The sequence below is a fragment of the Lactuca virosa genome, chromosome 7 (assembly GCF_052849685.1).
Source record: "Lactuca virosa cultivar CGN04683 chromosome 7, Lactuca_virosa_CGN04683_v6, whole genome shotgun sequence".
NCBI lineage: Eukaryota > Viridiplantae > Streptophyta > Magnoliopsida > Asterales > Asteraceae > Lactuca > Lactuca virosa.
In genome coordinates, this window is record NC_136432.1 from 276054922 (window position 1) to 276199100 (window position 144179).

Genomic DNA, 144179 nt, shown 5'->3' on the forward strand with positions numbered 1-144179 from the left:
TCGTTTTGCATTGACACAATTAAAGAGTTATCTTCAAAAGGTTAAACTTTTGGTATTGAATCCCTATATGAGCCGATATAACCATGCATGATAATGACTAGGTCACCCGTCTTGGTATTTTTCCAAATGCCGGTCTTGCTAAGGATTTTGTCGCCCTACACTGGCCTATTCTAGCTGTAGCGAACAGCTAAGGCGTGGGGGGTCACCCCGTATAGATCTATACACAAACTCCCGCTTTCCTACCAGGAAACTCTGATTATAACTACAGGCTACGATTGTACACTCGGAGGTGCCAACCGACATGTCTCACTAGATTCTCAACCCCTTTTGTACTATGTTTAATGTTTACGTATATGTGGTATGTTTTTGTATTCGAAAGGTACATATATAAGTATACGGAGTTTAATGATTACGCAAAAATATAGTTACAGCCTACTAACCTTTGCTTGAGGTTTCGGTTTTTGAAGAAGAAGTGGAAGAGATTTTTGGTCTTAGCACACCTTTGTTGTGGATCTCGAGTTTATGAAGCGTCTAAGGTGTGGTCATGGAATAAAAACCATGTAAGAAGGAGTTTTTCATATTAAGATGAAAGAAGATACTTGTGGTTGACAATAACTTACCAAATATTTGAATGAATTGAAGAAGAATCCTTAGAACCCTAGCAAAATTTTGAGATCTTAGAGGAAGGAAGAGGATGATTTTTTAGAGGTTTGGAGAGAATTTTCAAGTGTGTGTGTGTGTGTTTTGACTCTCGGCCGAGAGTAGAAGAAGAAAGGGGAGAGAGAGGTAGTGAGGTGACTAGCATGGATGTATGGTGGTCCTTGCATGGATACATGATGAACAAAATGGAGGTGACACCTCCAAAGTCAACCCCCCCCCCCTAATTCTCTTTTTTTTATACATGGGCCGAGATTTTGGGCCAAGAAGAAAGGGTGGAGTAGTTTGGGCCCATTAACTTTAGTAAGGATATTTGGATCCTAAACATAAAAATTTTCGGCCCATTGGGCTCTTGGAAGCATTCACGGCCCAAATAGAATAAAAAGTATGGGCTTATGGCTCACTAAGGTTTAATGGATTAGTTATGGCCCAATAAGGCCCATTAGGGTTAGAATGAATCATTCTAGACCCAAATGGTCCAAAATGCTTTAGATTTATGAATTGGGTCCAATTAGGATCCAATTAGGGCTTCTAAGTCCAATAAAGTTGAATTGGGTGCTTATTGGTACATTAGGCCCAATAAGGAATTTCTAGTCCAATATGGACTCAAACCGGGATTCTTAGGGTTTTTAGACTCTTTGTTGAACATAATTGATGAATCTAAATGAGCATTGAGTGAGATTTACTTAGAGTGCATGTTTTACAATAGATGGACGGTTACACAGGAATAGAATTTCCTAGCTAAAATGCTAGTTGTGACATTAGTACCTGAAGTTTCGCAAAGTTGGCAGCAAATACCCAACTTCGAAATTGGGCTAATTTTCTGAGAAATTGAAGAATTTTTAATTCTGGTCCCTGCAGTTTGTGCGGATTTACACTTTTTACCAATTTTCGCAAATGGGGGAGTGTTTCGCATATTTGGCTGTTTTTGGCGCAACGGGTCCCTGCAGAATTCAGAAAGTGACAGTTTTTACCCGGATTTTGGAAAATCTTGCAACTTTCACCCAAAAAGTCAAAAAATTTCACAAATTGGAATTTTTTTTGAGGCGTTTTCGTGATTGTTTTTCCGTGCAAGATTTTTGGTGATTCATTTTTGGTACACATCAAGGGGGAGTATTGTGAAGTTTATTCCTCGGGCGCTTCTCACCCTTAATGGGTTTTATAATCATTTTTTGATTATAAAAAGGGGGAGAATGATGGGTATTCGAAGCGAGTTTTTCGGGCATTCATTTACGGATTTGAAGACCGGTGTTACTTCGAGGGGGAGTTTGGTCTTGATCGCGCGAGCTCGTTGGATATTAAAGTCGGACATCCAATCCTAACTTTGAGGGGGAGAATGTTAGGGTGCAAAGTCACTCTTGGATGTATTTGTGCTTTACTCCTTTGTATGTGTAAATGAGTTGTCTTTCCTATAAATAGGAAGTGAGTGACACTCATATTTAGAATGATCATTTTGGAGTGTTAGACTAGAGAGAGAAATTTGTACAAACCCATTTGTATATCCTTTCTAGATCTAATATGAGTTTACACAGATTTATTTACTCCTTGTATTCTTGAGTTTACATGATGATTCACTAGATCTTTTCTTATTCCGCACATGTCATCATAATCAACACCACTACAAAGTTTTCAACTATATAGGTGTTTCTGTGTAATGCCCGGGCAATCGCCTAGTTATATTAGAAAAGAGACATTTTTCCTTTCACGCATTTGAAACTCTCATGACTTTTCAATTTCTTTCAAATATTGATCATAAATGGGTTAATAACATTGAATAAATGCCAAACCTAAACTATAATCGTAAATTAACTAAACTTCAATATTAAAATAACATCTTTTACTATTATATAAAATTATGTCCTTTAATTTTACCATATTATACACTTAATTTAGTTTGAATATGTTGTTATATATGAACCATTGTCATTTTAAAGTTACAAATGTTGAATAGGTTTTATAAAATGCTTAAATTGTTAATTTAAATATATAGTAAATGGGTTAACTTAAATGGAAATTACTTAAATTTTTAATTTAAATATAACGTAAAGGGTTAATTTACATCAAAGTTTCCATTAAACTTAAAAGAAAACTCGAAGATTATTTTATAAATAATGGAAAGTTATAAATTGTAGTGTTAAATGCAAAATCTAATTTGTAATCCCAAATAAGTAGCTTAAAAATAATTTACAACAAAAACAGTTAAAAGTTACATTATATAAAAATTTATATTGTTAACTTTGAAAAAAAATGTTTGATGTTTTAAACATTTACAACTAGTGATAAGGCCCATGCTTCGTATGGGTCGGGAGGCATTTTTTTTGTTTGAGTCAACAGGATGTCCTTATATGGGAACATGAATTGCATTTAAAAGTAAACATTCCTAATGTTGGTACATATGCAAAATTTGCAACAAGGTAATTGACAACAATACATATAAATTACACTGTAAGAGTCCGAGATATTCATCCTTCTGCTAAGCCAGTTCTCCAGTCTTGATGATTTTATATGATTCGATGATCATCTTCATACATACATATACAGTTTTCAGTTTTTGCAACACATCTAGTGAAATTTGAAAAATGTGCATCAAAAACTTGATATAATAAGTAAATGATTACCTGAAGCATAAAACCAATGTGTTCCACTTGCATAACATGCCAGTCTTTTAACCTAAGAGCACGAGTGATCCCAAATACATATCTTCACACGTCGGATGGTGATGGAAGTCAAATCAAAATCGCAGGACTTTTCCACCATAAATAAATAAAGTCAACAATAAATAATATGTTTGCATTAATGACCAAAGTACGATATTAGTTTCCTCTTCTCCAGGAAAATTCTCATCAAGTGCATACAGCGTAACCTAAAGATTATGTTTAAGAAACTCAGCCCTTCTATAAAACTTTGCATTTGAACCAGATAATGTCAAGCAATTTGAACTAGGTACCATCTTATACAGTGTCAAATTAGACCAGATGGATCCATAACCATTAATTTACCCACGTCCATAGACAGTGACTCCATGCACCCATAAAAGAATGCTTTTAAATGTTTCTTAAAAAATAAAATCATAATAAAATAAAACTTTTGATACATTTATAAAATCACAAAATAGCAAAAAAGTTTTCTTATGCAATCAAAATACTAGTATAATATGTATTAACATTTGTGGACGTCCCTTATAATTCTTTTCACATTTCAGTATAACCTAATAAACCATTTCAATATGCATTTCCCAATCAGAAAACAACCACTTGCATATACGATATAGATAAACAAAAAGAAAACAAATCACATAATTAAGAAAACAAAAAGAAAGTGCATCATCAAATAGCTCAGTGTAACGACCCGAATTTCCCTTTGTAACTTTCGTTACTCGAAGTAATATTTATGCAAATTATTTTAGTTATGTGATGTTAAAACATAATAAATTAAATAAAAAATAGTATAAATTAATACCTAAAAGAATTAATTGATATTTAAAAGGGAATATAATATAATTAAATTGATTTGTGGGATTGTAGGATTAAAATAATTCATTGAAAGGGGTATAATTGGAATTGAGGGGCTAAATTCTCATTAAAAGAAACCTAATTTTCCATGTATCTAGTGAAGTGTGTTAGGATTGATTACGAACACAAATGATATTATGAAAGCAGTAAAGAACACAAGATTTAAATATGATCTGGTTGGCTCAAATATAAGTCTGAAACAGTACAAGATGTCACACCCCGAACCGTTAGAACGGACGGCGGAAACGTCCAGGGGCGGGGTGACGTCATGCGTAGTATCACAACAATCGTATCATAGTAATCACAGTAAACACAACCATTACATTATGATATGAATATTTACATTGTTTGAAAACATGGTTTGTTCATAACAGTATATAACAAAAGTAAAAGACGTGACTCCAAAATGCTCCGTCTTCTCCAAAAGTTGGCAAGAGTACCTGTCTATTGTTGCCCTGAGAATACAAGCAGTTTTAAAATATCAGCATAAAGCTGGTGAGTTCATAAGCGTTTAGTTCTGGTGAAAGAAATGTTTCTTTAAGCCTTTGAAAAGTGTTTCCCAAGAAAATCCTATATTTTCTTATGAAAGATTGTTTGATTATCCATAGTTGTATGTTAAACAGCCTGTTTATGTAAGGTTGAGTTATCCCAGGAAAATCCTATATTTTCCTTAAAAGTTGATAGTTGGTTATCCGTTCTTGTCTGAGGTGTACAAGTATCTACCATACTTGTATCATTAGGTGTAGTTTCCTTTGTAAAACCCTGTTTGCTCTTTGTGAGATGTATTAGCCTTATTACATAAATAAAACTAATAAATAAGTAGTGAATGAAATCCTAAGGGTATTATTAATACCCTTTAGTAATCAAAATGATTATGATCTTGAGGTTAGTTCACTTGATTCATAATTACAAAAGTAAATCTCTGTTATCTAGGTTGCGAGTTTTATAACCATACATTAAACTAGACATGGCACGTAACGGGGGCCAGTATCCTTTTATGACTTTGTCACCCCAGGCATGGCTTCCTAACTGTAGCTAGCAGTTTAGGTGCGAGATAATCAGTCCCGTATAGATCTATACACAATAGTCACGCTCTCCCTCCAAGAGATTCTGGTTACAAGTGTTAGTCCTACACTCTCGAATTCGGTGGAGTGTTACCAAGGACGTGTCTCCAACTAAATAACAAATTTACACGTAATAATATAGAAAATCCTGTTTATGTTTTGTATGAATCCTTTGTAAAATTTCACAATTTATGACAATATTCACGAGTTCCTTGCTTTAGTTTTGAAAACTGCTTCTACGAGTTGATTTCTTAATCGTTTGGTAAAACTGTTTTCTGTGTTAAAAGCATACTGAACACATAATGGAAAATAGAATAACTTGAGCACAAGTTTCCTTGTACTTTTGCTTGTATTCCCCCCTGAAAACATGAAAAACTCGGAAAAAGCGTAGGGGTATGAACTCACTGTTTGACGGGGGATTCGAGTGTAAGTTGCTAGGAATTGGTGAGTGTCAAATAAAGCCTCGGGCACAAACGGATCCTATTTAGCATGTGAAAGTGCATATATACATTAGGTGAAGGCATAACACTATTTGTTATGGAAGGAATCCACCTTAGGGACTAGGAAACACTTAAAACTAAGTGTTAGAATCACATGTGATTGAAGAGGGGAGTTTGCGGCCGTAATCAGGAGTGTACGGTCAAGGGTTTGCGGCCCAACAGGGTTTATGGCCCAAGTGTTTGTGGTCCATGGGTTTACGGGCCATGGGTTTACGGCCTATGGGTTTACAGCCCATATGTTTACGGCCGTAAACACTTGGTGAAAGATGCGATTTTCGGTGTTTCAAGGTCCTTTCTAGCCTTCTGGAAATGTTCTAAGCCTCGTTTCTAGGCTTAGGAGGGTGTTGTGGCAACTTTGCACCACTTAAATAGAGTTTACGGTCAAGGGAGATTGCCTTGGCCGTAAACACCCTTCTGGTCACGATTTGTAGATGTTTAACAAGTGATTCTTGTATCCAACATGCTAAGGGTAGTGTACTTACGTAGTGGAAGCTTGAAATGAGGTTTTTTAGCCACCAAGAACTAGTGTCTGTTCTTGGTGTTCTTGGTGAGAGAGAAAATCTATAAAAATATGAGATTTAGGAGATGAGACATGGATTCATCACTAGAAATGGATTTGTAACAACATTCAAGGTGGAAAAACACTTACTTCTTGAAGGTCTTGGAGGGAATTCGAAGTTTGTAGAGAGAGAGAGAGAGAGAGAGTAGAGAGAGAAAGCTTCTGGAGTGTGTAAAGTGAGAAATGAAGGCCACTCATCCCTTATATAGGGGTGAGTTTACGGCCAAGGGGTGGGATGCAGGGTTTACGTCCGTGAACAATGTTTACGGTCGTAAACAAAGTTTACGGTCATAAACTGAGTTTGCGGTCGTAAACTCCTCTCGAAGGGTTGTTTGGCCCGAATGCTATGCTTTGGCTTAGAAAACCTCGTTTCGAATACGAAAACTCGATCGAACTGAGTTTAGAATATTCCGTTAGACCAAAAATAATACTAACGTGAACGGAAATAAATAAAAACTCAAATTTTTATTAACGGAAATTGGGTAAAGATAACGGAAAAAGTTTCGGGTTGTCACATCATCCCCCCGTTAGAGGGAATTTCGTCCCGAAATTTGAACATAGAATACAAATCATGGATTAGAAAAGAGATGCGGATACTTCTGTTTCATCTGATCTTCGCTCTCCCAAGTGAATTCAGGTCCCCGCTTGGCATTCCAGCGAACCTTCACTATCGGGATGCGACTTTTTTTCGTTCGTTTGATCTCTCTTTCCATGATTTCGACTGGTTCGTCCACGAAGTTCAGGTTCTCGTTGATCTCAATCTCGTCAAGAGGAATCGTAAGGGTTTCGTCGGATACACATTTCTTAAGATTCGAAACGTGCAATACAGGATGAATGTTGCTAAGTTCTTGCGGTAAACGAAGTTTGTAGGCTAACATTCGAAGGGTCATATGTATCTTGGATTTAGCTTTCCACGCTTCCCGAAGCGTATCATGCCTTTCCAGGGCGAGACCTTCAACAGAACACGGTCTCCAACCTGGAGGTCCAAGTGTTTTCGTCGTTTATCGGCGTAGCTCTTTTGTCTATCTCGTGAGGCTTTGAGTCATTCCCGGATTTGTACGATCTTTTCGGTGGTTTCGCGGATGATTTCTGGGCCAGTGAGAGTGTTGTTAGGGATTTGCCCCTTGGCTAGCTGCATGTCGCCCACCTCAGCCCAGCACAGAGGGGATCTGCACTTGCGGTCATAGAGAGCTTCGAAAGGCGCAGCCTTGATGCTGGTATGGTAGCTGTTGTTGTAGGAAAACTCGATTAAGGGCAAATGGGTGTCCCACGACTCACCGAAGTCAATGACACATGCTCTCAACATCTCTTCCAAGGTTTGGATGGTTCTCTCACTCTGCCCATCTGTCTGAGGATGGTAAGCTGTGCTCATATCCAGCTTAGTTCCAAGAGCCTTCTGTAGTGACTACCAGAACCTCGAAGTGAACCTGCTATCTCGATCGGAGATAATGGACACAGGCACACCATGCAGTCGAACTATCTCTCGGATGTAGATTCTCGTGAGTCTCTCCATTTTGAAGTTTTCCTTGATCGGCAGGAAGTGGGCGGATTTAGTCAGCCGGTCGACAATTACCCAAATGGCGTCGTGCCCACTCGGAGACTTGGGTAATTTGGTGATAAAATCCATAGTAATTCTCTCTCACTTCCACTCAGGTATCTCCGGCTGGTGGAGTAGACCTGAGGGCTTCTGATATTCGACCTTCACCTTGGCGCAAGTCAGGCACTTGCCCACGAAGGTAGCGATCTCCGCTTTCATGTTCGGCCACCAATACAGTTTCTTGAGATCGAGGTACATCTTGTCCGAACCTGGATGAACGGAGTATCTAGTCTTGTGAGCTTCGTTCATTACAACCTTTCTGTAACCACCGAACTTTGGGGTCCAGATCCGGTCCATGAAATAATAGACCCCGTCCCCTTTGATTTCTAGGTTCTTTTCCATTCCTCTTAAGGCTTCACCCGACATGTTCTCTGGTTTTAAGGCTTCTAGTTGAGCCTCCTTGATTTGCACGGATAAATTGGAATGGATAGTCATGGTCAGTGCCTTCACTCTACGACATGAGTACTCCTTCCGGCTGAGGGCATCTGCCACCACATTGGCCTTGCCGGGATGGTAGCGGATTTCGCACTCGTAATCGCTGAGTAGCTCAACCCATCTCCGTTGCCTCATGTTCAACTCCTTCTGGTCAAAAATATGCTGCAGGCTTTTATGGTCAGTGAAGATAGTGCACTTGGTTCCGTAGAGATAATGTCTCCATATCTTCAATGCGAAGACCACTGCTCCCAATTCCAGGTCGTGCGTTGTGTAGTTGACTTCGTGTGCTTTCAACTGTCTTGAGACATAAGCAATGACTTTTCCCCGTTGCATGAGCACACAGCCTAGGCCCTGATTGGACGCATCACAGTAGACAACGAAGTCCTCCGTCCCTTCAGGCAGAGACAAGATAGGTGCGCTGCATAGGGCCTGCTTCAACGTTTGGAACGCAGTGTCTTGCTCTTCACTCCAACAGAAAGGTACACCTTTCTGAGTCCGAGTGGTTAAGGGTTTGGCAATTCTGGAAAAATTCTGGATAAATCTGCGATAGTAGCCAGCGAGACCCAAGAATTGATTGATTTCTGTGGGCGTCTTCGGTGCTGACCAGTTCTCTATCGCTTTGATTTTGGAGGGGTCCAAGTGTATGCCTTCCTCGCTTACCACGTGACCTAGGAAAGTTACTTTTCGAATCCAGAATTCGCACTTGGAGAATTTTGCATACAGCTTCTCCGTCCTTAAGGTTTCCAGCACTGATTTCAAGTGTTGTCGATGATCTTCCTCACTTCTGGAATAGACAAGTATATCGTCGATGAACACGATTACGAATTTGTCCAAGAAAGAACGGCACACCCGATTCATCAGGTCCATGAATACCGACGGTGCGTTGGTTAGACCGAAGGGCATCACTACAAATTCGTAGTGACCATACCGAGTCCGAAATGTTGTCTTAGGAACATCACTCTCATGGACTCGCAGCTGATGGTACCCTGATCTTAGGTCTATTTTGGAAAAGTAACTGGCTCCTTGAAGTTGATCGAAGAGGTCGTCGATTCGAGGAAGAGGGTAACGGTTTTTGACTGTGAGCTTGTTCAGTTCGCGGTAGTCGATGCACATCCGAAAGGATCCATCCTTCTTTTTCACAAATAAGATCGGGGCTCCCCAGGGTGAGGAACTCGGTCTGATGAATCCTTTGCTGAGCAGCTTATTGAGCTGACTGGATAACTCCTGCATTTCTGCCGACGCTAATCGGTATGGGGATTTAGCTACGGGGGTAGCTCCAGGGACTAAGTCGATGCGAAACTCGACTTGGCGCTCGGGAGGGATTCCCGGGAGATCTTCGGGAAAAACATCGGGAAAGTTGCAGACTTCGGGGATGCTCTCGAGGTCTTTAACTTCCTGCTTCTCGTCAATGACGTGGGCTAGGAATGCATGACACTCCTTTCGCAGGAGTTTCTGGGGTTTGATGCACGAAATGATACTGAGGTTTGAACTGAGTTTATCACCGTAAATCATGAGAGTTTCACTAGTGGAAAGATTGAGACGGATAGCTTTTTCGTAACAAAGGATATCATCATGATTGGGGCTCAACCAATCCATGCCGATGATAACATCAAAGCTTTTTATGGAGACTGTCATAAGGTCGATAGGAAAAGAATGATCGTTTAAGGTAAGGGTACAGCCTACGTATATATCATTAGTGCTCTCTTTCTCACCGTTAGCCATCTCGACGGTAAATGTTTTGGTTAGTGGTTGAGGTTTATGTTTGAGAAGATGTTTGAATGCATGACTAACAAAACTTCTCTCCGCACCAGAATCGAAAAGAATGCATGCATAAGAGCTGTCGAGGAGGAACGTACTCGAAACAACGGTGGGATCTGCAACTGCCTCTTCTTGACTCATCGTTAGCACTCTCCCCGTGCCACCTGCTGTTGTTGCCTTGGGGCAGTTTCTCTAATAGTGCCCGACTTCTCCACAACCATAACAGGCTTGACCGACGCCTGCTCCAGATGCTTGATTGTTTGGTTGGACTGGTGTCTTGCAAAATCGAACCGTGTGCCCCTTTTTTGCCACAGTTAGTGCATGACATTTCACGACATGGGCTGGGATTATGATGGTAGTTACACTTGTCGCACCGAGTAAGGGTACCAGCATATTTATTGGTAGGTGCTTGTGTGGCAGGAGTAGTAGCAGCGTGGACTGCCACCGTTTTCTGTTTCTTTGAGGGCTCCTGTGAAGACTGGCCCTTCCGCTGCTTCCAGAACTTTCTTTTCTCACCACTCCCTTTTGCTGGCTCAGGAGCAGTTGCCACTTTATCAAGATCAACTCCGTGATCTATGAGAGTCTGCGCCAGACACTTGGCGCTGTCAAAGGTGTTTGGCCTAGCAGCCAAGACATTTCCTTTGGTGGGTTGTGTCAGTCCCCAAATGTATCTCTCTATCTTCTTGCTTTCCAGGGTGACCATTCCCAGGCAAAGAAGTGCTAGGTCTTCAAACCTAGAAGTGTAGGCAACAATGTCAGATTCCTTCATCTTTAGGTTCCAGAGTTCGTGCTCTAGTTTCTGCATCTCGCCCCCGTGGGCAGTACTCAGCTAGCATGAGTTCCTTTAAACTTTCCCAACCCATAACATTTGCCACTGGCAGGGTTAGGGATTTGACCCGACCATTCCACCAGGTCAGTGCCCTATTGGCGAAAGTGCAAGCGGTGATTTTTACTTTGTTGACTTCAGAACAGGAACAGATTTCGAAAATGGACTTGATTTTCTTGAACCATTGAGTCAGGGCAATAAATCCTCCTTTGCCGTCGAAAGATGTGGGTTTCGCGTTCATGAAGTCCTTATAAGAGCACTCCTTCTGGTGCCCCTGACCACCTTCCTGATTTTGGGGATGAGTACCACCTCCCTACCCGCCAGATCCGCCAGGATTAATCTACGACATCGCGGCAGCCACAGCAGCAGTAACAGCTGCCTGGAACATAGTGGGATCAAACTGAGGGGGCGGCGGTGGTGGTGGTGGAGTGTCGTCATTTCTTCTGATGGGTCTTTTTCGAGTAGGGATCTTGTTCTAAAATAATCAGGAAGAAGAGGATGGTAAGTCCTCCAGATATATGAAACAAAATATATCCCATCCTGATAATAAAGTGTTCTACCAAACGATAAGCAAAGAAAGGTTACTAATGCAAGTAAGTTATCGCTAAGAAACGAATAGGTAGCAACACTAGAAATAAATTTCTACAATGTATTCGGCTCTGGCTAAAATACTCCTACAGTATTTTAAGTCGTATGTTTTGTTCTTTTGATACCTTGTTGTATGGATACTAGGTAAGTTTTAGGCCTGTTGCAATACCACAGTCACTCCCAAGCACATGTTGGTCATGTCTCGAATAAATATAGTTGATCAGGCTATATTGACCCTAGACATGATTACATAACTATCCAGGTTTAACCGCAGTGTTCAACATCCAAAATACTTTTGTTTTGTTCTACTCATGATATTGTTTCTGGTATGTAGGTATACTTGTATACTTTTTGCAAAAATACTTGTATTTTAAATGTATACTTTTAGTTCAGAGCACTTCGGCCCCTTAGTGTTTATAGTTGTATACCATGTAAGGTTCGGTATACTTAGTTCACTATAAACAATAGCTCTGATACCAATCTGTCACACCCCCGAACCGTCGGAACGGACGGTGGAAACGTCCGGGGGCGGGGTGACGTCATGCGTAGTGTCACAACAATTGTATCATAGTAATCACAGTAAACACAACCATTGCATTATGATATGAATATTTACATTGTTTGAAAACATGGTTTGTTCATAACAGTATATAATAAAAGTAAAAGACGTGACTCCAAAATTCTCCGTCTTCTCCAAAAGTTGGCAAGAGTACCTGTCTATTGTTGCCCTGAGAATACAAGCAGTTTTAAAATATCAGAATAAAGCTGGTGAGTTCATAAGCGTTTAGTTCTGGTGAAAGAAATGTTTCTTTGAGCCTTTGAAAAGTGTTTCCCAAGAAAATCCTATATTTTCTTATGAAGGATTGTTTGATTATCCATAGGTGTATGTTAAACAGCCTGTTTATGTAAGGTTGAGTTATCCCACGAAAATCCTATATTTTCCTTAAAAGTTGATAGTTGGTTATCCGTTCTTGTCTGAGGTGTACAAGTATCTACCATACTTGTATCGTTAGGTGTAGTTTCCTTTGTAAAACCCTGTTTGCTCTTTGTGAGATGTATTAGCCTTATTACATAAATAAAACTAATAAATAAGTAGTGAATGAAATCCTAAGGGTATTATTAATACCCTTTAGTAATCAAAATGATTATTACCTTGAGGTTAGTTCACTTGATTCATTATTACAAAAGTAAATCTCTGTTATCTAGGTTGCGAGTTTTATAACCATACATTAAACTAGACATGGCACGTAACGGGGGCCAGTATCCTTTTATGACTTTGTCACCCCAGGCATGGTTGCCTAACTGTAGCTAGCAGTTTAGGTGCGGGATAATCAATCCCATATAGATCTATCCACAATAGTCACGCTTTCCCTCCAAGAGATTCTGGTTACAAGTGTTAGTCCTACACTCTCGAATTCGGTGGAGTGTTACCAAGGACGTGTCTCCAACTTAAATTAACAAATTTACAAGTAATAATATAGAAAATCCTGTTTATGTTTTGTATGAATCCTTTGTAAAATATCACAATTTATGACAAGATTCACGAGTTCCTTGCTTTAGTTTTGAAAACTGCTTCTACGAGTTGATTTCTTAATCGTTTAGTAAAAATGTTTTCTGTGTTAAAAGCATACTGAACACATAATGGAAAATAGAATAACTTGAGCACAAGTTTCCTTGTACTTTTGCTTGTATTCCCCCCTGAAAACATGAAAAACTCAGAAAAAGCGTAGGGGTATGAACTCACTGTTTGACGGGGGATTTGAGTGTAAGTTGCTAGGAATTGTTGAGTGTCAAATAAAGCCTCGGGCACAAACGGATCCTATTTAGCATGTGAAAGTACATATATACATTAGGTGAAGGCATAACACTATTTGTTATGGAAGGAATCCACCTTAGGGACTAGGAAACACTTAAAACTAAGTGTTAGAATCACATGTGATTGAAGAGGGGAGTTTGCGGCCGTAATCAGGAGTGTACGGTCAACGGTTTGCGGCCCAACAGGGTTTGCGGCCCATATGTTTACGGCCCAAGTGTTTGCGGTCCATGGGTTTATGGCCCATGGGTTTACGGCCTATGGGTTTACGGCCCATGTGTTTACGGCCGTAAACACTTGGTGAAAGATGCGATTTTCGGTGTTTCAAGGTCCTTTCTAGCCTTCTGGAAGTGTTCTAAGCCTCGTTTCTATGCTTAGGAGGGTGTTGTGGCAACTTTGCACCACTTAAATAGAGTTTACGGTCAAGGGATATTGCCTTGGCCGTAAACACCCTTCTGGTCACGATTTCTAGTTGTTTAACAAGTGATTCTTGTATCCAACATGCTAAGGGTTGTGTACTTACGTAGTGGAAGCTTGAAATGAGGTTTTTTAGCCACCAAGAACTAGTGTGTGTTCTTGGTGTTCTTGGTGAGAGAGAAAATCTATGAAAAGATGAGATTTAGGAGATGAGACATGGATTCATCACTAGAAATGGATTTGTAACAACATTCAAGGTGGAAAAACACTTACTTCTTGAAGATCTTGGAGGGAATTCGAAGTTTGTAGAGAGAGAGAGAGAGTAGAGAGAGAAAGCTTCTGGAGTGTGTAAAGTGAGAAATGAAGGCCACTCATCCCTTATATAGGGGTGATTTTACGGCCAAGGGGTGGGATGGAGGGTTTACGGCCGTGAACAGTGTTTACGGTCGTAAACAAAGTTTACGGTCGTAAACCGAGTTTGCGGCCGTAAACTCCTCTCGAAGGGTTGTTTGGCCCGAATGCTATGCTTTGGCTTAGAAAACCTCGTTTTCGAATACGAAAACTCGATCGAACTGAGTTTAGAATATTCCGTTAGACCAAAAATAATACTAACGTGAACGGAAATAAATAAAAACTCAAATTTTTATTAACGGAAATTGGGTAAAGATAACGGAAAAAGTTTCGGGTTGTCACACAAGAGTTCGAGAGTACAAGTTGTAGAATGACGCTCAAGAAAAATTTCTCTACTCTATGTACCTATCCTATTTATAGGACACAAACAGACTCACAAAAATTGCAAGATCTAAATATTAAGGTGCCAAAAACAAAAATGCCTTGTAAAATATATAAAGTGTTGAAGTCATGTTGATTTCGACACCTTACAACCTCTGACTACTTGGACTCCTCACTATACACATTCGACCCCAATAATCTCCCCCTTAGTGAGAGTAGTCGAAATTAAACAATAATCTTCATAGTCTGTAGAAGCTCGATTCTGACCTCCATATACCACAAAAGAATCTTCCTTATCTCTGCCTTGTCTTATACATCATTTTTCTTGTAGTTGTTAATGCGAATCAGGATGTTGGTGAAGTGGGAATTTGTGTATCTTTCAAGATTAGTGAGTTGAAAAAAAACATCGTGAAATTCCCCCTTTTGTTCTTTCCCTGAAAAAACCACACCATAAGGTGATGGATAATTTCACCATCCTCAAATTCGTTGATATTCAACTTTGCCTTTGCAAGAGTTTGAGGCACTTTCACATTCTTCTTGATCGCCAAAGCAAGATTATTATCAGTAATGGCCATATATTCATAGTAGCTCTCCAGAAAAGCCTATGACCAAATCCAGTGATGAAATCATTTCCATTTGACTCAGGGATATTAAGCACATCCACCTTGATTAGGATCATGGTTATCGAAATAAGATCATTCATGTTCATCAATGGAAAGTCAGCAATTGTGAATTCGAACTCCATGTTATTAGCCCTCACAGCTGAATATCGAATGTTTTAAAGTAGATCCTCGAAGAAGGCATCCTTTTCAACCTTCATTGCTTTCACTATTTTCACTGACGACCACACATCATCTTCATTTTTCGCAAAGATATCATGAAAACGAATCTTCAAGTTCCTGTATTCATTTTGATCTTTGAATTTATCTACTACTTTGAACTGTGGAGATGTGAACATCATGTGGTTGATTGGAAAAAGGTCGTTTCCACAAATAGAATTTGAAAACTTAAAGTTAAAGGAAAGAAAAATGAACCAACACTACGATTTTAATGAATTCGTTTCAAAGCTCTTCTTCGGTCTTTTAAGGAATTCATCATTCTTCCCCAACACTACGATTTCAATGGTTTCATAATACTAGTGTTTGTTCAGGTCACATTTGTTTAGGCCTGGTGGATCATTCTCCATTTGATGAAGAATGCTATTGATTTACCTTTGTCGTTCCAATTCAGCTTCTTGTTGCTTCTTCTTTTCTTCATCCGATTGTTATATTAAAATGACCTTTCCTTTGTCTTTTGGAACAATTATTGAAGTTGTTTTAACAAGAGCTCGACTTGAACCTCCTTCTCCCTCATTAATAGAAATGCCTTTTGATGGATCTTTTGGCACATTTGTTGTTGAAGAGGTTGTTGTAGTCGAAGACACCATTACAGGCTTCATGGGAATTGAAGTTGGAATTTGAGTCGAAATAACTTTCCCAACAACTACCCCTTTCTCATTATCAGAATCTTTTGAAGACCCATCTCCTCCAACTCCTCTTTCTCCCCCTTGCGAGACTTACACAGTACATGGAGCATTAGTTGGTAAACGAAGTGCCAAATCAAGGATTGGAGCGAGCTCAGTTTTAATGTTCGACTTGATGTTCGAAACCATTTGTGATAGAGATTGAAGAGCTGGTTGATTGATTCAAAAGATCAACCTTTGACAAATTATCCTTAATACCAGACACAAATTATACTATCTTCTCAAACACCGTTGCATCCTTCTCTGACTTGGCTTCAAGCTGTTTCGTGTACTGATTATTAAACTCGACCAAGCGATTACCAGCAACAGCAATCATATCGAATTTTCCATGTAACAACTTGTAGTTTTCTTCCATTTTCCTCACTTCTTCTAACATGAAGGACTTCATCTCAGTAACTTTGTCAACAAGAGACAGTTTCGTTTCAGTGACCTTTTCCATGAAAAGTGCAGGATGTTCCTTAGCAACATCACGAAGCTTTTGAATTTCATAATCATAGCTCTTGGAATGAAAAGCTAATCGTTCTGCTTGTTTCCGCTCAATTTCCTCAATCAACTCTCACAAACAAGATTCTTGATCTTTCATCATGTATTCCATTTTGACCCTAGTGACATAATGATTTCCTCCAGTATCTGCGACAACTTGAAGAAGAGAATTGATTTTTGAATTGAGGATCTTGAATTGTTTGCCTGACACGATTAGTTCATCAAGAATATTTTCTTCTTCTTGATCGAATTAAATCTCTGCAAACGAAACCATGACATCTTCATCATCAACTTCATTTTCGGGTTGTGACTTTTCAGTGGATTGAGATGATAAGAGAGTGGCAATAGGTTCTTGCATGACACCAAAGAATTTTGGTGATATAGTTGAAATTGGAACTAAAGTGGGAATAGGTGATGATGGTGGTGGTAAAGCTGTTGAAATTTCGACTGTAGATGTAACAGTAGATTCATTGTTGAGCATCCCTTCATCCATGTTGACATTTGTGCCCTTATTAGATAAGTCCACAGTGATGTCTGGAGTTCCAACCTCCTTCTTACCGGACTCGGTATTCGAAACCCCGGATGATTTGACTAATGCCTTCTCAGGGATATTTGTTTGTTGTGGATCACTTGAATTGATGTTTTTATCCGTATTAGATACGTTTACAGTGACATCAGGATTCCTTGTCTCCTCAAAATTCGACTTGATAGGAGAATCCCTTTGAGGTGAACCAATATACGCATCCTTGATTTGAATGTCTGACTGTCACTATCACTACCATGCTCAGTTTCGAGTGTCACATTCTCAAGTGGAACTTTAACTTCATGTTTCTTCTTGATTAAATTTTGAGCCATATCAATAGCCCGACACTTCTTGGAGGCTGGTGATTCAGGAACCGATACTTCACGAAATAGAACACCCCTCCTGGTAAATTGTGGCTTTCGAACCTTCTTTGGACCACCCTGGGAAGAAATAAGATTTGAAGATTCAACATCCTTGGGTTCAACCCTTTCGACTACAGGTTCTTGTGTAGTTGTCTTAATTGGAGATTCAGAAGGCTTCTTTGTTGGTTTCTTCGTTCTTTTAAGAACCACAGTTTTTGTGGGTATGGTTTCTTTGACAATTTCCTCCTCCACAGATTGTGATTTTTTATTTGTTTCTTCTTCTTTGAAGCTATAGATGTTCCTTCTACCCCCTTTTGTGGAAGAACCCCAGTTGGATCGCGACTTGGTTACCTGGTTCCCCTATTGTGAGGGTACATCCGAGGCCAGCTGCATGGACCTACTTACCATGCTAGTTGACCAGTGGCAGCGCTTTCCCTTTTATTGATACTACCAAGGCGATTTGGTAATTTCAGAATTTAGGCAAACTGCTTCCGAGTGAACTTCTTTGTTTTTGAATTCGAGAGCTGGAACGTAACCACCTTAGTAGTTTTGTTGAATACTGTGGTTGAAGTTGAAATTGAAATCCATTCCATCAGGATTGCAAATGATGAGAAAAGTGCAATCGATAGTACAGAGTAGTTCAAAGTTTGAATAAGCATTCGTAATTCCTCCGGGTATTGTGTAACGCCCGCAGATTCGGTCTAGTCAAATTAGAGACAATAAGCGTCAAAAATGACTTTGTGATAGAAGACTATTAAGAATAAATAATCTTAACTAAGTTATAGCATATGTCACAAGGGTTTCGTACATATAAAGTACGCTGAAATCCGACTTATAACGAAGAAGTTATGGTCCGACGAAGTTTTACGACTAAACCGACACGACGCTGTGTGACGTAAAAAGTGAGTTTGCGAAAAAATAATTTTTACCCTTAGCGATTTACACGATAGTCATAGTATACATTAAACCGAGAGTGTGTGTAAAAAGAACGCCCAAATCTGATTTCGTATGAGAAAGTTATGATTTTTCTAAGATTTGACATAGAAGTATGCAGCTTGGAATTTGAATTTTTGACCGATCGATTTTTAAGAACTCAACGATATAAAAGCAAACGAAAACGGACGCCGGATGACAAAGTTATGAATTTTTAACAGACTTAATCAATCTAAGCCTGTTAAAATATAACTTTAAAAATAAAATCAAAATTAGCCGACAAAGTCTAAACGAAAGTTGTAGATTACGTCGATACCTACGCATGGATATAAAGAATGTCAAAAACGGAGCTCGTATGCGAAAGTTACAGAATTTAGAACTTGTGTATATGTTGATGCGAGGAGGGTGACGTGACTTAATCTCGACCCTTACTTTCTCCCCACGGTCTCGCATGCGGAGCTGACATCTGCCCCCTCTTACGCGCAACGTAGCCCCTCGTGCGTGCAACGTACTCTGAGGGTATGCCCAGCGTACTGTGCAGCTCCAGCCTATAAATAGGTGCGAAGTTCTCCTCATTTATTCACACCACAACTTTTCTTTATCTCTCAAATATCTCTCTAAACCCCTCCCAATCCCTAGTAACTCCCAAGTGCTAGAGCCGAGACCATATGACTTTCATCTTACACATAGATATGAAGTATTAATACATGCTATATGTGCTTATTATCTGTGTTCCTAATATCTATGCTAGATAAACGATTTATACATGTTTTACGTGATTTAAACTGTATATGTATTTTATACCTATAAATATATTAGGTAAATATGGGTAGATGAGTGATAGGTGATGATAGGTATGCGATGTTGAATAGGTGATGTGAGATAAGAGATGATTACAAGATGCCATAACCTTGACCTGCGATGTTGCGATGTAGTCATCTACCAGAGTATAGGTGGCGACCACTGATTAATATAAACAAGTCATATGGAAACACCGACATGCTCATAACCTGTAGGTGATGAATTACGAGTTCAGGCGATGTAGTAACTACGTATTCATGTGATGATACTCTAACCCTTACTGGACACGTATTGGGAGAGTAATCCCCAAAACAGTACTGTCTATGCGATGTAGGCGATGATCCTTAGGAAAAGTCCTTAGGAACAAACATATAAGGAAATACGATGTAAGGCGATGACACGTAAACACGAAATAGGAGATGACCCTTAGGGAAGAATAAATAAAGATAATGGGGATGAGTAATCAGGTTAATTGTTTGGCATGAAGTATGTAAAGAAACAAATTAACTATATTATTATGGGCTGAAAACCCTATATGTATTCACCAGGTTTCCCAACCTGACCCACTCAGTTTATTTGTATCACAAGTATCGATACGAAGACACATTACACTGAGAGATTATAGGAGATGTAAATCATTAGTATAAATGAATGTAAGGTCTGTTTATGCTTATGTTTATGTATTGACGATGACATCCCAATGTTTTAATATAAACAAAATATATTTCATCGAAAATGCTTTGATAATATATTTATCATGTTTTCTGGGAACAAATTGTGCAACATATTTCTTTCAAAAGGATACTCTGATTTTTAAATAAAGCATAAAGAAATCAGCCTTTTTTGGCCGTGAAATTGGGGATGTCACATATTGATTAAGGGATGGAACTAGACGAAGATTAGTGGTTTGGATCTTCATCATCGGTTGTGATACTTCTTCATCATTAGTAGTTGGTGGATCAGCGTTGTGATGAGAAGCATCCATTGCAGAGAATTTTGGAGAAATTTAGAAACGATGAATGGTTAGGGTTCTTTGAGGTTAGATCAGAGAGCATAAAGCTTGATAAGGAAATCAACATCTTCCTTTTATAACCTCTGCTATTTTTGAATTTGAACTGGTACCTAATAAGAAAAATCCACGTATTGTGTTGGTTACTTAACCGGCACCATAAAATTCGCCACGTCATAAAAGTGATCATCAAGTTCTCTTCGATTCCCGTGAAAATCCTGAACCATCACTTCCATCGGATCTTTTGTTGTTCCCAATTGGATAAGAATCGTCACTAGTTTCGTTCCCCAAATGAGTATGCCATGTGTTTCGACACCAATGTAAGAGAGTTTCGTAGGTATGGAAGCTAGGCTCATTCGCTTTTGGGATTAAGAAGCGAAATCATATGCCACACTTTGCAAAATCTAAGTTTCGAGTTGGTAATACCCAAAACCTTAAGGATTTCAGTGCTTTCGTGTGCCAAAGAATGAGATAGAAGCAGTTAAAACAGAATGTGGATATAGTGATATCAAATTTTATTTGATACGAAAGCAAAATGATCCCGTGCAAAGATCTCTACATTCTACATCAAGAGAGATGAAGAATTGCTTGTATGGTATCCCATGAATTACAATCGAATACTCGTTGATGAGCATCAACATGCTTTTTTTTGCTTTGGTATTTAAGGTAGCTTCAATTTTGCATAAATTCACAACTTAACATAAGTGTGGTCCAATTGAGGAAAATTACTTGGATGACCAGTGTAGTCAAGAACAAGTATGGCTAAGTATGGTCGGTGATGATTTTTAGTGACAAAAGTTCTTAAAATATATTCAGACGGAAATCTCATTCAAAGTACTGGATCTTGTTGGGCAAAAACGTCTTGGTGTTAGAAAATTTTATCAATATCACTCAATTCGAATGTAATGAGATTTTGAATATCGAAATGGTACAGAAACAAATGTTTTGTGAAAATCTTGAACATATCTACATTCTGGTGGTTTCGATCAGAGATGTCGATGATATGAAGTGTAGTGTGTGATCGTGAAGGAAATTTAGGTGAAAAAGATTTGATGAAAGAACTCATTGTACCTCTGCTAAAAATTTGGACCAGCAGAAAACTCTTGAATCATCATGAGAAGAGTAAGGTAGGTCGTCGACTAATGTGAATACAACTTGATTGGGAAGAAACTTTCATGTGAAAGATTTCATTAAGTCTTCGAACACACAGAGTCATTGAGGCTTTGAGGACAACATGCAACAACATGCTTCTAGGGACACTTAACTAGTACAAAGTTTCGAATAATACATGTTCCCTTGAAGAATATGGTCATTTGGCATGCGAAAGTGCATCATGTTGTTACAATGAGATTCTAGATCATATTAAAAAAAATTAAGAAAATATTTTAGGATTTTTGAATTTTTAGAAATCAAAAATAAGAAAATCTTTTTGGATTTTTGGTTTTTAGAAATCAAATACAAAAATAAGAAAATATTTTTGGATTTTTGGTTTCTAGAAATCAAATACAAAAATAAGAAAATCTTTTTAGATTTTTGGTTTATAAAAATCAAATAAAAAAATAAGAAAATCTTTTTGGATTTTTGATTTTTGAATAACAACTCAAAAAAAATAAAACATAAAATGGTACCTAGATACTTTCGACCGAGAAGCTAACAATCATCAAGCATGAGTTGTGCATCGAACGTCTTCCATCAAATGTGGATTGTGTTCTGAACGATTTAGAGAGAATTCGAATGCGAACATAGTCGAACGCTGAACATGAACAGTAACATCTGAACATAACATAAATATTCGAAATTTAGTTAAAACACAAGCAAGAAATACCTACTAGTCGAAAGTAACAATAACAATTGAAATTAAGATAAAACTTATGTTTGAGTCAGATTTAAGAAGAATGTGGAACAGAGCTTGCGTCCATCATTCCTAGTCCATTCAAAATCCTTAAGAATGATTTTTCATTTAAAGGTTTTGTGAAAATTCCAGCAAGTTGATCTGTTGTTTGACAAAATGGACTTCAATGTTGTCATCTTCAACGTGATCTTTGATAAAATGATATCGAAGAGCAATATGTTTTATTTTCGAGTGTTGGACCGGATTGTGACAAATTTGAATTGTGCTTTGATAATTGCAATACAAAGGTATTTTCTTCATGTTGGTTTCATAGTCACACAATTGGATTTGAATCCAAATCACTTATGATGTGCACGAAACTATAGCGATATATTCTACTTTAGCAGTCGAAATCGAAACACAAGTTTGCTTTTTCGATTGCCAAATCACAAGTTTCCCGTCTAATAATTGAAACCCTCCATTTGTGCTCTTTCGATCCAATTGGCATCCACCCAGGCCCGCATCAGAAAATGCTTGGATAAAGAATCTTGTCTTTGAAGGATACCACAACCCCAATGAAACTGTTCCTTTGAGGTATCGAAAGATTTTATTGACTGCATTAAGATGGGGTTCTCTTGGCTTTAATTGGTACCTGGTACAATTACATATAACAAACATTATATCAGATCGACTTGCAATTAAATACAAAAGCGAAACAATCATGCTTCTATACGTCGTTAGATCCACATCAGGCTTATCCAACGAAGGACTTAAGCGCGTGCCAACTACCATCGGTACTTTGACTATCGTGTTATTCGTCATGCCAAACCTTTCAAGCAGATTTTGAGTATATTTCTCTTGATTGATAAAAATTCCTTCCCTGCTTTGACGAATATGCAAACCCAAAAAGTTATTGATTTTACCCATCATACTCATTTTGAATTTACTTTTCATGAGTTCCTCAAATTCCGTAGACAATGAAGGATCAGTCGAACCAAAGATATTGTCATCGAAATAAATTTGAATGAGCATCAGATGATCCCCTACTTTATTTTGAAATAAAGTAGGATCAACTGACCCTTGTTTAAATTTAGTGATTTTCAAAAAAATTGTTAGAATTGCATTCTAGGCACGAGGTGCTTGTTTCAACCCATATACTGCCTTGTCTAAAATATAACAGTGATTAGGAAACTTATAGTTAATGAAACCCAGTGGTTGTTCGATGTACACCGTTTCTTCCAGAACACCATTAAGGAATGCACATTTGACATCCATTTGATAGACGTCGAAATCCTTGTGCTGCATAGGCAAGAAAAATTTGTACTGCCTCGAGTCTTGCGACAAGGGCAAAGGTTTCCTCATAATCAATGCCTTTTTGTTGAGAATAACCTTTTACGACTAACCTTGCTTTGTTTCAAATAATATTTCCTTCTTTATCAGTTTTGTTTTTAAAAATACATTTTAGACCAATTAATGAAACATCTTTAGGATAAGGAACCACCCTCCAAACCTTGTTCCGTTCAAATTCAGCAAGTTTAGATTGCATTGAAACAACCCAATCAGAGTGTTCTAATGTAATCTTTACTGTTTTTGGTTCTACTTTCGAAATGAAAACATTAAACATATAGAGTTCTCGATGAACATTCAACACCTCTTTTCTATATCGAATCTGGGCTCAAGTCAAGACACCAGAATTTGGATCACCAAGAATCTGTTCTTTTGGATGATCTCTTATCCATTTGTCCATCGGTGGATATGCAGGATCAATGTCTAAAGGTGCATCTTCAAAGATGTCATCAACTTCTAAACCTTCTCCTATAATTGAGATATTATCAGTTACATCATGAAAATCATTGTTTTGATCATTACCATTATCTTAATTCGATCTACTTGGCTCCCCCTCGACCAATTATGTTTTATTGGAAACACTTGTATATGATGATTAGGACAAAGCATACTAGTGATGTTTTCAAGCCATAATGATGATATGTGCATGAACTTGTATGTGATGTAAAATGTTTTAACTTGTATTTACTTGTTTGCATGTTTACATAAGAAGTAACTTGTGAAGTAATATGATTTTAAAACATGATAATGAATATGCATGATTACTTAGGGAGGTTAAATGTATAAACTACTTATATGATTAATTAATAACTTATTAATAAAAGGGGGAATACATATAGTGGGTTTAAGGATAGAAACCTAGGCTTTGGTGTGTATTCTATCCAGATTTATGATGTGGCCCTATGGGTTGGAATATACCTATAGGATAAGAGCTTAAGACAAATAGGTGTCGAGTGATTTTTTTTTTACAACCACTCGGGACATGGTCCTTAGGGTGGGTGGACTGGAGTGATGTTGGCTTGAGGTGGGCCTAACGAAAACATCTTGTGGGATTTAGGAGGTGTAACATGATGGATTTGGCCCCGTTTGTACCGATCCTGGAAGACAAAGCGTTGTATATGGAATGTTGAGTAGCGAACATAACGAATCGGGGGAAATGTTATGGTGAGAGTCGCACCTCACTTAGTGCATTGGGTCGTATCGGTCACGTTAGTAGTGAACATGATACTTACCTTGGGGCTACTGATGAATATATAGACACATAAATAGGAAGTATTATAGTAACAATTACAAAGGTGATTAAGAGGAGAGTAATTATTAAAGATGAAAATGAAGATTAATATTATTTAGAATATTATAGCGGTGTATGAAGCAATAGCTAGTTACAAAGATGAATAATGAAGTGCAACTAAAAGTAAAGGTTCTAAAGAATAATAACAATTGAGCATTATTGTGATGATTATATGATGTATCTAATGCCATGCTATGTGAGTGTTTGATTGTATGTTTATATGATGTTTTGTTTGACCCATTTGAGATATGTGTGTTCCATAACACCGTAATTATGATTAGCTCACTTAGCCAATAATGACACTTGTTTCTTTGTTTGTTGTTTACCTTGTATTGGTACATGTAGCATAATCTGATGGCTTGTTGAGGATGGGGTCTTTTGGGGTAGTTACATAAGTATATTTTAGAGATGATACCCTTTTGTACATGTCGTTGAGTTTTCATTTACTTATGGTTATGAGAATTTGTCTTTAGTTGGTTTTATGAACTTTAATTTTGATGAAGGTTGTTTTTGGTAATAAGGTAACATTGGTGATGTTTTCATAAAATTCAAAATAAGACTTCCGCTAAACATATTTTGGTTAAAAGGTGTTTAAAATAAAAAGAAAATTTTGGGTGAAAATTACGATGTTACACTGACCATTAGAAGAGAAGCTCCAAAAGCATCCATCAATATTAAAATCCAAAAGAATATTGGTTACAGATGTTATCTGGAGAGAATATCGATGAAAACATGAATCAATTAAAGTGAATTTTACCTCATCTTAGTAAAAAAAACATGTTAGATTTGTAAAAAAAAAATTGAGGAAACGACATTAAAGAAGGGCCAACTCAAATTTAAGTTTAGTGCATGATCAAATAATAAAAGAACTTTATACTGTCAATCATAACCTTCCTAATACCTTCATTATGGTTCCTTCATGACCAATCTTTGAAACAACAACAAATTAATATCTCAATTATTTACTAACTCATGTAATTAGTTGTAACACCCCCTTTCTTGATTATATCCATTACTACATCAACAGTTATACTTACTAGCTTCGGGATTCTTCACCGGACATTTCGACGACCAATAGGGGAGGGAAAACCAAGGGAATATTGCTCAGCTTTTTCTTAACTTCCTTGACACACAAACACTAAAAAAGAGCACATACATGGATACAGTTACACATGTATTATAGATGTGTATTCTTAGATAGAGAACTTTTAGTATTCATGAAGCAGAATATGAAGTTGAATTTGACACGTATCATATGAGAAATATATTTACCTCATCAAGGCTCAAACCATATGAATCACCATCACCAAATATGTGTACAAACATTAACAAATTATAAGGATAAGAATCGGTAAATAACTATGTGAAAGAATGTAAACATTGTTTAGTAACATATAGATATACCCACCAACAAGTCTAAAGTTAGGTGTACAGTGAACATCACCACCCATAGTATCCTGAAATGTGATTTGTTCTTTTCAACTAATGTGGTGATCAACATAATCACTAAAAAGTAATCATATCATCAAGAAAACATGAGGTCATTGACTTAAATAAAGATTACTAACTCAATTTTCCAAATTTGCATTCAGTTATTTTTTTTTTCATTTAGACATTTCATCAAACATGTGATAGACATATAAATTAACAAGTTTTTTTAAAAAAACAAAGGTTAATCAAACAAACTTCTTAAAATTGTTGCCAAAAAACTCACATTTCTTGTATCCTAGTGAGGTAATTGCCTGAAATATAGAAGAGATTATGAGTGACCTATATTGTTGATAGACAAGATCATAAATAGTTGACAAAATTATTCATCTTAAAAATGTTCCAAAACATTAGAGTTACAACAATGGTATTTGCAGTTATAGGTTTGTTTAGCATGTTCACAACATTTGATTCACGATGTAAAATATGAAATGTATATCGATGAATAACGATGAAAAAGTGTAGAAAAAAACTAAGGATGAGCAATCAGCGAGTTGTCACATACCGAAACCATACATCATTGGTTGCATAGGTAGTGAGAGAAAGAGAAAACTTATGATAGCTTTGGTAATCCATGTAGGAAGATTTGAAGCAGAAATTTCCGAAATCAATATATGTAAACACAAACACACACACACACACAGTTACAACACATAGGGACAAATATGTAAAATCAGAAACATGAAAATGCAAAGCATCTTCATTTAACAGCAAGCTCACTTATGATGATTTTTACGACCTAATGGCAAACAAAACCCCCTAAAATGTAACATCAAAACTACTGTTAAATTTCTTGAATCATAAAATTGAAAAGAAAATTACCAACCCGAGTCATGGTTCTCATGACCTAGATGCGATGTTGCAAACTGAACATCAAATTGGCAGCAGGAAGCGACATCTTGGGCAAAAGAGAAGAGGAAAACACTCGAAGGGGATGACTTGAGGATTTTCTTTGCAGTATGCGACCCGTGAGAAAACTTCAGCCACCACCTTGCCTCCGGCCAGTGTAACGTCGTTGGTTTTATTGTTTCCCTTTCTATCTCGTATGCAATCGATTTATAATTAGTTTCAATTTTGGATGTACCATTGGTTGCCCCCGACGGTCTTTGCCCCTAGGAGTTATCAGGCTTGGATATGTAAGGGGTCTACTCCATTGGTGCAAGAAACGGTGGGGTGACGCAGGTGTGGAGGTGAGATGGTGAATGTGATTATCAATTTTCTAGATATATGGAGGCTGTGGCGGAGGCGGTGTATCAGAGAAGACGCAAGATCAATGGAACAAATTGATAAATGAAAATAAAGGTTGGCTTCTTTGACCTCTTTGATGGTAGTCAACAGCTGGAGCGTTTCTGTGGTCGATTGGTAAACATTGGAGAGTAGACATCGGTGGAGAAGGCAGTGGACATACGCAAATTGGTGTTATCTAAGGATTCCATTGGACCGTAAAAACAATGAAACAAACAGTTGAAATGTGTCCTACTGATGAAGACCAGATTTGACCGGTTTAAAATTGGAGCTGAAGCTGGTGAACAGTACAAAGTTGCCTCAAGGGTATTGTTCATAAGTTTTTCCACTATTAATTAGTATATATAATAATAGAAATTAAAATATTAAGCAAATAATTTTTTTAAAAGTTAAGAGTAAATTACTCGAACGGTCCGTGTGGTTTGGGGTGATTTACGCGTTTGGTCCCTAACTTATTTTTTTAACTCGGACAGTCCCTTAAACTCGATTTGATTACGCATTTAGTCCCCACTAAACATAAAAATACAATCTTGCCCTTATAAAGTTATTTTCAAAATTTTTATTATTTACTTATTTTATAAAAAAAATACATATGGGTCCCACCACCCAAAACGCTCTTCCCTTGCTTCCCTTCTACTCTACACCCTTCCGTCTTCACCATTTATCACCTCCGACTGCCTCCTTCACCCACGTCACCATCGAATCACCTCCCTCCCCTATCTTCATCGGCAACCTGCATCTTCTTCCTCTACCTCTCCACCTCTCACTTCATTAGTGATAGAACCCCAAAATTACCCCTTTCTAACCTAAATGCCATTGCAATCTTGTGACTCACAATGATCGCCACCTGTTTCGCCTTCAAGACGAACATCACCGTCTGTGACTGCGACGACGACCCGATCAACCCAACCACCGTATGTCCCATCGTCTCTACCGTTACTCTCCATTATCAAGAAATCTTCTTATTTGGTCTTCATCATCAAGCAATCGACATCGGCCTTCATCGTCCGCCGGCCTCTATTGTCAATCTGATCGTCGCTGGTCTCAGTTAAGATTATTTCAGTTTCTATTAGTACACCCTATGTATTTTGTATTTTCAAGTATCAGAGCATATGTATAAACTTCTGTCTAATTTCACATCTGGCTACATAAATCCTTGACATTGAGAACTTGATTTCAATTTTGTTAGTCTGGTTTAAGTGTATCTACATAAATCTGATTTCAAGTTTCAAGTTTTGATCCGTCTGTTTCAATTTCAATTTTAGAATTGATAACTACTTTTTGTTTCAATGTTTGAATATGATATCTTATCTCAAGTTATAATTATAAATACGATATCTGATTTCAAGGCTTAAAGATAAATCTAATTTAAGACCCGATTTCAACTCCGGCGACATGTGGATGTTGGTGGTGCAGGAGAGACAAACAATGGTGTTCTCATTGGGAGGGGGAGTCGTATGAAACGAAAATAAAAGAATGGAGGAAAGGGGAAAGAAAGGGTGTGGGGTCTAGGTGGGGTAGTTAGGATGAGGTGTGTTTATTTAAATAATAATATAAACTATAAATATGCAATAAGTAAATTAAAAAAAATAATTATAATGGGCAAAATAGTCTTTTTATGTATGTCAGGGACCGAAGAAGTAACAAAAATATATAGTAAGGACCGTCCGAGTTATACAAATAAATTAGGGACCAAACATGTAAATTACCCCAAACCATAGGGACCATTCATGTAATTTACTCAAAAGCATAACAAAAACTATAAATAAAATTCACCCATATAATTTTTATGTTATTTATGAGTAACTCATGTATCCAAATTATTAACACAAATAAATGTCTATTTTATCATATAATTCAAAATAGTCAATGTTTATATCAATTTATTATAAAAAAATATTATATTAAAGTTAACATTAACATCATTGTTATATATAAAAATATATATATTTATAAATATTTTAACGTTGTATTCTACGAAACGCAGGAGTATTCGTATAGTTATTCATAAAATTTGCTGACCTTAAGAATAAACTTGTTGATTCCTGTAATATCAAGGTTAATTATAAACTTCCCTTATACATAATCAAGTCGGCTTCTTCAAGTTAGACGAACAAATTTAACCTATAAACGAAGAACCAACGAAACGAACATCATATCATACATACTTATAAAGCTAGCATTTTTCTTTGAACCTCATGCATTTGAAACCCCCATAAAAATTTGCAAACACCTCATGCATTTGAAACCTTATATTTTAATGAATACCACTCAAAAGTCTCTTAATAATGATTAACAATTCAAAGGTTTTATAACTTATATAATATATTTAATAAACAATTAATGGATACTCTACTATAAAAATGTCAATCTTTTTGAGTAGACACACAAATACAAATCACATACAAAATTCACAAAGAAAACAAGTTTAAAGTTTTTTGTGTTGGTTTGAGGGCTTTGAACAATTTTTCGAGCCATGTTATTATGTTTAAGTTTTTAATTTGTAAGTTTGTTATATACAAATTCTTTTTTGTATTTTTTTGATTTAAGTATTCTTTTAAGAATATCATTGTATGTTGTGGTTGAAATTTTAATGTAAATTAGATTAGCTTCATGTTATCGATCATATGTTATGGAAGATGATATATATATATATATATATATATATATATATATATATATATATATATATATATATATATATATATAATATTTAATTAACTATTGTATACATGTTTGTATGTTCATGTTGCTTCAAAACAATAATTAATTAAAAATCATGGATATGTCATATTATCCATATTATCCATGTAAGCCTTTTTTAAAATGCAAATTGTCTATCTTATCACTTTATATTTTAGTATATGTTTAACATTTTAATTATAACAATAAGTTTTTTTAAAAGTTTCTTTTACTTATTAATAATAAGAAGTGGTTTTAAAACTAATAAGCAATAATTATAAGTAATAAAATCAAATTACATGGATATGTCATATTATCCATGCAAGTCTCTTTTGAAATGCAAATTGTCTATCTTATCACTTTATTATTTAGTGTATGTTTCACATTTTAATAATAATAGACAAAATTACAAAAATGGTCCCTGTGATTTGCCAAAAGTAACAAAGTTAGTCCCTAATAATTTTTTTTGATGCAAATGGCCCCTGTGGTTTGCAAAACTTGCACAAATGGCCATTTTTACTGACGCCGTTAGTATTCAGTCGTTAGGGACTGAATTAGCAAGGGTATTTTCGTCTTTTTAAGTATAAAGGGACTGGATTCGCAACTTTGGGTAAACCATAGGGACCATTTTTGTAATTCTGTCTTAAAATGATAAAAATGATAAAAAAATGAAGGGAGGAGGATTCGGAACCTCTTTCCCCCCTCCTTACTCAGCCAAAGCTCTAACCAACTAGGCTAGAGCCAAACTTGTTATATAATTCCGTAAATTAATTAATATTATATAAAAGCGTAAATAATTAATAATAAAAAAATAAAAAAATATTTAGAAAAAAAATTAATAAAACAAAATATATTTTTAGCTCGTATTGTAAAAAAATATTTTTTTACAAAAATTTACTTGTTTTTTTACGTATTTGTTTTACATAAAATATTTTTTTTGATGTATTTAAAAAAATACGTTTTCGTATACTATATTATTACATTGCTATGATCCTAAAACATATTTTTAAGTTTTCATATAAAAATACGTTTTTTTCTTTCACATAGAAAAAAAAGTTTTTTTTACATATAAAATATGTTTTTTATATATTTTAAAAATACATTTTCGTATAAAATGTTTTTACGTAAAAACATTAAGAACGTGATAACATAACGTAAAAATATGTTTTAAGATTAAATCAAAACGACTTATATTTTTTACGTAAAGCAAACTAAAGACGTTAACATAACGTAAAAATGCGTTTTTTTTACGTAAAAATGCGTTTTTTTACGTAAAAATACATTTACGTAAAAATATATTTTTACGTAAAGCAAACTAAAGACGTTTTTTTACGTATGGGTGATTGGTCCCTCACCCATATAACGCTTTTTTAGTTAAAAACGTTAACGTGATAACATATTATATGAAACTGCATTTTTACGTTTTTTTTACGTAAAAAATATAAGTCGTTTTGATTTGATCTTAAAACATATATTTACGTTATGTTATCACGTTCTTAATGTTTTTACTTAAAAACATTTTATACGAAAATGTATTTTTTAAATATATAAAAAACATATTTTATACGTAAAAAACTTTTTTTTTTCTATGTGAAAGAAAAAAACGTATTTTTATATGAAAACGTAAAAATATGTTTTAGGATCATAGCAATGTAATAACATAGTATTCGAAAAAGTATTTTTTTAAATACATTAAAAAAATATTTTATGTAAAACAAATACGTAAAAAAACAAGTAAATTTTTTGTAAAAAATATTTTTTTACAATTCGTTAAAAATATATTTTGTTTTATTAATTTTTTTAAATATTTTATTAATTTTTTTATTATTAATTATTTACGCTTTTATAAAATATTAATTAATTTTCGAAAATATATAGCAAGTTTGTCTCTAGCCTAGTTGGTTAGAGCTTTGGCCGAATAAGGAGTGGGAAAGGAGGTAGGAGGGTCTTAGGTTCGAATCCTCCTCCCCTCATCTTCTATCATTCTTATTATTTTAAGACAAAATTACAAAAATGGTCCCTATGGTTTACCCGAAGTTGCGAATCCAGTCCCTTTATACTTGAAAAGACGAAAATACCCTTGATAATTCAGTCCCTAACGGCTAAATACTAACGGCGTTAGTACAAATGGCCATCTGTGCAAGTTTTGCAAACCACAGGGGCCATTTGCATCAAAAAAAATTAATAAGGACTAACTTTGTTACTTTTGGCAAACCACAGGGACCATTTTTGTAATTTTGTCTAATATTAATTGTTTCTTAAAAGTCTTCTTTAATAATAATAAATGGTTTAAAACTAATGAATAACTATTTTAAATGATAATAACATCAAATTATAAATTACATTTAACTATAAATAAATTATATTTTAAATGACCATCATTATTGACATTAAAAAATGATCGCATAAGTAAAAATATAATTAATCAATAATAATAATTGTTAAAAATAATACTAAATAGATAATTATATTTAATTCTATTAATGAGGACTGTGGGTTGATGTCAATGAATATTATTGTTCAAAATAATAGAGATTATATATATATATATATATATATATATATATATATATATATATATATATATATTAGTGTAAAAATATTATCTTAAAGTTAATGTCAATAACATAACCATTTTAAAAATATATTTTTTAATATTTTAACAATATATTTTTAATCTTCACTGCGCAACGCGCAAGATTTAATATATTTTTCAATATATTAACAATATATTTTTAATCTTCACTGCGCAACGCGCAAGAATTCGTATAGTAGGTAATAATTCTATGTATTTCAGTTTACAGAACAAACATAACCTCTTGCGAAAAATAAAATATCATAATAAAATAAAATAAATAAATAATTTGTACATAGGATAACACAAAATACGATGCCTGGGAGTTCGAACTTATATTTCTTTCATCTTTTATTTCAGGATATAAACATGAAAATAAAAGGTTCAATCATCCACTCAAATCCTCATGTTTTAAATACATATCATCATAATTATCATCATCTATACGTTTACTACATATCATCCGTAATTTAAAGACCCTTTAGGATATAAAAAAGAAAAAGAACAAAAAGAAACAAGAATAATGAACCAAAACAACTAATCCCCTACACAAAACCCCCTTCTATTCCTTGTGTAATCCATTGTATCAATAACGGCCACATACCACCTGATGCCGCCCATCATCCGCCCTGCCTACATGACATTGCAGCTTGAAGTATTCTCATCATTGAAAGAGTGTCCGAGGGGGTCACCTTGTGGTGGTTGAGGATAGGGGTAATGGGGATAGGGTGGCTGCATATAGTTGACCGCCGGTGGTGGGCGGGCGTACATCATGGGCTGAAACCTTTCGTTCCCGTTTGCTCGTTGTTGGTTCATCATTGCCGCCGCTAACTGCTGCTGGTAGTGCGGGTTTCCGGCCATGGCTTCACCTCCTCCACCTTGGAAATAACCACCACCACCACCATTCATGGCTGCACTAGCTGGAAGTCCTTGAACCGCACCCATTTGACCCATCTGACCCATGGGCCCCATACCACCACCTCCACTCATACTCATCATGTTTCGCATGCCTTGTATTCCATCATTCATCCCACCTTTCTTTCCGTCATTAACGCTCATGTTAACACCACCATTCCCGCTTCCTCCACCGTTTTTATTTTGACCACCACCACCGTGGTTTTGATTGCCTCCATTATTGTTCAAACCCCCACCCCCACCTCCTTTCTTTCCACCACCATTCACCTGTACAGGAATGTTCCCGCCACCTCCTTTCTTCCCACCATTTCCACCATGATTTCCCATTTGAGGAGCACCCTTCATCAACTGCTGTGGCATCTGCCCTCCTTTCATGAACTGTGGGTTCATCATCATATTAGCCATCTGAGAACCACCACCACCACCCAGCATCACCGGCTTCTTCATCGGAATATCATCAATTTCATCATCAAACTCGTCATCATCATCATCATAGTCATCATCATCATCATCAAACTCATCATCGTCATCATCATACTCATCCTCACTCTCCGGCACCTTAAACTTGACAGACTTGGGTGCATCCTTCCCGCCGCCACCGCCATTACCAAAACCTGGCAACTTCATGTCTTTAAATTGAGGCGGCAACTTCAGATCTTGGAACCCTTTTAACTGTTGTAGTTGCTTAAGCTGTTGTATCTGTTGCGGTGTCGGACCACCACCACCACCCCCACCCCCACCCCCACCACCGACGCCGCCAACTTGCTTCTGTTGTGGTTGCCCTCCTTTCTCCTGCTGCTGATGCTGGTTGTTTCCACCCCCTTTCTGTCCCTGGTTTTTGTTATTTCCACCACCGCCTTTACCACCGTCGATCTGCATGTTCTTAAACTGATTATTGACCTGTTGATTTGGTTTCGGAGCACCCCAAATCTCTGCATTCTTCCCACCTTTTGCAAGCTTCTTGAGGAGTGTCGCCGGATCAACATTTCCTGATACCGTCACCTTCCCTTGTTCTGAATCTATACTGACGGTGTAAACACCTAAAACCAGAAAAAACGTATTGAATTTAAAGGAAACACAACGGAGAATTAATTAAATATATGCACCAATTGGAAAACAAAATTGAATCGGAACACAATACCATCAATTTTATGAAGTGTTTTCTTCACTTTTCGCTTACAACCATCACAGTGAATGTTCACTTTCAGGGCACAAGTCTGCACTCACAAACAAACACATAAATTAAAATTTAAGAAATTTTTCCAAGAACACTTGCAGAAACGACATAAAAATCATAATCATAACCAAAATCGAAAAAAGTAACCATCTTTTCCATTTTACCAATTATTGCCTCCAATTTCGGGTCAAAAAGGAGAGATAAAGAAGTCAAAATTAACAAAAAGAAAAAGCCAATTCCAGAAAAATATTGTTTAATTTTTTGAGTTGAAAGCAAGCAAGGCATTTGACGCAAGCAATGCACAGATAGACATGGAGTGAATTTAATATGTATTTATAGACTACAAGATTTTTCTCAATAACTGACGTCAATTATGAAACTAAAATGATACGAATTCGGAAGACATTGAAATGAAGAAGCTTTGCTTTTGGATGGGTGAAGTCCAATATTTCATATTTCGGGCAAAAAAGAAATTGATGTTTGTACCTGAATCTTCAAGAACTCTTCTTTACTCATAATTTCCGGCAAAAACAAAGAACATCCAGAAAACCAAAATGGAATTTGTTAGGTGTTTACAGATCTGAGCAACGGGGAGTGAAACTAGGAAATTGACAGAGGGGGGGTTTCTAAGGAAGCAAAATGAGGAAGAAAGGAGAGAGATAAGAGTGTGTGTGTGTGTGTGTGTGTGTGTTTTCAGAAGGAATGGGTAGACATTAAAGCCTCTCTGGTTGTTCTATATCAGAGTTGAGGGGATTGGGGGGTTCTGGTTTTATTTATTTTGAGATTTCCTTTTCAGTGCGGCTTGTCACGTACAGTGAAGTTATAAACCGGTACCTAAGCCGGCTCGGAAATATGGCTCGACTCTTGTTATTTAATTAAACCATACCGGTTCAACTATTTATGCCTTTTTACAGATAATATATTAAACATATACCTCTCTTAATGTGTGAATGTTTTTTACATTAATATAATTAATATAGGAAATCATATCACTTGCTAACATGGAACCGATTTATCTGAACATTGTCCTCTACTTTGCTATGTATTCATCATAACGGTGGTCCAACTCCACGTTTCACATCCGCAATAAAATACATTTTTTTGTATCTTTTAAGATGTGTGAATGATGTCCGGGCTTTGAAAAAATTGTATACAAATGAAAACATCTTATTTGTTTATTTTAATTTAGAACTGAAAGACAATTGTTTTTCTCATTACTTCGACAACAGCATAAGCTCAAATATATAAGGACACAAATCAAGTAAATAATCGTGAAATGACAAAAATACTCATTCTTCTAACTAATTGTCAAACGGATGACTAACTTTTTAACAAACTAATCCCGTTAACCCCCTCCACACACACACATCCCTCAAGCTTTTTGGCTATCAAGTAAACCAAGGTTTATTATTATTATTTTTTTTGAAATGGCAGAAAATAACTAAAACTTGCAAGAAGCTAGCAAAAATGAAATTATAAAGTCATAGCTGGAATTTTATCTTATCCAGCAAACATTACAAACTTTAGATCTATTTCTAATCCAAAAATACCATAAAGAAACTATGCCGTCGAAAATCGCTAACTTTTTAGGCTTGACCGTCCAAAAATCAAGTAAACCAATGGATTTTGCTTTTGAATGTTGAGGACCATGAAGTTGTTTTGTTAATATATCATCTACTTGTTCATTAGTAGTAACGTGTGATAATCAAATTAACCCCTCTTGAACCTTTTCCCTTACAAGATGACGGTCTAATTCACCGTGTTTTGTCCGCTCATGGAAAACAACATTAGAAACTATGTAAATTGCAGCCATGTTATCACATGTGAGGGGAATGTGAGTGATTTCTGGAACTCCTAACTCATGAAAAAATGATATAGCCAAGATAATTCAACAAAATTTCGAGTGCTTGGATAAGCTGCCCAATCAGAGTCACAATAGGCTTCCAGTTTGAAATTATTATGATTGTTGAAGTATAAAGTTTGAGAAAGTGTCCCTTTTATGTATCCTAATACTCGTATAGCAGCTGAATATATTGGATTGAGAAGGATAAATCTCGACGAGTATGCAACAAAAAATTGAGCTTCTCAATAACTTGTATGTAACTAGTTGCATCTAGAAGTGGATTGTCTATAACAGGAAGTAACTTGGTTCAAGAAGGAAATTGACTAGAAACTAGGGTTGTATCATCCATGTCATAATCATGTAATAATTCTTTTATGACATTGTTTTGATGAATATGTTGGATTAGTGTCTAAGCCCATAACTATAGTTGGTATATACTTGAATTGATAGTAGCACAATCATTTTGGGTTGCCTTCAAACCTGACAATTGAATATGATAACTGTTAGAGAGAGAAGAATGATTTATTAATTTATTACTTGGTTAATAAATTAATTAGAAATCAAAATAAATGATTTATTAATGTGTTATGGAAATAATATATTAATTAGAAATCATATTGTTTAATTAATATTTAATCAAAAATTAATTTGGAATTAAAGGTGATAATGTTCCATAGTTGAGCATCGGACAATTCTAGAACCTCCCTATAGTGGGAGGAACAAAATCTAGATGCTCTTAGGATTTCCTTGGGCTCTAAGGGTGTCGTGGATGCCTTAGGGAGGGAGTTAAGGGATTAAGGTTATCTTAGATACACCTGTCTTATCCAATACCTTCTTAACACCTATATAAACCCTCTTTAGGGTTGGATTTCGTCTATGCACACCTCAAAAAGGCTTAGAGCCGAAATTCTTCTTCCCTTCTCTCTCTCTAAAGTATTCCTTGGTTGCTTGAGTTTGTTTGTGAGCCATTAAAGGCGCGACACTTGTGGCGCTTGCTACCAAAGGTCTTTCAAGCAAGGAATCAAGATTGTTTACAACAACAATCTTAAAGGTATGTTTCATAACCCTTTACTATGTGAATTTTGATTATACACTAGGGTTCTAGGGTTTATACTTTGTGTTCATAGTTTGCATGTTCAATTAGAGAAAACTTAGATCCAATCTATTTAGGGTTGCATGCAGACATAGGAATATATGTTTTGCCCATAACCCATCAAAATAACCATGTCATTGTCCACTTTATCAAACTTTATGCCAAGGAAATAATGCAAATGACTCAAGTATTTAGTCTAAAACTTAGTATGTAAAAACTTTGTTAAAGATTGTATCTCTCAATGATTGTCATATGTGACAAGAATGTCATCTACATAAATTGAAACTATGGTGATTGAAAATGAAGTCTTCTTTAAGAAAAGAGAGTATTTGGAGATACAATCTTTTGAAGTCCTCTATGGTTATTTTAGTAAGGGAAACATGCCTTTGAAGCATGTCTTCTTTATAATCATTAAAGTATGGGACATGGGAAGCATAATACATGCAAGATATAAGTATTTTGAAAGGGTTTTGAAAGCTTATGGTTCTTACATGAAAGCCATGTGATTCTTCCTTCTTTTTCCTTATAATTGTCGTTATTTTTCATAAAGGAAGTAAGAAGCTAGTTTGAATTGTTTATTTATTCTTAAAGTCGTGCTTCTTATTCACAAGCATTAATATCTAGGGATATGGTGCGTTGAAGTATGGAAGCCTATCAGATAAGGACTCTTACAAGTGACATAAAGACTAGCTTTTGTGCTAGTTTTTTCCCTTGATGATTTTCATGAGAATCATTGTAACGTCCCGATTTTCAATCCAAAATTTTCATTTTTATTTATTCAAATATATGAGAGTGTGATTATATTGTGTGGACAAATGTAGTGAATGCGTGTGTGGACAGTCAGACCTTACCCTTCTCTTGAAATACCTAAATCCATTTATAAAAACTAGGTAAGTGCTAGGCTTTGTGAGTTCCCCAAAATACCATACACTACAATATACATGCACACATATAATGGTTCAAGATCTGCCAAAAAATTTTGTAGCTTGGATTAGGTTCCCGACCTCTTTAACCATTCCCCCTTCAAACTAAATTTATGCGGGATTAAAGGTTCCCAACCGCATTAATCGTTCCATCGTCACCCTCTATCTAAGTCGAATATCACAACAATTACACACATAGAGACTAAACTTTAGATTCTACTAATACAAACACATTTATACTTTCTACTCTACTAACTCCTATCCTAATATACATGGATATATATTGTAGTACATGGTATAGTGAGATAACTCACCTTGACAATGACTCGGAAGATTGATAGCTATCTAGGCGATTCTTACTAGCAATTCGGCTGATGGGTAACATGTTGAATGTGTATTAACCTATAATACTTTAACCTATTAACTTTTATGATGATCTGGTAATGAAAGCTAGATCTTTCACTAATCCTAATGAATACCCATATTTCTATCAAATAAGGATCAACTATGCCAGACAGTTGGGAGGCATGACCGTTTCGCCATATAGCCTTTCTAAAATCCAACAACCAAGCCAATGTGGCCATTCTAGACACATTTCCCGTAAGTAGATCAATCAACATTATAACTGGAATTACTGATGAATCTTATTTATATATCCATAAAAATGACTATGAATATAAATATAAGTTACACTAGAAGCGTAGCTTAACTTATCGAGATTTTAGCAAAAATGTCAAGAATTGTACTGGCAGAACTCTAACTCGAGAGCTTCTACTAACTGGGCTCTTTGGGACTACAGAGCTTCACTACAACCAACGAATTTTATTTATAGTAGGGGTTCATGACGCGCAACACAGATGCATGACACACGTTTTGTCGGGCTTGGTGATGTGGCTCCAGTCAGAGGATGACACATGGCAAAATCTGGGTGATATGTCAGTGCGCGCCGTGCACCTTGTCTGTGTGTGCGGCTGCCCGTGGAAAATTCTAAATTCTATAATAATTCATATCATTTTCGTATGAGATCCATTTGTCGACGTTCTTTATATCCACGCGTAACTATCGACGAGATCTGCAACTTTTGTTTAGAATCCATCGACTAATTTTTGCCTTTATTTTTAAAGCTATATATTTAACAAGCTTAGATTGTTAAAGCCCATATAAAAATCATAGCTCTCTCAGTTGAATTTTATTCTCGACTATCTTTATATTGACGAAATCATATTGTGACAACCGTCAAAATTCGAGTCGGTTCTAGATTTGACTAAACTTAGTTGCACGTATAGGCACGACACATACTAGACTTAGTAACTAGAAGCGAAGTTATAACCTACTAGAAACTTGGAAACAATTAGAAACGATGGATAGTGTACTTAGATTTCACATTGATATGTGAATTCTACAACTACTTAACTATAGTGACTATCCATATTCGGGTCACTCTTTGACTCGAACACCTTTTCACGAATCATATACACACATCATGCACTTGACTTAGTGGTATAAATTAGGTCCGAGTCTTGTAGGAACTTAAGTCAAAGTTGAAAACTAGGACTAGTATACTTGATTCTTCAATTTTGCTTGAATCTCGAAACTACTACATAGAATGCCAATAAACCGATAAAAATAAATTGCAAACATTATTTCTAACTTGAATAATATTTAGGAAACACAAAAATGATTTGAAGTCTAAAAGATTCAATTTATTTTGATATCCAAAGATTTATTAAAATCGAAAACCCTAAAAGCCCTAAAAACCTAATTGTATAAATTCAAACATTCATCTAATCATGAATTATCATTTATCGAAATAATGAATTACTTATGAAAATAATGAATTAGAAAACAGTATTTATGAACAAATTTTATAATAGCAATCTACTTGTTTAAAAATCAAGAATCTAGCCATAAAACTTTATAAAATATATCACAAATCTTTATAAAAACCAACCATTCATTATTTTAAAAGATTTCACTTTCCAAGGAAGCCTTTCCCTCTTTTCTCTCCTTCCAAAACCGTCCACACACTCACCCATACACCATAAAGACTCTCTCATGCTTTAAGAAGCTAATCTCTCCACTCATTTAACCCTTTTCCAACTCCACACTCCATCTTTTCTCATCTCTCTCTCACACTCCACCATATATTTTCTCTCTTCCTCTCTCTATGAACCACGAAAATTTCCAGAAAATAAGTCCAAGAACACTCAAGATACTCAAAATCTTCATCATCTAGTGGTGTTCATTAAGGTAGAACACAATTTTCCTTCATTTTCCTTCAAGTTTTCATGGATTTTCTTGCATTTCTTCTTCTACACATTTCTCTAAGAAAATTTGTGTGCATGTTCATGCACTTCAGTTTTGATGATGATGGTGGTAGGATTTCACCCAAAAGCAACATGCATGTTGCAAATGGTGAAGTCCCATGACCCAAATCCATGTCAAACTTAAAATAACCCAATTTGGTATTAGTTTTCATGGAGAAATCACAATATGAACCAAAGTTTTCTTTCAAAAACTACTTTTGAACATTTAAAACTCATGTATGGCCTTTAAATCAACATGCATGTAATGATCTTCAAGCTTTGATGTTAGATGGTCAAAGCATGTTGTTAAAAAGCTTTCAAATATGTTCATAAATGATTTATTCCCAAATAAATATCTAAACTTCTTTTCTGTTCAAATACAATTTTTCCCGGAATGCAAACAACAAAATAAGATGATCTGTAAATTTTCAAAAAATAATTCATTGTTCTGGAATTATTATAATTATTGCAAGAAAATAGAGCAATAATTCATATAAAAGAATTTCTGAGGTCCATAAATCCTGGATAAATTCGTAGATGACCCCTAACGTTAATAAAGGCTTCTCATTAAGTTTCATCGATTTTTGTTACCGTTTAGTATGGTTTTTAGTTTTCTTTTTGTTTAGTTCCAATAAATCATAAAACCACTTTAGGGAATTTGAAAAGATTATTTATGATATTTCGCAGCTCCTACACCATGTGTAATACTCAGAAAAATATTTTGGGAATTTTTCATAATACATATCTAGTTTTCCACGATTTTTGTGTTTATAATGGACTAAAAACGGGAAAAATAGTTTTACACATCCAAAATTCATGAAAATTTTCCCGAACACTTTATAATATATTAGCATTCCATATAAACAGTTGTACAATTTTATCTTCTGTAAGCTGTTTTTCTTCTATTTTCCTAAGATTAAATACACTTAAATCCACAAAATCGGACTCCAGTATATAAAAATTACCTTTGGTATTTTTCCCATATTATGTACACTGTATATGAAGTTTACAAAAAGTTTTGTAATTTACCTTAATTGTATAATAATTATTCACGAATTAATGCTTATTTAAGTGAATAAAACAAAGAAAAATAGTCAAACTGATTGAAAAATAACTTTTATATTTTTCACAGCTTATATATATTTAATAACACTGGTAGAAAAAGTTTGGAGAATTTTGAAAACTGTTTTCTATTTATCTCCATTTTTTGTTAGAAAAAATTCATAAAAATAATAAAATCGGGTTAAACTGTTTATAAATCCATTTTCATATTTTTCCCAGCTTATGTACTCTGTTTATGAATTTTACAAAAAGTTTTTTAATTTTCCTTAACTGATTAATTATTATTCACGAATTAATGCTTATTTAAGTGAATAAAACAAAGAAAATATCTAAACTGTTTGGAAACCAAGTTTTATATTTTTCCCAGCTTTTATATATGTAATAACAGTAGAAAAAAAGTTTGGGGAATTTTTGAAACTATTTTCTATTTATATCTATTTTGATAGAATAAATACACAAAAATCTGAAAAATCATGTTTACTATTTGCAAATACATTTTATTATTTTTCTCAGATTATATATGTTTCATATCAGTGGTTCACAAAGTTTGGGATATTTTCTTAACGGATTGATATTTTTCATGAATTTATATCTATCTAGAGAATTAAATGTAGTTAAAATGGCTATACATATCTATAATCCATGAAAATTTATTTGGAAATGTTTTATTACATTTAGAACCAAAATCAGAAGTTTGGTAATTTTTATTAACCGTTTAGTATTTTTCATGATTTTATGATTATTCAAGAAATTAAAATGGTGAAAAATAGCTAGTCAAATAAAAAATGCAAGAAAACTTATCTTAAGGTCTTTGACTTCAATTAAAACTGAAATGCAAAGTTTGGGAAATTTTGGAACTAAATTGACTTAGTTTTTAAATATTTAATCATTGGAAAACCTCCTAAAATGTTAAATTTTAACATTTCAATAATGAGAAATTCCACTTGAATTTGTTATACAACAAATTGATTCATAGAAATCTAAATTTCACAGAAAAATGTATGTAACTTAACAATATTAAATTTTGACACAATATTTTCATAATTCTATTGTAGTAGTAACTATACTAGTGTTAGATTTCGATCAGAGACTCGCTAACGTATACCATTATTGTAGGAATCGGTAGTGGTATAAGTGGAACGTAGTTCAAGGCACCATTTGCATCATCTCAATGCATTGTGAGTATTCACGACTCCCCCTATTTTCGGTTTTTAAATGTTTTGGGGTGGAAAAGCATGTTCTAAACTATGTATGTTCGTTGTATTTATTTTGACTCGTATAAAGCTTGGTTGCTATATTTTTTTATGTATGTGTATGTTACTTTAATTCACGAGGATTGTATCGTGGTTAAGTCCCTGGAATCATTCTACACAACTCATTAACTCTTTTGAGCCTATGGTTATTATGGATAGCACTATCAGGAGGTAGACAACTCCTCACTCGCATGATTCGCTTGAGTGCATTTTACCATTTTATTCTCTATGTTTGTGATACACATAGTAGTCAATAGGGCACGATTTGGTCATTAGGCTTGGGTTGTGAACTCATGAATGGAAACTTGATGCACATACGAATCTTACATCGTATTTTAGCAACGGAACTTGTATACTAATTTTAGCAAAGAAACTTGTATACTCACTTTAGCAACGAAACTTGTATACTCATTTTAGCAACGAAACTTGTAGACTCATTTTAGCAAGGAAACTTGTTTACTCATTTTAGAAACGAGCTTTATTTCCCATGAGAATATGAACTTTGCATCTCGTTTTGGCAACGTACTTTATTTCTCATGATGACAACGAACTTTGTATATGCAAACTTATTTACTCATTTTAACAATGTACTTTTATTTATGAAACTTCTATCAAAACTTGAATATGATTCATGAAACCAATATTATTTTTAACTTGTGAACTCACCAACTATTTTTATAGTTGAAGCTCGTTTTACATGCTTTTTCAGGAATCACCTAGTAAGAGGCACGTTGAGACACAACACTTGTAGGAGCATTTGCATGTGTTGTTCTATTTTAATACGTTGTAATTACTTTTAAAAGTTGTTCAAACTTATTGTAAATTGTAAAGTTTTTAATACTATAGTTGGTGTTGTCTTTTAACTTTTACTATGAGACCCTTTATACTGCCACGCCCCGTGTTTCCGCTTTAGCGGGGTGTGATAAATATAGTATCAGAGTCGAAGGTTAAAATACTGAACATACTACTAGTATAACTAATTTGAGTACGCATTATTGGACTTTAATTAAGTATAGCCTGGCCAACTATGCTTAATTAAGGAAAGTTAATGCGAGGGTGGAAACGGTTATAGTAGAATTATGTTCAAAACGATTTTCATCTTGAGCTTTTGAAAAACAAAATTTTTCGGTGTGCGTACGGGCATTGCATATTATACGCATTCATCTAGGTATACTTAGAAACTAAGTGCACTTTTACCACAATGTCTTATTTAGAAATATGCTTATCCCTTATCAAGTGCTAGGTTAACCACTTAGGTTATATCACTAGCCACTCTAGGAGCAATCCACTTAGTATTGAGAATGAGTATTCCTTGGTATCTATTGACTTTAGATGTAAGGTTAGTAGATAGATAGACACTAGTAATAATCTTAAGTTGAAACCTATATCAATTATTCATCAATACCTCTTCATCGTCTTTGTACTAGAGTTACAAATAGGAAAAGCGTTCTGATACCGACACAGATGAGAATTGGAGCATTGCGTAAGGAGGTCGATGAGTTGCCACTAGTAATCACTTGGATACCATTGGCGAGCATTCCCGATTCGACTCATGAGGAGACACGAAGGTTTAACCCATATGTGAGACCTTATTACTATGCTACGATTTAGCTCTAGGTTGTTTCCACCTTGAGCTTAAAACTTAACATAGTGATGAGATTATTGCACTATTAGATCGATAGATTCAAAACAGATAAACAAGAATGAAGCAATCAAAGAACACAAGGATGGATAAAAAGATGTCGAATGATTAATATCTCACACCTCAGAAGAGCTCGATGAAGAACTTCGACTGTAGAGGTGTGTTTAGGGTTACAATGTAAAAGCTATTAATAAGAACGTCTTTCTCTAAAGCTATACATGCATGCAAAATATATAAGCTAACCCTAATGCTTAAACTATGGTTGGACAGGCCCAAACCGGGTAATCAAAATATCAACATTAAGCCCATATGACGCAACACTCTAGACCCAACAATCTCCCCCTTTGCGTCAATAGAGGCGCGAGATTAGTTCGGTTGAGAAAGAGCAGACTTCTTTACTGTCTTGAACACCTTCAGTATAATGGCCAAAAGAGTGTGACGAAAAGTTATATACCACCGAAGCATGTCAGAGAAGTTTTTCTTATCCGAATAACTGTTCTGTTTACACCTGTGAGTTATATCAAGTACGTGCTCTAAGAAGGAAGTGGAGAACAGGTGTTTGTCAACAAGAGCGAAAAGGAATTTTTCACCTTCGCTTCTAGTGAACATAAACAGTGTGATGAACTGGATCTGTCTTGCCTAATTTCATCTTATTTAGATCACTCGTCTTCCCGATATTCTTCACAATCGGCTTCTTTCTCAAAACATTTGCAATCTCCTGATCCATCTTAGCAACTTCATGGATGTAGGAAGCCAACATTCTCTTAATGTGATCGAGGATCGGCCCATACTGCTCTTGATTAGTAAGCAGAATATTGAACAACAGAATCCAATCGTGTGGGTTCAGGTTTGGAAGATCAGCTAACGAAATCATATGAACCGAGTTATCAGAACCTCGGGTCACCCTGAACTTCACGTTGATAAATTTCCCAGCAGCATTCAGTTTCAATACCTTGAGAGAGGTAATTTTCTGAGCACTCCATGTCAAGTATTGGGGTTGAGCAAATTCAAGATAATAATCGATTAGATCTCGATCAACCTATGGGTGAGGAGAAGGGACTTCAACCGTTGAATCAAAACAATGGAACACGAATGCCCTACAGGTGATGGGCATGTCAAATTGAGAATCCCTCGTGTTTTCACATTCAAACGAGGCAACAGGTTCCAGCCAGTGAGTGCTGGGAGAGTCAATCGCTTCTTTGATTAATCTTTCCCGGGTCCAAGTGGGAAAGAGAGCCTGCTTGCAAACCAGAGCATCTTGATCTGCTTTCTGCTTTCGCTCTTTCTCTTCTTCCTTTCTGACTAATCTCAAATTTTCATCAATCTCTTTATCCCTTTTCTTCCTCTTTAAAGCCTTAGCAATCGTTTCTTCTTCTTCATCATCACTATCTTCCACAACACCCTTCGGTTTTTCCTGTCCACCAGAACCCGAAGCTACATTAAACTTCGGTTCGGTTTCGATAATGACTTTGGGTGGAATTGGAGGATTTTGATCAGCTTCTCCCCCTTGTTGCGGAGTGACCACGGGCTCCGTAACACCCTGAATCTGACTCAATATCTGAATAGCAGGAAGAAGTTTAGCTGTCAAGTGATTCCGGATAGTAAGGATGAGAACATGATCATGAGCATTAACAAGATTACTGAGAATCGAGAGAACATCCCCAGCACTACTTTTAAGAACTGCCCGCTCAGTCTTGAGTGATGCAATTTCCTTCTGGGCTTGAGCAAGATAAGCAGACTGGACTTTAATTTGTGTAGTCTTTCGAGCAAGTTCGTCCATAATCTTGTTTTCCATGGCCAGGTCAGCCTGAAGCTTATCAAGGCGAGAGTTGACCGAAGTGAGAAGAGAAGTGTGATCAGCTTGGAACGCAGTTCGAACAGAATCAAATTTTGCTTTCTCTTCTTGAATGGACTTTGAGAGAGAATCAACAGAAGCATTAACCTTTGCAGCATTGGAATCTGCATGGCCTTTGAGTGATTCCAAAAAGTTCTTTGAATCATGAACGAGATCTGTTACTTCGGTTGTTGCTTTCTTACAGGTAGATGTGGAGGCATCCACAGCCTTTGTAGATTTGTCGATTGAGGCTGTATATTGCTGAAGAGCAGTATCAAGAAAAGCTTTTAAAACAACATCTGAATAAGTTACTGAGGAACCAAGCAATTTGTCAAGCTTATCATGAAGATCTTTTAAATGGAGCGTTGTCACTGGAGCATCATCCTCATCTTCACTTGGAAGTCGATAAGGACTATAATAAGTGGAGTCAAAATCAAAGTTTTCACCTCCCAGAGTAGGCTCAGAGTCTGTTGAAGGTGATGGTGAGAGAGGTTTGGTGGTAACATGGGTGTCAATGCCAACGGTATGTGCCCCCGTATCAGATACGTTGACACTCACCGAAGGTCCAGTTGTTTTGGTTGTTGTAGCTTGAGAAAAGATTGGTGGTGGTAGTGGAGCAGTAGTAGTGGGTTGAGAAGTGACAGGTGGTGGAACGGGAGCAACCGAGATTGGTATTGTGGTTTGTTGTGGAGAAGGAGGAGGAGTAGGAACATGAATCTGTACCTCAGGAGTTGGAGATCGGGGAGGAGTATTTCCCCTTGGTGAGCCTTCGTGTCGAACTTCCTCTTCTTCATCGGCTGGTTGCTCCTCTCCACTGGAAGCAGAAGGCGTCGGTGCCTTCGGTTGCTTAGCCATTTTCTTGACCTTTTTCTTTTTGGGAGCCGAAGGTGCAGCTTTATCAGCCTTACGCTTTTTAGGAGATGAGGGACCTTCGGTCTCGGCTTTCTTAGACTCCGGTTTCTTCCCCCTCTTGGCAGGTTTGTCAGCTACCTCCAAAGCACTCTGCATCTCAGGAGTGAGTCGGCTCATTGATTCAGGAATAGAACCGATGTATATGAACTTTGTAGGGTCAGTTACAATAATTTTGATCGTGTGAAAAGTAGCAACAGAAGACAGCAGAGCATCCGCCATGATAGGAATCTGAAAAGTCTCAATGGCTCTGCGAGTGACTAATGTCCAGAAACGACCGCATGAAATCTCAGAATGTTTGGAGGAGGAGTTGAGACTCTGCACCAGTTGTGACTAGATTAGTGAACCATAATCCAAATTGATTCCATTGTAGAGACCATAAAGAATGGTCATGAAACCTTTACTTGCCCCATCCGACCCTGCAACCCTTTCTGCTAACCCCGTGTAGATAAGTGTTAACAGACCATTCCATTGAGGTGGTAAACATGACTTCTTGAATTTCGTCACTGTAGTTAGAATGTCCATGTATCCCATGTCATAGAACATCGAAAACAACTGAGTTGTTGTTATGAAATCCGGTGAGATGACAGAAGCTTGTTGCAGATGACGGATCTTCTTCTAATCCCGGGCACGAATCTCTTCCTTCAAAGTCAAGAGAGACTGAGAAGTGTCTGTGTGGTTTCCTGTGAAATATGATCAAATGTTTGTTATGAAACATTGAAGGCATCTTTTCAAGTATAGGTTTTAGTGGGTGGTTTAGCTTCAACCGAACTTCGATACTTAAAATAAGACCGAAAGAAGGATGAAGTACTTGTGAGACCGATGTGGTCTGTTGAACAAGTAGGTTGGAGAATTTATTTTGTGACTGGATAATAATAAGAAATCTCAAAAACAAATCTGAAACTGGATCTTATGGGAAGAAACGTCTTGGTGAGAGACAATATCATAAAGATCACGCAAAAATAAAAAAGGAGATTTCTTGAGGTACAAGTTATAGCTTGAACATTTTAGCGTTCATCGTCAATTCATTCAAGGTGTTGGATTTTGGGTCTCACTCAACATGTGGTGAACATGTCTAAGATCATCAACACAGATGTTGTGTAACCATAAACCTCAGTTGTAATTGCTGAGAGTCTCAAGGGTTACGATTGTGGAGCAAAACGTGATGGAGAAAAATGAGGTGGTTAAAGAGCCGAAAGTACCTCTGCGAATTAAGAATGGCAAAGTAGAAAACTCTTAACTCACAGTGAGAAGAGTAAGATAGCTCGTGACTAGAGTGAATTTAGCAGCCTAATTGGGAAGAAACGATAGGTGTCGATCGAATCATTAAGGCTTCACTCGGAGTCTAGGAGGCTTCGGTCTACATGTAGCAGCATGCTTCTAGGGACACTTAACTAGTACAAAGATAAGAGTGTTATACCTGCCCCATCTCCAATTGTAATTGAGATAGCATCTGTGATAGTCAAACAAAACAAAAAAACCGAAACGAAACAATTTTTTTTGGAGTTTTGAATATTTCTGAAAAAAAAAATTAAAAACAGAAAATAAAAATATTTTTGGAGTTTTGAATATTTCTGAAAAAGAATAAAAACAGAAAATAAAAATATTTTTGGAGTTTTTGAATATTTCTGAAAAAGAATAAAAACAGAAAATAAAAATATTTTTGGAGTTTTTGGAATAAAAGAGAAATAAAATGTAAACGAAAATATAGACAAGATATACAAAACATACAACCGAAATCAAACTTCATAAAGATGAAGCGAAATGGGCCGAGCGTTCGGTTCATTTCGGTCCCGAAAATTCTGGAACCGAAATAGACCGAGCGTTCGCTCTATTTCGCTTCTCCAATTTTTTTGTGAAACGGAAGGGGTTTAGGTACCGACTCAGCTTCCATCATTCCCAAGCCTTGTAGAATCTTATTAAAGCTTGCTTCTGGTAGGGCCTTAGTGAAGATGTGAACCAGTTGATCTGAGGACCGAACGAAGTGAACTTCAACGTTACCATCTTCCACATGGTCCTTTATGAAGTGGTATCTTAGTGCAATATGTTTAGTCTTCGAGTGTTGCACTGGATTGTGAAATATTCGAATCGCACTTTCTGAGTCACAGTAGAGAGGAATCTTCTTCATGCATAAGCCATAGTATCTAAGTTGGCTTTGTATCCATATGACTTGTGATGTACAGGATGCTGCAGCGATGTACTCAGCTTCGGCTGTGGAAAGAGACACACAAGTTTGTTTCTTTGATTGCCAGCTGACTAGTTTACCATCGAGAAACTGGCACCCACCAGTTGTGCTCTTTCGGTCCAGTCCACACCCACCAAGATCAGCGTCCGAGAAGGCTTGAACAAAGAATCCAGATTTTGCAGGATACCAAAGACCGAGAGACGAGGTTCGTTTCATATACCGGAAGATGTTTTTCACAGCAACCATATGAGGTTCTCTTGGATTTGCTTGAAACCTTGCACAATAGCAGACTGAAAACATTATGTCCGGTCTACTAGCCGTTAGATACATAAGGCACTCTATCATTTGACGATAGAGAGTCACATCAACAGCCGGTTTCTCAAGAGACGGAGTCAGTTTCGTGCCAAATGCCATTGGAACTTTTACTTTGGAATCTCCCGTCATGCCGAACTTCGCCAACAGAGTCTTCGTGTACGCTTCCTGATTAATGAAGATGCCTTCTAGTCCCTGTCTTATATTTAATCCAAGGAAAAAGTTAATCGGACCCATTGCGCTCATCTCAAATTTAGTCTCCATCAACTTCCTGAATTCAGTTGTTAAGCTAGGATTCGTGGAGCCAAAGATGATGTCATCGACATAAATCTGAACTATCATTAAGTGTTCGCCCTCTTTCTTGCGAAAGAAGGTTGGGTCAACCAAACCTTGTTTGAATTTTGACATTTTGAGAAAACGTGTTAGAGTTTCATACCAGGCTCTCGGGGCTTGCTTCAAACCATAGACTGCTTTATCCAGTATGTAGCAGTGATCAGGATACTTCTCGTTCACAAATCCGGGTGGTTGTTCAACATATACCGTTTCTTCTAGTTCTCCATTCAAGAAATCACATTTTACATCCATTTGGAAAACTTCGAAGTTTTTATGTGCAGCATATGCCAGAAAGATTCTCACTGATTCCAACCTTGCTACATGAGCGAAGGTCTCTTCATAATCTATTCCTTCTTTTTGACAATATCCTTTCACCACGAGCCTCGCTTTGTTGTGAATTACGTTGCCTTCTTTCTCTAACTTATTTCTAAAAACCCATTTTAAACCGACTACAGATGCATCCTTTGGTGTGGGAATCAGCCTCCAAATACGATTTCGTTCAAACTCATAGAGTTCGTCTTGCATAGCTTGCACCTAATCAGAGTGATCAAGAGCAGCATTTACCGTTTTCGGTTCAATTTTGGAGACAAACGAATTAAACATGCAGAATTCTACTTGAGAGAATAAAGCAGCTTGCTTCGCCTTCAGTTGAGAGCGTGTGAGAACTCCCTCAGATGATTCACCAATGATTTGAGTTTTAGGATGATCCTTTGTCCATTTTATGAGAGGAGGGTAATTTAGATCATAGGCAGGATCCAGCTCAGCATTTACTTCTACTTCAAGTTCTGATTCATCTTCATTCTCCCCCTCAAATGGCGAAGCGTATCCCATGTCAGAATCTGGATCTCCCCCTCGAATGGACCTTCATGGGTTGGGCCTTGTGATGGATTCACCCCCTGATAAGGCAATTCGGTTGTTTTTGGTGTAGACGAACCCTCCCCCTGGAGTATAGAGCTTTCTCTTGGAGGGTCGTTGGTAGCTGGATGATCACCTGTTGCAGTAGGTCGCTTTGAATTCGCTTCTCGGTTGGTTGTTGAGGTTCGCTTTCCATGTCTTTAGTAGCTTCATCGATGATTTTCTTCAAGGTATCGATATTGTTATCTGCTGCTTTCGCTTCTGAGTGGATCGCTTTCTCTGGTTCATCAAAGAGCAGCATGTACTCTTCAAACAGATTGGAAATGGGAATTGAGACTTGACTTGATTCCGGAAAGATTTCTTCCGTTGAACCTTCGCTTTCTTGAATCTTCTTCATGTAATTATCATCAAAAGTTACATAGTAGGTTTCTTCAATTTTCCTTGAGTGTTTATTTAGAACCCTATATGCTTTTGAAGTAAGCGAATAGCCAAGAAAGATCCCTTCATTTGCCTTTACATCGAACTTGTTTTGGTTTTCTTTGGAGTTGAAAATAAAGCATCTTAAACCGAACACATGGAAAAACTTTACATTGGGCTTGCGATTATTCAAAATCTCGTATGGAGTGATGGAAAATCGCTTGTTGAGGAAGGACCGGTTCTGTGTGTAACAAGCAGCAGCTATAGCATCTGCCCAGAAATATAATGGAAGATAAGCGAAACTCAGCATGGTTCGGGCGGCTTCACACAATGAACGGTTTCGCCTTTCAACGATCCCATTCTGTTGTGGAGTATAGGGAGCAGAGAAGTTGTGAGTTACTCCCTTTTCAGTCAGAAACTCTTCAAAATCTTTATTTTTGAACTCTAGACCATTATCGCTTCTTATGTCTCTTACCACCTTTCGCAGCTGCAATTCTAGTTGCTTGATAAAAACCTTCAGCTTGGGAGTCGCCTCTGATTTCTGTTTAAGATAGAAAACCCAGGTGAAGCGTGAAAAATCATCTACAATTACAAGTATAAACTTACTACCACCGATGCTTTCGATAGCCGAAGGGCCACATAGGTCGATGTGCAGTAGTTCAAGAGGTTCAATGATCTTTGTATTGATACGAGAAGGATGACTCTTTCGGCTTTGCTTGCCCATCTCACATGCTGCGTACAGATGTACCTTGTCAAATTTGAGAACAGGAAGTCCACGCACGTGATCCCCAAGCACCAGCTTATTAATATCTTTGAAGTTCAGGTGCGAGAGTCTTCGGTGCCACAACCAACTTTCATCCGAGCTCGCCTTTGTCAGCAGGCATACAGCTGGCTTTCCTCTTATTGGGTTGAGATTCAGAGGATACATCTCGCCTTTGCGCATGGATTTCAACATGACTTTCTTAGTTTTCTTCTCGATGATCTCCGAACTCTCGTCATCGAACGAAACCATTAATCCAGTTCCCACAACCAGTTGAGAGACGATGATTAGATTATGCTGCAATCCTTCCACGTAAGCTACTTTACGAATTGAAAATTCGCCATTTGTAATCATCCCATATCCTTTGATCGTGCCATATGAGTTGTTTCCATATTTTACACATCCACCATCCTTAAGAGACCGAAACTCCCTAAGCTCTTCCCTCCTTCCTGTCATGTGACGAGAACAGCCACTGTCAATATACCATTCGTCGTCAAACTGCTCATCACTGATAACCTGCGAAATTAAGCAGATTTAGGAACCCAAAGTCTCTTGGTCCCTGGTGAGTCTTTTACAGAATAGGGAATTGCAACAGAAAGGTCAACCAATTATGTTCTTTTTATTAATGTGGTTTCATCTTTTCGTTTGATGGTGTAAACTTTGATTTTATTTTTATCTTGCTTCAATTGGGGTGTGTTATTGTTAGTTGGGTTTTCAGTTGAGTTTTTCTTTGGAGTCCTAAGGTTAGCTGACTTTTTCTTAACTTGTGCTTCATTATTAGAGACGAGCTTTCCCTTTCCTTTGATATCCTTCACCGGGTTTGGTTTTGGTTGCGAGTGAGGAGAATGAGATTTAGGACCGAAACTTGAATTTCGATTCTTGGCGTAGTAAGAGTTGGGACCGAAACTTCCTTTTCGGTTCTTAGCGTAGTAAGAGTTGGGACCGAAACTTCCTTTTCGGTTTGTCTTACTACTTGAGTGGCAATGATTGCTTGAAGGAGATTTGTCCCTTGATTTGTCATTTGCTTTGGGATTGGACGCCCTTTTAGAGTGAACATAATTAGAGTTTTGGGATTGCCAAAACTATTTTATCTCATTGAGGTTCTTCATGTATCTTTTGTTCCTCTGGCGATTCTGTTCAACAAGTTGCTCTTGAGATTTATGAATATTCGCTCTTGGTTTCGGTTTCTCCTCATGTTCTTCGGTTGTTGTTGAAGATGTGCTTGATGCTTTCATTGGTTCGTTTGGTATCTCTTTCCTGCCGCTTGAACTTGGCTTATCAAAACTTGAAGGTTTGTTGATGGGTTCAGCCACATATCTACCCTTGACTCTCCATGAGGTTCGCTACGACAGGCCAACCGTTTTGTCTGCATTGTCTATGGGTGCAGACCAGAAGTAGTTGTCACAACCTTCAGCGTTATCTTTATCAACCAAGGAGGTCAACTCTGCCGTTTGTTTCTTAGTTATTCCTTCAACATCATATACTTGGTTCGGCACTGTTTGCACCTTTTGATAAACTACCACCTTTTCTTTGAGGACCTTGGACTTATCCTTGGAAATGCAAGAGAACTCAACAGAATTTTCAGATACAAGCGATTTTGCTGTTTCGGATTCGCTCTTGAGAAATTCTGAACAGTCAATCTCGTCCTCTAGTGAAATTTCGCTCATTTCACTTTCCTCATCAAATTCAGAAGTGGTTTCTAAATTCATTTTATTTTCTGAACTTAATTTGGCATTGGATGTGTCAAACTTCTGTATGGTCTCGGTTTTGATTTTTAATTTATCATTTTCGTCCAACAAATTGTTTAGCATACATTTATGTTCTTTGGACTTAATAAAAGCCTCAATTTTCTCCAGTCCATATTTGTAGGTCACTGAAAGCTCATCTGAGGACATTATAGATTCACATTCAGCAATGACTTCGTCCTCTTTAAATTCAAGGAAAGGCAAAATCATTTTATGAATCTTTTTACCTATCTCACAATCTAGATGTAACTGGGTGATATTAGTATATAAGTGTTTAGCAATCAAACATAAAACATTTCTTTGTTTTAAAAACTTCAAATTGTCTCGTTGCACATAAATAAGTTCATCCCTAGCCCTAACTAACTCTGACTCCTTCTGCTGTATCCATATCCTTCTCTCCTCACTCTTGGAAGACTCCCTGCTGAGTTGGTCAGTTAGGTTAGAATTTTCTAAGCAAGTTTGCATAAGACTGCCACTTAAGTTAGAAAGCTTGAATTTTAATTCATTTAATTCTTTTTCGTAGTTTGTTACTGGTATTTTAAGTGATTCTAGGATAGATTATACCTTCTTGATCAACTGATCGCAATCGCTGATCTTTTCACTCACAGGCTTGGCAGCGAAACATTTGTCTTCCTTAAGCTTCGCTTCCTCATGCTTACCTTCGGTTGTTACCATTAAGCATCTCCCAGCCGACTCAGTAACTCCTTCTCTCGCCACATAAGCTCTTCCATGCGAGGGTCTGCGTACCTCTTCATCTTTAGAGTCTATAGACCAGACTTCTACTCCACCAAACTCATCATCAATAACATGTTCCTACATAATTAAAGCATTCATAGAAACGTTAGTTGCTTTCTTCTTCTTTATCTCCTCCAACTTTCGCATATGGTAAGCTTCATCATCTACATCATCCTTTTTCTCAGACATCTTTCTCAGCATGCAATCCTTAGCAAAGTGGTTCTTGCCGTGACAGTAGTTGCAGTCATATCCTGAATCTCCCACAAGCTTGCTCTCCTTCTTCTCATCGTCCTTCTGAGTAGTGTTCTTGCTCTCCTCTTTCGTCTTTTCAGAGCTATAGCTTCCCTGCCAGTTTCGGTTCTTGTTGACAGAGAACTTTTTGTGAGCAAACTTCTTTGGGTTCGTAACCATCATTGCATATTCTTCATTAGTCAGATCGCATTCTGACATATCAGATTCTTCCTCTTCGTCTGCCACACTCTTGCTCTTCGAAACAAGGGCCAGAGAACCCACACCCGAAACTACTTTCGCTTCCTTAGACACCACGCTTTCATGAGATTTAAGTATACCCATTAGTTTCGCCAGCGATTAGGACTTAAATTGCTCGTGTGCCTTCACAGTCGAGACCGCTGCCATCCATTCGGGTCTTAAGCCATTCATGAATGTGACCTTTTGTTCGATCGCCTTCCTTTCAATACCATACTTCATCATCCTGCTAAGCAGATGGTTGAAACGATTGAATGTCTGAATGAGTTTCTCTTCAGGTTTTTGTTCGAAAGCACCGAACTTAGAGAGCAATAGGGTTTGAATCGAGTGCTCTAGATCCTCATCAGTCGAATATAATTCTTTCAACCTATGCCATATTTCTTTAACTGTAGTGCATGAACTTACTAAACGGAAAGTATCGGCTTGCAAAGCGAATCTGATCATTCTCATGGCTTTAACATTGCATAACACATTGTCTTTTTCGTCTTGAGGGATCTTCTCTACGTCCACCAAGAGTTGGTTATACTCTTTTTGAGTCTTGATCGTTCTGTTCGTTCCGGAGTGAACAAACGGACCCAATGTTATTGCTTCCCAGATAAGATAGCCATTGTCTTCAGATCCAACGACGTAGTCTTCAAAGTGATGTGCCCATACTTCATAATCTTGAGTATAGAGAATGGGAACCCTCGTAGTGGATCCTATACTGTTGGAGATGTTGATTGGATTGACTTGAGAATCGTCGTGAGACATGATGAAAAACTTCTTCTTTTAATCTGCTTGAATCAGACTTGTAAAGTTGAAACTAGGGTTTTATCGAACACCAGATACACCATCGACAAGAAGAAGACAGCTTCTATATATTCGATAAAAGCGGAAACCCTAATGGATTCTTCAAACAGAAGAGATGCGTATATATTATACAGTCTCCTGCTCTGATACCAATTGATGAGATTATTGCACTATTAGATCGATAGATTCAAAACAGATAAACAAGAATGAAGCAATCAAAGAACACAAGGATGGATCAAAAGATGTCGAATGATTAATATCTCACACCTCAGAAGAGCTCGATGAAGAACTTCGACTGTAGAGGTGTGTTTAGGGTTACAATGCAAAAGCTATTAATAAGAACGTCTTTCTCTAAAGCTATACATGCATGCAAAATATATAAGCTAACCCTAATGCTTAAACCACGGTTGGACAGGCCCAAACCGGGTAATCAAAATATCAACATTAAGCCCATATGATGCAACACTCTAGACCCAACACATAGGATATCCCCTTGACCTCTATAAAAGGCCGTAAACTGCATTGACACCATAAAATGTTTTACAAATAATTTTTCTTGTCCTTTATCTTGGGGAAAAGACACCGGTACTCGCCTTATACTCGCCTTAGTATTTAGGTACGATCAGCTACACTAATCTACATATTCCTTACTTCTTAATCTTCCATCGCAAAGTTATTTCGCTTCATCGGTTTTATTTATCATCGATAAAATACTTTATAACCACTTCATACAACTTACTAGACCTTTCATAACAATGTAATCCATATTCTCGCTAAAATCTTTTGATAACTTGCTTTAACTTAACACTTTTCTTCAAAACTCAATTTAACCAATATTGGTTTTGAACCTTGCTATTTCAATTTCATTTCCAATCCATTTCAATGGATAGATGTGCTTTTAAGGGCATATAAACCATTTTAGACCTTTCTTACCATTTTGCACGTTTTTGAAAAACTTAGAGACATTTTCTTTTATAAAAGTGTTTAAACTCTACACTATAAAACTTAAACATATGACATTGAAGTCATATTATATGTAAAAGCTTCATCGGATCTTCCAAACCACTTTTTTTTACACTTTTAATCGCTTTCTCATTTAGACATTGTAATTTACTTTAATGTGTTTTCTCAAAACCCAACATGATATTTATGCAAATTTCTACTTCAAACATGTTTATAAGACATCTCTAATGCTTGTATTTCAAAACATACCTTATTTGTGTACTTTGCTTCAATATAGTTTTATAATCTATAAAGTTTCTAAAATTTATAGCATTTAAAAACTTAGTGTTCACTTTTAAATTTCCAGTGATACACTCTCAACAGTGAATAATTATTCTTCTAAATATATTGAGTCTTTATCTTATCCATTTTAACCATTGTTGGACTTCAGTCTAAAAAGTCAAAATTGTCAAGTTTTCAATTACCATTTGTAGTGCTTCTTATTTTTCACAAATGGAGTTTAACTTAATAGATAACTCGTGAATTTTTAGCAAACACTTTAAAACTTCTGCATTTCTATGTAACCATCAACATACATCAAGGATTGAAGTTTGAAATATATCTCAACCTAAGATTTAAATCTACTTATAGATATTGTCCTTAAATTTTTAACAATAGTAATCATTGCCGCCGCTACCTTCCTTTTCTTTCCCCCACACCTGATTTCTTGCTCTCTCTCTGATTTTAGATCTGGCACACCCATAATAATAACATAATACATTGTCTAAGTTTGTTTCTGTCTATTTTGCTTCTCTTGGTATCATGTTCGTACACATACATACTAGAAGTCTACCCTTTCGTTTTGAGCGATTAATATGTGTATAGTCGTGAGACATAATTTTGATTTAGTCAACTTTGATATATTCAATTACGCCTTTTATCATATAAATTTTGCTTTTATTTTGAAATCTACTATAAACAAGTGATCCTTATTTATATTTTCTCTTTCGTTCTAAATTTAGAAACTTGATTTAAAATGTAATTTTCATTGCATTTTACTTACAATTAATACACAAGATGAATACCCTTGTGCTTATCATTTTTCTAAGACCGGGAGGTATGTGTGAAGGATATATTTTCTTATGTTTCTTATTCTTAAAGCATAAAAAGTTTAAATATTACAATTATCTATCCTTAAAATGATTGTTTTTGGTAGAATCACTGAATTAAGAATGCACTATTTTCAATGATCGATATTTTTACTTTCTCAAAATAGAATTCTACTTTGCAATCTCGAGTGAATTCCTAAACTCTGAAACTTTTTTTTATAAACACTCTGACTCCTCTTAAACTTGTATTTGTCTTGAATTAGGCAAATAGATAATTTTTCAAAAGAGGAATCGAGATATTTATGTATAAATTCCCTTATTAATGACTTAAACCTTTAACATTAATTAATCTCTTTATTATTTTACTACTTCGTTTGATCGCCACACATGTATCTTCATTTTCTTGGAATTATCACACATTTTGATAACAATGAGATTAATAATCATTTCTAAACACTCAAAATGCTATCTACACAATGTGATTTAAAATATCATAAACTTTCACCGCCTTCATTAGAAACAACGACTCTCTAACTATATTCTTCAATTACAATTCTATTATTGTAAGAGGAACCATAGTAGTACTTATAGCCTCGAAGATCCTCAATCATTTCGTAATTTATTTTTTAGACGACACTTAAATAGTCTTTACACTTGAGATGTACAAAAACTTCGTTGCTTACCCGTAGTACGTATATTTAGGAACTTACCCTCGATTGTTTCTCTTTCATTCGTGCTATCCTTCTTATTTTGGAATATATCTTTTCCAGATTTAGTAGCCCACATGAAAGTGAGCAAATTGTCCCTAATCTCTTCATTAGTAGACGACAAATTTACACTGAGTGCCGATTTAGAATGCGACTTAACGATCAATGCGGACTTAGAACTCAATGCAGTTGATGCTTCAGAAAAACTTATAACGCTCTTTTAAGTTAGATAATATCAAACTAGATAATCTTTTCAACTAGGTCGCCATGGTTGGGTCATGATTTCCATGATCCTAATTTCCCACAATCTAGATTGTAGAACTCGAATTAAGGAAACATTAATTTGATTATAGCTAAAGAGTTGGGCTCTTCCCTTGAGGAATTAACCCAAAATAATCAAAGAGCTCTCCAAGTCACCACGTCTCCAACTATGCACTTGTATTCGGCTAAGTTCTAATAGAATACGTCACGAATTGGATTTTGGGCGAAATTCTTTCAACCAGGGGAGATTGTGACAACCGTCAAAATTCGAGTCGGTTCTGGATTTGACTAAACTTAGTTGCATGTATAGACACGTCACATACTAGACTTAGTAACTAGAAGCTAAGTTATAACCTACTAGAAACTTGGAAACAATTAGAATCGATGGATAGTGTATTTAGATTTCACATTGATATGTGAATTCTACAACTACTTAACTATAGTGACTATCTACATTCGTGTCACTCTTTAACTCGAACACCTTTTCATGAATCATATACACACATCATGCACTTGACCTAGTGGTATAAATTAGGTCCGAGTCTCATAGGAACTTAAGTCAAAGTTGAAAACTAGGACTAGTATACTTGATTCTTCACTTTCGCTTGAATCTCGAAACCATTACATAGAATGCCAATAAACCGATAAAAATAAATTGCAAACATTATTTCTAACTTGAATAATATTTAGGAAACACAAAAATGATTTGAAGTCTAAAAAATTCAGTTTATTTGGATATCCAAAGATTTATTAAAATCCAAAACCCTAAAAGTCCTAAAAACCTAATTGTATAAATTCAAACATTTATCTAATCATAAAATTATCATTTATTGAATCCATATTTCATTATATGAAATATAAAGCTTACGTTTTTTATATATAAGTTATAAGCTAATTTACTTATGAAAATAATGAATTAGAAAACAATATTTATGAACAAATTTTATAATAGCAATCTACTTGTTTAAAAATCAAGAATCTAGCCATAAAACTTTATAAAAACCAGCCATTCATTATTTTTAAACATTTCACTTTCCAAGGAAGCCTTTCCCTCTCTTCTCCCCTTTCAAAACCGTCCACACACTCACCCATGCACCACAGAGCCTCTCATGATTTAAGAAGCTACTCTCTCCACTCATTTAACCCTTTTCCAACTCCACACTCCATCTTCTCTCATCTCTCTCTCATTTCTCTCTCACACTACACCACACATTTTCTATCTTCCTCTCTCTATGAACCACAAAAATTTCCAAAATATAAGTCCAAGAACACTCAAGATACTCAAAATCTTCATCATCTAGTGGTGTTCATTAAGGTAGAACACGATTTTACTTCATTTTCCTTCAAGTTTTCATGGATTTTCTTGCATTTCCTTCTTCTTCTACACATTTCTCTAAGAAAATTCGTGTGCATGTTCATGCACTTCAGTTTTGATGATGATGGTGGTAGGATTTCACCCATAAGAAACATGCATGTTGCAAATTAATGGTGAAGTCCCATGACCAAATCTATGTCAAACTCAAAATAACCCAATTTGATATTAGTTTTCATGGAGAAATCACAATATGAACCAAACTTTTCTTTCAAAAACGACTTTTGAACATTTAAAACTCATGTATGGCCTTCAAATCAACATGAATGTAATGATCTTCAAGATTTGATGCTAGATGGTCAAAGCATGTTGTTAAAAAGCTTTCAAATATGTTCATAAATGATTTATTCCCAAATAGATATCTGAAACTTCTTTTCTGTTCAAATATGATTTTTCTCAGAATCTAAACAAAAAAATAAGATGATCTATAAATGTTTAGAAAATAATTCATTTTTCTCGAATTATTATAATTATTGCAAGAAAATAGAGTAATAATTCATATAAAAATACTTTCTGAGGTCCATAAATCCTGGATAAATTCTTAGATAACCCCTAACGTTCATAAAGGTTCTCATTAAGTTTCATCGATTTTTGTTACCGTTTAGTATGGTTTTTAATTTTCTTTTTGTTTAGTTCCAATAAATCATAAAACCACTTTAGGGAATATGAAAAGATTATTTGTGATTTTTCGCTGCTCCTACCCCATGTGTAATACTCAGAAAAATATTTTGGAAATTTTCCATAATACATATCTATTTTTCCATGATTTTTGTTTTTATAATGGACTAAAAACGGGAAAAATAGTTTTACACATCCAAAATTCATGAACATTTACCAGAAAACTTTATAATATATTAGGATTCCATATAAAAAGTTGTACAATTTTTCTCTTCTGTAAGCTATTTTTCTTCTATTTTCCTAAGATTTAATACACTTAAATCCACAAAATCGGACTCCAATATATAAAAATTACTTTTGGTATTTTTCCCAGATTATATACACTATATATGAAGTTTAGAAAAAGTTTTGTAATTTACTTTAACTATTTAATAATTATTCACGAATTGATGCTTATTTAAGCGAATAAAACAAAGAAAAATAACCAAACTGATTGAAAAATAACTTTTATATTTTTCACAGTTTCTTTGTGTTTAATAACATTGGTACAAAAAGTTTGGAGAATTTTGGAAACTGTTTTCTATTTATCTCCATTTTGTTAGAATAAATGCATAAAAATAATAAAATCGGGTTAAACTGTTTAAAATCAATTTTTATATTTTTTCCAGCTTATGTACACTGTGTCTGAATTTTACAAAAGGTTTTGTAATTTTCCTGAACTGCTTAATAATTATTCAGTAATTAATGCTTATTTAAGTGACTAAAACAAAGAAAATATGTAAACTATTTGTAAACCAAGTTTTATATTTTTCCCAGCTTTTCTATATGTAATAACAATATAACAAAAAGTTTGGGGAATTTTTGAAACTGTTTTCTATTTATCTCTATTTTGATAGAATAAATACACAAAAATCAGAAAAAATCATGTTAAACTATTGGGAAACACATTTTATTATTTTTCGCAGATTTTATATATTTCATATCAGTGGTTCACAAAGTTTGGGAAATTTTCTTAACGGATTGATATTTTTCATGTGTAACGACGTAATTTTTCAACCAAAATTTTCATTTTTAAAACGTATAAAACTCATATATTATATTTCATGAAAATCATAAGTGTCTCAATGTCAACATAAATCCACAACAAAAGTCAATTTCCAGAATCCTCAACGTAATCTTGAACATGTGTGTACAATCATGCCGGTGCCTTCCCATGATCCTCGGAAGTACCTGAAACACATAACATATAACACGGTAAGCATAAAGCTTAGTGAGTTCCCCAAAATACCACACATAAATAGTTAGCCACTCGAGGCTATAGCTCTGGATGACCCTCCGGTCAATGTGTCTCAGTGGGACCCTCCAGTCCTACAGCTCGTTGGACCCTCTGGTCTGGTCTAAGTGAGGACCCTCCGGCCTCATAGTTCGTTGGACCCTCCGGCCCGGTCTAAGTATCACATAATATAGCAAATATCACACAACAAAATGTATAACTAAAGTAAGCACATACGACCCTCTGGTCACACATAAATACCACTCTAGGTAATGTATAGTGAGAAGACTCACCTCGAAGCAAGCAAGCTAATACACCTCGTACACAAGCAGTTGATTATCTCTCTTGATAATTAACGAAGTAATCTTTGCCCGTGGTTTTACTGCCTTCGTGTTGAATTTTTTTTTCGACATCACAGATCCAAATTTTCGTTAATTTGGTTCTTATCTTTTCTTTGGCACACTGCACTCACGAAATCCTTGAGGTTCTGAGTAACACCAACTCAGGCTGATGATTTCAAACATCTGGCACATGACTTTGCTTTTCATCCCAAAAGTGAAAGAGCCTTACCTCCATCCGAAGGTTTCTGACGGTTACAATTCAATTGGGATAAACGAACCGATTGTTTGACAAAATGTTTTATATTCAGTCCGGGTTTCAAGGCGATGTGACAGTTACTTTTTGACACATGGCTACTTTATTGGCAGAATGGTGCGAGATTCAAGGTGCCATGTCGGATTTCCTTTTATGTCAATCCCGCTTCAAATTCAAACTCTAGGGTTACATATAAATGGGGAATAAAAGGGTTTTTATCAGTTTACGCTTCAAACGTAAAATTCCCAAATTCTCTCTGCTAATTTCCAATTGTTCTTCAAAGCCTCAACAAACCCTAATCAGGGCCACTTCTGCTGATCTCAATGTTCACTCACAAAACACTGAAGATGTTACTTCACAACCGATCATGAAGATTCAAGGTACGAACTATCAAGTCGAAGAGGATGTTTCTCTTTATCCAGATGAATTGAAGATGTTGGTAGTCGCATTGAAAAGCTCTGTTCTTTCGACTGCCATGTTCAATTCCTTTGCTGTTCCACTTTCATGTCTTTCAGAAGCAGGATCCACTGCTACTTACAGCAAAGCAATGGATATTATTACTTTCCAATTGGTGAATGAAAAGAAGATACGATTGTCCAAGAAGATTTTTTTGTCAGATTCTTGATATTCCTAATTCTCCATTATATACTGATCTTTCTTCTGCTCAAGTTATCTACATGTTTAATGTGATGGGTCATCAACCCCCACTCACTAAGATCAGTGATTTCAAGAAATCTGGACTTCCGACTGTTTGGAATTTTCTATTCGGAATCTTTCTACGCTGCTTGACTGGTCGCAGTGTTGGATTAGATAAAGGTCGAATGGAGGTTTATGTGATGGTAGTTGGATTGTACTATGATATTTCAGTAGATTACTCGACACAGCTGTGGAAGAAATTTCAGAAGAGTGTTGAAAACACGAATGTTGTCCAAGGAATTTCGTGTGCAAGGTATTGGAGTTTGATTCTTTGCTATTTCTATGCCAAAGAAGGAATTGAGGTGCCTGCTGGTGAGGAGACAGCTGAATTCATGAAGTATCAATTTCCGAAGGAGGTTACTGATGATGCTGAAATCTTTACGCACATTGCAAGGATTCTTGATGCAATGTTACAGCGTTTTGATCCAACAAACTTGGTCCTCATGGAGTATTTGGAAACAATAAATCCTGATGATGAATCTGGGAAGCTGTTGCCAAAAGAAACAGCTGGTCCTTCGAAGAAGTCACGAAAATCAAAGAAGGATACAACAACTACTCCTGAGAAACCTGTTCAGGAGCCAAAGAAAACGAAATCACCAAAGAAACAGACGAAGCCAGAAGAACGAGTTTCGACTGTTTTGGTTGAGCCGATAGAGCCTGTTACTGATGACCATGCAAAGGAAACCATTCCATCCAAATCAGGTATCTTTCGAAGAATTAAGAAGAAGTCTCGTGGATCACGAAAGCTTTTGGATGGATCGTTTAAGTCTTCTTCTACTATGGTTCGTAAACCATATCTGAATCACCAAGGAATTCTTATTCGTGAGGTTCCAGCTCCTGTTTCTCCTTCATCAAAGAATCGAAGAGCTGAAGATGTTGCTACACGTATTTCCAAGAAGAAGTTAAAGAAAAGAAAGTTTGTTCTTCAAGCGGAATCATCCGAAGGGGAGAAAGTTCCTGAAACACCTGAAGCTACTATTCTCCAATCAACATCTATTCCTGAGAAGACTAAGGTCACACCACCCGAAGTTTCGTTAACCGAGTCAGTTACTGAGGAGGTTCGAGCTTCAGACATTCCTACACACGTATCTGATACGGTTGTAAATGTCAACATGGGTGAAGTAGATTCAAATAAAGAAATTGTTGTTACAACTCAAGGTATTCCTGCACCTTCTGTACTAGATACTTTCGTTTCCTTACCTCCTTTTATCGTTCCTGTTTCGAACACTACCAATTCACCCACTTTTGAAACCATTCTCAATCAACCAATCACTACTTTGTTCTCATCATAAACCACTGATACACTTCCATCTACTGAGGATACTAATATTGAAGAAGGGGGATTTGGAGGAACATTTGAAGAGATGGAATTTGATGAAGAAGAAGAAACTTTCCCAGATAATATGTTAATGACAATGAAGCAGTTCAAGATTCTGAATAAAAAGATGAATTCGATTATTCAGTCTCAAGCTGACATGGGCGGAAGTCAATCTATCTCAAGTTTGGAACTTGATGTTATGCTCAAAGCATTCGAAGCCAGGATGGTTAGTAAAGTTACTGGGATGCTTCAAGGTTCTGAGTCTAGAATCTTGGAGAAGGTGGACTAGCATGATAAGTGTAATGAGTTACGCATGAAATCTCAATCTTCAAGTTTTCAGGGCGAAGTTCAAGATTTACGAAGGGTAGCTAAAGAATGACATGTCTTGTTTATTAAGGATGTGAAGCAAGTACGCGAAGATGTCAACTTCAAGCTTCAAGAACTTCGTGAAGATATGATCAAAGAGATTGCTAGTGCTCAGCAAGACTATGCATCTCTCAATCAAAAGGTGGATATTATTTGTGATGCTGTCACAAAGTATGTTAAAATGTATGAAAGTTTGAGTCCTCAAGTAACTCAACTTTCTACGGATAACAACCGAAGTTTTGTGGAGCTCAGTACTTTGTTAAAGGAGTTGAAAGACTTATCTGTCAAGCCTGTTTCCTCTTCGATCATTACACTAGCATTTTTATCTCAAAAGTTTTCTCAATTCGAAGCTGTTCTGCATAAACAGTTGGCTCCTTTGTCCAAGTTTTCCAGTCTTCTACCAACAGATGCCCCACCTGTTGTCACAGAGGTGCAAGGGGGAGAAAAGAAAGTTGGTAATGCGAAAGTTGGTGAGGTTTCGCATGAAGCTGTTAAGACTGTTGGGAAAATTTTTCAAACAACGATTCCATCATCAAAGCCAATTGTCTCAACTGCTGGGCCAGTTACTTCAACGGTTGTTACCACAATACCAATTTCCACGATGCCAATTCCAAGGCCAATTTCTAAAGGAATTATGATTGGTTCTTCTGCTGAAGGTGGTAGTAGTTCAAAGCCAAAAGAAGTTGTTGATAGCTCTTCGATCAAAGACAAAGGGAAAACAATTTTGGTCGAAAAGTCGAAAGAGGAGAAAAAAGCTGAAGCTGAAGCTGAGCTGGAGAAATTAAGAGTGGTTCAAAGCATTTTAAGTCTTCGTGCAAATGATCCACCTGGAATGAACAAGGGTGATCCTGCTAAGCATTATAACTATGAAACGATTGAAGCAAAAGTTGCATATAATAATATGTATGCTTTTGAGAAGAAGCCGAAGCAAAGCTATGCTGTTGTTAATTCTGATATGAAAAACTGGATTTTACAGTAAATGAAATGATGTTTATCATGGCTCAGTACAGGATTTCTGAGAAATTTGATAATGAGGATGATTACACATATATGAAGCTCGGGTTTCATGCTGTTCTTGGGAAACTTCCAGAGGAAATATGGTCGCTTGTGAAAATAAAGAAGGTGATCAGCATTAAGAAGGATGCTGTGTTCGAGAACATGATGCAGAGCTTACATTTTTATGTTGCAAGGGAGAATGGTCAGGAATGTGATTTTTCTGTAGCTGATTTTCCATTGATGAACTTGTATGATCTTATACAATTTGCATTACTTTTGAAAGATAAAGATGCTTCATATCTTTGAGAAACTGATCCAGAAGTTTTTCGTCTTGGTCTTGCCCACATCAAAATATTCATAGATAACTACTATGAGTGTTTGGCCCTAACTGATGTGGAGTTGGCAACTGCGATGGGATTGGAAGTGAAAGTTCCCATGGAACCAACGAAGACTCAACGTGAGTTAAAGAAGTATGCTGATGGGGAGATATGCTTGAAGCCATTTGGAATGGTCTTCGCAGGGAAGGATAAGAATGGGAAGGCCAAGAGATTCTTATTCCAGGCATGCGAAGTAGAGAGATATATGACGTCCCAGTATACGAACTTTATTGTTCGTATGAATAGCTGCAAGAAGAATAATGAAGGAGATAAGAAAGAGTTGAAGAGGATTATTTCCTGGTACTCTGAAATCCGAAGGGTGATGCTGTATGTTATACAAATTCTTTTGAACTGAAGAAGATAGACATTATTACAAAGGGGGAGAATGTAAGGGTCGAAGACCAGTTGTAATATGTCGAAGACTTAAGATTATTTTACAAGGCATTTTTGTAACGAAGCGTAATGTTTTAGTCCTTGTAAATTTTTTGTGTGCTTTCATGTTTCCTATAAATAGGGACATTACTTAGAGTTAGATAAGAGTCTTTGTATGAACTTGTCTATGTTCTCTCTGTAAGAAATGAAAGCATAACAGAGCTGAAACCAGATCATATTTACGTCGTGTGTTCAAATTACATTTCTGTCACTCTGATTTGTTACATTCTCGATTCATCACTTCATCAATGAATAGAAACTTGATGCACATACGAATCTTACATCATATTTTAGCAACGAAACTTTTATACTTATTTTAGAAACGAAACATGTATACTCATTTTAGCAACAAAACTTGTATACTCATTTTAGCAATGAAACTTGTAGACTCATTTTAGCAAGGAAACTTGTTTACTCATTTTAGAAACGAACTTTATTTCCCATGAGAATATGAACTTTGCATCTCGTTTTGGCAACGTACTTTATTTCTCATGATGACAACGAACTTTGTTTATGCAAACTTATTTACTTATTTTAGCAATGTACTTTTATTTATGAAACTTCTATCACAATTTGATTACGATTCATGAAACCAATATTATTTTTAACTTGTGAACTCACCAACTATTTTTATATGACGCTCGTTTTACCTGCTTTTTTAGGAATCACCTAGTAAGAGGCATGTTGAGACACAACACTTGTAGGAGCATTTGCATGTGTTGTTCTATTTTAATACATTGTAATTACTTTTAAAAGTTGTTCAAACTTATCGTTAATTGTAAAGTTTTTAATACTATGGTTAGTGTTGTCTTTTAACTTTTGCTATGAGACCCTTTGTACCGCCACACCCCGTGTTTCCGCTTTAGCGGGGTGTGACACATATGGACGAGATCTTTAACTCTTATTAAGATTGTTTTTCGTAACAATCGACCAATCTCTATTTTGATTTCTGTATCGTACACTGCTACGCTGAAACTTCTAAAAATCATAACTTTCTCTTATGAAGTTAGATTTGGACGTGTAAGGTCACACCTTATGATCTGATGAGTCAAACACTTTATACACTGACCACCAGCGCCAACATCAGCATCAGCGCCAGCGCCTGAAGACCTTATCAGCGTTAGCGTCTAGATAATGATCTTATGTAATTTTTGTATATTAGGAAATTATACGGATATGTATAGTATAGATAGCAGATCCGATATCTTGGTGATAAAGATCAGTTGTTATTATAGAATAGATACAATCCCTTGATTGAAGGGATATACTAGTATAGTTTAGTATATATTCAACATTAGGGTGAAACCCTAATGTATGTCTTGGTGACCGTCTTTGTGACATTCGTTCTCTTGGTGATAACAACCAATTTCTTGGTGAAAGACATCTTTGTGATTAATTCGTTTTCTTTATAATTTATGCTCTTTATTTTTTTAGTTAGTTTGTTCTATGTTAATTATACTTAAAGTGTATCTGATCGATACAACCTTCAATTGGTGTCAGAGTGAGTTTTTGATACACTCACGTAATTATGTCGACCTCTTACAATCCCAAATTATCTGCTCTTAACAAGATCCCTCCCTTCGATGTGTAAAATTTTACCATGTGGAAAACTAAGGCTATGGTTGTTCTTGAAACCATAGATTATGAAATGCTTAACATTGTTAAGAAGGGTCCTCACATTCCTGTGGTTAACAATAATCCTTTTGGTCCCTTGAACCAAAAGCTAAAGAATAGTTATGACGATGACGACATGAGGCTTATCAGTCTTGATGTGAAAGCTAGGGCAACCATAGGAAACTCTCTTCTTTACCATGTGTGTCATTTAGTTCAGAACTGTGAATCATCTAAATAAATGATGGAGACGTTGACGGTGGCTTTTGAAGGCACTGTATAATTTCAAGATACGACCGTCAACAACCTCAATCAGAGATATGAGCATTTTTTTGCTCAGTAAGAAGAATCTCTAACTCAAACCTTTAACAAGTTTAATTGTTTGGTGAAGGATATGTGCAGGTTGGGAATCGTCAAACATTCTTCTCAGGTAGTTTGAAAATTCTTGGATTACCTTGGAAAAAGTTAGGAACATCACGTTGATGTTCTTAAAGATAGTGAGAAGATTAATCTCATGGATCTCAACTCGCTGTTTGGAAATCTAATAAATTACAAAGAGACCAAAGCTCTTCATAAAGACATCATGAAGGACTCAAGAAAAGAAAAGTCTGTAGCTTTGGTTTCTCGGAAGGAGGCAATAAATCTCATCAGCGACTCAGATGACTCCGATCAGAGCGAAGCGAGCAGTGAAGAAGTTACTGATGAACTTATTGTCAGCGCTGCACTTATCGTCCAACGTTATGCAGAATGTAGATCAAATAGTGTTCGAAGAGCTTAGTTTAAGGGAGACAGTTCAACAAGGAGATATGCTTCAGAGAAAAGAAACACATGTAACTGTTTAAATGTGGAAGTCCTGACCATTTTGCTAGGGACTGCAAGAGGAAGAAAGAAGCTCAAAGCCCAGAGAGTTATGAAGCCTTGTACAAGAAGCTGTTGGCCGATATAAAGAAGGAGAATATCTCTCTACCAAAAGCCTTCATAGCAAAGCCAAAGGATCATGAGGAATGGGTGGAAGAAGAGGAAACATCTAAAAATGAGGGGCTAAATGTTAAGGGTCTTATGGCTCTTATCAAAGACTCCCCTGATGGTGATCTCAACATTGGTGACGCTGATATCTCTCAAGCTGTCCAAGAATCGAGTCAGAATCTAGAACATACTCGGTTCCTTGATAGTGGTTGCTCTGGACACATGACTGGTCTCAAGTCCCACTTAACAGATTTTATGGAGAAAGATGGTCTGATTGTGGTTTTTGGTGACAACAGTGAAAGAGCAGTCATGGGCGTTGGAACATTTGAGTGTAGAGCGTTCAAGCTGAAGAATGTGTTCTATGTCAAAGGTCTTAAAAGCAATCTTATCTCCACCAGTCAACTTTGTGACGCTAGATAAAAAGTACTCTTTGATTGCAATGAAGGGAAGGTTATAGACTCAAAGAAAAAAATGTGCTCACTACACCCAGGGACAATAACATTTATATGCTTTGACTTTACTTGTGTTAGACAATGCTACTTTATGAATTTACATTACTTTAAAATTTTTGAACATAAGCTGCTAAAATGTTAGTTTATTTGGACTCTTTTACTTCAGAAAATTATATTTAACTTTTATTTTACCAAACAAGTATACATTTTATATTTTTCTACTAACATTGCCAATGTATGTTCTTCTCTCTCACCTTCTATATCTTACGATCTTCTGTCTTCATCTCAACGTTGATCTTAACTGATTTGTTTCTCTAGAAAAGATCGTCTTGTCATTCCTTCGGTTCAGCATCTTCTGAGTAGAGCTAGTTAAAGCCAACTCTGCATCTTTTCTTCAGTGCCAACAACTCTCTCCTTGACGTTGATGCTCACGCTGATTGACACAAGAGCATCCTAGCAATGAGGCAAGATAAAAGAGAATTGTGTCAGAATGTGTTCTTCTGGGCACACATCCCTTCCTTCTTAGACAACCTATCTTTGTTGAAATGGGATAAAGTGAAGCTAAGTAACATAGCACGTCTAATTTCCATAGACGCTGTCACTGCTACACTGATTCCCATATGAAATTTAAAGACCTGTTCAACAAGACAGTGCTTCTCATCTCTTCTATCACGAATCACAATGTATGAAACGTTCGATTTTTGTCTTGGTGACTCTCATAACTTAAAGGTTATAAAGATTGGATCCTTTTAACTTGTTGGTTACACAGACTGGTTTATGCTTTTCTCTTGTTCTTGGTGAAGACAAAGCTTGGAATCAATCTGCAATACTTCAACGATTAAATGCATTTTCTCTCTTTGGTTACTATGAATTGTGTTTTAGTTTGATATATTTGATCTAGTTTTCTCATTATTTTATAGACAGTGCCGAGGGACAGATTTCTCAGAAAAAGGAAGTTCATTTATGCCCTTCAATTCAAGAGCTTTGATGAATCGACTCTTTATCTTTTTTCTAAAAAAGCTGCACAAATATCGTTTTTAGAATATTTTTTGTTTGACTAGCTCTTTGTTTTTTAATCTTATATTATTTATTACTTTGTTTAGTACAACATTAAATGAATTGACGGTGAACTTCAAAGTTGTAGACTGCAACTCAGCTCTATGATATGGAAGTTGAACAACTTTTTGTTGATGAGTTCATACCGTTTATGATTCACATTGATTCCACCTCAGCGTGACTGAAATACTGCATTCTCTCCTCATTCTTCTTGATAAAACTTTACATTTCATTCTGATATACCACACACTGATGAAAGTTTGAAACTCTGTGCCGATGGTTAGTCTATGTACCATAGGCTATCATATGCACCAACCCTTTCTTGCCCATAAATTACACACATCATTCCATTCTTTCCCTTTATTCTTCTAATAAAAGTGGTTAATGAGTCAGCATTTAAAACCATATGCTGATGAGACCTCGCAATACGATGTCAGTGAATGGTAGTTTAAACCAATACTATTAGGAGACATCACAAACTCACTGGATTACCAGCTGCAACTCTGATACACTGATTGCTTCCACTGATGTTTATTGCCACTGATGTTATGTCTCACTGATCTAACCTTATCTCAAGCGTAACTTTTAGATCATAATTAAAAGATTTATCAATATCTTGGGTTACCAGATTTTTATGGCGCCGACCTTTTCAATCATGATTGCGTAAAAGGGAAGAAAATTTACGGATAAATTGGGAAAATTCTCTCCCACCTCACTTTCACAATTCATTCAAGCAGCTGATTTTCTCTCTTGAAAAAGGGATTCTCAATCATCTTCTTCCTCAATCTCTCATCATGTCAAAGGTTCTATATGAGTTTCCTCCTAACTCCAATGTCGTCAAACGCCCTCATACCCCTGATTCCCCCATTATCATTCAAGCAAACAATGTGGAATTCTCTGATGTTATCCCGAAATAGTTCATGAACTCAGGACATGAAGAATTCGTTAACTACGTCAATAGCTGCCCTCTTCGATATGCCTTATGTGACATCTCATACCATATTACCGTAAGCAAGTACATGAATTCTATTATTCCTGCTCTGTTGATTCTAGTGCTCAAACCATTATCAGAACAATTGGAGATGGTCAATCTAGGGTTACTATCAATGCATAATCTTTTCAAACTGCTCTTCATCTTCCTCGATCAGAAAACTATTTTGAAATTCCCTCTAAAGAAAGATGTAAGTCCATTCGTGCAACATTAGGGTATAACTTTTCCCTTCATGGCACCACTCCTGATCTACTCAATAACACTCTCCGCCATTGTTATGGTGTAGAGTGGAAGTACTTATCACGGGTAATTGGTAAATGCCTCGGACACAAAACCGGGAGCTTAGATTAATTGAATGTATTTGAGCAAAGAATTTTGTATTCCATGGTGAAAGACCCTAACTTTCGTACTAAAGACATTGTCACTCCAAAACATGCTACATGCATATTCATAAAAACAATATTTTAAATTGATAAAGTGATTACAAACTACTGGATACAAACTGACTATTACAAAGTGTTATATATTACATAACTACCCAAGATACTATACTTTTATACATACATGATCCCTAAATACAAAAGTAATAGTATGATTATTCTAAACCTTCCAACAGTATATGACTATACTGGTTACTTATCTCCTGCAATTGTTAAACATTGAGAGGGGTAAACGGTGACGCTTAGTGAGTTCAATAATAGATACAATATAACGTTATGCCACATATATACCACTCTGACAGAAACAAAGGGAGCAAGGAACAACAAAGGCATATATGAATCATGCGATAAGCTTTCCATATCAATCATTAAGACATAACAATTTCAATACTTGATATACATCAATAACGCTTCGACCGAAATGGCACAGAAGACATACAATTTATGATTAAACATTTTGGTAGATTTTAGGCTTTCAGCCCTATCTAACCTTCTGCCAATGCCATAGAATAGAAGTCATTCTCTTACGATACATGCTCTTCATGGCCAGAGGCTACATACCAGTACCACTGTGAATCTAAGTCCTTTCACTGATCACATGGTCAAAGGTACAACTTTGCTACCATAATAGCGGAAATAATAACACGAGATGATAACACGAAAAAGCACATAGCACATATAACACATAACATACAATTGTTCCTATATATTGAACTCACCGTAAATAACCGAAGGAATAAATGATATTTTGGGCAGCACTTCGGCTCTAAATATGACTTTCTGCGATGAAACCGGGGATTTTAGTTGAAAACCGGCCTTACTCGGGCAGAGTTTCGACTTGAAAATATAATTTTCTCTGGAACTTCGGGGCGTCGGGACTTGCTTCGGGTGTCGAGGATGATATCGGGGCTTCGGGGGGGGGGGTTAAAAGTGGGCTAAAGAAAGTTTAGAGAGTGAGAGATATCAGAATTAGCAAATAAATGCCGAAGGCTTCGTTTTCTATTTATAGGGTGAAATTTTGAGATTCACGACGTGAACCATGTATGTTCACGTCGTGACTTTGATCCTGTTCACCCCCTAGGCTTGCCGTGTGTCTTCTAGGCTCGAAACGCGTCGTTCACTGAGTTCACGTCGTGAACACTGTGTTCACGTCGTGAATGCAGTCAAATTCTCGAAGTTTGTGCTCCGAACTTCAAAAATCCATGTCTTTCACATACGAGCTCCGTTTTTGACGTTCTTTATATCCACGCGTAGGTGAGATTATGCTCTATAACTTTCATTTAGACTCCGTCGGCTAATTTTGACTTTATTTTTAATATTATATTAATATTATATTTTTAACGGGCCGAGACAGGAAAAGTCCGTTAAAATTTCATACATTCTTCATCTGATGTCTGTTTTCGTCTGTCTTTTTACCGTTGTACTACTATTGACGAGACCTTTGATTCTCGTTTAGGTTGCGTCGATTAAAAATCACTCGATCTTTATTTCGAGTTTTTAGCTGTCTACCGCTATTCCGAAACTTAGAAAAATGATAACTTCCTCATACGAAGTCAGATTTGGACGTTCTTTTTATAAAAATTCTCGGTTTAACAAATACTATGACTTTCGTTTAGATCACTAAAGCTAAAAAGTAGTCTATCGAAAACTTACTTTTCACGCTATACGGTGTCATGCCAGTTCTGTCGCGAAACTTCGATTGGTTATAACTTCTTCGTTATAACTCGGATTTCGATGAGGTTTTTTGCCTAAATGTTTCTAACAAGATTCTTTACAACTTTCATTAATATAATTTTACTTATTTTCAACTTTATATTTTCGTTCATTTTCAATATTTGACTTTTGATTGGAATTTCATTAGACTTCCAATATTTTCCGAGTGATTCTAAACATAGTTTTACTTCATTTTGAGTAAAAACTACCTGTTAGAACTCTACACTTAATTTCATATAATATTTCATTATATTTTTCACTTTTAAAGTTACATAACACGATAACTGAATGTGTATGTTACAAATATCTCCTCCTTTTGAGGATTTCGTCCTGGAAATCACATCGATATAAATAACTGGGGATATTTCGATCTGATCTCATTCTTATTTTCCCAATTATAATTTGGGCCTCGATGGTGTTTCCACTTGATGCGTACCAACTTCAAGACATATGCACAACGCATATCTTCTACCGTTTGGATTGTTCTCTCCGTCTGACCATCTCATTCTTCAATTCTCTGACTGAAATTTCGTCACTACACGAGACATGGTTCTCTGAACCAATCAATTCACTTTGCAGATCTATATTAGTCGGACTCGATTCTTTACGACCATTAAGGTCTGAACGAAAATCATCTTCTTAGTCATCACCGAAACGAAGGTAATGACATACTCGAACAAAAACGGAATCAATTTCTTGTTTCTTGGTAACCTTGTGACTTTCCCTGATCCAAGTGTGAGTCCTGTGCTTCCGGTAGTATAGGCCTCTACTACCATTCACACCTACTCATACTCGTTCCAAGAATTGTCTCGCAGTCCCTAAGTCACCATATCAAGAATTTTTACAAAGGAACTTATCACACATGAATGTGTTCAAACAAGTACATACGACAATTTCTCCTAGACTCAACTAAGGATTTCGCGTTTCTATCAAAAATATCTTGGATTTCTTAAATTCATCTTTTAGAATTCTTTTATGCATAAGCTCGATCTAGCATATCCTAATATTTTTCCTAAGTCGAACGAAATTTCACTTCCAGACCAAGGTCGGCAACAGACCATAAACTTTCTCAAGTAATAGCAATATAAGTAAGCAACCTAAGGCATGCTATATCCATTTATCATTTAGCACATATTAGAATATAATGCATATCTCCTCTAATAGTCTAGTGCTTGTGTTCATTTAGGTATTCAACCTAAAATATACTAGGCACACATCGTACCATCATCCCTTAGCAATTCATGTTTAAGTCTAGAAATTCTCAAAATTCCTAGTTCACTTAAACTAATTCTCTAAAAATTTTGAAGTAACTTAATATTTTTAAAATACTAGGGTTTATCACTACCCAATACCCCATTTAAATATTTCCTATGGTTTGTATCCATATACTTACAAATGACTCCGTTCATATATTGAACGTTAGACAGTTTAAGTCTAAATATCAATCCGTGATATTTAGTTCATTTAAACTAGTGCTCTGATACCATGATTGAAAGACCCTAATTTTCGTACTAAAGACATTGTCACTCCAAAACATGCTACATGCATATTCATAAAAACAATATTTTAAATTGATAGAGTGATTACAAACTACTGGATACAAACCGACTATTACAAAGTGTTATATATTACACAACTACCCAGGATACTATACTTTTATACATACATGATCCCTAAATACAAAAGTAATATTATAATTATTCTAAACCTTCCAACAGTAGATGACTATACTGGTTACTTATCTCCTGCAATTGTTAAACATTGAGAGGGGTAAGCGATGACGCTTAGTGAGTTCAATAATAGATACAATAAAACGTTATGCCATATATATACCAATATGACAGAAACAAAGGGAGCAAGGAACAACAAAGGCATATGTGAATCATGCGACAAGCTTTCCATATCAATCAATAAGACATAAAAAATTTCAATACTTGATATACATCAATAACGCTTCGGCCCAAATGGCACAGAAGACATACAATTTATGATTAAACATTTTGGTAGATTTTAGGCTTTCAGCCCTGTCTAACGTTCTGCCAATGCCATAGAATAGAAGTCATTCTCTTACGAGACATGCTCTACATGGCCAGAGGCTACATACCAGTACCACTGTGAATCTAAGTCCTTTCACTGATCACATGGTCAAAGGTACAACTTTGCTACCATAATAGCGGAAATAATAACACGAGATGATAACACGAAAAAGCACATAACACATATAACACATAACATACAATTGTTCCTATATATTGAACTCACCGTGAAATAACCGAAAGAATAAATGATATTTTGGGCAGCACTTCGGCTCTAAATATGACTTTCTGCGATGAAACCGGGGATTTTAGTTGAAAATCGGCCTTACTCGGGCAGAGTTTCGACTTGAAAATATAATTTTCTCGGGAACTTCGGGGCGTCGGGACTTGCTTCGGGTGTCGAGGATGATACCGGGGCTTCGAGGGGGGGGGGGGGGGGTTAAAAGTGGGCTAAATAATGTTTAGAGAGTGAGAGATATCAGAATTAGCAAATAAATGCCGAAGGCTTCGTTTTCTATTTATAGGGTGAAATTTTGAGACTCACGACGTGAACTATGTATGTTCACGTCGTGACTTCGATCCTGGTCACCCCCTAGGCTTGCCGTGTATCTTCTAGGCTCGAAACGCGTCGTTCACGTCGTGAACATTGTGTTCACGTCGTGAATGCAGTCAAATTCTCGAAGTTTGTGCTCCGAACATCAAAAATCCATATCTTTCACATACAAGTTTCGTTTTTGACGTTCTTTATATCCACGTGTAGGTGAGATTATGCTCTATAACTTTCACTTAGACTCCGTCGGCTAATTTTGATTTTATTTTTAATATTATATTTTTAACGGGCCGAGACAGAAAAAAGCTGTTAAAATTTCATAATTTCTTCATCTGACGTCCGTTTTCGTCTGTCTTTTTACCGTTGTACTACTATTGACGAGACCTTCGATTCTCGTTTAGGTTGCGTTGGATAAAAATCACTCGATCTTTATTTCGAGTTTTTAGCTGTCTACCGCTATTCCGAAACTAAGAAAAATCATAACTTCCTCATACGAAGTCAGATTTGGACGTTCTTTTTATGAAAATTCTTGGTTTAATGAATACTACGACTTTCGTTTAGATCACTAAAGCTAAAAAGTAGTCTATCAGAAACTCACTTTTTACGTTATACGGCGTCGTGCCGGTTCTGTCGCGAAACTTCGATTGGTCATAACTTCTTCATTATAACTCGGATTTCGATGAGGTTTTCGCCTAAATGTTTCTAACGAGATTCTTTACAACTTTCATTAATGTAATTTTACTTATTTTCAACTTTATATTTTCGTTAATTTTCAATATTTGACTTTTGATTGGAATTTCATAAGACTTCCAATATTTTCCGAGTGATTCTAAACATAGTTTTACTTCATTTTGAGTAAAAACTATCTGTTAGAACTCAACGCTCAATTTCATATAATCTTTCATTATATTTTTCACTTTTAAAATTATAACACGATAACTGAACGTGTATGTTACACATGGTGTGCAACAAAAGAATGGACTTTGCTCAACTTTTTCTTGATCAGTTGAATTAATGTATCACTAGGAGCAAGAAGTCAACATATGTTCCTTATCCTCGTTGGCTTGGTCTAATCTTGGCTCGTAATGAAGAGGTTAAAGTATCAGTCATGGATTCATCATTCACATTCCCGTCCTCTCCTCAAAGATCAATAACATTGCTCCTTCCGATGGAGAAAAGCATATTACCCAGAGAATGGCAAATTGGATTGCAAATCCCTACACTGTTGAATACTTTGAAACTGAAGAAGAGGGTGATGAGAATGATGGTGAAGATAACGAGGAAGCCGTTGATGATGAAAAAGACGCTGAAGATGAAGAAAATGAACTTGACACTGATAAGGGAGAAGCCTCTGTTCAGGGAATGAATTCTCTTCCAAGATTGAATAATCACATTCGATTTTAATCTACTTCTTCATCAACTCCCTCTGAAGATGATATCGTACAACGTGGATCAATCCCACGTCAAATGGAAACTACTGATCTACTGATTCAATATATAAATCCTCCAAGCTCAACTTCTCCTTCCCCTCAAGCCACAACTGTTCCTCCAATGCCAACTCCCCTTCAGACAATTTCTATTTATCAGGGGGAATCCAATTCCAACTTTCAAACTATTGTGCTCTCTCAACTCTCTCTATTGGTACAAATAACTCAATCTCTGGGAGAAATATTGACTAAAGTAGAAAAGGATGTGGCTGAAATAAAACGCTTTATGACCTTGGGTGATGACGATGATGATAATATGGTTATTAAAGACCCCCCCCCCCAATTCTCTCTAGTTGATAATCCTCCACCTCCAACTCTATCATCAAATCCTCCTCCTCACACTCCTTCTCCATCACCTGGCTCCCCTCCCCAAACTGAAGATGCGAAAAGGAGGAGAATAATCAATAGACAAATTATCAACAAATGGTGACTGAAACAACTCGATCTCTGCCTGAAATTTCTGCATTAGGAAGGGATAATAATCAAAAGGCAATCATTATAGCCGAACAAGAGAGCCACATCCCAAATACTGATGCAACAAACAGTGATCATCCTATCCTAGACGCTGGTGATCAATTTGAGACTGATGAGTATGAAGGGTTTCTTAATTTAAGGTTTATGGCACAAGTTGTTGTTCATTTGAGTGTTGTTATCCCTAATTCATATTTGAGGGGGAGATTCCTCAAGGAACCAACAACGACATGGAGTCTAATGATGAATAACTCAATCCTAGAAGGAGGGTGACTTCCTTCTCAGGGGGAGCCAATGAAGTTGAAGCTGGAAGCTCTTTTGCCACTTGTGATTCTTCAACCCCTCATCCTTACAAGAAAATCAAGCTCACTAATGATCTAGAAGATTTAGCTAAATAATGGCAAATGACTGTTAAGGAAGTCAAAGAAATTATGATGGAGCATAACACCTCTGTTTGAGCTAGAAAAGATGAACGTTGGTCCATTAAACTTGTTCAGAATCTTGCTTCCGCTGATGAAAATGTTGATTTTCAAATCACTAATGTTCAAAACAAAAATATTCAACTATTCAACAATAATGTGGCCAAACAACACAGGGTTTCTGAGCTAAGTGACATGATCGATAGAAAGAAGTTTGGAGATGTTCTGGCTCGTAGATCAAAACCTGATCCCATCATCAGGGTAAGATGCACTAAACCAAAGAATGAGTCATTGAAGCTTCACTTGTTCAGGAAGAAGACTAAGTATGAATTAAGTGACGTTGTACTTGCTCATGAGCTAGTCAAATTTGGCTACAATGGATACAAATTCAGGAAATTATTGATAATTATAAAGGTATTCATGATCAGGAGGTGAAATCAGCAATTCAACAACTGCTTAACAAAGTCAAAAATGTTGAATCTTGTGCCATCTGCTGGTCCATCTAGACCATCCACTTCAGGAAGAACAGTTACCCCAAAATGTCTAAGTATACGATGTTTCTTCTTTTGTATGGCACTCATTACATCAACAACAAGTTGCCAGTGGGTGTTGAACTAGTGCATCACATGTTCATCCAAGAACCAGAAGATGGTACTTTCTATCTTGATAGTAAAAGCCACATGTGTTTTCAACGCACTGATAATCTTCCTAGTACACCCACTGAGCATTTATTTCATCTTTGGATGGAGGGAATTCTTCATAAAGAACTTGAAAGAGGATAACGTGTGCTGATTTTGAAAGAGCGTAAATTTCATAGAAAAATTTTCATTAAATAATTTGTAATATCAACCACATTTGTTTTCCAAAAATCCCATTACATAACCACACTGTTTATAAGATCAGAGTATTCAAATACTAAGTGAAGCAAAAAAATTGGAGAGTGCAGGCTGCGCCATCGAGCCGGGCCCTTGCCGTTAGAACCAAAAGTACCTGAAACACCCAACAAAACTGTGAGCACACGCTTACTGAGTTTCCGAAAAACAAATAAACACATAACCATATAATGTCATGCACATATAAACATAAGGCTGCCATGGACTCCCTCCATGGTCTTCACTTGGAATGCCATGGGCTACCCCCATGGTCTTGTAACCTAATATCATGCTTGTATGCCCAGCGTATGAGCCTCAGCCACCCGAGGCGCATCTCTCATGTACGCTAAGCGTACCAAATGTACGCCCAGTGTACGGAAGAGCCCTTTTTGCAAAAAATGAAAATATTTAAAGGTAGATAATGGAATACCTGGATTAGAGTGTTACAACTCTCCCTCACTTGAACTAGACTTCATCCTCGAAGTCCCCTTCCATGAATAGATTCGGGTAATGCTCTCGAATCTCGGCCTCCGGCTCCCAAGTCCATTCGGAGCCCTTCCGGTGCTGCCATTGCACCTTCACTAGCTTCACCATCTTGTTACGAAGAGCTTCAGTTTTTCTATTCAAAACTGCAATGGGCTTCTCCACACAATTCAGGCTCCTATCCACCTGAATATCATCTGGAGAAATAACGGCGGCCTCGTCTGTAACAAACTTACGGAGCTGAGACACTTGGAAGGTGTAATGGATCTGGCTGAGCTCGTCCGGAAGATCCAACCGATAAGCAACCTTTCCAACTCGGGCAGAAATCCTGAATGGACCAATGAATCGGATCCCCAACTTTCCCATCTTTCAAAACCGAATGACACCCTTCCAGGGTGACACCTTAAGCAACAAAAAATCTCCCACCTGAAACTCGAGATCTGATTGGTGCCAGTCAGTATAGCTCTTCCGATGGCTCTGCGCAACCCTCAGTCTATCACGCACCTGCTAAATCAACTCAGTGGTCTTAAGCACCACTTCGGTGCTTCCCATGACTCAATGTCCAACCTCCCCCAACAAACTGGAGTCCTACACCTCCGACCATATTGCATCTCAAACGGGGATTGGTCAATACTAGCATGATAACTATTGTTGTATGAGAACTTTGCTAGTGAAAGGTAAGTATCCCAACTCCTTCCGAAATCCAATACACATGTCCAAAGCATATCCTCGAGCGTCTGGATCATCCACTCGCTCTGACCATCGGTCTGGGGGTGGTAAGCCGTGCTGAAATGCAATTAAATACCCAACTCGTCACAAAACTTCCTCCAGAATCTGGAGGTGATTTGAACATCGCAGTTCGAGACCACAGATACCGGCACCCCGTGTCTGACCACCACCTCCTGCACATAAATATTTGCTAATTTCTTGGCGGAGATACTCTCAGAAATCGGAATAAAATGCGCACTCTTAGTCAACCTGTCTACAATAACCCAAATGGAATCCACACCCTGTACCATCCTAGGTAATTTCGTGATAAAATCCATGGTGATCTCTTCCCATTTCCACATGGGAATAGGTAGCGGCTGAGCCTTGCCGTGAGGCCTCTGATGCTCGGCTTTGACCTTCCTGCAGATCAAACACCGCTCAACAAACTACACAACCTCCGCTTAATGCAGGGCCACCAATAGCTCAACCTCAGGTCTTGGTATATCTTCGTGGCCCCCGGATGAATAGAAAACATGGAATTTTGCACCTCCTCCAAGATCTTTTGCCTCAATCCCCCAAATGTCGGAACCCAAACTCTGCCACACTGAGTCAATAACCCCCGACTGTCTCGAACAAACAATGGAATCTGCCCCCGAATCCGCTCAATCTTCCAGTTCTCCTTTTTCAAACCCTCCACTTGTGCCTCCTTGGTCATATCCAATAAAGGTGAAATCACCGTCATCCTCAAGCAGTCATCTCGGATCGGAGAACTCGCCGCCTTACGGGTCAAAGCATCGGCCACGACATTTGCCTTCCCGGGATGATAAAAAATCTCGCAGTCATACTCTTTTACCACATCCAACCATCTCCTCTTTCTCATATTCAAATTCTGCTGATCCATCAAATATTTCAAAATCTTGTGATCGGTGAAAATGGTGCATTGGACCCCATATAAATAATGCCTCCAAATCTTGATGGCAAATACCACCGCCCCCAATTCCAAATCATGAGTGGGGTAATTCGCCTCATGAGGCTTCATTTGCCTCGAGGCATAAGCAATGACATGCCCCCTCTGCATTAGAACAACTCCCAAACCCGAAATAGAAGCGACATAATACACTATAAAATCGTCAATCCGTCGGGTAGCGCTTGAATCGGGGCCTCAAATAGTTTCTGCCTCAAGGTATCAAAAGCTGATTGCTGATTTGGATTTCACCAAAAGGTCACACTTTTCTTGGTCAAACGGGTCAAAGGTACGACAATCTTGGAGAAAGTATGGTTGGATCTCCGACAGTACCCCGCTAGCCCTAAGAAACTCCAGATCTCGGATGCGTTCTTCGGAACCTCCCAACGCATTGCCGCCTCAATCTTGGTCGGATCTAACAAAATACCCTCTTAGTTGATGATGTTCCCCAGAAACTACACCTCACGCAACCAAAACTTGCATTTGGAGAATTTGGCATAAAGCCTCTCCTTCCTTAAGGTATCCATTACCTCCCTCAAATGTTGCTCGTGCTGCTCCTTGGTCTTAGAATAGACCATAATATCATCAATGAAAATGATCACAGACCGATCCAGCATCGGTCTGCAAACCGGGTTCACGAGTTCCATGAACGCCGCTGGAGCATTGCTAAGCCCAAATGGTATCACCACAAACGTGTAATGACCATAACGAGTTCTAAACGCCGTCTTCGGTATGTCTTCATCCCTGAATCTCATCTGGTGATACCCTTATCGAATATCAATCTTGGAAAACCAAGATGCACCCTGAAGCAGATCAAATAAATCATCAATCCTCAGAAGCGGATAACGGTTCTTCACTGTTAGCTTGTTCAGCTCCCGATAATCAATACACATTCTCTGTAACCCATCCTTCTTTTTCACGAACATGATCGGTGCTCCCCATGGGGAACTACTCGGACGAATGAATCACGGGTCTAGCAGCTCCTGAAGCTGCGTAGATAGCTCCTGCATCTCAGGCGGAGCTAGACGATATGGCGCATTGGCTATCAGAGCTGCACTAGACACCAAATCAATATGAAACTCTACTTACCTCTTGGGAGGCACCCAGACAACTCCTCTGTAAATACAACCAGAATATGTGGCACAATAGGTACCCTGCTCATCTCTGACGTAACATCTACCCTTATATCCAAGACATAAGCCAAGAACCCAGAACAACCCTGTTGAAGGAGTCTCCTAGCCCTCGCAGCCGAACAGAGAGTTGGCCCATGCGAGGCTCTCTCCCCATGGATAACCAGTTCTCCCCTACTTGGGGTTCGAACCCTCACCAACTGACGCTCGTAATATGTCATGGCCCCATTGGGCCCCAACCAATCCATCCCGATGATCACCTTCAATCCTCTTAAAGGAATCAAAATCAAATCAATAAGAAACCTCTCCCCGAACATGTTGAGAACACTCCTCTGAAATACCCTCGCAGCGATCAGGGTACGATCATTCGTAATCTCCATCTTAAGTGGGGAGTCCAATGTCTCCGGAGCATCTCGAAACTTCTTGCTGAGCGCAAGAGATATAAATGATTGGGTAGCTCCCGAGTCAAAAAGAATATGAGCCGAAAAACCATTGACCAAAAAGGTCCCTATACAAGATAATCACCATATAAGCATAATCAATAAAATAAATAAAACATAAATAGATCGCGTACTGTTCACAATGTCTGGCGCTGCTCGGGCCTCCTTTGTAGTCAGCTGAAATGCGCGAATCTTCACCGTAGTAGCTTCTGCCATGGCCGGGCGGCCATCAGTAATCCTCATTGTGGCGGGCGCATGCGCCGCCACTGCTCCTCCTCCTCTAACCAACCTCGCACAATCGGCCTTTTATGATCGGACTGATTGCAGTGGAAACAAATCAAGCCCTTCTTGAGGCAACCCCTGCTCACGTGGACCGGCTGGCCACATGCATAACATGCGAAGTGTGCTGCTCGACAAGCTCCACTGTGCAGCTTACCGCACTTGGCACATCGGCCACGACCCTACTGGCCCCTGTTGGGAGGATCGGAGGTCTTAGGCTTCTTAGCCTGACCCACTGCTTCCTGAACCTACTCTGGCTTCTGCTTTGTCTGGAACTCCAACTTAATTTCCTGTTCCTGGGCCTTCTCCACCATGTCATTCAGGGTCTTGCACCCCGAAAAGCTCACAAACTCACGAATGTCATCCTTCAGCATGGAATGATACCTTGTCTTCTTCATCTCCTCATCCGCAACATACTGCGGAACCAATAGTGCCCTCTCTCGAAACTTGGCGGTGATCTCTGCCACAGTCTTTATAGTCTACTGCAAATCCTGGAACTCTCTCACCAAACATTGCACCTCAATGGATGGTGCAAACTCCCGATCAAACCTCCTCACAAACTCCTCCCAAGTCATCTTAGCCACACCCGCTTATCCCACCTCGGGGGTAACCTCCTCCCACCAGTCTCATGCTCGATCCCTCAACATACAAGATGCGAACCCCACCTTTGCCACCTCGGGGCAAAAGCTCGTGAGCTAGGCATTCTCCATGTCTGTAGCATTCGTGCAGTAACACTCCAATCCATAAAATATTCAACCTACATACCACAACTCATGCTAGAAATTTCCACCCTTACTGTCAGTTGCCTTATGCATGCAAATTATACACAGAACATGATAAAATAGACTGTCGAATAATAGACTCTGCCCTAGAACCACAACCAGACAAGGAACAAGAATTAAGGACAAATCATTTATTCTAGGCTATAAGATCCTAACCGTATACAATTTTTAAAGCATACGCTTAGCATTTACTGATACCAATAGATATTTCCATTAAAGCATAGCATCCAATACTCCCAAGACTATAAAGCATCACACATATCAAGCCAATCTATCACTGACTAATCATCTCTAGCATGCAAGTCTACCAGCTCATTCAATAGACCTACAAAGGCATCCCCTAGCATTCTATCATACAAAAACTGAGCAGATCTGTAGCCCTAACTAGCATGCGATTCACAAATTTATAAATCAAATCATATCAGATAACACGTATGGGTATTTTTGGAAAACTTACTTGAGCTCGGCGAATTGCATGCACCACACCCTTTTGTTATCTTAGAAGATTTCTTTTCTTAAAAATATTTTTCTTTTGAAAACTCTACCAAATCCTCAATTTCAGTTCAGACACACCCGAGAGTATATCTGAATCCCTCAAACCAAGGCTCTGATACCAACTTGTAAGGACCCAAAAATCATGACATAAAAAAAATTGTTTTCAGATTATTAAATCGTTAATACATATCTTTCCCATAAACAAAGGTAAACAAGTTCTAACAAAACATCATCATACCAGAGTAATTCACAGAATGCGGAAACATATGGTGTGTGCACTACTATCATCCCAAGCCCTTCCATTTGAAAAACGGAGTACCTAAAACATAAACTGAAAACCGTAACAAAGCTTAGTGAGTTCCCCAAAATACCATACAACATACAACCACACATTATCATGCAACATACATACATATAGTTGCCAGGGGCTCCCCCTATGGTGTTTATCTGGAATGCTATGGGCTCCCCCATGATCTTTATCTTTAATGCCATGGGCTCCCTCCGTGGTCTGACATCCAAGTGCCACGGGCTACCCCCGGGGTCTTCTATGCAAGTATCATAAAGACAACTAGCATACCACATAACACGTAATGGGCCGACATTGGTGCCTTCGACCGTTGGATATAGTGAGAAGACTCACCTCAAACGCCGCACGAATAATCCTACACTGTCGTTGCTGCTGCGAACCAGATCCCGAACTGAGCCAAACAACCCAACACCATGACAAATAACTAAATGAGGCTAAACCCGAACACTAGGCCCAAAGATAGCCCAACCAGGCCCACTAATGGCCCAAACCCATTGGGCCCACTAAATCCCAAATCTATTGGGCCTACAAAGGCCCAACAAGGAAAGCCCATAATCTAGTCCAAAGAGTTGTCCAATTCCAAAAGCAAATCCTCAGACCAAGAAGCCCAACTCTCAAAGACCCAAAACCAAAGCCCAAAGTCCAAAAATATCAAACGAGCCCAAAATAGCACTGGGCCATTTACGTTGGGCGTACCCTGGCGTACTTTAAAAATCCTCAGTATGTGGGGCAAACTATCAATTACGCTGGGCGTAGACGTGTTTTCTCCAACATTGACTTATGACTTAATCCCTTAAGCACTTAGCACCAAAACCTCATGAACCCTTCATGAGGTTTTGTGAACCACAGACGAAAAGACCTACCGTAGAGATGGACGATGCATGAAGACTCTTTTGTTACTTTAACTGACATTGCTTGTTTACATTGTATTATCCAGTGAACCTTTCATGGTCACTATAGTCAATAGTTTAATATTAGTTTAATCCTCAATGTAACTTTCTGGACTCTATAAATTGAGCTTCCCTCTTCATGTTCTACACATCTCTTCCTGAACTTTTATTGAAATACAAAGATCGTTCATCTCTATCTTTATTATCTTCTGATAAACAGAGTCTCTCTTCACTTTAAGTTGATCGCTTTTACTAACTTGTGTTTGAATGGAAATCTCGTTATGAATCAACTTGGTGTCTACTTGATATAACTTGTTGATATTTATTTACTTTATATTTCCGCAATCTAACTCTTCTAACTTATTATTATTGAGCTAACAAGATCCTTTGAGATTAACTTATTATTCCACATTATATTATCTTGTGACTAACGTTTTTTTCAAGTTTTTCTATCAGCAATTGGTATTAGAGCCAAATTGGTGGCTTTTTAAACAAAACTCTAAGTTTAGAAAGCCTTCTATACCACTAAAGCTCATTCTAAAAAAACAAAAAAAAAACAAGGAAATATGGCACAAGCTTTTTCATTAAATGTTTCCAACAGTGTTGGAGGTTCAAACAGAGCTCCAATATTTATTTCAATTGAATACCACCATTGGTCTTAAAGAATGGAAATGTATCTTAAAAGGCTCGGTAGAGATGTATGGAGGTCTATAGAAGAAGGACCCCATGTCCCTGTTCTTATTCATGTTCAAGCAGATGGTACTCAAGCACGACTAGGTGTAGGTTAGGTAGCCATGAATCGACCAACAAATGATGATCTTGACAAAATGGAGAAAGATGCCATAGCCTTCTATGAAATTACATGTGGTGTTGCTCCAGACAACTTCGACATCATTATCAACTACAAATTTGCCAAAGAGATCTGGGATGTACTCAAGAATCTATACCAGGGGTCAGAACAAGCTCAAGACAAGAATCTTACAACAGCTCTCAATGAATTCACCAACTTTAAAGCCTTACCTGGTCAAAGTCTTGACGATTCATTCAAAAGGTTCAACCTTATCATCATAAAACTGTCGAATGCTGGTATAGTCCGAAATAATCATGAAACAAACCTACAATTCCTCAATGGTCTAGGAAGACACTGGACTACAACAATGATGATAGCTGAAGGAGACAGAAAAATCCAGACTCTTTCAATGTTCAAACTCTGCGGTGAACAACAAACACAAGAATCGACAGTGTTAAAGGATTTTGCAGACTTGGGCAAACCACTCGCCGTGATGGCTCAAAGCCTGCAATTCAGAAATCCTCAGTACCCATATACCGCATAGTCATCATACCAACCTTAATATGACTACTCTTTACAGTCTTATGAAGACGATGCAGAACTTGATGACGAAGAAGAGTTTCGGAATGTCATTTCCCTAGTCAGCAAACAGTTTAACAGACTCCCACCACCCTCATGTAGAAAGAATCAACAGTTCATCAAACCACCATTTAATCGCAACTTCAACCCGCAAAGTAACCATCCAATATATCCACGAAATCCTCCTTCACAACTGCAGAATACTCCTTCAGAAGAGGTACCACAGAACAACAAACCTTCAGACTCTGGTACCACTACTGATGACAAAGATGGAGTCATTATTTCCATAAGTGTCACAAGGAAAATCACTTTGCCAAAGACTATAAAGCAAACATGGTAAAAGACAAGGCATTCTGTGTCAGAATGGCTCAAGAAATGGAGGAAAGAGAAAAAGCAAGGGCTTATGTTGCTCATGTGAAAAGGGATCACCAAGTATGGTCCTTGGGTGATGAAAAAGAAGAAGTTGATTACTACCACAGGAAACGGAAAATTTGCATGGTAGGAGCAAGTAATGAAGACGGATCCTCGAAACTGCAAAAGAATTATTGCTACATGGCCAAGGACGGAACTCTCAGCATCGTGGAACAGGTAAAAATTATGATTCAGTCTGATGATTACAACATACACGATTGTGAACCTTACCTAGAAAGACTTAATGACACTTGTGCTGCCGTCCTTACATACTATAACAAAGCCTTAGATGAAAAGAACATAGTGACCCAAGAGTTGTATCATGTGAGAGGAAGACTAGAAGACAAAAAGATTAAGATTTCTATGTTAGAAAAGGACTTGTTGTTAGAAAAAGATGCTAAAATGTTAAGTGAAACTCAATTAGATATCGATTTGAATCAACCGGATCTTGCCCGAAAAGAGATTGTATATTTAAATCTTTTAATTGAAACACTGTTTAATGAAAGTGAAGCTATTGAGAATCTAGTTAACAATGGTACCATAGACAACACTTATAATTGGTGATGGTCCAATTGGTACTCAACAGATGAGACCTCTTCTCCTCGGTTCAATGTCGAACGTCCTTATGTCCCACTAGATCGAACCTTTCATTATTCAGTCAATGACAAGACATTCCAGAGGACATTCAATGTCACTTCGGTAGACTTTGTGATCTTAGCAACAATTGTGTCATTGAGGAAGTTCTTCATGAATCCTCGGGTGACACAGATAATTCCATACCCATTATTGGCACAGTTTGTCCCGGTTCTTATTCCAGTTCTGATGTGGATGAAGAAATTGTTTTAGAATGACTTGAATTAGTTGTAAATGGTCCATCTGTGCATTCCACAACATGTCTAAAGTCACCTTTGACTTAATTTGCGGTAGTCCAATCTTCTCTACCGCAGACCCCTGTCCAATGCACAACCACTCTTTAGCCTATCTTGCATGAATTGCCGATTAATAATTTTGAATTTGGCCAATGTTCACAAAATCATGAACTTTCCAGTTCTAGTGACTCAAGTTCTCGATTTTTACCTCGAAGAAAGAATTTCAAAAAACCTCAGTTGAATGTCACTGATGTGGTTTCACCAAAAGTTCAAGCAAAATTGGCTTTACAAAAGGAGATCAGATCCCGACGATAAAAACGGGAAACTGATTTCAAGAACAAAACTTTCAAAAATCAAGTCAAAGCTTTAAACAAGAGGAATTTCGAAAAAACCATCTCTCCAAAAAAAATTCAAAAACATACTGCAGTCGATGAATCATGCAAAAAGGAACAAATAGTGACAAAATCTTTTCAAAACACATCTACAAAACATCAAAAAGAGGTCAAGTCACTTTCATAAAATACCTTAATAAATCCAAAATTCAAGGGTATTTTGCCAACTCCAAATCTTTCACAATCACATCAGTCCTTCACAAAGTTAAAACATAAGTTTAGGTCACATGACAAGCCTTTTTCAAGTCTCAAGAACACTCCAGAAAAACATACCGAAAGGACGAGTCAAAAGAAACAAGTTGCACCATGTGGACCATTGATAAAATATGATTTCTAGATAAATGAGAAAAAACCTGTTTTTGGCTTTTATCCACTTCCAGCATGCAACATTCCAAAAAAGACAAAACATTCTGGACTTGGATTAAAACCTGAAAAGAAATCTGTTCAAAAGTCCCACGTGCATGCATTTGTTAAGTCTCATGTTACCCAGGGCTCCAAACTTTTTTGGGTGCCCAAACTGACTCTCTAATTTTGTAGGCAATGTGCATGGAGTAACAAGAGGAAGAATGGTTAATCGATAGAGCCTGCTCCTTGCACATGACTGGAGGTTGGAGTACCTTCGAGATTTCAAGCCAATCAGTAGTGGTGGACACATCACTTTTGGAAACAAGGCAAATGGAATCATCAGGGGTTATGGAGTATTGACTACAGGAAGCTTCTCTATACAACAAGTTGCTTACATAGAAGGTTTCAAACATAATTTGATCAGTATGGGTCAATTATGCAAAGTTGGTCATCGGGTCGAATTTGATAATGAGTACTGCTACATCGTGACAAATGACAGAAATACTTGCTTGATCAAATCTAAATTTGAAGGGACAATGTATCCATTGGATGTCCCTTTGATCATTGGCAAACCACAATTGTGTGTTCTGTCCAAGGCAGTATCCGAAGTAAGTTGGTTATTGTGACAACTATCAAAACACAGGTTAGGACTCAAATAGAACCTTGTCATTTCCATGTGTGCACATAACTTGGGTTTAGATGCAACACATTGAGGTAGATTGCAACTTAATAGATCCCTCAGAACAAGTAGTGTAACTTAGCTTGTACTAAGCAGTCACATTGATATGAGAATACTCCAACTAGGTTGTAAAGTTCCAAAGTTAAATCTCAAAACTAAACACAAAACCATGTTCAACAGATCACGACTCAAGGATAAGTTAAATACCATAATTTCTTAATCGGAACATATGACGTGCTTAACTAGTTTGATAACTTATCAAAATCAATTTAATTAAATCATAATTTGATTTAATTATAAGTTGGAAATAATATCCAAATATCATAAACTTAATTATGAGCCAAAAGTATAATCGAAAGATTGTCGAATCCTATATTCATATGTTATGAACCTTTATTTCATTTATTTGAAATATAAAAATTTACTTTTATAAAAATCAAATAATAATTTATCATTTTGATAACTTAATTAAAGATAATACAAGTTTATGAACTTATTTCTAAAAACAAAATACCAAAATAAAAACCAAGAAATTAACCCTTAGAAGATTGCAAAAATACCTAGAATTTTTATAAAAACTAAAAACCAATTTATAAAAATTGTAAAGAGGTAATATTTAAAAATGTTACAACTATCAAGAAGCCTCATAAATCCTTTATTCTCCCCAAAAATTCGGCCATACCAACCCATCTACACTCATTCTCTCTCTCTCTCTCTCTCTCTCTCTCTCTCTCTCTCTCTCTCTCTTTCTCTCTCTCTCTCTCTCACACACCCACACACACACACACTCATTATTGCTCTTTTATGCAAAATCCTGAGGTTGCATGTCAATGTGAGAGAGAAAAAACGATCTTAGAGACATATTATGTGGGAGAGATTTTTCCATTTTGTTTTTGATAAGTTAACTCATATTACTGGAGTTTTTTCGACGATTTTAATGCAGTATATCCCCAAAGAGATGACTAGTGAGATCGCTTATGCAAAGAGATAGAAGCTCACTTTCTCTCCTTCTTCTCTCTAAAATCACCCAACTTCTCTCTCATTCTCCAATGAACCACTCCCAACCCGAAACTCTCTTAAAATCTGAAAAATCATCCGCATTCTTCTCTATTTTCGGATTCTTGAAGGCCTTGAGGAGTTATTGCTTCACCAAAAATCGGAATCAAGGTGAGAAACATAAAATATCCTTATGATTTTACAACTTTACTTCTTCTTCTTCATGTTCTTCTTTTCTTTTCGGATTCTATACCCTCTAACGGATATAAATCCTTGACCCACTCTTGGTTTTTGTAGATGCTCACCATAACGCATTACATGTGTTAGAAATGGTGAAAATCCACGGTCAAACCTATGCTAAGAGTGAAAATAAGCATGCATGTTCATATGATTTCAAAACCGAGTTCTACACCTTTTTCTTCTTCACTTTTTGTATTTTCCCATGAAAAAAGCATTTCTATTACATATTGGGTGTATATTAACTCTATGCATGTGATAGAAGTTGGGTTTGATGTGCCAATCTTAGTGCAAGATTCGGTTCCAAAGAGTTCTTTATAACAAGAACGAAACACCCGTTTTAGGGGTCTTGGATAAACCTAAATCTATGATTTGGATTAATGCACACCAAAATTTCTTGTTCCCCAGTATACTATAATATGCTATCCTTCATTTTCTACCAAAAAGAATATGCATGTTGTTCTTGTGAACATATGACCCAAATTGGCACTTTAATCAACCAAAAATAACATGCATTCTGTCAGAAACAATTGTTCAGCTTTGAACATACATATCTCACTCATTTCTTGACTAAATCACTATATTCTTTTTCTGATACGTTGGTCTCTGAGATATCTTTCGAAACCAAGTGGTCTCACTGTAAAACATTAAGAATTCCAGTTTTGACAATTTTTACACACCAGTTGCGCAAACAGAACTTTTTCTGTGATCACTAGTATTTCATTACATGATCAAAGTCCTTAAACCCCACAATAAATCGTGAGAAAATTATTTTAGGAACTTGACACATTTATCTCAGAATACCTAAAATGTCATGAACAAAAACGTTATATAATTTTCTACAAAAATTGTTAAACTTCCAGCTACATTTGGAACTTATGCACTAGGTAGTGCTACATTTCTAAACTTGTTGGGGTTGAATACCCCCATTTAGGTCCGAAATAATTTTTAACCAATTTTTTTTATGTAAGCTCATGGTTTCAAGGGATATTCTGTAAAACCCCAAGTGCTTGAACAAATTCTTTATTTTTCTACAAAAATAAATATTTAATGACAAAAAATTCAAAATAAATACTTACTGATGAGATTAAAATCTAAAAGGTTATACAACTGATTTATGTACGAAATAAGGATGCCACCTAACTTTTCATACAATTTGGTATTTTATTCAAAATTTTCATTGAATTAGAGCATGAATTTACAAAATTGGGTCTTAATAATCAAATGCACAAACCAATATTTTTCCGAGCTTTAGGAACACTATCAGAACTTGTACAAATTAAATTGGGAATTTTTTACAACTGTTTACTAATTATTTATAATTTTTCATATTATTTAGTATTAAATTACAAATAAATATCAAATGACCTTCAAAAATTACTATAAAAATTATGAACAATCATACCCTCTGTTACAACCAGAAAATATATTTTTGTAATTTTTGGAGTTCATCTTCATGTCTTTATGTATTTTTGAACACAAGGCACAGTGAATTCAATATTACCATTAATGAACCGGACAAATTTTGGGCACTTTACGACACCACTAGTAGGATAGGTAGTTCTTACATAATGTCTTAGTAAATTGTATCTCACTAGAAACTATTTGTTCCGTAGGCACTAGTAGAAATCGATCTCTACAACACTGAACCGCGAAGCTCGAACCACAAACTCTCCTTTCTGAGTATTCACATCCCCCTTTTTACTGTTTTCATGTTTTGGGGTGGAAAGCAAGCTACTGTTTTATGAACTATCCATACTGTTTTCTGTACTTGCTGAACAATGTTTTTTGAACTTGCTGAACTTTGTTTTATGAACTTATTGAACTTGGAACGATATTGTTTTATGAACTTGATGAACTTGGAACGATACTCTTTTATGAACTTGTGTAATGAACTTTATGATATGAACTTTGTGATATGAACTTGTTATGAACTTTGTATGTTAAGTTCCCAAGAACCGAACTGCAACCTATTAACTCTATTCGAGCCGACGATCTTATGGATAACGTTATTTGGGGTCGACAGCCCCGACTCACCTAGAACCGTGAGTGCATATTTCCGTGAACTGACATCATGGGAACCATGGTCATGATGGAAAGGGCAAGAACGATCGTTAGGCTTGGTTGTGAATGGAGTGCTTTGACATTCAACACTCATTTTGAGTTGGAACTTTTGTTGAACAAATCTATATTTTCTTACTGAAATGATGTACCTTTACAAACCTGTGAACTCACCAACTATTTTATAGTTGACCCTCGTTTTTGCATGCTTTTTAGGGAACAGTCAGTGATCTAAATTAGAAGTCAACATGAATTTGCACTGGATGTTTCTTTTGTTATGTATTAGACTTTGTAGTAGGGAACTAAAATGTAATTTTGTTTCAAATATGATGTCAACTTAAAATGCTCAATGATTAGGGTTGGTAATCCTATGTACCTTTTGTTATGAGACCTTAGCCTATCACCCTTCGTGTTCCGCTTTAACGGGCCAAGTTATATGTCACACCCCCAAACCGAAACGGCGGAAACGTTCGGGGGCAGAGGACGTCATGTTTAGTATCACAACACATACATGATAGTAATCAAAGTAACAAACAACCATTGCATTAATATGAAAGTGTTTACAAAGTATGTGATTCATAAAAGTTCGAATCCCAAAAGTAAATAACAAAACAAGACATGAAGCTACTATACTCCATCTTCCGAATCCCAGTGCGTACCTGTCTACTAGTTTCCTGAGAATACAAGTTATTTTGAAAGAGTAGATCAACATTTAAGCTGGTGAGTTCATAAGTATTTAAGTGATGAAATGTAAGTTGTAAATTCTTTTAGAAAAGTTCGCCTGTTCCTCCAGAAAATCCTATATTTTCTGATATGATGATTGAAAGTAAAAATGACTCTACAATTCCTTCTATGAGTACTAAATGGATACACGTTATATACAATTTAGAGTAAACAGACAATCGGTTGTGTGAATCTGCCCTAAGCCCACAACCAAACAATGAACAGGGACTGAGGCGGAAGTCACACATCCCATTGTTTGTTAGATCTTCACTGTATATAACCCTGGTGTATTCATTTGGTACTTACGGAATTAACTGTAACAGTTCTTTATATTTGATGAAGACATTCTTTTAGAAAATCATATATTTCCTTTAGTAAAAACGGTAACCTAAATAGTTCCTTCTATAATCACTTAGTTTATACAAGCTATATATAATCTAATATCGAACGGACAGTTAGATGGGTGAATCTACCCTAAGCCGACAACCAAACAAGGAACATGAAGTAATGCGGAAAGCACACATCCAACTGCCTATCGGATATTAATTATACATAACCCTGATGTATGAACTAAGGTATTATAGAATTAACCACTAAAGGTCCTTTTAAGTTATACTGGTTTAATAAAATGAATTAAACCCTTTTACTGATAAGTTTCTAGTTTAGCCTACTAAGTGTTCTATCTGAAAAGTATGTTTTTGTACTTGAAAACGGTATATTGAATTTGTATACTATGACCTGACCCATACCTGGTACTCCTTATGATTACACAGTGTATACGAAATATATATAGCTAAGATCGAATAGATAGTAGACTGGGTGAATCTACTCTAAGCCCACAACCAAACAAGGAACAACAAATGAAGCAGAAAGCACACATTCTACTGTCTACCGGACCCGATTAATCTATATCCCTAATGTACCTACCGAGGAATCATAAGGTTAGCATTATAGGCCCTCTTCGAGCTGAATGTACTAAGACTCGACTGTTCTGTTGGTCTTTCCTAATGATGTAAGTTTTCCCAAGTTTAAGACTATCTTTACTAGAAAATAGTTTACATTACTTTTTATGAGAGAAGATCACTATATGAATGTAATGGGAAATGAAAGTGTACAGTAATGCTGTATAAAGTAACTACTGAAACACTAACTACCTTAAAACCAGTTTGTTAATTAAGGTTTAGATGTGATGTGCTTATAACCATACTGATCGACAAGTGTTGAACACGACGACCTGCTGGCGTCGAAACTGATGTGACATTTGTCACCCCTTGGCCTGCCGGCCAAACTGTAGCGAACAGTCAGGATGCGGGCTTGTCAATCCCGTATAGATCTATACACACAATGTCCGTTCTCCCTCCAGGAGACTCTGATTACAAAATGCGACCTAACAAGTATATTGCTAACCCGTAAAGTAGTCTCACATAAATGTTATCTTGTTCTTGTTATCGTATGTTCCTTTCTGTTCTTGTTATTGTATGTTTTGAACCCCTAAACTATACCTATTATAGTTTACTAGTATGTTCGTTTTGAATTGTCTCTGATTTGTAGAAAAGACTCGATTATCTACTGAGTTATGATTATATTTTAAAAATAGAGTTTTATAAACAATGAAGTAACATAACTTTAAAAGAGTTTTTGAAATGATTTGGTCACTTATAAAAGCATAAGAAATCCTTTGATGGTTATCACAGATAAACATTTACACAATTATCATTGTGTTCAACTTGTATTCCCCCCCTTAAAAGCATTTAAAACATTTAAAAGATTGATTATAGGGTATGAACTCACCTTATGTGGGTGATTCAATTGAAGGTTCGTGTAAGGGTGAGAAGTTCCACGAATGAATTCCCGAGACACAAACGAGTCCTAAATAACATATAATGGCATATATAGGCATGTAATTAGTGTTTAAAACAACTAATATGCAAGGAAACAACCTTAGGGACTTGGAAACACTTGGAATGAAGTGTTACAATCACACGTGATTGTCTAAAGGGAGTTTACGGCCAAACGAAGGTGTGTTCACGGCCACACTTGAGTTTACGGTTGATTGAATTGACTTCACAAGATAAAAATTTTCGGGTTGTCACATCATCCCCCCATTAGATGGAATTTCGACCCGAAATTTGCTTTCTTAGCAGTACTCCTGGGGTCGCGCTTCTCTGAATAGCAGAACACTCACTCGTAGACCTGACTACTTTGGTCTTACGCTAATGATAGGATTAATACCTGGTCCATCTATCATCACCTCGTGTATACAAGTCGTATATAATTGATATTAGTAAGACAGTCGGATGTGCGACTCTGCCCTAGGTCCACAACCAAACAAGGAACAGGAGGTAGGGCAGAAACACACATACTTAATCTGCGTAATCATATTTATATACCACCCTTGAGTTTACACTTAATAGTGATAAGTGGGCTGTATTCGTCCTTAGTCTCTATGCTTGAACTTGATCTGCTGGACGAGTGGTAGTTTGGGAAGGTCTGCAGAATATACGACGTTAAGGTTTCGGAGGGCATGGTACTCCTCACATGAGTACTTCGGGGTGTAGAAGACAAGAAATGACACTGTGGACTTGGCCGGGTTGTCGTTACGAATGACGAGGGTTTCATGAATTTGACGGTCAAGGCGATGAAATTTCGAAACATATGAACTTAGTATGGTGAGGACCATGCCAATCAATGACGAATGATGACAACGAAATCTTTACAGAAACAAAATTTACGCCGATTTGAAAGAAACGTTTGTTATACGATGGTGTATTCCGAGTGTGCTCGACAATGTACTCTGTGTAGACTTTCTAGTGCTTTCTGTTTTCTCCTTGATATTACCACTTCCACAATCGTACCGCGATGAGCGAGTACTAACAGTGAAAGTGCTTTGATAACTAGTGTCATACTCCATATTATGATCCTCCTCGGTACCTATATGATCGGCTGGCATATACAAGTTATGTATAATTAAGATGAATAAGACGGTCGACTGAGTGACTCTGCCCCAAATCCACAACTAAACAAGGAACAAGAAGTGGGGTGAAATCACTCACTCTAAGTCTACAAGATCTTAGTTATGCACAACCCTGATGTACATACTAAGCCATCATAGCTCCCCTGTACGGAACTTTAGTTCTCTTAGGAATGATGTGACTTGTTCAGGTGAGTGAGTTGTTATAATTACTTTTAAATGTTTCCCCAAGTTTTAATCTTATATAAATATAAATATAAATTAAAATTTTAAAGCTATTCTTAATTCGAAGACGTACCGCTGGTCGCTGGGGACTCCGGGGTAGTTTCTCCTGCGGTGATCATCAGAATTCGTCCATCCGCTCCTGAGTTCTTCATTATGGGTCAGTCCCTCTTGTAGTGCCCTGTCTCACCACATCCATAGCAGGCCTGGTTTACTTCTACTCTGGGGACTTGGGAGATCGGTTGTGCCGGTGCCCTGCAGAACCGGGTAGTGTGCCCCCTCCTGTGGCAATTCAGGCATTGCATTTCCCGACATACTCCGGTGTGGTGGTAGTTACACCCATCACACTTTGGGAGAGTTCCATCATATCGACTGTTAGGTGCTGGAGTAGCAGGTGTTGTGGCGACGTATATAGTAACCACTTGTGGTTCCTGCGGGGTTTCCTGTGTTGTTCGCTCCTTCCTCTTATTCCCCGACTTTCTTTTAAAGTCCCCTCCCTTTGATGGCTTGGGAACGGGGACCACCATGCCATGGCGGACTCCATGGTCAATGAGTCGCTAGGCAAGGTGTTTGGCGCTATCGAATGTAGTTGGTTTAGAAGACAGTACATCTCCTTGAATCGGGGTAGATAAACCCCAAGTGTACCTTTCTATCTTCTTACTCTCCGGGGTAACCATCTCAGGGCATAGTGCTGCCAGGTCGCTAAACCGGTCAGTGTAGGTCACTATGTCTGAGCCGACCATGGTATACTCCCATAGCTCTTTTTCCAGCTTTTGGACTTCGCCTCTTGGGCAGTATTCTTCCAACATCATCTCCTTTAGGTTTTCCCAACCTATAGAGTTAGCCACTGATAGGGTTAGTGACTTAACATGGCTATTCCACAATGTTAGGGCTTTGTCGGAGAAGGTGCAGGCAGCAAACTTAACTTTGCTCCCTTCTGGGCACAAACAGATTTAAAGAGCGAATCTGTTTTCTCGAACCATCGCATCAGAGCAATGACTCCTCCATTTCCATTAAAGGATTTGGATTTGCAGTTCATGAAGTCCTTTTTACGAACACTCCCGTGGTTGTCCGTGGGTAACTTCGGGGTTAGTAAGGTGGGTATCGCTATCAGTTCCGTTGGTACCACTTTCGCTGATGTGGGTTAGAGCAGTTATTACTGCAGATGCTATCGCTGCTTGGAGAGCAGCATGATTGAACTGTGGTGGTGGATTCTCTGTTGCGTGATTGACTCCGCGCCCTACAAGTCTACCGCGAGGCATCTTTCGCTAAAAGAATACAAATATGAGACGGAAATAAGTCCATAGCAATGGTTATAAGCCAAAAGCTGAATGACAAAGCTTTCCTAGTTCTGAGTGTATCTGGTTCTGACTTTCATAGGGTTCTGGAAACAATTCATAAAGGGAGTCTATATAAAATAAACGTTATGAATCAGACGTGGCTATCCTCGAATGAATTTATGTGAATTGAATAATCGATACTGGCCGCATGAAAAGAAATAATCCTAACACATAGTGTGAGTAGTGAAATCACTAGCTCACTAAGTCAGTTAAGGTTATTATTTATTAGCGTGACACATAAGACGTTTTAGTTTCTCCGGCTGATCACTTATTGGAAAACTATTTTTGAATCTCTTTTTGTTTCTCCCTGACTTCTCTGCTGACTGCTATGATGGAGTGGTTACATCTATCAGGGTTTGTCGTACGAGAATGGAAATGTATAAAGAATATATGAGGTTAAGTGTAACTTTATGGGGTGATCCTTACCGGGTCCTCCTATAATTGCGCAATGTATACAAGTTATATATAATTTAAGATTAAATAGACCTTCGAATAAGTGATCCTACTCCAAAACCACAACCAAACAAGGAACAAGAAGTGAAGCATAGATCACAAATTCTAAGTCTATAAAATCTCAATTATATAAAACCTTGGAAGTATACACTCCGAAATCATAGACCTACCAGAAGGGTCTTTTAAATTCTCACATATGTTATTTATAGTGCCTAAGATACTCCTATAGTATTTTAATGTAATGAACTTGGTATGTTTTAAACTTGTTGTTGTCTTATAGATCATAAAATACTCCTATAGTATTTTAACTTTATGTTCTGATCTAGAAGTCCCTTTAATAGAGTTAGGTAAGTTTTAAGACTGTTGCAATACCACCTCACTCCCAAACACATGTCGGTCACATCTCAAATGAATATAGTTGATCAGGCTATATTGATCCCAGATATGATTACATAACTGTCCAGGTTTCACCCCAGTGTTCAACCTTTAAATACTTCTGTTCTGTTCTTCTTATGATACTTGTTCTAGTATGTATATATGTATAAGCAAGTATGTATACTTTTCTAAAGAATTGTTATATTTTTAAAATATATTATTATTCAGAGCACTTCGGCCCCATTGTATTTATAGTTGTATATCTTTTATAGGTTGGTATACTTAGTTCACTATAAACTTGGCTCTGTTACCAATCTGTCACACCCCCAAACTGGAACGACGGAAACGTTCGGTGGCGGAGGACGTCATGTTTAGTATCACAACACATACATCATAGTAATCAAAGTAACAAACAACCATTGCATTAATATGAAAGTGTTTACAAAGTATGTGATTCACAAAAGTTAGACTCCCAAAAGTAAATAACAAAACAAGACATGAAGCTACTATACTCCATCTTCCAAATCCCAGTGCGCGTACCTGTCTACTAGTTTCCTGAGAATACAAGTTATTTTGAAAGAGCAGATCAGCAATTAAGCTGGTGAGTTATAAGTATTTAAGCGATGAAATGTAAGTTGTAAATTCTTTTAGAAATGTCCGCCTGTTCCTCCAGAAAATCCTATATTTTCTGATATGATGATTGAAAGTAAAAATGACTCTACAATTCCTTCTATGAGTACTAAATGGATACAAGTTATATACAATTTAGAGTAAACAGACAATCGGTTGTGTGAATCTGCCCTAAGCCCACAACCAAACAATGAACAGGGACTGAGGCGGAAGTCACACATCCCATTGTTTGTTAGATCTTCATTGTATATAACCCTGGTGTATTCATTTGGTACTTACGGAATTAAATGTAACAGTGCTTTATATTTGATGAAGACATTCTTTTAGAAAATCATATATTTCCTTTAGTAAAAACGGTAACCTAAATAGTTCCTTCTAAAATCACTTAGTTTGTACAAGCTATATATAATCTAATATCGAACGGACAGTTAGATGGGTGAATCTACCCTAAGCCCACAACCAAACAAGGAACATGAAGTAAGGCGGAAAGTACACATCCAACTGCCTATCGGATATTAATTATATATAACCTTGATGTATGAACTAAGGTATTATAGAATTAACCACTAAAGGTCCTTTTATGTTATACTGGTTTAATAAAATGAATTAAACCCTTTTACTGATAAGTTTCTAGTTTAGCCTACTAAGTGTTCTATCCGAAAAGTATGTTTTTGTACTTGAAAATGGTATATTGAATTTGTATACTATGACCTGACCCATACCTGGTACTCCTTATGATTACACGGTCTATACGGAATATACATATAGCTAAGATCGAATAGATAGTAGACTGGGTGAATCTGCTCTAAGCCCACAACCAAACAAGGAACAGGAAATGAAGCGGAAAGCACACATTCTACTGTCTACCGGGCCCGATTAATATATATCCCTAATGTACCTACCGAGGAATCATAAAGTTAGCATTATAGGCCCTCTTCGAACTGAATGTACTAAGACTCGACTGTTCTGTTGGTCTTTCGTAATGATGTAAGTTTTCCAAAGTTTAAGACTATCTTTACTAGAAAATAGTTTGCATTACTTTTTATGTGAGAATATCACTATATGAATGTAATGGGAAATGAAAGTGTACAGTAATGTTGTATAAAGTAGCTACTGAAACACTAGGTACCATAAAACCAGTTTGTTAATTAAGGTCAAGATGTCATGCGGTTATAACCATACTGATCGACAAGTGTTAAACACGACGACCTGTTGGCGTCGAAACTGATGTGACATTTGTCACCCTTTGGCCTGCTGGCCAAACTGCAGCGAACAGTCGGGATGCGGGCTTGTCAGTCCCGTATAGATCTATACACACAATGTCCGTTCTCCTTCCAGGAGACTCTGGTTAGAAAACGCGACCTAACAAGTATATTGCTAAGTCGTGAAGTAGTCTCACATAAATGTGCTCTTGTTCTTGTTATCGTATGTTCCTTTCTGTTCTTGTTATTGTATGTTCTGAACCCATAAACTATACCTATTATAGTTTACTAGTATGTTTGTTTTGAACTGTATCTGATTTGTAGAAAAGACTCGATTATCTACTGAGTTATGATTATATTTTAAAAACAGAGTTTTATAAACAATGAAGTAACATAACTTTAAAAGAGTTTTTGAAATGATTTGGTCACTTATAAAAACATAAGAAATCCTTTGCAATGATGGTTATCACAGATAAACATTTACACAATTATCATTGTGTTCAACTTCTATTCCCCCCCCCCCCTTAAAATCATTTAAAACATTTAAAAGATAAATTATAGGGGTATGAACTCACGTTATGTGGGTGATTCAATTGAAGGTTCGTGTAAGGATGAGAAGTTCCACGAATGAATTCCCGAGACACAATCAACTCCTAAATGACATATAATGGCATATATAGGCATGTGATTAGTGTTTAAAACAACTAATATGCAAGGAAACAGCCTTTGGGACTAGGAAACACTTGGAATGAAGTGTTACAATCACACGTGATTGTCTAAAGGGAGTTTACGGCCAAAGGAAGGTGTGTTCACAGCCACACTTGATTTTACGGCCAAGGGAGATGAGTTTACGGCCAAGGGAGATGTATTACGGCCATACCAAGACATTCTTTAGGAAAATCATATATTTCCTTTAGTAAAAATGGTAACCACAATAGTTCATTCTATAATCACTTAGTGTATACAAGCTATATATAATCTAATATCGAACGGACAGTTAGATGGGTGAATCTACCCTAAGCCCACAACCAAACAAGGAACAGGAAGTAAGGCGGAAAGCACACATCCAACTGCCTATCGGATATTAATTATATATAACCTTGATGTATGAACTAATGTATTATAAAATTAACTACTAAATGTCCTTAAAGTTATACTGGTTTAATAAAATGAATTAAACCCTTTTACTGATAAGTTTATAGTTTATCCTACTAAGTGTTCTATCTGAAAAGTATGTTTTTGTACTAGAAAACGGTATATTGAATTTGTATACTATGACCTGACCCATACTTGGTACTCCTTATGATTACACGGTGTATACGGAATATATATATATATATATATATATATATATATATATATATATATATATATATATATATATATATATATATATATATATATATATATATAGCTAAGATCGAATAGATAGTAGACTGGGTGAATCTGCTCTAAGCCCACAACCAAACAAGGAACAGGAAATGAAGCGGAAAGCACACATTCTACTGTCTACCGGACCCGATATATGTATATATATATATATATATATATATATATATATATATATATATATATATATATATATATATATATATATCACTGATGTACCTATCAAGGAATCATAAAGTTAGCATTATAGGCCCTCTTTGAACTGAATGTACTAAGAGTCGACTGTTCTGTTGGTCTTTCATAATGATGTAAGTTTTCCCAAGTTTAAGACTATCTTTACTAGAAAATAGTTTGCATTACTTTTTATGTGAGAAGATCACTATATGAATGTAATGGGAAATGAAAGTGTACAGTAATGTTGTATAAAGTAACTACTGAAACACTAACTACCTTAAAACCAATTTGTTAATTAAGGTTAAGATGTGATGTGGTTATAACCATACTGGTCGAAAAGTGCTAAACACGACGACCTGCTGGGTCGAAACTGATGTGACATTTGTCACCCCTTGGCCTGCCGGCCAAACTATAGCAAACAGTCGGGATACGGGCTTGTCAGTCCCGTATAGATCTATACAGACAATGTCCGTTATCCCTTCAGGAGACCCTGGTTACAAAACGCGTCCTAACAAGTATATTGCTAAGCCGTGAAGTACTCTCACATAAATGTTATCTTGTTCTTGTTATCGTATGTTCCTTTCTGTTCTTGTTATTGTATGTTCTGTACCCCTAAACTATACTTATTATAGTTTACTAGTATGTTTGTTTTGAACTGTCTCTGATTTATAGAAAAGACTCGATTATCTACTAAGTTATGATTATATTATAAAAACAGAGTTTTATAAACAATGAAGTAACATAACTTTAAAATAGTTTTTGAAATGATTTGGTCACTTATAAAAGCATAAGAAATCCTTTGCAATGATGGTTATCACAGATAAACATTTACACAATTATCATTGTGTTCGACTTATATTCCCCCCGTAAAAGCATTTAAAACATTTAAAAGATTGATTATAGGGGTATGAACTCACCTTATGTGGGTGATTCAATTGAAGGTTCTTGTAAGGATGAGAAGTTCCACGAATGAATTCCCGAGACACAAACGAGTCCTAAATGACATATAATGGCATATATAGGCATGCAATTAGTGTTTAAAACAAATATTATGCAAGGAAACAACCTTAGGGACTAGGAAACACTTGGAATGAAGTGTTACAATCACACGTGATTGTCTAAAGGGAGTTTACGGCCAAAGGAAGGTGTGTTCACGGCCACACTTGAGTTTACGGCCATGAGAGATGAGTTTACGGCCACACCAAGTGTTTACGGCCATAAAAACTCCAAAATGATGCATTTTGGATCTTGATTCTTGCTTGCAGGGTGTTTGTCTCATGAGGATACAAGAGTTTCTAATGATTAACAAGATGATAGAAGAAATACTCACACTTTGGATGACTTTAGCGTGTTCACGGCCCAAGAACAAGTAGGTGTTCTTGGTGAAAAGATGAAGATTTGAAGATCTTGAAGGAAAAGTGATGAATTCAAGGATGTGATTCATAGGATTCATATGAACAAGAAGATTAAATAGCAAAATGAAGGAATTACTTATGTTTTTGAAGAGAAATGATGGATTCCCTTGATGATACTTGAGAGAGAATGAGTTTTCTTGACTTGAAGATGTGAGAAATGAAGAACAAATGAAGGAAATCTATACTTATCATGGGAATTCATGGCTAGGAGGGTGTTTACGGCCGTGAATAGAGTTTACGGCCGTAAACCCCATGTGGTTGGCTTTCTTGTTCGGGTGCAGCCTTTTGATCTCGAGCTAAAACTTCATAACACTCAATCCTTAAGTGTACTAGGCTTAGAACTCATTAGAATGACCCTTAACAAGGATAAAAGGCAATAGAATTAAGTCTGACTTTTGGTTGATTGAATTGACTTTACAAGATAAAAATTTTCGGGTTGTCACATCAACCCCCCGTTAGATGGAATTTCGTCCCGAAATTAGCTTTCTTAGCAGTACTCCTGGGGCCGCGCTTCTCTGAATAGTAGAACACTCACTTGTAGACCTGACAACTTTGCCCTTACGCTCATGATAGGATTCATACCTGGTCCATCTATCATCACCTCATGTATAAAAGCCGTATATAATTGAGATTAGTAAGACGGTCGGATGTGCGACTCTGCCCCAGGTCCACAACCAAACAAGGAACATGAGGTAGGGCGGAAACACACATACTAAATCTGCGTAATCATAATTATATACCACCCTCGCGTATACACTTAATAGTGATAGGTGGGATGTATTCGTCCTTAGTCTCTATGATTGAACTTGATCTGCTGGACGAGTGGTAGTTCGGGAAGGTCTGTTGAATATACGGTGTTAAGGTTTCGGAGGGCAAGGTACTCCTCGCATGAGTACTTCGGGGTGTAGAAGACAAGAGACTACACTGTGGACTAGGCCGGGTTGTCGCTACGAATGACGAGGGTTTCATGAATTTGACGGTCAATGCGATGGAATTTCGAAACATATCAACTTAGTATGGTGAGGACCATGCCAATCCATGACGAATGATTGCAACGGACTCTTTACAGAAACAAAAGTTAGGCGGATTTGAAAGAAACGTTTGTTATATGATGGTGTATTCCGAGTGTTCTCGACAATGTACTCTGTGTAGACTTTATAGTGCTTTCTGTTTTCTCCTTGATATTACCACTTCCACAATCGTACCTCGATGAGCGAGTACTAACAGTGAAAGTGCTTTGATAACTAGTGTCATACTCTATATTATGATCCTCCTCGGTACCTCTATGATCGCTTGGCATATACAAGTTATGTATAATTAAGATGAATAAGACGGTCGACTGAGTGACTCTGCCCCAAGTCCACAACCAAACAAGGAACATGAAGTAAGGCGGAATCACTTACTCTAAGTCTACAAAATCTTTGTTATGCATAACCCTGATGTACAAACTAAGCCATCATAGCTCCCCTGTACGGATCTTTAGTTCTCTTACGAATGATGTGACTTGTTCAGGTGAGTGAGTTATTATAATTACTTTTAAATGTTTTCCCAAGTTTTAATCTTATATAAATATAAATATAAATTTAATTTTTAAAGCAATTATTAATTCGAAGACGTACCGTTGGTCGCTGGGGATTCCGGGGTAGTTTCTCCTGCAGTGATCATCAGAATTCATCCATCCACTCCTGAGTTCTTCGTTATCGGGCAGTACCTCTTGTAGTGCCCTGTCTCACCACAGCCATAGCAGGCCTGGTTTACTTCTACTCCGGGGACTTGGGAGATCGGTTGTGCCGATGCCCTGTATTACCGGGCAGTGTGGCGCCTCCTGTGGTAATTCAGGCATTGCATTTCCCGACATACTCCAGTGTGGTGGTAGTTACAGACATCACACTTCGGGAGAATTCCAGCATATCAACTGTCAGGTGCTGGAGTAGCAGGTGTTGTGGTGGCGTATATAGTAACCACTTGTGGTTCCTGCCGGGTTTCCTGTGTTGTTCGCTCCTTCCTCTTGTTCCCTGTCTTTTGTTTATAGTCCCCTCCCTTTGATGGCTCAGGAACGGGGACTACCACGCCATGGCGAACTCCATGGTCAATGAGTAGCTGGGCGAGGCGTTTGGCGCTATCGAATGTAGTTGGGTTAGAAGACAGTACATCTCCTTGAATCGGGGTATATAAACCCCAGATGTACCTTTCTATCTTCTTACTCTCCGGGGTAACCATCTTAGGGCATAGTGCTGCCAGGTCGCTAAACCGGTCAGTGTAGGTCACTATGTCTGAGCCGACCATGGTATGCTCCCATAGCTCTTGTTCCATCTTTTGGACTTCGCCTCTTGGGCAGTATTCTTCCAACATCATCTCCTTTAGGTTTTCCGAATCTATCGAGTTAGCCACGTATAGGGTTTGTGATTTAACATGGCTATTCCACCATGTTAGGGCTCTGTCGGAGAAAGTGCAGGCAGCAAACTTAACTTTGCTCCCTTCTGGGCACATACAGATTGCGAATACCAAATCTGTTTTCTCGAACCATCGCATCAGAGGAATGACTCCTCCATTTCCATTAAAGGATTTGGGTTTGCAGTTCATGAAGTCCTTGTACGAACACTCCAGTGGTTGTCTGTGGGTAACTTCGGGGTTAGTAAGGTGGGTACCGCTACCAGTTCCGTTGGTACCACTTTCGCTGATGTGGGTTAGAGAAGTTGTTACTGCGGCTGCTATCGCTGCTTGGAGAGCAGCAGGATTGAACTGTGGTGGTGGAAATAATTCATAAAGGGAGTCTATATAAAATAAACGTTATAAATTAGAAGTGGCTATCCTCGAATGAATTTCTGTGAATTGAATAATTGATACTGGACGCATGAAAAGAAATAATCCTAACACATAGTGTGAGTAGTGAAATCACTAGCTCACTAAGTCACTTAAGGTTATTATTTATTAGTGTGATGCATAAGACGTTTTAGTTTCTCCGGCTGATCACTTCTTGGAAAACTCTTTTTTAATCTCTTGTTGTTTCTCCTTGACTTCTCTGCTGGCTGCTATGATGGAGTGGTTACATCTATCAGGGTTTGTCGTACGGGAATGGAAATGTCTAGAGAATCTATGAGGTTAAGTGTAACTTTATGGGATGATCCTTATCGGGTCCTCCTATAATTGCGCAATGTATACAAGTTGTATATAATTTAAGATTAAATAGACCTTCGAATAAGTGATCCTACTCCAAAACCACAACCAAACAAGGAACAGGAAGTGAAGCATAGATCACAAATTCTAAGTCTATAAAATCTCAATTATATAAAACCTTGGAAGTATACACTCCGAAATCATAGACCTACCAGAAGGGTCTTTTAAATTCTCACATATGTTATTTATAGTGCCTAAAATACTCCTATAGTATTTTAATGTAATGAACTTGGTATGTTTTAAACTTGTTGTTGTCTTATAGTATCATAAAATAATCCTATAGTATTTTAACTTTATGTTCTGATCTAGAAATCCCTTGAATAGAGTTAGGTAAGTTTTAAGACTGTTGCAACAACACCTCACTCCCAAACACATGTCGGTCACATCTTAAATGAATATAGTTGATTAGGCTATATTGATCCCAGATATGATTACATAACTGTCCAGGTTTCACCCCAGTGTTCAACCTTTAAATACTTCTGTTCTGTTCTTCTTATGATACTTGTTCTAGTATGTATATATGTATAAGCAAGTATGTATACTTTTATAAAGTATTGTTATATTTTTAAAATATATTATTATTCAGAGCACTTCGGCCCCATTGTATTTATAGTTGTATATCTTTTATAGGTTGGTATACTTAGTTCACTATAAACCTGGCTCTGTTACCAATCTGTCACACCGCCAAACCGGAACGACGGAAACGTTCGGGGGCGGAGGACGTCATGTTTAGTATCACAACACATACATCATAGTAATCAAAGTAACAAACAAACATTGCATTAATATGAAAGTGTTTACAAAGTATGTGATTCACAAAAGTTAGACTCCCAAAAGTAAATAACAAAACAAGACATGAAGCTACTATACTCCATCTTCCGAATCAGAGTACGCGTACCTGTCTACTAGTTTCCTGAGAATACAAGTTATTTTGAAAGAGTAGATCAGCATTTAAGCTGGTGAATTCATAAGTATTTAAGTGATGAAATGTAAGTTGTAAATTCTTTTAGAAAAGTTCACCTGTTCCTCCAGAAAATCCTATATTTTCTGATATGATGATTGAAAGTAAAAATGACTCTACAATTCCTTCTATGAGTACTAAATGGATACAAGTTATATACAATTTTGAGTAAACAGACAATCGGTTGTGTGAATCTGCCCTAAGCCCACAACCAAACAAGGAACAGGGAATGAGGCGGAAGTCACACATCCCATTGTTTGTTAGATCTTCATTGTATATAACCCTGGTGTATTCATTTGGTACTTACGGAATTAACTGTAACAGTTCTTCATATTTGATGAAGACATTCTTTAAGAAAATCATATATTTACTTTAGTAAAAATGGTAACCACAATAGTTCCTTCTATAATCACTTAGTTTATACAAGCTATATATAATCTAATATCAAACGGACAGTTATATGGGTGAATCTGCCCTAAGCCCACAACCAAACAAGGAACAGGAAGTAAGGCGGAAAGCACACATCCAACTGCATATCAGATATTAATTATATATAACCTTGATGTATGAACTAAGGTATTATAGAATTAACCACTAAAGGTCCTTTTAAGTTATACTGGTTTAATAAAATGAATTAAACCCTTTTACTGATAAGTTTCTAGTTTAGCCTACTAAGTGTTCTATCTGAAAAGTATTTTTTTGTATTAGAAAACGGTATATTAAATTTCTATACTATGACCAGACCCATACCTGGTACTCCTTATGATTACATGGTGTATACGGAATATATATATATATATATATATATATATATATATATATATATATATATATATATATATATATATAGCTAAGATCGAATAGATAGTAGAGTGGGTGAATCTGCTCTAAGCCCACAACCAAACAAAGAACAGGAAATGAAGCGGAAAGCACACATTCTACTGTCTACCAGACCCGATTAATATATATCCCTGATGTACCTACCGAGGAATCATAAAGTTAGCATTATAGGCCCTCTTTGAACAGAATGTACTAAGACTCGACTGTTCTGTTGGTCTTTCGTAATGACGTAAGTTTTCCCAAGTTTAAGACTATCTTTACTAGAAAATAGTTTGCATTACTTTTTATGTGAGAAGATCAGTATATGAATGTAATGGGAAATGAAAGTGTACAGTAATGTTGTATAAAGTAACTACTGAAACACTAACTACCTTAAAACCAATTTGTTAATTAAGGTTAAGATGTGATGTGGTTATAACCATACTAATCGACAAGTGTTAAACACGACGACCTGCTGGCGTCGAAACTGATGTGACATTTGTCACCCCTTGGCCTGCCGGCCAAGCTGTAGCAAACAGTTGGGATGCGGGCTTGTCAGTCCCGTATAGATCTATACACACAATGTCCGTTCTCCCTCTAGGAGACTCTGGTTACAAAACGCGTCCTAACAAGTATATTGCTAAGCCGTGAAGTACTCTCACATAAATGTTATCTTGTTCTTGTTATCGTATGTTCCTTATGTTCTTGTTATTGTATATTTTGAACCCCTAAACTATACCTATTATAGTTTACTAGTATGTTTGTATTGAACTGTCTCTTATTTGTAGAAAAGACTCGATTATCTACTGAGTTATGATTATATTTTAGAAACAGAGTTTTATAAACAATGAAGTAACATAACTTTAAAAGTGTTTTTGAAATGATTTGGTCACTTATAAAAGCATCAGAAATCCTTTGCAATGATGGTTATCACAGATAAACATTCACACAATTATCATTGTGTTCAACTTGTAGTCCACCCCTTAAAAGCATTTAAAATATTTAAAAGATTGATTATAGGGGTATGAACTCACCTTATGTGGGTGATTCAATTGAAGGTTCGTGTAAGGATGAGAAGTTCCACAAATGAATTCCCGAGACACAAACGAGTCCTTAATGACATATAATGGCATATATAGGCATGTAATTAGTGTTTAAAACAACTAATATGCAAGGAAACAACCTTAGCGACTAGGAAACACTTGGAATGAAGTGTTACAATCACACGTGATTGTCTAAAGGGAGTTTACGGCCACACTTGAGTTTACGGCCATGAGAGATGAGTTTACGGCCACACCAAGTGTTTACGGCCATAAAAACTCCAAAATGATGCATTTTGGATCTTGATTCTTGCTTGCAGGGTGTTTGTCTCATGAGGATACAAGAGTTTCTAATGAATTACAAGATGATAGAAGAAATACTCACATTTTGGATGACTTTAGGGTGTTCACGGCCCAAGAACAAGTAGGTGTTCTTGGTGTTCTTGGTGAAAAGATGAAGATTTGAAGATCTTGAAGGAAAAGTGATGAATTCAAGGATGTGATTCATGGGATTCATATGAACAAGAAGATTAACTTGCAAAATGGAGGAATTACTTACGTTTTTGAAGAGAAATGATGGATTCCCTTGATGATACTTGAGAGAGAATGAGTTTTCTTGACTTGAAGATGTGAGAAATGAAGAACAAATGATGGAAATCTATACTTATCATGGGAGTTTACAGCTAGGAGGGTGTTTACTGCTGTGAATAGAGTTTACGTCCGTAAACGCCATGTGGTTGTCTTTCTTGTTCGGGTGCAGCCTTCTGATCTCGAGCTAAAATTTCATAACACTCAACCCTTAAGTGTACTAGTCGTAGAACTCATTAGAATGACCCTTAACATGGCTAAAAGGCAATAGAATTAAGTCTGACTTTTGGTTGATTGAATTGACTTTACAAGATAAAAAAATTCAGGTTGTCACATTATATCACTAGTCTCCCTAGGATACTATAAGGACGGAACTCCAGTTGTCTTGTAGTGTGCAACTAGTATAACAATAAGTGTCTCCTAAATTTAAAAACCCTTGAGATATGTGGAATATAATGTAATGCATAAGATGAAAACTCCTTGTGATCTTCAGGAGCTAAATACAAAATATTTTTAAATGACATACAAGCACATCTCTTATTTCCACGAGCTCTTACCTCTACCCCTAAAGTCGGATCCCTTCCAACATTGTTCGAGTTCAACGGGTGTAATGTGGAGGTAAATCGACCAATTATTACATCATTCGAGATCCAGAGGAGATATTACATCTCGAACATCATTAAAGAGAACTACTTTACGATGGAAGGTGCGACCATGGCATAGTCTTCTTATCCCATATCGGGGATGTATCTGAACCTCGCTTGACACCTATACAACCATATTTGGAGCATGTATGGCCAGTGTGATTTGTTATTCTAAAAAACCTTAGAAATACCCTTCATGTACCATGCCATCTAATCGACACCATCCCACTGTTGTCTCCTTGGATTGTACATAAAGTGACTCGTTGCTCCCAATGTACGGGGAACGTTTGGTCTAGTGCATATTATCGTATACGTTATGTTTCCAACTAATAATATGAAAAAGGCCTTGGCCACTCGTTCTAGGTCATTCTCTCTCTTTGGAGATTGATTCTTAGGAAGTATTAAGTGACTTCTCAAATGTGTATATATGGTCTTGATCCTGTCCATAAGAACTTCTTAGGAATTTTCGTACATACTTCTTTCGAGCGAGTTTTAGAATACCATTAACTATATTTATCTCTATGCCCATTCCTAATATTTACATAGCAATCCTTAGGTCATTCTCCTCAACCAATCTAGAGAACTATTTTTCCAACCTTTTGATATCCAACATGTAGACTGGAAAACCAACATGTTAGTGTTGGATTAATGTCTAAGTCCATAACTATATTTGGTATGTACTTGACCCGACCCGGCATGGTCCATTTGGGTTGCACTTCACCGACACAATTTATATGGATAGTCTTTTGAGAATAGTATATTTATGATTTATATTAATATATTATAAGTTCTAATATATTAATATGGAATCATATTATTTAATTAGTATTGATAAAGAATTAATTTAGAATTAATTAAGTGATCAAAAAGAACTAATTAAATATGGACTCTTATATATATATGGAATGGGCCAAGTTCATTTAGGTTGGGCTAAGCTTTCATGGATGGTCCATGGAGCTTTTAACCCATGGATCCTATGTAAATGAAAGGTTATGGGTATTAGGGTTTACATGGATGTAACCCTAATCCTCCATAATATATAAAGGCGTCCTTGGCTCACAAAATTGGCACAAGTGTGTGAAAATAAGAGTGGGCCGATTTTAGTGTGCATACATATTCTCTCAAGTTCTTCCAAGGTGTTTTGGTGATTTGTGATTCCATTTGAGGCTTCCACACTATTGGGGCTAAGCTCTTAAAGCTTGAAGACATCAAGCTACATCAAAAGGTATGTCATGTAACTAGAACTTTGTAGTATAGGTGCTTCATAATATGCTAGTTAGGATGAAACCTTGGAATAGTTAATATTTGCATGTATAATAGAGAAAACATAGATCCAAGGTTTATAGGGTTGCATGTACACCATAGGAGTGTTAGAATGCTCAAAACCCAACAGTGGTGTCAAAGCCATGGGTTGTTTTCTGTTATATTGATGCAAATGTTTTATTTTTAAGTTGAAAAAAAAGGAAAAAAAAACATGACGTTTGTCAAATTTTAAGATAATTACTTGTTTTGTGAAAAACGAATTATTTGTAAAATTTGAATCATTTGTTATATGAGTTGAATTAGGTTAAATTTAGTAAAAGATAAAATGATATGATTATTTTATTAGTTTTAAAAGTTTGATCTAAATGTTTTAAGGAGTTACATATTTTGTCATAAAATTTTGGAGCTCAAAAGTTTTTTTAAAGTTGTGATCTTAAGGGTTTTTGAAACTTCCATAAGTTATGGATATGAAAGTTTTTTTTTTAAAAAAATTTGATTCAAAGTTTTTATGGAGTTACAAAATTTGGTGTTAATGTTTTAAAGAATTCCATAACTTGTTCTTAAGTTATGGAACATGGAAAGTTTAATCATAAAACACCATTAATTCCATAAGTTATGGAATCCAAATGTTTTCAAGAATTACAAAACTTGCCCTCAAGTTTTGGAATTTGAGAAAAGTTTTTTATGAAAAAAAGAATTGAATTCTAAAACTCTTGGGTTCATAACTTAAACAATTAATTAAATGGTTTTAATTTTGAGTTTAATAATTGGAATTATGATGTTTTGTTGAATAGTTCAAATTAACTCTTATGGACTTTATTAATAGTTAATTAAAGCGTTTAATTAAAAGAGTATTATTAAATCCATAAATATATGATTTGAGTTTAATTAAATTAAAAGTCTAGTTTAATTAATAGATTAAACCACCAAGTATTTTAAATGTATAAAATACACCCTTATACTATTATAATATTAAAAGTGTAATATATTATATGTATAAGAGCAAGTCGTCTTACCATTAGTAGGCCTCATTCACGAAGCCGGTCTATAAGGGGGGTATAAGGTTACTGCCTATAAAATGACAGTTTAATGGGTGTCCACTCTCACTCACCGCTTCCTTGACCGGTGGAGGGTCGTTAGCCGAACAGGTAGGACAAGGAATATAATTCTCCCTTCATTATAAGTATAATGATAAATACTAAGTAACTAAACACTTATAAATTCCTAATCTTAGTTACTTAGGAAAATGTGAATAAGGTGCTAATCCATGAAATTACACTTTGCACTTTGTTTAAGCTGTTAGTGGAGCGTGTGTGGTTAACCGACACACTAACCTGGACTTAACAAGGTAGGCAAAGGGTAACTTAATGTTTATCATAGTATCGTTGGAGCGTGTGTGGTTAACCGGCACATCGATTGAGGGGTAGATATTAAGGGTACCAAGTATATTTGCATGGTTACTTCACACCTTGTTTTGTGATCCTCGACATCCCAGTCAGAAAACCTGAAGAGCACACTCGAGATTGAAACAAGCCATTGAAAAGTTCAATGAATCTCAAAAGAATCTAGGAGTTTCAAAACCAATTGAGAACTTACAATGGCATTTGTGGAAAATTGTTGCTTATATGATTCCACTGACAGCAATATTGGAAAATGGATTTGATTCTTTCATTTGTGGTAGTGTCTAAATTTACCAAATCAGGAATGTTCCTCATCGCCCAAGGTTCAATTGGACAGAAACTTGGAATCATGCAAGTTGAATAGTATGATGAATGAGAACTTTCAAGCATTGGAAAATCAAGACTAATTACTTGTTCACATGGATGTGTGAGTCAAGTGAAGGACTAAAGGGATCGAGTACACATTCTTATGCACTGGTCATGTCCACCACAAAGCTCGTTAAGACTATTTGATTTACTAAAGTTTAGTAAATATGGTTATACTTACAAGTTTAAGTATAATTATGAAACATTGGAAAAGTCTCAATGTATGGCAGAACGAATGGGAAGAATCAAATTAGGCAGAAAGATAAAAGTTTCTCAAATCTGAAAAGATGGGAGAGTACTTTAGTATCATGTTTGTGATCATCTTAATGATTTAGAAATCATATCACAATTAGTCCTCTAAAGGTCATCTTAGTGCATTCTTATGACTAAGAAGAGGAGTCATGAATTGTTGAAATGGTTAGATCAGGAAGATGAGTCATACTTCGTTCCAAAACAATTCTTAGAGTCATACTCCAAGATTGTAACTTGAGTGGCATATCTTAAAGAAAGGTTTAAAACACTTGTCAAATGTAAGAGTAAAAGTGTCCTACTCTTGTACGTTTGAAATTGGTAAGTTGTGATGTTTTGGATAAAACAAAGACCAACTAATTATGTGAAGTGTTTGTCTTGATAAAGAATCCGCACTATCTCTTGAATATTTGGCAAGATAGTCTTATATGTCAAGAGGATAGTGGGAGTCTTAAAGATCCTAAAAAGAATTTCAAGAACTAATCAAGAATAAAACCTGAGGTTCTTCACTAGCACACAACTTGAGGTTTATAACCTATCGTGTTGACATATTCTGTGCCCATTCCAGTTAAAGTTGGCTTTGCATAGGAGTTCTGAAAGTTCTCAATTGGTTGCATAACAACTTGGAAGCAATGACAGGCCCTGTACTGCCAGGTGGCAAGAAGTTAAGATTGCATAAGTTCAGTCCATATGAGTTTGGATTTGTCATTATCCTTGTCTTGTGACTATGGTTTTGACGATTCACATGGATAAGAACACATACACCATAAAATCTAAGGGTCATAAGGTTTCTCTCTGATTCATGAAAATGATGGTGAGGAAACACTTCCACCAAGTAGATTTGAAGCAGATGGCAAAAGGTCTAAACAATTGAGACTATGATTACGACATCCATTTTCATAGGTCTGAAATTGTGTAGACACACATGCATGCTATCTAAGGAAAGGTGTATGATTTTGATAAAGTTTTATCAAAGCATCTCATATAAGAAATCTGAACTTTGGTAAGAAAGTCAATAAAGTATTGATTTCTAGAAGTCCAGCTGATTTCTGAGTACATGTCAAAGCTAGTGGGAGCATAAGTGTTATGCTAATAATCATCATGTTAGTGGGAGCATGCTAATTATTGTTAGTGTTGCAAGTTAGCAATGTTAATTATAGAAAACAAAAGTTTCAATTCGTGAGGCTGCAGGGATTGAAAAAGTTGTTTTGCTATAATTAAGGGAGAGGATATACTTCATTTCAGTTCTAAAAGCTTAGATTGAGACCTTAATCATCTTTAGTCAAGAATATATATATGAATTTCATGTTGGATTGGTTCAACTTAAGGAAATTCTATATATTGCGTTCTCAAAATTCGATTATGATTACGTCATCCCTCTTCATAGTCAAATTTTGAAAACATGGCAAATAAAAATATTGTAGCAAAAGATTGGTCTAGAATCATGTCTTTATGTGAGACATCATGAATCGTGTACCATTTGCTTTGGGTACAGGATCGATTGCATGTGCTATAATATTTGCCATTTCTAAATTTTTCCAAATGCCCAGAGGCATTAAGAAGGGAAAAGGTCTAGAATTGGATATAACTAAAATGATTAAGCAATTGTCGAGGACAATCTGAGGTTTACTAAAGATTGGTTGCTCAGGGACAGTTGGAAGTATAGTGCTAATTTTGGAAGTACCATATTGACATATTCTGAAAAGAAGCATCTCTTATTCAGAAGTGATAGTCAAAATGAGAATATGGAGTTGTCTCCATAGGTGGAAGTTATCTGTGTAAGATTAGAAAACTTAATGCAAGAAGCATGTCCAAAGCAATGTACTTTGAATATGAGACTTAGTTTCCATGGAGTTGATCTCCATTGGAATACCTTATAATGACTGTTGACAAGTCTTTGTGACTTTGTACATATTCATTACAGGAGGGTCAGTGCATATAAGTTTAAAATCTAAACAGATTTTGATAAATGATAGGAATTTGAAATTCTCACATTTTTCGATAAGGATTTGGGAGTGTGAAATTAGAATCATTGAAATTATGTTCAATTGGTTTATTTCACAAAGTAAGGATCATAGACAAACGTAGAGTGCATACTTGGTGTATGGCAAAGCTATTGTTTAAGAAAAACATAGTGTACATGCTTGGAGCATGGGACAAATAGTGTTTTTAATTCAAGTATAAAGTTGATAAAACCGAAACAATGAATAATGAGTAATCAGTATGGTGATAAATAAAAGTGTTTATTTATATTCAAAGGGTCATTTATTCTTGTGTTTCACTTTGCATGTTTTGACTTCCAAAATAACTAAGTCGCTCTTCCTGAATGATTAAGTTATTCAAACCATCCACAGTCGGTCATATGTTGGAAGTAGATATGAATCAAGACTGTCATGGGTTGGTTTGTAGAGGTCCAAGTTGGTGGACAAAGTGGTGCTACAACACTCATGAGTGCTCATAAGTTCTGAGTATTGGATTCAACCCGCGCTCATTTGAATCATTTCATGGATTTTATCACGAGTGATCATGAGACGATAATATCTTATATTCTTCAAACCTAGAGATATGAGTTGTTACTATGAGTTGGTTATACATTGATTGCACGAAAACGCATTTGTTAACTCGATGTTATAAAACGTCCCTTTGTGTATGATTCAACAAGTAGTAGAACAAGCCATATGAGTCGAAGTTTATCCATTCCTTTTACCTTCGGGATAAAAGCGATATTTGTGGGCCCCTCGATGATTTAGCGATGACACATGTGAGTGCTTGGCCAAGCCAGGACTGATTTGATTTGTTCAATCAGTCAGTCATCATAAATCGAAAATCGGGAAACAACAAATGGACAGAGAGAATGATTATAATCCATGTCTCAGTCCATATGATATCTAGAATGGAGGAATATATGATCCCTTATCTAATGGACAAGTCATTGACAAGGTCATAGTTCGACAACGACTTTAAGAGCTACGATTGCCAGTTAGGTTTTGAAGTCATACTCAATAATAGTTTTAGACTTATCCAAGTGGGAGACTGTTGGATTAATGTCTAAGTCCATAACTATATTTGGTATGTACTTGACCCGACCCGACATGGTCCATTTGGGTTGCACTTCACCGGCACAATTTATATGGATAGTCTTTTGAGAATAGTATATTTATGATTTATATTAATATATTATAAGTTCTAATATATTAATATGGAATCATATTATTTAATTAGTATTGATCAAGAACTAATTTAGAATTAATTAAGTGATCAAAAAGAACTAATTAAATATGGACTCTTATATATATGGAATGGGCCAAGTTCATTTAGGTTGGGCTAAGCTTTCATGGATGGTCCATGGAGCTTTTAACCTATGGATCCTATGTAAATGAAAGGTCATGGGTATTAGGGTTTACATGGATGTAACCCTAATCCTCCATAATATATAAAGGGGTCCTTGGCTCACAAAATTGGCACAAGTGTGTGAAAATAAGAGTGGGCCGATTTTAGTGTGCATACATATTCTCTCAAGTTCTTCCAAGGTGTTTTGGTGATTTGTGATTCCATTTGAGGCTTCCACACTATTGGGGCTAAGCTCTTAAAGCTTGAAGACATCAAGCTACATCAAAAGGTATGTCATCTAACTAGAACTTTGTAGTATAGGTGCTTCATAATATGCTAGTTAGGATGAAACCTTGGAATAGTTAATATTTGAATGTATAATAGAGAAAACATAGATCTAAGGTTTATAGGGTTGCATGTACACCATAGGAGTGTTAGAATGCTCAAAACCCAACAGTTAGATGTCTCGCCTTCGACCGAAAAATAATTCCAGAGGAATTGCCTAAACTTTCCGTGCCTAGATAGGTCAAGTTCAGAATTGACATAATTTATGAGGTAACATATATAAATAAAGTGTCGTACCGCTTAACACCCTTCCGAAATACAAAAGCTATCTGGTTAACACCATACACCCCTCGAAAAAGGGTTCATTCGTCCAAATTCATCATGATCGAGGGCACTGGCGATATCCGTTAAAGAGAAAGATGGATCGATCAAACGTACATCGATAATGAAGAACTGAATAAGTTGACGCTCAAACATTGCTACTCTCTTCCCCAGATCAACAATCTGTTCGACCAACTATAAAATGCATCAAACTTCTCTAAGATCGCCCAACCCCTAAATGCAGTGACCCAAAAGTTAGGAAGTTATTTTGGTAAAAACAATATTGGCATAACACAAGTTGTGCAACACGTCGGCCCTGATTGTACCAAAGGGCGTGGACAATTCCATAAAATATTATGACACATCGCACCAATCCTAGGATTGCGCATTGATGCAAAAGGCCGAGATTATTGTGTACACTTCGAGGCAATCGACGGTGCATGAGTAGAAATATACCGCACACGACCTAGAGTTAGGAACGTTAGTATTCGCCCTTAAAATCTAGAGACAATACTTATATTAAACCAAATGCACTATATATATACTGACCACAAAGGCCTTCAACATATCCCAGAGCGAGGATGCTCAAACATGAGGCAAAGGCAATGAGTAGCTTGCAAACACAGTATAGCTAATTGGAAGATTGCAGACTCGAGTGAATCAGTTGACTCCTCGTATTGATATAAATGAGAATTCAAGCATTGCTAGTGCGTACTCACTATTCGAAACTGTATCTCTGGCTCATTCCATTAGCATTGGATTTCCATTTCAGTATTCATATATGCTCAGTAAGGGCATAATAATCATCTTTTCTATTTTTGACAATTTTCTCATTTAGGTATTCCACTTTGCCTAAATATGATTTCTCGAGTTTGAGCATGTCATTTCAGAACCTTTCAGTCCTAATATGATTATATTACATTACCAGGACGTCGATTTCAAAACATCTCTTATTTCAGTCTTTTATGCCACTTTTCGTATTATAAATCATGAAAGTTTCCAAAACTAAATTTTTTTTAAAACTTTGATATTTTTTTTCATAGAATTACTACCATTATGCTCTTAACTATTTTTAATTGACACGTGAAGTGTATATTATCTCTTTTTTGGAGTATCTTTATATGTCAAGCTTAAATTTTGAACGATGAACACATATTTTTGAACATTATACATTTAACTTCTTGACCCAAGCCTATTATTTCTTTCCCTCGATGCAATTTTCTTCGTGACAAGCAAAACATAGTATCAAACCTTGGGTCATTTTCAAGATGCTCACTTTTCGATTTTAAGAACAACTTAATTAGATTCCTTATGAAATTTCCAGCATCGTTCTTGTCAAACTATAAGTGTTTACGTCCATTGATGTTCTTGCATCCTTATCAACCCTTTATGACTCATTCTCTCTATGTAATAAAGTATTCTTACTCCATCCATTATGATCAAGTTCGTCATTAGCACGTACTTCAGAACTAGAAGCTTCCTCTATATAGACCGTACCTTGTTTATGATCTCTAGAAACACTAAATTTCTTTATGTTGCTTTACATGGCTAACCACCATAAATAGCTTGGTGACCCTCACCGTCGAGTTGGTATAACTTTATCGACATTCTCTTCAGGACTTGGAAAGAACTTAACTTTCCATAAGTTCTAAATTTGTACCAAAGGTTGCTTTGGGGACCGCATCCACAATGAGAATGATACCCCAACTCATATTGTATGCTACTCAAACTATCACGTTGTAGTTCTTGGGATTCTTTATGGAACTTATGAAATGACTAGAAGGAAGCAACACCCCATGTCTTATTAATTAGAATTCTATTGACTTGTTACTACAGTAAATAAGAGCATCATCATGAGAATCGTTTGCAACATTCACCTCTTTCGTACTCTTACATCAGAAGCTCTGGTCATCGTTAGAGTTCGAACATGAGATGCCTTTCCCATTATTCAGTTGACTTGAATGTTTCGCTTGGAAATCTATCTATCTATACAGTTGACTTGAATGTTTCGTTAGAGTTCGAACATGAGATACCTTTCCCATTATTTAGCTATCCAACCCTGATGGAGCTGCTAACTATTTCCCCGGTACTAGGCAAACTATCAGGTAAATGATAATAGTAGCAATTACAAGACTACATCTTCTCACCCAACGTCAACAGAGGCTAGTCTTGAGGTAATTAAGTTGTGCTTATTCACATGAATCCTCACAGAGGTAGCATTTCACATTCATTTTCCATAGCCAACGACTCAAGTGCGCCTTGTTTGGAGTAGAGGATGTTTCATGCATTTTGGACAATGCTCATATCAAATTGTGGGTTGTCTCTACACTGGCAAGGATGTATGCACATTCTTCACCATTAATAATTTTAGCACTATGAGTGCTTCATGGTCCCGATGCTTCCGATCCTCTTGCGATATATATAAGGTATTCAAACCACTGTGTGGTATCTACAATTTATTTTATTGGAGATTTACAAGGGCTGCTAAAGGGCATGATCCGATTGATGGGTTTTATGTACTCTAACATTCCTATGGTGCACATACAACCCTAATGCTTTAGATCTAAGTTTTCTCTAATTATACATGCAACATTGTTTTTCCAAAGCATAAAGCCTAAACTAGCATGGAAGGTAACATTTAAATCATAAAAACAGTTAGAAGAGTACCTTGTGTAGTAGGTTGCTTGTCTTTGAACTTTAGTAGCCTAGTACCTCATGTGTGATGCCTCAAATGTATTATAACAAACCAATAACAAGAGAATGGACTTGAGAGAGAGGTTGGGAGACCAAAATCGGCTAGCTACAACTAGTGTGCATAGGGGGTGTCGATTTTAGGTGTTAGGGTCTTCTTATATAGCTTAGGATTACAACCATGAAAACCCTAATGGATATTCATATTTCTTAGTCTTTTGGACTAAACCTTTATGGACTTTCACATAGGTTTAGTCCAACTCTAATCGACATGAGTCATGAGCCCAAATAAGAAGTATTACTGATTTACTTAATCAGTCCCTAAAACTTTAATTAGTTTCTTTTGATCACTAAATTAATACCAAATTAATTCTTGATAATTACTAATTAAATAGTGTGATTCCTCAATTAATATATTATACTTATAATATATTAATAAATCACAATAACCTCTTCTTCAAGTATCCATCCTATCAAATTGTTCTAGAGTGTTACAACCCAAATGGACCATGCTATTATTGGGTCAAGTACATACCAATTATAGTTATGGGCTTAGACACCTAATCCAACAGTCTCCCACTTGGATAAGTCTAATAACTATAATTGCCAATGTCCTTCAAAACCCGAGTAGCAATCGTAGCTCTCTAAAAGCCAATGTCGAATCTTGACGCGCCATTTAGATAAGGGATCATATAATCCTCTGTTCTTCAAGATATCAGCCGGAAAAATACATGGAACAATGTCATATTTATTGTCCAACATTTTGTTTCCCGATTTTTGGTTTGTTTGACATAGAACTTAATTGAACACATCAATAGAGTTCTGACCGGGCCCGACTCATAAGTCAACACAAAATCATCGAGGGGTCCAAGATATTGCTTTTAATCCTCTTAGGATAAAAGGAACAGATAAACTTTGACTTATATGCTTGTACTAAGTATTAGTTAAATCATACACAAAAACACGTTTTATAACATCGATTTACTGATGCATTTTCGCACTGTCAATGTACAACGAAATAATAGTTGCCAACTCATATATCTTGGTTTGAAGATTATATGATATTATCATCTCACAATCACTTGTGATAAATTCCGTGAAGTGATTCATGTGAGTGTGAATTTATCCAATACTCAAATCTTATTTCAAGAGCACTCGTGAATGTTGTAGCAAACTTTTGCTATGTCTAACACCTTAGACAATCTTACAAACCCTTCATGACAGTCTACTTACATAACCTAATTCCAAAGTATGATCGACTATGGATAGTTTGAATAATCTTATTATTATGAAAGTCAAAACATGCAAAATGAAACAATAGTAAATAATTGACACAAGATAGTAAATTTACTTATAAATAAAAAAACAACTTTTATCCAATCATCAAATGTCAATTACATTTTAACTATTACAAGTTTCTAAATATATATCTAATCATTAAAACTAATATCGTCCTTCAGCCCAATGCTCCTTGCATGCAGCAAGTGCTTATCCCTGCTAAGTCCCATTGTAAGGGATCTGCTGGGTTCTTTTCTGAAGATATCCTCTTCATAACGAGTAGTCCTTCTTCTACTTGATGTATTATAAAGTGATATTTTCTGTCGATGTGCCTGGATCTTCCATGATCCCTTGGTTTCTTGGCTAAGGCAACTACACTTTCATTGTCAGAGAAAATATCCATAGGCTCCTTTACAGTTGGTACAACTCCATGGTCTCCAATGAAGTTCTTCATCCATATTGCCTCCTCTTATGCTTTGCTTGCTGCTATGTACTCTGATTCGCACGTTGAATCAACCACAATTTCCTGTTTGGAACTTTTCCATGTTATCGCTCCTCCATTCAGGGTAAATACCTAGCCCGACTGAAAGCGGAAATTATCTCTGTCGGTCTGAAAGCTGGCGTCACTGTACCCTGTCACTCTTAAGTCATCACTCCCACCGAGGGTAAGGACCCAATCCTTAGTCCTCCACAGGTACTTAAGAATGTTCTTTACCACAGTCCAGTAAGTTCTACCAGGATTCCCTTGATATCTGCTGACCATGCTCAAGGCAATGGACACATCAGGGCGAGTACAAGTCATAACATACATGATCGAGCTAACTGCAGAAGCATATTGTACTCGACTCATTTCTGATATCTCAACCTCTGTACTCGGACTCTGAGTCTTACTCAGTTTGGTATTACTCTGGATTGGTAAGTCTCCTCTCTTGGAATTCTCTATGCTGAAACGTTTCAACACCTTGTCCAAGTAGGTACTTTGACTAAGTCCTATTAGCCTTTGTTGGGTATTAGATGTTGCGTCATTGGGCCTTTTACTTAGTCTTTTGTATTATCGAGTTGGGCCTGTCCAGTCGTTATTAATTCTAAGGTTAGAGTATTTAAGATGCATGCATGCATCATATTTTAGTTAACTTTTAATCTTTACGTTGTAACCCTAATCGCGCCTCTACAATAGCAATTCTTCATAGAGTTCTTCTGAGGCGTGACGTTTAATCATTCGACCTTCTTGAATCGTTATCGTGTTCTTTGTTTATCTGTTCTTGAATCTAATCGATCATTAAGGATTTTAATCCTAACAATTGGTATCAGAGCAGGAGACTGTGTAATCTATACGCATCTCTTCTGTTTACAAAATTTTAGGGTTTCCGTTAATATATGATCTAGTTCAAGTCGTCTTCATTGTCACATTGACGACTTAAATTGATCTTGATATTACCCTACAAACAATCTCAGTTTACACGTCTGATTCTTTACAGATATCAAAGAAAATATCATCATACAGCACGAAGATTCCAACATCAACTCTACTAATACCTTAAGCAGTATTGGATCAACAATAAGGATCCCGATTCTCTTTCCTCATGAATATGAAGTATGGGCGCTTCATTTTGAAGATTATGTTCTCGATTCAGAAGATAATGGTTATTTGATATGGGAAGCCATCACTCTAGGTCCATTTGTTCAAACAAAGACCAAAAGAACCATCAAAACTCATAAGGAATACAACCAGCTGCTCCTTGATGCGAAGGATGTTCCTCAAGACGAAAAAGATAAACTGATCAGCAACGTCAAAGCAATGAGGATCATTAGATTCGCTTTGCAGGCCGATACTTTTCGTCTTGTTAGTTCGTGTGATACCGCGAAAGCCATCTAGGATAGGCTTAAAGAAATTTACTCCACTGATGCAGATCTTGAGCATTCAACTCAAACACTCGTGCTTTCGGAGTTTGGTGCGTTCGTGCAGAAGCCAGAAGAAAATCTGAGCCAGACATTCAATTGCTACAATCAACTTCTTAGCAAGATGATGAAGCATGGTATTGGACGCGAGTTGATCGAGCAAAGGGTTACTTTCATGAATGGGCTTAGATCTGAATGGATGGCAGTGGTTTCTACCATCAAAGCTCACGAGCAATTCAAAAGTTACACTTTAGCTAAACTTGTTAGGATTCTCAAGGCACATGAAAGTGAAGTGTCAAAAAAAGCAAAAGTTGTTTCTGGTATGGGGTCTCTAGCTCTTGTTGCGAAGGGAAAAAATGTTGTAGAGGAAGATTCTGAGTTAGATCATTCTGAATGTGATCTTACGAACGAGGAGTTTGCTTTAATCGTCTCAAATCCCATAAGGTTCGTAAGGAAGAAATTCCCATTAAACAAGAATCGAAACTGGCAGGGAAGCTATAGCTCAGAAAGGGCGAAAGTGGAGAACAAAAGCGCTTCTCAGAAGGAGGAAGATAAGAAGGAGAAAAAGGGAATGAGAGACTCTGGCTATGACTGCAACTATTGTCATGTCAAAAATAATCTAGCCAAGGATTGCATGCTGAGAAGGCTAAATGAGAAGAGAGAAGGAGAAGATGATGAGTCCTACCACAAGCGAAAGCTGGAGGAGATAAAAAAGAAAAAGATTGCTGCTAACTCTATGCCTGCTTTGATTGTGCAGGAAAATGTGACTGAGAATGAATTTGGAGGAGTTGAAGTCTAGTCAACCGACTCGGAAGACGAAGAGGTTCGCAAGCCCACACATGGCAGGGCGTTCGTTGCGAAAGAGGAAAGTTCGCAGTTTGCAGGAAGGTGCTTGGTGGTGACGAGTGAAGGGTCACAGATGCAGGAGAATGCTATCGGGAGTGAAAGAAGGGATGATAGCTATTTCACTGCAAGGCTAGTTCCTGAACAAATCAACGAATGTGAACAGTTGATCAACAAGGTAAACCAAATTCTCGAATCACTCAGCATACCTGTGTCTAAATACGAAACTTAATTAAACGATCTAAAATTCACTTTTTCAAACATGAGTGATAGTCTAAAAATAAATCGTTTGACAAACTCTAGCCTAACTGATCAAATCAGCAGGGTTTCATCGAAAAGCGATGAGAGGCGAATATGGATTGAGAAGATCAAGTCGGATTTGTCTAAGTCTAGGGATCAGTTAATTTACTTGCAACATGACAATTTGATGCTTTTAAAACAACATAACATTTTTTGCTTGATTGCTAAAAGGCTTTACTTTAATATCACTGAGTTGCACCTTGATTGTGAGATTGGTAAGAAAATTCACAAGATGATTTTACCATTCCTCGAATTAAAGGAAGATGAAATTGATGCCGACTATTATAAATGCGAATCCATTGTCTCGTCTGATGAGACTTATGATGCTTACAGGGTAGGACTGGAATGCATTGAATCATACATTAAGTCCAAAGACCAAAAAAACATGATAAAATAGCTTTTAGACAAAAATGATAAAAAGCAAATCAAATCTGATACAATACAGAAATTCAACTCATTGAGTACCAAATTGAGTTCCGAAAACAAAACAAATGTTGAAAGCACATCTGAATTTGATGAGGACGGTGATATGAGCGAAATCTCTGCTGAGGATGAGGTAGATTTCTCGGAGTTTGTTAAAAACGAAAATGAAACTGCGAACCTTTGATTTCAGAAAATTCGGTTGAGTTCGCACGTATTTCTCAAAACAAACCAGATATTTTAAAAGCCAAAGCAACAGTTTTTCCCAAAGTGCAAACTGTCCCTAATCAAGTGTTTGCCACTAAAGGACTTGACAAAAATCAAACTGTTGAACTAACTTCCATTGTCAACGAAGACAACAAAGATGGTTGTAACGAGTTCTTTTGGTCCGCTCCTATCGATAATGCAAACGAAACGAAGGGTTTGTCTGAACGAACCTCATGGAGAGTAAAAGGAAGATATGTGGCTGAACCGCTGAACAATCGTTCGAGTTATGAGAATGGAAGTTCAAGTGGAGCAAAGTAAAGTCCAAGCGAACCTCAGTTAGTTGAGAAAGGATCTCATGCAAGAAAACCGAAACCCAAGGCGAATGTTCACAAGTCCACTGAGCAACTTGCAGAGCAAAAACAACAAAGAAATCGGAGATATCAGAGAAATCTCAGTGAAAGGAAGCAATTTTGGCAATCCCAAAATCCCAACTATGTTCACAGAGAAAGATCTTCCAAACAGAACGCGAAAGCTCGTTCGCATGCAAATCCTGGTCAATGTTCGCACTGTCATTCTTGTAATCAATAGAAACTAACTAGGAACTTTGCTCCAAAACCCTCTTTTTCAAAGAAGCCCAATGAGAAAACAAAGTCTCATCATTCTTAACCCACGAAGGCTTCGCTCAAAGATGTCAGGGGAAAGGGAAAGTTAGTCTCGGATTCTGATGCTCAACCTAAGAAATCGACTGCTAACCTAATGAAAGTTGAGAAAGAATTCATCAAGAATCAAATTAAAAATAAACGAAAGCAATCTGATTCAAAAGAAACGAAAATGAAAGATAATAAAGTAAAAGTTTTCACCATAACTAAGAAAGATAAAACCACCTTAGTTAAATGAACTTGTATGGTTGATATTGCAATTACTTTTCCTCGTTCTGTTAAAGACTTACAAGGACCCAAGCAACTTTGGGTTCCTAAATCTGCTTAATTTTTGCAGGTTATTCGTGACGAGGAGTTTGACACCAAATGGTATATCGACAGTGGCTGCTCACGTCACATGACAGGGAGGAAGGAGGAGTTGCGGGAGTTTCGATCTCTCTAAGATGGTGGAAATGTAAAATATGGAGACAATTCATTTGGAAAGATCAAAGGCTATAGGATGATAATGAACGTAGATTTTTCAATTCGTAAGGTGGTGTATGTAGAAGGCTTAGAGCACAACCTAATCAGTGTTTCACAATTGGTTGTAGGGACGGGTTTGAAAGTATCCTTTGATGATGAAGGATCTGAAATAATTGAAAAGAAAATGAAAGCAGTTCTCTTAAAGTCGGAGCGTAAGGGAGAAATTTATCCGTTGAATCTGAACCCAATACGAGGGAAGCTTGCCATATGCTTGCTTACGAAAGCTCACTCTGATGATAGCTGGCTATGGCATAGAAGACTTTCGCATCTCAACTTCAAAGACATCAACAAGCTTGTGCTTGGTGATCATGTGCGAGGGCTTCCTCTCTTGAAGTATGATAAGGATCATTTATGTGCAGCTTGTGAAATGGGGAAGAAAAGCAGGAAAAAAGTCATCCTACGATAGTAAACACGAAAGTCATTGAACCATTGGAACTTCTACATATCGACCTTTGTGGACCTTCTGCAATAGAAAGTGTTGGTGGTAGTAAGTACATTCTCGTAATAGTTGATGATTTTTCACGTTTTACTTGGGTGTTTTTTCTTAAACAGAAATCAGAAGCTACTCCCAAACTCAAGGACTTTATAAAGGAAAGTGAGGGTCAACTGCGAAAGTTGGTTCGCAATGTTCGCAGCGATAATGGGCTAGAATTAAAAAACCAGGTGTTTGAAGAATTTCTTGCTGAAAAGGGAGTCTCACACAACTTCTCTGCTCCATACACTCCACAACAGAACGGTGTAGTTGAAAGACAAAACCACTCTTTGTGCAAAGCTGCACGAACCATGCTCACATTCGTATGTCTGCCTTTATACTTCTGGGCGGATGCAATATCTGAATAAGCGATTCTCTGTTACTCCTTATGAAATCTTGAACAATTGCAAACCTAATGTTAAGTTTTTCCATGTATTTGGTTCCAGATGTTTCATTTTTAATTCCAAGGAACAACGAAACAAATTCGATGTGAAAGCTGCCGAAGGTATATTTTTGGGATATTTGCTGACCTCCAAGGCATATAGGGTTCTCAAAAACGTTCAAAGAAGATGGAAGAAACCTACTATGTCACGTTCGATGACAACTACTTGAAGAGGATTCAGTCGAAAGAGCATCAATCGAAGGAAATCTTTCCTAAGCCAAGTCCAGCCACTATTCCAATCTCCAATCTGTATGACGAATTCATGCTACTTTTTGATGAACCAGAAAAGGCTGTCACAACCGAAGAAAAAGTAGCTGACAACAAAGTGGATGAATTAAATAATATAATTGATGAAGCTACGAAAGACATGCACAATCAGCCATCAACTACGAACATGCCTCAAGACACGAGCACTCCATTCCAGGGGGAGCAACTCACAAGATACGAACATTCTGTCGCAGGGGGAGGGTTACACTTCGTCTCTTTCATTTGACCCACCTTCTGATGCAAATTACTCACCTCCCATAGTGTCTCTCGAACCTCCATTCACAGGAAATACTTCAATTCTGGAAGAAGAGGACTACTCATCATTCGAGGGGGAGAATAAGGATGTGAATGACAAGTCGGACGTTCAATCAGAATTCGAAGAATTAAATGCTGAATTGGACCCCTCTTATGATCAAAATTATCCTCCACTAGCCAAATGGACCAGAGATCACCCCAAAACCCAACTAATCGGTGAATCGTCTGCAGGAGTCCTTACGTGATCTCAGCAAAAAGCAAAACACACTGCATTATTTTTTCAAGTAGAATATTGTATGTTTAACTCATTCGTTTCCAAGGTAGAACCCAAAACCATCAATACTGCTCTTCATCATTCTGATTGGGTGCAAGCAATTCAAGACGAACTCAATGAGTTTGAACGAAACAAAGTTTGGAGGCTAATTCCAACTCCACCAGATGGATCGGTAGTAGGTTTAAAATGGGTATTTCGCAACAAAATGGATAAAGAAAGGAAAATTATAAGAAACAAGGCGAGACTCGTGGTTAAGGGATATTTTCAGGAAGAAGGCATCGACTATGAAGAAACCTTCGCACCTGTTGCAAGGTTGGAATCTGTTCGGATCTTCCTGACATACGCAACACCCAAGAACTTTGAAGTGTTTCAGATGGATGTTAAATATGCGTTCTTGAATTGAGAATTAGAAGACACAGTATACGAGGAACAACCTTCTGGGTTCGTAAACGAGAAGTATCCCAATCACTACTACATATTAGATAAGGCAGTCTATGGTCTCAAGCAGGCTCTAAGAGCTTGGTATGAAACTCTTACCCGCTTCCTTAAAATGTCCAAATTTAAACAAGGTTCGGTTGACACAACCTTCTTTCGCAAGAAAGAGGGTGACCACTTGATGATCGTGCAAATCTATGTTGATGGCATCATTTTCAGTTCTACGAATCCCAGCTTAACAGCTGAATTCCGAAAATTGTTGGAAACAAAATTTGAGATGAGCTCCATGGGTCCAATTAACTTTTTCCTTGGATTGAATATAAGACAGGGACTAGAAGGAATTTTCATAAATCAGGAAGCATACATGAAGACCTTACTAGCTAAGTTTGGCAGGGTGGGAGACTCTAAAGTGAAGGTTCCAATGGCATTCGGAACGAAACTGACACCATCTCTGGAAAAACCAGTTGCTGATATGACCCTTTATCGTTAAATGATAGGAACATTGATGTATCTAATAGCTAGTAGACCAGATATCATATTTTCCGTTTGTTATTATGCTAGGTTCCAAGTAAATCCACGCCAACCTCATATGGTGGCCGTCAAGAATATGTTCAGATACTTGAAACCAACTTCATCACTTGGAATATGGTACCCTGCGAAATCAGGCTTCCTCGTACAAGCATTTTCGGATGCTGACCTTGGGGGATGTGGATTAGATAGAAAAAGCACAACTGGAGGATGCCAATTTCTAGATGGCAAACTTGTCTGTTGGCAATCCAAGAAGCAAACGTGTGTGTCCTTGTCAACAGCTGAAGCTGAATATATAGCTACTGCATCATGTACATCTCAAGTCATTTGGATTCAAAGTCAGCTTCGTGACTATGGATTAAGCATGAAACAAATCCTACTATATTGTGACTCTGAAATCGCTATTCGCGTTTGTCACAACCCAGTGCAACACTCGAAGATGAAACACATAGCACTGAGGTATCATTTCATCAAGGATCATGTGGAAGACGACAACTTTGAAATTCACTTCTTGAGATCCGTTGATCAGATGGCTGACATATTCACAAAAGCCTTGCCTGAAACAACCTTCAACAAAATTCTTCAAGGCCTAGGAATGATGGAAGCTGAATCTGTACTGAAACCACCTTCGCTTTAATAAAGTTGTTGACGCGAATCGATGGGAACGCTCGCAGAGACTCGGTGACCACTGTTCATTTGTGGTTCGGTTTAACCAATATCCTTTTTGTACTTCATGTATTATGTTTCAAATCTTCAAAAATCTTTTGTTTGAAAAATCCAAAAATCAATATATATATATATATATATATATATATATATATATATATATATATATACATATATATATATATATATATATATATATATATATATATATATATATATATATATATATATATATATATTTGTTATCCTTTCGTTTTTATTCTTGTTAAGCGAATTGACACGAACGCTCGCTTTAGTTCGTTTCCGATTTTTCCGGGACCCGAATTGACACAAACGTTCGCCTTAATTCGCATCAAATAATTTTTGCTTGCTTTCAATTTTATTTTTGTCACGCGAATTGGCACGAACGCTCGCTCTAATTCGTTTCCGATTTTTGGGACTCGAATTGGCACGAACGTTCACCCTAATTCGCATCATCCAAATTTTTTTTATTTTATTTTTTTATTTTTCAGTTTTGCAGATTCAATGATGCTCAGTGTTATACACATAAGTTACCTTGTGTCTTATATGCGAACGGTTGTATGGATAGTTATTGAAACGAATGGAGATTGAAAGGATGAGAACAAGATAATGATGACGCGACCATTGGTGGAAAAGAGTCCGAAATTTAGGCGCGTGGAATTTGAAACGCTTCCACTTATCACGCCGCCTAACACCTTTATCGGAGCTACAGTTGTCAAATCCCACTTTTTTAGGCGTCGTTTCAAAGGAAATCATTCAATCGATGCTTCAAATTCTCTCTCCCACGTAGTCGTATAAAAGGATTTTTAGTTCACAGCCTTACCTTTTACCACTATCAAATGCTCTCAAGAACCCTAACGACAATTTCTCTCTATTGTTCTTCTTCTTCATCAATCTGCAACAATGGTTGTTTCTTCATCAATTCATGATCATACCGCTCATTCATCGCTTCTTGCCATCAAACAAAATCAAAACTTGATTCTTGATTTGTCTCCAATCAAGTACGATTCCTACATGCTACCCATCATCGAATGCCTGAAGTATTCTGTAACACCGTAAGTTTTCAAATAACTCTTTCACTGGTGTGTACAATCAAGCCGGTGCCTTCCCGTGATCCTGAGAAAACCTGAAACACATAACACAATATACGGTAAGCACAAAGCTTAGTGAGTTCCCCAAAATATCACACATATCTCATTAGCCTCTCACGGCTATACTCAGATAAGACCCTCTGATCAATGTGTCTCAGTGAGACCCTCCAATCCCACAACTCGGGTGGACCCTCCGGTCCTAACTCAGTAAGCTCAGAATAATACACAACATAAATCACAAAGAACTAATGCATGATATAACAATACACAATGTAAGAACATAGGACAACTCAGTCGCACAAAGATACCACTCATGGTAAGTATAGTAAGAAGACTCACCTTGCAAGCAAGCAAGCAAGTAACCTCGTACCCGAATCCCGAACTAGCCTCCATCTATCACAAAGGATGAATATCTCTAATTAATACTCTTTTCATGACTCTAATAACCAAAGGCTATTATTTCTCTCTCTAACTCTTGAAGTGGATAAAAGACTATTTTACCCCTCCATGGTCTCCATTACTCATGATTGACCCAACCCTAAAGTGAACAGAAGTCAAACTCGAGTCAACAGTCCATGTTTGACCCGACTCGCCGAGTGCACCCATGTGACTCGTCGAGTCCACTTATTTCCTCAGAAGTCTCACGAAGGTCCAACTCAACTCGTCGAGTTGACCCCCAACTCGCCGAGTTATCGCATGATCAAGCTCATCGGGACAAACCCTCACCGACTCGTCGAGTCAGGCCATGGACTCGGCGAGTCCCTTCGATATGATTTCTCATTCAGACGATTTAAGGCAGATCTATCACTCCAAACACTAGATCTACCATCCTAAGGCTCGATTGACACGTAAAGCTTTGATCTTTACACTCATGCATGGTGGTTTTGCTCCAATCTACCAATACATGTTCTCATAAGGTGTTAAACACCATACTCCTCATATGGATGAATAAAGTCGGGACTTTTGGGCTCTAGGGACCTCACAAGGTCCAGATCTGAGGTTTAAAGCTCTAGATAACTTAGTATTCTCGAAGTCCCAAATAATATGTGATGAAAACCCAAACTTCTCCATTCATGAGATCTAACCAAATAAAGGGGAAAGATTCAAGCTTTTTACCTTCCTCTTGAAGCTCTGGACGAAATGGCCTGAATCCCAACAACTCCTTCTGGTTTCTTGCTGAACAAACTCCTATTTCTCCTCAAAGATGCACTAAAATCCTTCAAGGTTAGCTTGGAGACTCTCTTAGCTCACTACACTCATTTAGGGTTTCACACAGAAGGGTTAGGCAGCTGGTGAGGCAGAAATGGGGGCATAAGTTCCATTGTATAGGCCCCAACCCTGGGAAATTAGGGTTTCTCTGCCCAGCACCTACTTGGCGAGTTGGCTCTCTGACTCGTCGAGTCCATTCATTAATCCCACGCGGACAACTCGACTCTACTCGACGAGTTGGACTCACAACTCGTCGAGTCACTCCATAAATCTCAAAATTAAACACACAATAATATACCTGAAAGTCCGGATGTTACAATTCTCCCCCACTTGAATTAGATTTCGCCCTCGAAATCGCTCCTCAACAACACATATATCGAACCGAATAACCCGAAAAGCACCACTGAAAGGATCTCATACGACACAACTATCTTCCTCCATGGACACCTGAAACCAAACAGGAACTTCCAAACCCAGAAAATGACAGACCCTTCTGTCGCTATGATACCCCTTCTGACTCTCCAGAATCTGGAAACTCTAGTGGCCTGTCTCACTGCCAGACCGCCCTCTCAAGATATCACCATGTTATTCGCTCCTTGAATAACAGACCCCGATAACTCACTGCCCCTCTGATTCTCTCGTTGTGACTGATAGAAACAAGTCAACACCCAAAAATCGGCTACCGATCACTCATACCAGACATACTAAACAATCCAGATCATACTCCAAGGAATGAAAGGATCACATCACACCAGGGACCCATCCACTGTAGTGCAATCAAAGCCATATGAATAATGAACTCTCAACATCCTGTCCTCAGACACAAGAAAAGATCATGCTTGTTCAGAAGTATCCTCTCACATCTAACAATCATAAACCCCAACTCCCTTCTCCATTATCCCTTTCAACACTAAGCACCATGTCATCTCCCGACCCAACAGTTGAACCTCCAAAGGTTACCCAATGCATACCCCAAAACGTCTTACTAACTTCCTTCTCACACTAACTATCTCGGCCCAGTGTGACACATAAGTCACGAAGTTCGCTTTACCCCAAGCGAATACTACAACCCCAACTGAAATTGTCTCACCCTCGACCTCTGTCGTCTACTACTCATTAGCTCCATACGCCTCGCGGTCCTTTCCATACAAACGAACTGACCCACACAGGTCTAAGACATCAAATGACACACAATACCTCTCAAAATGGAACCCACCTCTAAGTCTGGAATCTCATTTCACCTTCTCAATACACCACTAGAGCCAACTCAAACTTTGAGAGTCTAGCCCGACGCAGAATTGGAACCACTCATTTCCAATCTGATACTCGACCCGTACCCGCGATTCGCGAATTTATGCCCACACCATCTCTCCAATTCCTTCCACTTACGATAATCCCTCCTCAACCTGGGATACAACAATTCTCGACCGACACGGAGACCCCAGTCTCTCCCCTGGTCCGGCAACCATGTTCCAGAAGACTCAAGTGGTAAGGCTACCCAAGCCTAAGAACTCCTCTGCGTCCTACTCTGACTAGCGAATACTACAGCTCCTCGTAGATTCACAACGCTTCTCTCTTGCTCGTTGGCTAGTGAATGCTACGGTTCCCCCTCAGTTCCACAATACTCTCTCGCTGACCAGTGAAAACTACGGCTCCCCGTAGTTTCACAATGCTCTCCCTCTAACCAGTGAAAGCTACGGCTCCGCGCAGTTTCACAATGCTCGCTCGTTGACCAGTGAAAACTACGGCTCCTCGTAGTTTCACAACACTCTCCCTCTGACTAGTGAAAGCTACGGCTCCCCGCTGTTTCACAATGTTCGCTCGTTGTTTGGTGAATACTACGGCTCCCTACAGTATCACCACACCCTCTCACTGACTGGTGAATACTACGGCTTCCCGCAGTATCACTACACTCTCTCGCACTAACTCATGGATGCTACAGCTCCCCGTAGTCTTACATCACTTTCTCTTACCACCCCACGATCTCATCCTCAAGTCGATGCCACATTGCGTTCACTAACTCATGCTCCGCGGCCCAACATAGATAGGTGCACACACCCATCCAAAATAAGCATCACTACTCCCGACGGCAACCGCCATGACAAAACTCCTTTTCTCACTACAATTCATATTTTTAGATAATCTCGCTTGATGTCAAATAGCTGAAGGGCTCCCACTGGAACCATAGATACTTGATACACCACTTGTGTGACAACCGAAATTTCTATCTGGTAAAGCCAATCAATCCAATCAAATGTCAGACTTGTTTCTTCTATCTTTTAGCATTGTTAAGGGTCTGTTTGAGTGTTCTAAGCCTAGTACATTCAAGGATTGTGGGTAGTGATGTGTTAGCTAAAGTTCATTGAGTTGCAAAAGAGTTGGAAACTCTATCACAAGGAGTTTACGGCCGCAAACTAGAGTTTACAGACATAAACTCTTGGCAGCCATGAACCCCTCCCCTTTATGTATCAATTTCATTCATTTCTTCATCATTCTTCACATTTTCAAGGCTGAAACTCATTTCTCTCTCAAGTATCATCAAGAACACTTCCATTTCTCTTCAATATTGTAAGTGATTCTTCCATTGTTTCTTGATATCCTTCTTGATCTTGTGAAACCCTTTGATTTCATCCATGACTTTAACTCTTTTGGGTTAGTTCTTCAAATCATCATCCTTTTCAGCAAGAACACCTACCTGTTTCTTGGGCCGCAAACACCCTAAAGACCTCCAAAGTTTGCGGCCGTAAACCCTTCATAAGATCATGATTTTGGCCGTGAACCTTCTTAAGGCCAAGCTTGGGCCGTAAACACTTCAAGCATTCTTGGCCGTAAACTCTAGTGTGGTCGTAAACACACTTTGTGTGGCCGTGAACTCCCTTTAATCATTCACATGTGATTGTAACACTTCATTTCAAGTGTTTCCTAGGCCCTAAGGTTGTTTCCCTTACCTGTTAGTGGTGTTAAACACTAATTATATACATATATGTATCAATATATGTCAATTAGGACTCGTTTGTGCCTCGGGACTTCAATCGTGGAACTTCTCATCCTTACTTGAATCTTCAACTGAATCACCCACATAAGGTGAGTTCATACCCCTATAATCAATCTTTTAAATGTTTTAAATGCTTTTAAGGGGGGGGATACAAGTTGAACATAATGATATTGTGTAAATGTTTATCTGTGATAACCATCACATTAAAGGATGTCTTATGCTTTTATAAGTGATCAAATCAATTCAAAACTCTTTTAAGTTATGTTACTTTGTTCTTTATAAAACTCTGTTTTTAAAAGTACAATCATAACTCATTTGATTATCGAGTCTTTTCTACAAATCAGAGACAGTACAAAACAAGCATACTAGTAAACTATAATAGGTATAGTTTAGGGGTTCAGAACATACAATAACAAGAATAGGGAGGAACATACAATAACAAGAACAGAAGGAACATATGATAACAAGAACAAGATAACAATAATGTGAAACCACTACTTCATGACATAGCAATATACTTGTTATGTTGCGTTTTGTAACTAGAGTCTCCTGGAGGGATAGCGGACATTATATGTATAGATCTATACGGGACTGACAGTCCCGCATCCCGACTGTTCGCTACAGTTTGGCCGGCAAACCAAGGGGTGACAAATGTCACATCAGTTTCGGCGCCAGTAGGTCGTCGTGTTAAACACTCGTCAATCAGTATGGTTATAAACACCTCACATTTTAACCTTGGTTAACAAACTAGTTTTAAGGTAGTTAGTGTTTCAGTAGTTACTTTATACAACATTACTGAATACTTTCGTTTTCCCATTACATTCATATAGTGATCTTTTCACATAAAAGGTAATGCAAACTATTTTCTAGTAAAGATAGTCTTAAAACTTGGGAAAACTTACATCATTACAAAAGACAAACATAACAGTCCAGTCTTAGTACATTCAGTTAGAAAGGGGGCCTATAATGCTAACCGTATGATTGCTCGGTAGATACACCAGGGATATATATTAATCGGGTTCGGTAGACAGTAGAATGTGTGCTTTCCGCTTCATTTCCTGTTCCTTGTTTGGTTGTGGGCTTAGAGCATATTCACCCAATCTACTATTTATTCGATCTTAGCTATATATATATTCCGTATACACCAAGTAATCTAAGGAGTACCAGGTATGGGTCAGGTCATAGCATACAAATTCAATATACCATTTTCTAGTACAGAAACATACTTTTCAGATAGAACATTTAGTAGGTGTCACACCCCAAAACCGAGAACGGCGGAAACGTTCTGGGGCGGAGGACGTCATGTAATGTATCACAACAATGCAAGGTAGTAAACAAGCAACAACATCATCCATTACATTAATAGTATAATTTTGATTACATGTGAGTTCTTTAACAGTATAAATCAACATAATGAATATTCAAAATAAAAAGACGAGTCTTGACGGCTCCGTCTCCACAAAACCTGGTCGTCGTACCTGTTTATTTGTGACCTAAGAATACAAGTTATTTTGAAAGCGAGTATCAGCAATAAAGCTGGTGAATTCATAAGTATTTATGTGACTTTGATTTGTAAAACTGTAAAGAAAGACCTGTAAATGTTTGGAGAAATATTTGTATCAATGAACATGTTTGTAAGTAATTGTAAACGTTTGAAAACCCTAGAAAATCCCATATTTCCTACTAGTATAAAAAGTAGCCTTCTACCAAGACCCGACTGTTTTGAAAGTATGCATTACTGTAAATGTGACGGTTTTTCCCCTTGTATAACTAATATTATTATAAAACTATCGTCTACCTCATCGTTTATGTGTATGTATCACAAAGTAAAGGTAAGAAGGAAAATAAATAATATAATAACTAAAATTGTATCCTTTTGCACTAGGATATTCACGGCGTGGTAACTCGCTGAACAGTACAACCGTAGACATCCGTCGATGTGCATTTTCCCTACTGTAGCTAACAGCCTTGGGTGTGGAATGGTCAGTCCCGAAACGCATGTAATAGAATCTATGTAATAGTATCTATGTAAACGTATCTATGTAATCGTATTTATGTAAACGTGTCTATGTAATCGTATCTCTTGTAATTGTATGTCTTGTAATTGTATGTCCTGTAATTGTTTGTCTTGTAATTGTATGTAATCGTATCTCTTCATATAGTATGTAATGTGTTCGTATTTCATATAGTATGTAATGTATTAGCATAGACTCATGAATGAATGGACACTTGTGTGATTCCTTGTACTTGGAATAGTAAGTAGTATCTCCTAACTATACCTATTATAGTTACTAGTAATGTACGTGTATAACCGAAGTATGTCTTTGCTACCCAAAGATATTAAACCAACTGATGGAACTTTTATGTCTATATAAATATACATGATATTTAACTAATATTTAGACGACATTCGGACGAATAACCGATGCCCTAAGGCCACATCCCAACGAGGAAAAGGAAATAAAGCGAGGTAGTCGTCCTAAGTCCTTTAAACATTAGTTATATAACTATACATACATATAGGCATGCATTTGACAATATAAAAGTATAGAAGAAGTTTTGGTAAAACCTTTGAAAAATTTAATAACTAAGAAATGATGATTTGAAAGAAGTTTGTTTGATAAGAACAGTTTTAAGTATAAGAAAACCTTTGTTTGAAACGCGATTGTAACAGCATTTGAAAGGAAACATAAAGCATGTAAGACAGTTTGATAAAGAGTTTTAACATAAAACAAAACGTTTGAGAATGTCCTTTGAAGTAATATGTTTGGTGAAACAGCTAAACGTGTAGTAAATCCATTTGTATACTAGTTATAAATCACATAAGATTGATTAAATAACAATATAGAATACATAGCAAAGGATAGATATTTTCACACGATAATAATCGGGTGTTTACTTGTAGTCCACCCCCCCCCCCTTAAAAGTATTTAAAAAGCATTTAAAATGTATTTAAAGTGTGTTTGTAGGGGTATGAACTCACTTGATAGATTGAAGAAGGTGAGACGAAAACCGAGCAGAACTTCGACTAGAAAAGCTGATTTATTTCTCGGGAACTTAGGGGTGTCGGGCCTTGCGGTGTGTACTAGGGGTGTACCGGGGCTTTCGGGTGGTTTAGAGGGGCTTTAGAGGGGTTTCAAGGTGAAGGAAATGAGTAAGGAAGCAAATAAACCCGGTGATGCAGCGCAAAAAAACAACACAAAGATAACCAAGAATGAACCTGTTGATTCTAAAAGAATAGCCAGGACAATCTCTTCAAAACCACGTTGATTCTACGAATACCGTGGGATTGGCTTCAAAATCTGGGTTAACACACAAAATTTGGGAGAAAATCGAAAGTTCATAAAATTGATGATCGACCATCCAAATTACATCAAAACAGTTAAATAAGAAGCAGAAATTAAAATGAAACCCTAAAAGTCCATGGGCCAAATACAAACCCAAAAACAAAACCCAAAAATTAAGGAAAAATAACAAAATTGTTCATAACTCCATTTAGAAAGCGATTTCTGGACCCAAAAATGGGTAAGTCCCCTTCGAGAACTTATCTAGACGTGCTCCTTGCTCCAAGCTTCGATTTGACTGGTCGTAGGCCCGAAACGGAGAGTCGTAGCCAAAGTTATGGCCATTTCCGTGAAGCCCCTTTAGTCACACGATCGTGGGCCTCTAGGAACGCAAGGGCCCGATCCTCCACACTAGGGCCCGCATCATCCCCTCCTGGGTAGACAAAATTCGACCTCGAATGTGCACCATGGTCATCATCAGAAGAATCCCCATAATAAGGAAGCAAATGCTTTACATTGAAAACATCGGAACAACGAATGTGGCTTGGCAACTGTAGACGGTAAGCATTGGAATTAATCTTCTCCACAATCTCCACCGGTCCAATCTTCTTAGCTGACAGCTTGTTGTACTCACCAACCGAAAAACGATCTTTAGTCAAAACAGCCCAAACAAAGTCACCTACTTCAAAATCAACTTGTCTGCATTTTTTATCTGCATCTTGCTTGTACTTGGAGTTAGCTCGGACCAAGTTGTCATGAACAGCCTTATGAACATCATGCAGTCCTCCAACAAAATCCTGCACTTTCGTTGGAACAACCCTAGAAACAGGCAGTGACATCAAATCAAGTGGTCCCTGTGGCTGAACAGAATAGACCACCTGGAATGGACTATATCCAATACTTCGGTTGATAGCATGAATATGAGTAAACTCAGTTTGACAAAGCTTTTGATCCCAGGTCTTCACATGATCACCCACTAAACACCACAAAATATTACCAAGGGATCGATTGACAACCTCTGTTTGGCCATCCGTTTGAGGATGATATGCACTACTAAAATTGAGCTGAGTGTTCACCATTTTCCATAGGCTGCGCCAAAAATGACTCAAAAACCTAGTGTCTCGATCTGAAACAATAGAAGACGGAAATCCATGCAAACGGTAGACGTCTCGAAAGAATAACTGGGCCACATTAACTGCATCCGTCGTCTTTTTGCAAGGAATAAAGTGCACCATCTTAGAAAAATGATCAACAACCACAAATATTGAATCATTTCCCCGTTGAGTACGTGGTAAACCCAACACAAAATCCATGCTGATGTCTACCCAAGGTTGTGATGGAACAGGCAAAGGCATATAGAGTCCTGCATTGGTAGATGTGCCCTTTGACACCTGACAGATTCGACACCGTTTAACATATCTATCCACCTCCTTGCGCATTGTAGGCCAAAAATAAGATGATTGTACCAACTGTAAAGTGCGATCTCGGCCGACATGCCCTTCACCATGCAGCTCCCTAATGATTTGAAGGCGGAGACTAGAATCAGGGATGCACAATTGATTGCCTTTGAAAAGAAAACCTTCATGCAGTAGAAAATCAGACATCTGTCCAGATTGTATACCCTGCAGAACAACAGAAAAATAAGGATCAACCGTTAGCTGCTCCATGAGGACATCCATCCCCGGCACACCAACCCTCATGGAAACTAGCAAATTACTCCTCCGACTCAATGCATCAGCCACCCGATTTGACATCCCAGACTTGTGTTTCACCACGAAAGTGAATTTTTCCAAGAACGACATCCACCTCCCATGTTTGTGTGACACCTTATCTTGACTGCGAATATGTCTTAATGAATCATGATCTGTGAACAAAAAAATTCCTTATGAAATAAATAATGGCGCCAATGCTTTACAGCTTGGACCACTGCATAGAACTCAACATCATAAGTGCTATAATGCAGCTTTGGCCCCGTCAACTTCTCACTAAAATAGGCAACCGGTCGTCCTCCTTGACTTAGAACTGCTCCAATCCCAACCTTGGAAGCATCCGTGTGTAATTCAAACACTTGAGAAAAGTCTGGCAATACAAGGATCGGTGATGTAGTAAGCTTCTCTTTTACTAATTGGAAAGCTGATTCTGCTGCTTCGGCCCAAGTAAAGGCCTTCCCTTTCATACAATCAGTCACCGGTGCCATAATAGAACTAAAGTTTGGAATAAACCTCCTATAGAATGAAACAAGGCCATCAAAGCTTCGAACTTCAGTGATGGTAGTTGGACTTGGCCATTGTCTGACAGCTGCTACTTTAGACTCGTCCACCTGTATTCCTTCCCCAGAAACAACGTACCCCAAGAACAAGACTTTAGGAACCATAAACACACATTTCTTCATAGTTGCATACAAACTATCCCGTCGAAGTACGGTCAAAACCTGCCTCACATGGTTGACATGCTCACCAAAAGTAGCACTGTAAATAAGTATGTCATCAAAATAAACGACTACAAATTTACTAATAAAGGGCCTGAACAACTGGTTCATCACACGCATAAATGTACTAGGAGCGTTTGATAAACCGAAAGGCATCACCAACCACTCATACAATCCTTCACGAGTCTTGAAGGCAGTCTTCCACTCATCCCCAGGCCTAAGTCGTATCTGATAGTACCCGCTCTTCAAGTCCAGTTTCGTAAAGATAGAGGCACCGCTAATCTGGTCAAGTAGGTCATCAAGTCGAGGAATTGGAAATCTGTACCTCACCGTGATCTTATTGATGGCGCGACTATCAACACACATACGCCAAGTACCATCCTTTTTAGGAGTCAACAAAGCAGGAACAACACACGGGCTCATGCTCTCCCAAACATGACCTTTTGAAATCAAGTCCTCCACCTGTCGTCGCAAGTCCTCATGCTCTCCGGGACTCATTCTGTAATGTGGCCTATTAGGCAACTGAGCTCCTAGTTGTAAATCAATATGATGCTGGATGTCACGTAAAGGTGGCAAACCATCAGGTAATTCATTAGGGAAAACATCAGCGAATTCCTTGAGCAGAGGAACCATAGCCTCAGGAATTTCAACCTCCATAGCGACTTCCTTCCCGAGCAATACAAAAATTTCACCTTCCGCCTCCAACTCGTCTTCAAACTGATTAAGGGTCAGTAGAGTACCCGAAGGTCTCGGAACTGGCTCCTTTGGCTTACTGGGAACCAATGTTATCTTCACACCACCAAACAAGAAACTGTAAGTATTAGTCCGCCCGTTATGATCTATGTTACGATCATACTCCCAAGGTCTGCCCAACAACAAATGACAAGCATCCATAGCAACCACATCACACCACACATCATCTTTATACGTGGTACCAACAGAAAATTGAACAAGGGCTCGTTTAGATACAGTGACCTCGCCACCCTTCTTAAGCCACTATAGCTTGTAAGGCGTAGAGCGATTTTCTGTTTTCAAAGCCAACTTTTGAACTGCTTCTTCAGATATAAGGTTATCACAACTTCCTGAATCAATAACAAAAGTACAAACCTTTCCTAAAATAGTACATGTCGACTGAAAGATTTTGTGTTTGAGCCAATCATCACCAATAACTTTTGGTGTAAAACAAGACCGCCTTACCACCAAATTTACCCCCACATCTCTAGTTACAACTTCCTCTTCGCATTGATGCTCTTCGTCATACACAGGGGGATCTTCGTAATTTTCACCGGCATCATCATTTTGCCAATCATCTTGCTCAGCAAACAAATGACGTTTTCCGACCTTCTTGCACTCTAATTGTCGGTGACCTGTCTCCCCACAACTAAAACACTTCAAGCTGCTACTAACAGTTGTCCTAGGATTCGGTCCAACACTGTTAGATGTCGGTCTTTGTTGATTAGGCACAACACGGGGTACCATACCACCCGTCCCGCAACTTCCTCCAATATTAGCAGTTGAAGACGAACCGCCCACCCGACGACTTTGTTTCTCAAAAGCCAACGCCCGTTGG

The 144179-nt window shown here is 37.2% G+C and overlaps 1 protein-coding gene across 1 annotated transcript; it reads right to left on the minus strand.

Moving 5' to 3' along the window:
• Positions 1 to 32870: 32870 nt before the first annotated feature.
• On the minus strand, positions 32871 to 35443 carry LOC145124175 (heavy metal-associated isoprenylated plant protein 32-like). Its single transcript, XM_079059421.1, has 3 exons — positions 35129 to 35443; positions 34607 to 34682; positions 32871 to 34505 (listed from the first exon to the last, which is right to left on the minus strand). Exons 1-3 carry the CDS (start codon positions 35156 to 35158, stop codon positions 33184 to 33186), a joined length of 1428 nt encoding a protein of 475 aa, XP_078915547.1. The 5' UTR covers positions 35159 to 35443; the 3' UTR covers positions 32871 to 33183.
• Between the last annotated feature and the right edge of the window lie 108736 nt (positions 35444 to 144179).

Excerpts from the sequence above, each read along its gene's own strand:
- LOC145124175 (XM_079059421.1), bottom strand. The coding sequence starts at position 35,158 with ATGAGTAAAGAAGAGTTCTTGAAGATTCAG. Across the intron at positions 34,683-35,128 it reads AAGAGTTCTTGAAGATTCAG|ACTTGTGCCCTGAAAGTGAA; the intron begins GTACAAACATCA and ends TTGTGAGTGCAG. Across the intron at positions 34,506-34,606 it reads AACACTTCATAAAATTGATG|GTGTTTACACCGTCAGTATA; the intron begins GTATTGTGTTCC and ends TTCTGGTTTTAG.